The following is a 141,706-nucleotide window of genomic DNA, read 5'->3' as shown; positions in this document are numbered from 1 at the left end:
AGAGGGATCAAATATATGGTGATGGAAGGAGAACTGACTCTGGGTGGTGAAAACACAATGGGATTGATAGATGATGTAATACAGAATTGTACACCTGAAATCTATGTAGTTTTACTAACAATTGTCACCCCAATAAATTAAAAAAAAAAAAAAAAATACATCCCAGCAGGGAGACCGGATGGCTCAGTTGGTTAGCGCACAAGTTCTGAACAATAGGGTTGCCGGTTCAATTCTCACACGGGACAGTGAGCTGCGCCCTCCATAACTAGATTGAAGACAACGAGCTGCTGCTGAGCTGTCAGAGTGGTGGCCGGATGGCTCAGTTGGTTAGAGCGTGAACTCTCAACAACAAGGTTGCTGGTTCAATCCCTTCCATGGGATGGTGGGCTGTGACCCCCCCAACTACATTGAAAACAGCAGCTGCACTTGGAGCTGAGCTGTGCCCTCCACAACTAGATCGAAGGACAATGACTTGGAACTGATGGGTCCTGAAGAAACACAATATTCCCCAATAATTTTTTTTTAAATGCCTAAAATGGTAAATTTAAAAAAAAATTGATTCCAGCAGATGAAACTGAACTTTTTCATATCTGTGAAAACATGTTTCAGAAACTCCTAAACATAATTTTTGTATCTGTGAAAATGTGTATTTTTGAAATTACTGAAGACCCAATCTATGTTAATCTTAATGTTTGGACTTGTTCTCTTAGATTTTTAAAAGTATGTAAGTCCAAACTTTGCCATCAATATCTTTATGTCCACAATTTGATGCTACAGTTTTTTGTTTGGTCATTTTTTTTCTCATTGATCTCTCTGTAAGATATTTAAACACATTATACATAAGGGGTATCGAATATATGGTGATGGAAGGAGAACTGACTCTGGGTGATGAACACACAATGGGATTTATAGATGATGTAATACAGAGTTGTACACCTGAAATCTATGTAATTTTACTAACAATTGTCACCCCAATAAATTTAATTAAAAAAAACAAAACACATTATACATATTTTTCTGGTTTATTTTCATTAAATTATACACTCCATGTAGGCCAGAGAGAGATGTCTTTCAATGTTATTTAAAAGCTATGAAGTCAGAAAATTCAAAGCAATCAATGCATAATAAAGTTACTTTGGCAAGGTCATAGTCATTTCTAGAATTAGCTTTATTTGTGCAATGTATCTCTGAGGAAATTTCACTACTTAAGTGTGTCTTGTGTATGTAAGACAGAAGCATCTGTGGCTTCCCTCCCCAGTCTCTATCGCTTTGTCTGGTGTTCTTTTTTTCTATATCCATTTATCTTCATTTGACACACTATATATTTTACTTGTTAACAGATTCCAGGCCTGTGTTCACAAACTTGGTCTGATTTGTTTACTGATATATCCCCAAGTTCTCCAATAGTAGCTGGCACATAGTAGGTCTTAATTAAAGGTTAAATGAAAGTACATCCAAAGAATCTAGAAATTACCTAAGTTTCAGAATGACCGATAAGTGGATTCATCTGTGATGCAGAAACACATTAATTATAAGACATCTAAAAGTGAATTACTTTGTTTGAGATTTTTTTCCCCCAGCTCTTTCCTCCTTTAACATGGTAATTAAAGCTAACTGGCCTGGCCTCCATCTATCAATCTTTGGTTATTGAAGAGGTTTCAGAGAAAATAATACAATTATCAATCAGTAAAAGGGGCGGGGGCGGAAAGGAAAAAACTTAAGCAGTAGCTTCAACGGGGCATTCCCGGGCTAAATGCCCGGCCTTGCCACAGCGGTAACAGTTGATCTCGGTGGTCCTGCTGCAGTTGATGGCCATATGGCCCATCTCACCACACCGGTAGCACTTGATTTGGTTGCACTCTTTCTGAATGTGGCCGGATTTGCCACAACAGTAGCACTTCTGCTCTTGCTGATGGTCGCAATCACGAGCCAGATGGCCTTGTCTGCCACACGTATAACAGCACAGCTCTCTCTCTTGCTTAGGCTCGACACAGTTTTTGGCGATGTGGCCACTTCTCCCACAGTTGTAGCAGATGTTCTCGAGAAGGTCACAGTTCCTAGCGTGATGCCCTGACTCACCACAGCGGTAACAGGTATCAGGTAGAGTGGTGGAACTGCACTCAGAACCTCTGCCACGGCTTCTGGCCCCGCGGCCTCGAGCCCCTCCTCCTCTAGGGCATTCCCGGGCCCAGTGGCCTAAGCGTCCACACCGGAAGCACTCCTTACTGCTCATGGCTGCAGTGACATGTGAGATCTTGCAGTGAGGGGGGCCACCACCGCCCCAGAGGCCCTGACGCGACTCCCCTTAGGGCGACTTAGAAATCAGTGGCTGTTTTTCTCTAAGGGCCTCCACGACGACGTCACACAAGGTTTGTACACGGCCCCATTCATATGTCACAGGCGTTCCAGCAGCCATTCCCTCCTATCCTTGAAGCCAAAAGCGCGTCTTAGCGTTTTCCGTTTTCCGTTTTTTAAAAATAAAAGCTTGGGTCGCTGAGTTTGAGTTTGAATCCCTCCCTTTTCAGAAAATGTGCCCTGTGGGATTTCTTACAATTAAGACCTACAGGTTCTTTGTGGTCCAGTAGATGACCAGTTTTTACATATGCACTATGGACATAGGAAAAATACATGTGAGATGTGTCTAATCCAGTAAATGAAAGACACAAATGATAACATTAGACTAACCCATTTTTTGTTTTAAAAAATAAAATACAAATGTCCATAAAGATATGACATACATAAGATAGAAAAAAATCTCTAAAATGCCAGAGATTTACTCACAATTTAGCCTATTTTATTGTACTAATCTTAGTTTTCAACATAATCACCACCATTTACGTTATAAAACATAACACAATTGAAGCATTCAGTATAAATAATTCATTATTACTTGGGAAATAAATTACAAAACCATAATTTACATATTGGACAGATTTCCTCTCTGTTTTCCAAATTGTTTGTATCTTATATAAACTTCATAAAGATTTATGCACATGTTGTTCATTTATATAGATACAGAAATAAGTATTGAAAACTACATACTGAAATATCAACAGAAGCTATTTTGGGGTTATATGATTGAATATGACCTTTTTCTCCTTATTTTCCTTTTCTGTAATTTACAATTTTTGAAAATATTTTGGGTTGTTTAATTTTAAAAATTCACAATCAACATTTTTCTTTAAGTTACAAGTTAGCTATATGATTTGCTTATGATTTTTTTCAGGCAGCCAATACAAATGTATTTGGTAAAACACGGATATAAGAATAGTGAATGTAGGGTATTATGCTAAGCGAAATGTCAGACAAACAAAGACAAATACCACGATTTCACTTATATGTGGACTAAAGCGTACATACACACGCACACACATACAAACACACACACAAACAGACTCATAGATACAGAGAACAAACTCATGGTTGCCAGATGGGAGGGGGTTTTGGAAGCTGGGTGAAAAAGGTGAAGGGATTAAGAGGCACAAACTGGTAGTTACAAACTAGTTCCAGGGATGTAAATTAGAGCATAGGGAAAATAGTTGATAATATTGTAATAACTATGTATGGTGCCAGGTGGGTACTAGACTAATTGGGGGATCACTTCATAAATTATATAAATGTCTAACCACTATGCTGTACACCTGTAACTAATATATTGAATGTCAACTGTAATCAATCAATCAATCAATCAATCAATCAATCAATCAATTTTTAAAAAGAATATTGAACGTAGCTGTTGCTCTTTATTTTGAATTTGACTTAATAGGCATGTACAACTGGTTCCATAAATGTAATGACAAAGAAAAACGTTTTCAAAAATGAATAAAAGTTTAGAGCCAAAGAGCATGAGTAGTTGCTACATACAGAATGATGAAATAAATTTTCTTCCTAATCAATTAAATGGTGCTGTATAAATGGTTTCAAAAGCAAAAATTCTCTCTGTGGTTCAAAACTTGATATATGCTTATTAAATTAACCTTATCAATGATCATATTTAAATCTTCCTTTAGGTTTATATTTTTATTAAACTAATGCATGCCCATAGTTTAAAGCATTGATTTTTCAATGGATCAATATCCAACATTTACATAACTATAACTATGTAAATGATACTCATGGCTGAGCCATGAATACTCTGATCACTTTTCATTACCTACACAGCATTTTGTCTCCTGGAGTTACTGTCATTCTTCATGTATTAATTTCTCATATACTTTTCTCCATCCTATTTCATAGATCTATATGGCTATCGTTATGAATACCATAGTCTTCACTACTGTGGCTTTGTATTTTGTTTTGAAATTAGGAAGAGTGAGGACTCCAACTTTGTTCTTCTTTTCCAAGATTGTTGTAACTATTTTGAGTCCCTTGCATTTCCACATGAATTTTAGTGGCAATTTGTCACTTTCTGCAAAAGAGGAAACTAAGATTTGATATACAAGGTCTGTCGATTAAGTTCGTGAACTCACCCTAGAAAAAGTGCTACATACCTCATTGTTGAATATCACTACAGTCACTGTTGAGGTACTCCCTTTGGGAAGCTATGCACTGACACCAGTGCCTAGTCTACCCTTTAAAGCAATTTTGGAACTCTTTTTCTGGAATGGCCATCAGAGCTGTCATCGTATTACCCTTGATGTCCTGAATGTCATCAAAACGTCTTCCTTTCAATATTTCCTTTATCTTCAGGTAAAGAAAGAAGTCATTGGGGGCCAGATCAGGTGAGTAGAGAGGGTGTTCCAATACAGTTATTTGTTTACTGGCTAAAAATTCCCTTACAGACAGTGCCATGTGAGCTGGTACATTATCGTGATGCAAGAGCCATGAATTGTTGGCAAAAAGTTCAGGTCGTCTAACTTTTTCACGCAGCCTTTTCAGCACTTCCAAATAGTAAACTTGATTAACTGTTTGTCCAGTTGGTACAAATTCATAATGAATAATCCCTCTGATATAAAAAAAAGTTAGCAACATCTTTGCAACAAGTTCCTGAACTTAATTGTCTGACCTTGTATAGTGTGGAATCCGTAGATCAATGTAGGGAATATTACGTTAACAATATTAAGTCATCCAACACAGGAGCACAGGATGGTGTCCCATGTTTTAGGTTTTCATTTTCATTTAAATGTTTTGTAGTGTTTAGTGTATAAGTCTCACAGTCTTTTGCTAAATTTTTCCCTAAATATTGCATTCTTTTGGATTGTTCATTGTTAGTATATAAAAACATAATTATTTTTGTATATTGATCATCTATCCTGCAACCTTGCTAAACTGAACTGATTTAATAGTTCCAACAGTTTTATAGTGGATAATTTAGGATTAGGATTTTCTATAGACAAGATTATATCAACTGCAAGTAGGGATAGTATTGAATTCTTCCTTTCCATTCCAATTTGCTTTACTCAAAGTCCACAAATCTAAGTGTTAATCTTATCCAAAAAAACACCCCACAGAAACATCCAGAATAATAGTTGACCACACATGTGGGTACCATGACCCAGCCAACTTGGCACATAAAATTAACCATCATAACCTCTAAAAGATGGTCATTTTCCTAAGAAATGTATACGGTGGGGGAAAACAGGGAAATAGAACCTCGGAATGGTGGATGGATACAATAGGGGCCTCCAAATTTCTCCTTTACCCCTCCTGAGGAGCTGCTTATAAACTGGGAAGTTCAGACAAATAGGTAGGCCCAAGACCATAAGTATTTTATAGAGTTCAAGATTTACAAGCTGTGCCTCTTTCTTCAACTTCTCTTCAGATGGGACCATAGTAGATTAGGGAAGTTTTGTCAAAAGGAAGAGAAGTGGAAAAAGCAAGTAACTCTATCTGCAAGAATTATTATATGCTAACCTCAATTTTATAATATTTACCAAGTCAGACAGAAAAAGCAGAGAACCATGTGATTTCACTGATATGTGGTATATAAACCAAAAACAACAAAAGAACAAGACAAACAAATGAGAAACAGAAACTCATAGACACAGACAATAGTTTAGTGGTTGCCAGAGTGTAAGGGGAGCGGGGGTTGGGGGGTGGGAGATGAGGGTAAGGGGGATCGAATATATGGTGATGGAAGGAGAACTGACTCTGGGTGATGAACACACAATGGGATTTATAGATGATGTAATACAGAATTGTACACCTGAAATCTATGTAATTTTACTAACAATTGTCACCCCAATAAATTTAATAAAATTTAAAAAAAAATAGAATGCTGTCCATTTATTAAAAATGATAAAGATGATAATTAGGAACATGGAAAAAAGTTAAAACAACACATTATTACATCTATAGAAACGTTGATGTTAAACCATTATATATTTAAACACAAATTGAAAAAACAAAGATAAGCTAATGGGCTGGAAGGTTTTTTTTCGGGTGATGAAAAATTCTAAAATTGTGGTGATGGCTGTACAACTCTGTGAATATACTAAAATCCATTGCATTGTACACTTTAAGTTGGTGAATTGTATGACATGTGAATTATATCTGAATAAAACCTTTATAAGAAAAAAGGGAACACGAAGAAATAAAAGCAATTGTTATAATAGTGTTGTAGAACTCTGGGCAAATTTTCCTTTTATTTTAACTCTTAAGAAATAATAAATGATTCTTTTAATTTAGGAGAGAGGTTCTTTGTACCACTATCACTTTAGGGGATCTCTTTTTTCTTTCGGAATATTGTACATTGTTGTATAACTTTTGTGCATGTTATGTAAAAAACAAACTTCCATTATTTCTCTGAATAATGTTAATATAACATTCTTAATTAATTAGAGATGATAATATACACATTTTATGGGTCTCAGGATTTATGGATTTGTGGGTCTCAGTTTTTGACATTTCCAAAGTGGCTTTCTTAGAAAGCAAGAAGAACCAGATACTAAAGTAAAACATCGTAAAGAGAACCAAATATCATTTTGTATTCTCTTCTGCTCACGTCCAAAGAGGAATCCATTTTCACAACCTCTTAAAACGAATATGTTAATTTCTCACAGAAGACAGGAACAAGCCTGCTATTTAGCAGTGAAGGGCACTGAAGAGTAGCTTTAATGTCCAGACAATACCAGGGTTGTGAAGAGAAAGAAAAAGGCATTGTATATTGCTACCTGCCCCCAAACTGAATGAACAACTTTGCCCTTTTGGCTTCGTGCAAGGGGTCTTTTGGTTCCCTGTCTCTGGGTCTTCTCCGTGGGTTTATCATCCATCATCATCCTGTTTGCTTGACACTAGCTGGTTGGGCCTAGCTTGAGAGCTGCTTTGGAGAAAACTGTGTGGATATAATACCTTTTTAACAACACTTTTTGCAATTTTTTTTTAATACTGTTTGCAACACCAGGCACTCAGGGAGAAGAGTAAGACGCCGAGTAGAGCTGCGGGCGGGCAGGGAAGGCCACTAAGGATAGCAGAACCAATAGGCAGGCAACAGGGAGACTTAGCAACGAAGTAGTAGGCTGAGAAGAATGGGAAAGGGATTGACGAAGGAAGGATGGGCTGAAGAAGGGATTGTGGTGGAAGCCGCTTTGACCAAGGGAAGGCCAGGTGAAAGAAGCTAGGGATCCGCGCCAAGACCGCCTGAGGTTAGCCTCCCAGAAGTGGTTGGAGGTGGGGGTGGGGAGGAGAGGGAGTGCTCAGCGCATGCGCTGGAAGCATTGCGGTGATCCTGCAGAGGCAGTCCTTAACTGGCGTCAGACTTGCGGCTGGAGGCACGGCTGGTGTGCCTGGTGTCCAGTGCCACCTTGTCCTGCTGCTGCCACCCTGGCGCCGCGAACTCTGTGCCGATGCTCCCTCCACCCTGTCTTGGGACGGCCGGCACTAAAAATTCATGCTGCGACACTCGATTCAGCCAGGAGGTAAAAAATGAACGACATAAGGGAAGAATGTGGAGGGCGGCGGAGAGAACTCGGGCCAGGGAGAGCCTTAATTTGTGTGTTCTCCCTGTTCATGAGCGGGAAGAAATGGGGGGCTGTGCGGCCACAGATCCACAACAGGGCGTTGAGCGTGTACTTTCCACTGTGAAAGGAATAGACTCCTTTCCTCTAACCAAGGCTGAGGTACCTGGGCATCGGTATTTTCCCTAATGTCCACTGTTAAACAATTTTGGAGTGCCTCATGTGTAGCAGGTGTATTTGAAGGGCGGGGCCCTGGGACTAGGCTCATCTGATCATGAGAGCTTTCTCTGCCTTTGTTCAGGGTGCTGGGTCTTAGTATGGAGTCCGAGGGTATTCTAGCCCCTCCCTGGGGGTCGAGGGGAATTCCATTCCAATTTGGCATCTGCTCGGATCACCTGCAACGCAGCCTTTTCCGTACTCCACTTCCCTAGTTCATCACACTTACCACCGTTAGGGAACGCTGGTTGTGGCTCTCCTTGAGCACTGGGGCACAACTGTAGCAAGAAACACGTCCAGATAGCCATCAGGCGCGAATATATAAAAAATGGATGTGGGAGGGCAGAGAACAGGGGAGGACCGGCGCGGTGCCGGGGTGTATTTGGTAGGCTGGGGAGGTGCAGGAGCGCGCAGGTATGTTTCAGAAGGCCGGCGGTGAGAGGGGGCGCTTGTGGGGGAGAGCGGGAGGTACGCATGCGCAAGCCTGAGGGCGAGGGCGAGGGTCTAAAGTGTATTTAAGAAAGGAAAATTGGTGGTAGTCGGTACCCGCTGTTAGGAGGGAGAGTGAAGGTGCGCATGCGTATTTGAGACGGCGTTGCCGGCTTTAACGGTAGGTTAGAGGCGCGCATGTGTATGTTAGCCGGAATGACGGGGAGGGGAGGCGAGCCCCGTACGCGTAATTCAGATTGCAAAATGGCGAGGGGGGAGGTAAGTTATCCTTGCTTGGCCATCTTGGGCTTGGAGGACCTGCAGCGAAGCAGATCTACCGTTCTAGTTCAGCGAAGGGATCAGCCTGAGTTGGAGTTGCCCTTGGCTGTGGCCAAATCCACCGGAAATTAACCCAGACTCTTAGCCTCTCGCTGGACTTTGGATACTGTGGGTTTAAAAATGCGGAGGCGATGGTGGCTCTATAGGTTTCGTCAGCTGGCTGTGGATAGGAAATGCGGAAAACGGAGCACTTGGAGACCGGCCACACTCGGAGGGCTCTCTGTCGGACTTGCAGATCTTGCTTCGCTGAACTTGGCTCTGGACACATTGTCTTATTCCATCAGAATAGCAGAACCACAGTATAGCCCCAGTATTGTGAGAATCTACTGATATGTTTGTCAGAAGCCCTTGATTTTCTCCTCTTGAAAATATTGGGGTGAAGGTTCGGCTGTGCTTCCAAATCCTTTGTTACTCTTTGCTTCAAACCTAGGATTTGGGCAAATGGTAATTGGTGGTATGAAGGTGACCTGAGCTCACACCCTTTCCTCTAAAATTATTTTTTTCTGTAAAACTTTGAGCACGGTTTCGTCTAGGGAGATGACTTTTCTTTTTAGGCAGCCTTACTGTCATGTCTCAGAGGGCTGTCAGTGAGGATCAATTGTTAATCGTGAAAACTAGTAATTTACCACTTAGACGTGTAATAGAAAGGGGCACAGGATTCAAAGTTAAGACAGGTCTTTTCCAGTAATCCTAGCTGTAATCTCATGCTGGTCCTTTGCCTTCTCTGGGCCTATTTCCCTATCTAATAATAATTATGCACAAACGTCTACAGCACCTAAACTGTATTTTTACACGTCTTCACTCATTTAGTTCTCTGGACAATCTTAGGAAGTAACTACACCATTGTTCACCTTTTGAGGAACACAGATTGAGTAATTTGTCCAAGGCTTTACATCTAGTTGAATGGCTGAAAATGCATTTTTATCCAGGTACTATGGCTCCAGAATCCTGTACTCTTAAACATCATGCTTTACTCCCCTAAAATGAACGTGCTAATTTAAAGGACCCTTCCTTTATTATTTCAAATTTTGTTTGTAACTTGCCTATGCTTTTTAAGAAACGACACCTGTTTGGTGCTTTTTACACATTGCATTTGTCTTCTACACACATAGAAGACAAAAAGGAAAGAATTGTTGATTTGGAGCCTAGTGGGGTGGCCATCCTTATCTACCCTTGTCTTCTGTGCTTTTTGTTCTGCAGAGGGTTTAAGATGGCCGACTGTGGCAGGCTGGACACACCCTTCTTGTTTTGCCAGATTTGAGATCTAGTCTACTGCTTTGAGACAACCAGTCATTTGCTGCAGTAGAGAATTTTTTCTTACCCATTAGTAATATTTTGGTGTGTTAATACAAATCTCTAATACTAAAGGAAAGGTTATTGCTTTCTTCCCCTTATACTACAAGACTGAAATACCTGCATTTCTTTTATTATTTGGTTAGGATAGATATTGGAGTAGAATTACTACATCAAACGGTACGAACATTTTTAACACTCAACATGTGTTGCTACATTTCTTCCACAAAAGGCTGTACCAATTTTTACTCGCTCAAGCATTGAGTAGTATTTGTTTTAAAAAAATTGTTTTATGGATAAAAACCAGTATTATTTTAATTTTGCATTTCTTTGGTTATTAGTGAGTTTGAATTCCTTTTTCCTCCGTATATTTCTTAGCAGTTTTATTTTCCTTCATGTGATGATAGCTCATGTATTAGATTGATTTACCTGTTTGAGTTTCAGTTTAGCGTTTCTTATTGTTATCTATTTTAATGTGTTCTGTAAATAAAGGCTATTACTCAGATTTCTGTAAGGTTTTAAATATATACTACAGGTTATTGTTTGCCTTTTAATTTTTGTTTTTAAATTTTTGGTTAGCGAAGACTTGAAATCATGTGGTCAAATCTTTTGTGACTTTTCTTCCAGTGTTTACATTCCATAGTTCCCTCAATCTAGAAATTTGGTTAATATTCATTGCATTTTTGTCTGCGAGTAACCATTAAATATGGGGGAAAATCCACAATTTCACCACCCAGAGATAATAAATTTGTTAACTGCTTTTCATTCTTTCTTCATTTTCTACAGTTGCTCATATATTTGTACTATTTATATCGTGTTTTGTGTTTAACATTATAACATGAATTTCTCAGAATTCTTTGTGATTAAATATTCTTTGTAATTGTCATTTAATGGTTTCATAATATTTTGTTGTATGGAGGTATTTTAAGATTTTCAGTATTTAAAATTGTGAAATGAATGTCTTGTCATTTAGTTTTTGTTTATCTGTTTTGAGTTATTTTATAAAATAGAGTTGCAGAATTAGAATTATTCATCAAAAAGTTTGAACATTACAAAGACTTGCCATAATAGTGTTCCAAAAAATTATGTCAGTTTTTGTATCCAGTCATTAAGGTACTTAAATTTTTTTTGGTTTTTTGCTTTTTTTGTTTGTTTGTTTTTGGTTTTTTGCTTTTTTGCTAACTTTGTATGTAAGAGGACAGCATCTTTGTTTTACAGTACGTTTCTCTTATTATTGGCGAGGCTGGACTCTCACATGGTAATTATTAGCTCATTTCCTTTTGTGGACTATGCAATTTGAGTCTGAATGTTATCTCTTTGTAAGAGCTCTGTATTATGTACTCTGTATAAGGACCTATTATCACCCGTCATTTGTTGCAAATGACAAATGTCATTTGTTGCAAATGACAAATGTCATTTGTTGTACATTGTACTCCTGGTTTATGTTTGTTGCCATTGAGTCTGAAGATATTTTTGTGATGCCAAAGTCAGCTGCTGAGTGGGGTACATGTCAGATTCTTGGTAGCCAATTTGAGATAACATTTGTCCTCTAAATAGATAGCCATTTCTTTTTATCTAAAAGGAAAGTATTCTTGAGTTCTGCACAGCAGTGGTGTTCCCTGGCTGTGGGTGTGGGGAAAAGACATGGCAACATTTTGAATAAGAAGTCAACTTAGACAAGACACAAAACTGTAGTCTGCTCTCCCCCTGCTCATTCAGGGACTGATCTTATTTTGAATATTTATGAGTGATCTGGGAGAGTATATGAATGTAGTGTAGTGTCCATAGTTGTAGATAACACTAAGATCTTTGGGGATATAAAACCCTAACAGGAACAAACTGCAACACCTGAGAAGGCTGACAGTTGGCAGAATGAACAGTATAGGCAAGAGCAGTGTAATGACTTTAAGGGAAAGTAGTATGTTAAGCATATAAAATAGTAGCCTCAGAGACATTGGGCCCCAAGACAGGGATCTGGCTGTAAATGGCAACAATTGATTGATGTCATCAGCTCAGTTTACTGGTGCACAGACAAAAGCCATTAAAAACTGAGGCCTTATTAAGAACAGTATGGGACACAGAAAAATTTAATCTTGTCCTGGTATAAAACCATTTGAACCAATTGACTAGTTAACAGTGGATGTCTCCTCAAGGAGTCTCTTACTATCTATCACTCACTGAATTTTGAAAAGGGTACCGGAAGAGTGTGTTACCTCTCTGTTTCCTTTTTTTTTTATTTATAATGTGTAGGTGATTTAGATTAAATATTCTGAAAGTTCTTTGGGGAGGGTGTAGGGTAGGGTGGGTGTCTTATTCTGGTTTCCTGAAACTGGGTCTGTTATTTGTGGTTCAGAGAATCAGTTTAATTAATTTATTAAGTAAACCTTTATAAATGATTCCCACTCCATGAGCTGTATACTCTCTCTTTTATACTTAATAACATTGTAATTCTTTTATGTTTTCAATGAAGAGATTATTGGATTTAGAGGTGCCAAGCAGAGCTTTAACTGCTTTTTGCTATCCAGTTACACTGGGTTAATCCAGTTAGTTATAAACTCCTATTTTTTTCAGGACTTTGCTAATCACAATTACAGATGTTAAATCAGGTTTATGTGTGTGGTGGGGAGGTTGACGATATATAATAAACAAAACAAAATGAAACAACAACAAGAAAGCTTGTGTTGTAAAGAAGGTGGTTAACAAGGTCTTTTACTGAAGGTCTATATACCTGTCTTGTGCATGGGAGTACCATTTTACACCATGCCATTGTCTAGTTTCCAAATTCATCTATGATCAGGAGTTGGGGAGAGCTTGGGTTTTTGAAATAGCCTAAAAGCATATAACCTCTCATTTCTACAATTTATTACTCCCCTCTCTTGATGTTACAGCAGCCTGGAGCAGCGCCCCCTGGAAAGAAATTTTACATCGGCCATTATAATACAACCTGATAAGTGTCACAGCACTTATCAGGTTGTATTGTAATTGTCTGTGTATTTGCCTCTCTCCCCTCCTATGTTATCAGTTAGATTGTGAGCTCCTTGAGGGCAGGGACAGTGTCTTCATCTCCAGAGCCCAGCCTGGCACATTAGTAGGCCTCAGTAAATGTTTATTGGATGAATAAATGAATGACTCATCAACAAACCTTTATTGTGTGCCTGCTAACGTGATCTCCACAGGCTCTGGACTGTCAGCTTCTTGTTCAAAATGTGTGTGGTCAGAGACTAGCTGTTTCTTTCCAATTATGTATATATATTCTCAAGAGTTTCTCCTGAGATAAGGCTCTTTTTGTGTTTGGAGTTTGGTCCTTGGTATTTACAGATGTTGCTACTGTTCTTACTGTTGCCAGTCCTTTCCTGGTGGGACTTGTGTGATAGCTGCCAGATTGGGCGCCTCATCCTCACTACCTAGTGGTTGCTAAATGGTTCCAATTTGTAGATTCATCCTCTTTTCACTCCTCTTCAGGTCATCCTCTGAATGATATTCCTAGGTAGGGCTGTGCATTCTAAATCAGGGGTGGGCAACTACAACCCGTGGGCTGCCTAGTTTTGCAAATAAAGTTCAATAGGAGCACAACTGTGCTCATTTGTTGATGTTTTGTCTGTGGCCTCTTTGGCCTGCACCAGCAGAGTTGAGTAGCTGCATCAGACATGAAGCCTGGCCCTTTCCAGAAAAGGATTGCCTACCCTGTTTTGGATCATCATTCAATAGTGATGGTTCCATTTCCCTCTCCATTCACCAGAGATACTTTTAGCATCTCAGAAACTCATTTATTTACCTCATTCATTATTACTTATGATACGTCTTTTTCCTATTTTACAGAGGGGTCAGCTAGGATATACTTCAAACTAGGAGAGTATAAGCCCTCCCCTAGGGTCTACAGTCAGCCAGTTATACTGTGTCTTTCAACTTCAAGTTTTGAGCTTCGACTCTAGAAATTCCTTTTGTTATATCCTAACTTCAAACATGTGGACATTTCATTGCCTTGGTGCCTTATTCCTTGCCACCCTCCTTTCTACACAGCTCTTTGAAATGACAATACGGAAAATAAGGAACTAATGTGACATGAGGCAGAAAGGTAGGCTGAGGCAAATGTTTAGACAGTCTGAATGCTAATTTTTAAACAAAGAAATGGAGTTTCTGAAATAGTCACTTATTGAGACTTATATAGGAGTGAGCTTGGACTATCAAGAGCTGAGGGCCCTCCCCTCTACCTTTCCTAACCTACCACACATTGTCTTGGTAACCTGCCTGTGAGTATATTGTGATTCATTTCATTTCATTAAAAAGAGAGTTCCAAGTCCAATGCAAGAAATCTAGATCTAAAAAACCAATATGGAGAGACTATCAGATAGTGTCATTCTTGGGGTAAAATGGAGGGAAAGGTCTTGCAGCATTATTTTTGAAGCTCTTACTAGATTTTCCCCAGCATTCTATTATGCAAAATTTCAAACACGCATACAGAAGATTTGAAAGGATTGTACAGTTAAAACCCACGTACCCATCACATCTTTGTTGCTATATTTGCTTTATTGCATATTTATCTAATAAAATACTTGTGTTGTCATCCATTTTGATCTCATTTGTATCTGACCCATCATGGTGCTGAAAAATAGTTTCTTTTGATTCTTATCTGTATGTATTTTCCAAGTTGGCATGGATACCATTGCAGCATAACTATGTATAAGTAGATCTGCTTGGAAATGAGAGTCCCGGGGAGAAGCCATTTTGTTTCCAAAAGAAAATGGCTGCAGCTCACTGTTGTTTACTGGGAATAGTAGGAGAAGGAAAGATGGAAGTCCAGGTCCAGTGTTAACAACTCTTTCCAATAATGGCCTGCCCTTCATTCACTTCACTGGCTTGGGGGGCAGGTGGTTTTCTGAGAGGCTTCCCCTTGGTTCTTTACAACAAAGTCACATCTAAATGCCACTGAGATGATACTTGGCATTAACACAATTCCTTGGAATTTTTGCAAGTGGATTTTTAATTTGGACTACTGTCTAATATTCTTTTCGACCTTTTCTGTTAACAATAGCCGTAGAGTTAATGAGGAACCACTACAAACTCAAATCTTATCATTATCATGAACATAATAATGGTAAATGTTACCTGTTTGTGTCTGTCTCCCTTCATTTAAGCTCAAGGGCAGAGGCCGTATCTTACTCATCTTTGTAAGTCTTTTAGTAATAAATGTTTACATTAATAAAAAATGCATTATTGCATGTAACACCTATCACATAGGCAAAGATTTAAAAATGCTATGCTCGTGTTGGTGGGGTATGTCCAATTTTAGTGTAACCGTTTGTTAGGGGCAGTTTGGCAGTATATATTAGTGGGCAGAATAAATATTGCATATCTTTTGCCCTAGCAATTTCATTTCTAGGAATATACCCCCAAATATTCTAAATGAATTTAAATATTCTAAAGAAAATCTAGAGAAATATTCTAAGGTATTGTAAAAGACTTAGGTATGGGAATGTTCACAATGTTGGTAGCAGTAAAAAATGGAAAAACTTAACCTTTTCATGAGTAGGAATTTGGATAAATAAATTTTAGTGTATTTGTGTAATAATACAACATAGGCATTAAACATAAAAATAGTTTGATTGTTTGGTATTTGACAAATAGTCTGGTATTTGACTGAAAAATCTACCCAGTATATTAATTGAAAGAAAAGGTAACAGAGCAGTTCTATGATTTCATCTCATTTTTGAGAAATAAAAAAGTGTTAAACTTTTTGGGATTCTGTGAATTTTCGTTTCTATCCTTAACGTATTTCTGGAATTAAAAAAAAAAAAAGTGCCTTTATGACTTTCAAAGTTAGACAAACATTGAAACTATTTCCATTTTGAAATGTGTTGACCTGAACAGAAGTGGAATAAATGGAGTGGTGAGGCAGCAGGAAACTGGAGTAGTTTAGTTTGGAAAAGAGCTGGGTGGGGTGGGAGAAGGCAGTGGTGGAAATAAGATTGCTGTCTCCAGAGGAAGGCAGTAAGTACCAACTACTCTGTTCTTGGTTCCTTAGCAGAGGCATTTCACACATCACAGTTTACACTTACCATTTATTGCCCACATCCCTGTACCTTGTCCTTTCCCACCCTTGTCTCTCTGGGCTTTAATAAGCTAAATAATTAGTAGTGGCAACAGCTGCTTGTGGGTATTCTTGCCCTAGTAATGGCTGCTTTACTTTATCCAATAAAGAGATGGCTCAAACTCATCAAGGCTCCTGACCCTGCCCCTCCCTCCCTCCACCCCCGAATCTGCAGTGGGAGAGCTTTCTGCTTAGGCCTCCTGATCACTAGTAGGTTATAAGACATAACTTTCTGCTGCTGGTGGTGAACTAGTTTAGAATGAGCCCTGAGAAACTGCTCCTTGGGTCTGCCTGGGGTTTGAGGGTTGCCTGCATCTCACTGAGTAACAGGAAACCTAGTTGCAGTAGCTGGTGCTGCCAGCATTGAATGATAATAATTTATTGCCTGGGCTTTGGGCCATCGCTGAATTGCCGGAGTTCTAGGTTGCTTTTCCTGCTAAGCAGCTAGGACCTGAGAAACTTGGAGGTAGTAGGCTGCTTCCTTAGAAAGAAAGGCCCCTTGGGGATGTTTGGCTTGTCCTTTGTGTCTCAGCTCTGAGTGCCATTCTTCCTAGTGGTTGAGTCTTGGAGGTAGGGGACGAGCCATAGGCCTACCTAGCTCCTTGCAGATATGTTCAGTTCGTTTTCATACATGGGTAAGGTGAGTCCTGGTGGCAGTTGAGATTATAAATGAAAATAAATCACAAGTCTTGGTCCAGAGACCAGAGTTTTGTTACCTTCCTCTTCAGTGTGAATCAAATGCGATGTGATGACTACATGGAGGTTTAATTCCATTTTCCAGGGCTCTTTTAGTCAGGAGTATGGAATGGAGGGTCATAACTGCCAGACATAGAAGGTCCCCTAACAGATCAAGTTTACCACCATTCAAAGATAAGGATGTTGAGGTTGAAAGAGGGGAAGGACTTACAGGCAGGCCAGCATAGGACTTTACATCTGAGTTCTAATGCTTTGGTAGAGTTACTCAGTGACTCTCTACCCAACTTATCTCATTTAAAATGGAGGAAAGAATCCATATTAACTAGTAATTGCAGGCGGTACAACAGTTTTTGCCAGATAAAGAACATGATTGTGACAGTAATAATAATGCTTAGCAAGAGTGAAATGTGACTTGACTAATGTGGTAATGAGGTAAAAGTCAAACCTTGACTGTTCTGTCTCACCTTATTTCTCCTTCCTTCTCCCAATCCTACAGGTGATAAAAATTGCGATTCGAAGCCATGCCACTGGTGAAGAGGTATCTTGAGCCCTGCCTGCCCCAGTGAGGTTACTAGACAATTAGGAGAGGTTCAAATCAGCATCTTGCACGTGGTTGTGAAACCATTGTGAACTCTTGGTAAGTGGTCAGTGGCTTTTGCTCACTGAACCCCAGTTCTCTTCCATCCTCCTTTCCTTCTGGGACAGCAGACCTGTTGTTTTTTCTTTTTCTTTAGGCTAGTCATCTAGCACTCACACACAACTTTTGAAAATTTCCTTTATAAGGTCATATTATGTTAATAGTAGTGCTTATCACTTGTAAGTACCTTTTCTGTTCCAGATAAGTGCTTTGTACAAATTTGTTACCTCATCTTAACAGTAACTCTGGGAAGTAGGATTTGTTCCTACTTTACTGGTAATAAAAGTGAAGATCAGACAGCTGATAATCACCAATGCAACACAGTGTGTGTCACATTGCAGAGATCTTAACTACCTCACTTTATGCAAAGTCTTAGTCTTTGGGACTTCCTGCCTCCTTCGGGGGGTCGTTGTCACTGTCTTCTTCTAAAACATAGAGTCACATGTGAAGAGTTCATTGTCAAAGGGAGATAGGTGGCAAGAGCGATGTGTAGGTCCCTCTAACTTATAGAGATGACCACTTTGGATGGACTACAATTTCTTTCTCTCCCATCTGTTTATCTTTGTCTTCTCACCTTTTATTATTTCCCTCATTCTCCTGCATAATGTTTATGTTGCACAATTTCTATAGGTTATGCTTTCTTCTACACCCAACAAAAACATTGCTCTTAGTAATACTTTATCTGATGTGTTTCCTTGGCAAGGGAAACAAAAGAAAAGTAAACAAATGGGACTACCGCAAACTAAAAAGTTTTTGCACACCAAAGGAAACCATCAACAAAATGAAAAGGCAACCTATTTAATGGGAGAAGATATTTGCCAATGATACATCCAATAAGTGGTTAATATCCAAAATGTATAAGGAAATTATATAACTTAACACCAAAAAGTAAGCAATCCAATTATAAAATGGGTAGAGGACCCAAATAGATATTTTTCCAAATAGGACACACAGATGGCCAATAGACTTATGTAAAGATGCTCAATATCACTAATCATCATGGAAATGCAAATTAAAACTACAATGAGATATCACCTCACACCTGTCAGAATGGCTATCATCATTAAATCAACAAACAACAAGTGTTGACCAGGATGTGGAGAAAAGGGAACCCTTGTGCACTGTTGGTAGGATTGCAAATTGGTGCAGCCACTATGGAAAACAGCATGGAGGTTCCTCAAAAAATTAAAAATAGAACTACCTTATGACCCAGCAATTCCACTCCTGGGTATTGAGCCAAACAAATCCAAACACTAATTCGAAAAAATATATGCACTCTTGGGTTTACTGCAGCAGTATTTACAATAGTCAAGACATGGAAACAACCAAAATGCCCATCAATAGATGACTGGATAAAGAAGAGGTGGTACATACATACAATGGAATATTATTACTCTGCCGTAAAAACAGTGGAATCTTACCATCTGTGACCACCAGGATGGACCTAGAGGGTATTATGCTAAGTGAAATAAGTCAGAGAAAGACAAATACCATATGATCTCACTTATGTGTGGAATCTAAAAAACAAACTAAAATAAAAGGCAAGGTACCTTGATAGTCAGAATAAAAATAGCTGCTGTGTAGGACCCACACTCAGCACTCCACAGGAATCATCTCATTTAATTCCCACAACAACCTAATTTATTCAAGGTCACAAAGTTAGGAAGTGGCAAAGGTAAATCCGAATTCTTGCTGTGTCATGCCAAGGTCCATTCACATTACCTCTTAATCATACTAGACTACAACCTTCAAAGTAGGCTTTGATTTCTTTTTTTTACTGTGGTACACAGATGAAGCTATGTGTGAGCAATGGCTGTAAGAATTCAGAGAAAGGATTCAATATGGGCTGATAGAATGATATAGTAATCAGAGAGGATTTGGGCATAAGGAACAGCTGGATTTTATAGCCCTGGAGAATGGGTAGGGGATATGATAGATGGTGGAAAGGTCAAGGGCCCAGAGGTGTATGGAGGGCTTGTTATGAAGTAGGTAGCTGACATTGATAGCTTTGGCAGGTTCTAGGGACACAGGAATCCAGGCGGATAGTTGGGACTTTGTTCATTGTTAATAGGTTGAATTGTGTCCCCCAAAAGATATGTTGAGGTTCTAATCCCCAGTATTTGTGAATATATTTGGAAATAGGGTCTTTGCAGATGTAATCAAGATGAGGTCATACTTGATTAGGGTGGGTCCTAATCCAACATGACTTGTGTCCTTATATGAGAGGGAAATTTGGACACAGAAATATAGGAAGAAGACCGTGTGAAGATGGAGGCAGAGACCATAGTTTTAAGCCGCCTAGTTTGCGAACATTTGTTATGTCAGCCTGTGAAACAATAGAAATACATATACATATCTGCCTCCAGTTCCTGTCAAAGCTCTCCTAAACCCCTTGTAATTTCCTAAGTGATAAGAGTGCTAGGCGCCTCTTTTGTTCTATCCTTTAGTCTTTGACCCCTGGTTGCTGACACAGGACTCCTAAATCCTTTGGAATTTCCTGGGTGATGGGAGTATCTTTTGTTCTAATGAGGCAACTCTTAGTGGGTTCCTGGATTGCTTCTCGATGGGGGCTGATCACCAGAGAGACCAAGCCATGAGTAGAACTACGAACTTTCAGCTTGATCCCCCATCCTTCGGGAAGGGGAGAGGGACTTGAGACTGAGTTAATGATCAATCCTACCTACACGTTGAAGACTCCATAAACATCCCAAAAGGATGGGGTTCAGAGAGCTTCTGGGTTGCTGAAAACAGAGGTGCTGCACCCAGAGTACATGCAAGTTTCATGCACTCTGCCTCATACCTCACTATGTATCTCTCCACTTGGCTGTTCATCTGTATCCTTTATTATATCTTTTATAATAAACTGCTAAACATAAGCAAACAAACAAAGCATGGTGGCTGGAATTGATCCGTGGGCTGGAGTTGTGACATTTTACTCTTACAACTTCTGCTTAGCCACTGCTTTGTCACAGTGGCTTTTCTCCCCTCCCCTGCTAATGTCTTAGAGCACTTTTTCATCTCCAGTCTCTGCTACTGATGGCTTGTTTTTTGTCCGTATTTCACAGTTATAAGTGTTGTGTCTGCTTGCTCGCGGGCCGTGAAACAATTCATAAGTCAGGTAGAAATATAGAAGAAAGATTTATTAAAGTAAGAGAAGGGTCAGCTGGGCAGAGTCTGCTGGAAACTACTGCAAACTACTGCATCGAGTCTTTGTTTGGTCTCCAGTTTTATATTTTCTAACCAGGATGTAAATTGCTTCGGCCTGTAGTGGAATTTTCTGTTGAGTTTAGCTTTGTCCGTTGGGGTGGGGGAAGGTGCAGTTAAGCTGGTTATTGCAACTTTTGCATATGTTATGTAGATTTAAGTTGGAGCCAGGAATGGATCCCATACAGATGCAAAACCTCTCCCAAGTCACAGGGCCAGCCCTGGGCGGAAGTAAATAGAAACAATGAAACTAGTCTGCATAGTAAATGTATAGGAAGCAGAACCATTAAGGCCTGGTGGAAAGGAGACAATGAAAAGAAAGAAAAAAACTTCAAAAAGTCCCAAGCTAAATAGCACTTGTTAAATCAAATTACACCAGAGACCCAAATCTCAAAATAGAAGATAGATAGTATAGGGCCACCATTACAATCCCCTGTCTTAACATTCCCCCATCTGTGATCGGCAATGAAAAATCTTTGGAAATTGGGACGAGGATCCGTCTTCTGTAACTGCTTCAGAGCTGGTCGGGGGCGTAGAGCTGTTCATACCTACAAGAATAAGCTTCTGAGAGCACTGGTGACAATAGCCAGATGGGATGGTCTCTGGTTTTCTGCCTGATATCTTGCTTCTACTACGAGCTGCTTTCCCCATACTCCGTCTTCCTGCTTTCCTCTACCTCCTAGCGACTGTATACTTTTTTTTTCTTATTCATAACTTGAGCATTATGCCCTTGGGTTGGTGTCTTTTAGCTTCTAATGCATCGGTTAACAACAGGCTTCTCCATACTTTATGTGAGGGGTTGCAATTGCAAATGCCTGCAGAGTCCCAATCGGGTAAATGTGTAAGATGCTTATATTTTCTTTCTTTTTCTTGAAATGCTGCTTTGGGTTTTCTCTTTTTTTGTTGTTTTGATTTTGGCTTTTCTTTCGTTTATCTACTTCTGATAGAGACATTGGAAAAGAGATTTCTCTGCTCTTCAAATAAAAACAAGAGTGTTTGGAATTGCTGTCACCTGGAATGTGCACCAAAGGCTGAAATATTGACAGGATTTCCATCTCACTACAAGGAACCTGATTTTTTTTTTTAATTAAAGTTTATTGGGGTGACAATTGTTAGTAAATTTGCATAGATTTCAGGTGTACAATTCTGTAATACTTCATCTGTATATCACATTGTATAGGAACCTGATTTTTTATTCTTTTAATGCTACAGGCCCATACAGTGTGTTTATAAATGCTTTTACAATTTCATAGTTTCTACTTTATGATTTTGGCGTATTTGTAGTGTTAAGTTTTTTCCATGTGGTATGGGAGTTGGCAGTTTCCCCTGGACAGTGTTTAAAACTAGGTCACAATTTTTTTAAAAAATTAATTTCAGGTGTACAAAACAATGTAATAGTTAGACATTTACACCCCTCACAAAGTGATAACCCCCCTTCCCCAATCTACTACCCCTCTGACATCATATAAATCTATTACAATTCGATTGTCTCTATTCCCTATGCTGTACTCCACATCCCGTGACTGTATATATATATATATATATATATATATATATATATATATATATATATATATATATGGTTATAGTTATAGTTGACATACAATATTATTCAGCTTCAGTTGTACAGTGCAGTGGTGAAGCATCTACACCGTCCATGAAGTGGTCTCCCTAATAAGACAAGTGCCCATCTGACACCCTACAAAATCTTTACATTATTGATTATATTCCCCAAACTGTCTTTCATTTCCCCGTGGCAATACTGTAGTTACCAATTTATGCTGTCTAATACCTTCCCCTTCTCCCTCATCCCCACCCAAAACTACATCATAGTTTTGAATGGAGTTGTGTAGATTAGAATAGACTACATTAGGAACAAATAAATTAAGATAGAATGTAAATAATAACATACTAGTCTCCATCCGGCTTTGTGAGGTTTTTGTTTCAGCTCTGATTGTGTATATGCATATCTTTGGTCCAATGTAATTGTATTTCTTACTAGGATGTCCTTTAAGAGTCCAAATAAAGAAAATTCTATATTTGAATAAAGACAATATAAAAATAAAGAAAATAAAGTTCTGTTTCCTCTCTGAGGAAAATGGTTTGAGGATTGGAAATGGTTCTAAGACATCTGGGAATGTTGGCAATGGGTTTGTATCATCTGTTAACTTTAACTTCATTAAAAAAATTTGTATGTAAGGTATACAACATGATGATTTGATATACATAGTGAAATGATTACTAATGTGGGGAGGAAGAAACTTGCCTCTACCTCCAGGTTCTTCTGGCTGCTCTAATAGTCAGATAGATGTGAGACAGATTAACATGAGAAAATAAGCAGATTTAATACGTACACATGGGAACTCTGCACACAGGAGAGAGTCAGAGACCCCACAGGCAGGAGAGCTAGGGAGATAGAAAGGGAACTGGGCAGAGAAGACATCTCGAGTTAGGGATGGAGTAAGATGCCCTGGGTGCTTCAAAGAGCCATTGCAGAGTGATAAGAGCAGAGTAGATGGTTAGTGACTATCAGGTTGCCCTGCCCTATAGGTGGGTCAAACACAGATGGTGGCTGATGGCTTATTATGGCTCAGGCCCCTAACTGAAATTCTTCTAGGTAGTTAAAGGGACTCTGGACACTGAAGGTAAAATTGCCTTTAGTTCAAAGTAATTTGCGTACCACTGATAAGTCAGTTATCTTCTCACCTAGTTACTTTTTTTTTTTTTATGAGAGCACCTGAAATGTACTGTCAGCAAAATTTCAGTAGTCAATCCAGTATTAACTGTACACATGCCTTCCTCACTCATCTTCCTCATAGTATTTGCTTCCTCATGACTGGCTTTGCCATTACCCTGTCTTTGGTGAGGCTTTTAGCTTCAGCTTTTACTGCCAATTGCGAAGTTCTCATTGTTTCTATTCAAATTCCAACGAGTGAGAATCTAATTAGCTTAGTTCATCTTTTTTTGTGCAGTGCGTTTTAGACTTGTCATAGGCTGCTAGCAATATATGCATTGATCCCAGCAACTGCTCAGTGGAGAAGATGTGAAACAAAACCTGGTCACCAAGAGCTGCTCTATTGCTGGGACAATGGACAAGGGTGGTGGTCTTTAGAAAGCGGTGGGTGTACTTTTGGTAGGAACCTGACCTGTTAGGTTTCGTCCAATGGTTCTCAAACCTGTGGTCTAATCCATGTTATTCCATGACTGTTGAAATGGTAATTGAGCTCTCCAGGGTCAGCAGCTCATTGTGAGAAGAGAAACAACTGTCAAATCCTGCTTTCCTCATTTCTTTGAAGTTGCTGTAATACAGCCACAGTTGCCTCAGAATTTCACCCTAAATGGATGCGTGTATGAGTCACAAAGGCAATTGTATAATTAGTGACTTTGCCACAGCATAAGCTGCACTTCCAAAAAAAAACACGTTTCATTCTGTTATGTGGAGGAGATTGTGTGTGATTTTCACTACACAGTCACCCCCTAACAATTCCAGATGTTTCATATTTCTGCTGAGGGTCTGTTTCCTGCAACTATATACCTGTTACAAAGTTCTGTACTAATTTGGCTCTTTGATCTCAACAAATGAATCACTCATCCTTCCTCATTGATAGGGTTTGTCATATGTAAACATGTAGAACAATGTGGAAGATAGGGGTTTATTGTTCCTGGGCATCCTTAACCATTGTTCATGCTTCTTTTGCTATTAACTGTGGCTTCCCCAACCTTGATTTCTCTCTCTACCTTCTAGGTTCTGCTCACTTGTCCTCATAGATTGGCGTTCCTTATAAATTTGCCTTCATGAACTCCTTTAGAGAAGAGACTTAAAGTGTCTGTTGCAAGGCTTGTCAAACATTTTCTCTAAAAGTCCAGAGAGTAAATCCTTTAGCCTTGTTGGCCACACAATCACGGTTGGAACTATTCACTCCGAGAATCAGCCATAGCTGATGAAAGCAAAATCTGTCCGCAAGCCAGATTTACCCATTGGCTGTAGTTACTTGTTTATAGTAAAGTTTCTTGTTTATTCTTTCTCAATATTTACTTAGCTACTGTTCTCCAATTCATCATTAACTTGAATTTAAGAATTACTTTGTAAAATTCTGCTTTGTCAAAAAAAATCACTTGGGGATATTATAATAGCATTTGATTTGTAAATTCATTTGCTCAGAATTAACATATTTACAACATTTCTCCCCTCGTAGAGGCATTTATTCAAGTCTTTATATCCTGATAATCATAATTTTCATTATGTGGATCCCAATATTTCTTATGGTATTTTATGCCATGTGTAACCACAGTTAATTATATATTTTTTTTCTATTTTAACGACTGGTTATTTTTCCTACTTTATTTCAAAATGGAAGTGCTATTTTTCCTGGTTATAAAGAAGTACTTTTTATAACCAATTGAAGTAACACAAGGACATAAAGAATACAGTTAAGATAAACTATAATCCCATCATTCAACTAAAACCACTGTTAAATTTTTGGTGTATAGACTTCTTCAGTGTCAGTCTCTTTGATGTTACTGAGCACTATTTTATCTGCTTATACCACCTGTTCAGAATCTGTGCCAATTAAGCAATTTTATGATTGATTATAATTTGCTTCAGAAAACGAATATGGTCTGCATGTAGAAACAAGTGTTCTGGTTACATCGATGGTACATTTTTTGTAGTAAATTAAGAAATTGGCGTGTTAAAGATTATTTACCTCTCATTATATGTCAGCTATGATGAATGCCCATGTAATTTATCTTTGTACAGTCAACTCATCATTTCCTTACCAACCATAATTTTTAGTCACAGAAGCTGCGGTGAATTCTCTCAGGGCCCTGAGCATGGTTTGTTCCCATGAAAAAGAGCCTAACAAAAGATTAATAGTGTGGACATGTTCTTGGCAACAGGCATGAGCGGAAGTATGCATTTGGAAGTATTAGAGAAGAGAATGTGATAGTAAAAATCAGTGGTTATAGTTAGGAGAAAATCCCCCATTTTCTAATTGTACGTACAGAATTACTTTAGTCAATTTAGAGATAGCAGCATGTGTATGCTTTGTCCTGGTCCTGGGGCATTCAAGTAAAGAGAATTGCATGAAGTATTTGTAACTAAAAAATATGAGTGCCTACTGGAACTTGATAGTAACGCCATTAACTGAAAGTAAGATATTAGATATTTGAACTTAGAATAACAACTTAATATCTAAAAAGAGGTTTTGTATCACTGGGAACAAATTTAGGAAACAAATGTAATTTTTCTTTTTTTCGAGAAGCATACCTTTTCTCCCTCCCTTGCCTCCCTCCCCGAAGACTTGCCTGGTGAGGAAAATGCAGTGTTTTGTCTAAAAATCAGCTTGCCATTTGGTTCTAAGTCAGGAGTAATTACTAAGCTGTGAGTTTATGTTCTATAGATGTAACTCATTTATTGACAGTTCCAATTCAGTGATTTAAAATGTGACAGTAAGGAGAATTATAACCCAAAACATCTAATAGTTATAATGTAAATATGTGTTATGTTTAATTGCGGTTGTTAAAATGCAATTTGAAACTTGGGGGGAAATAAAGGTTGCCTATATAATTTGGCAGCTCAATATAAAAAAAACCAGATGGTGTGTTGGGCTGCTCACATAGGCACATACCAAATTCCAGACTTCCAGAAGGAAATTGTCTCAGGCCTGCTATGTTAACTCTTTCCTGTGTACATTGGTTGCATGTATAATAATAGATAAAAATTAGAGCATTCTATAATTGATCACATTCAGACCCTGGTTTTAAGGAAAGGCAGGCCACTTTGATAAGAGTGATTTTAAATATGTAACTTGTTATGTTTGGGGCATGTAAAACATTTTGGGAGCCTTTTAGGTTATGTCAAAGTGTGACCTAAGTTTTTTGTGAAGTATTTTTAACAAAATCTTTTGATACATGGCTTTTTTTTTTTTTTTTTTTTTTGCTTCATTTTTTTTCTCCTCATAGTGTTGCAAATAGTTAACTGAGAGAAGTGTCTTAATTTTAAATGTTGGGTGTCATTCCTTCCCCACATATTAATTTGGAAATTGACATTCAAGGAACCATTCTTTCAAAAAACAGTCAAAGGGTATATTAAATTTTTGTTCTACAGTTTCACATAACTTTAATTAGAAAACTGAAAGTTACTTTAAAATAACAGGCCTCTCCATTTGACAAGATTTAAAAGCAGATTTTCCTATCTGGACATAATTCGATTCTGGTAATACTATTTTCTCCCTTTATCAGAAATTGGAGGAATTGCTGTAACCTCTTTGATGCACTTTTCTGGTAAAGTTAAAAATGTTGAAGTCTGTACACCAAAATGTTCACACTGGTTATCTTCTGAGACAGATTTATGTGTTTTGGGTGTTTTGGTTTCTCTGTTTTTGGTGTTTTTTTTTTAATGAAAATATATCGGAAAAAAGTTAATAATTTAGTTGGTGGATTAATGAAAGATTAATAGTGTTCTGACACCAGTTCTCTGACAGCACCCGTCTCTCCTGCAGTTTAATTCAATCCTGTTCCCACAAGTTAAGGGCAAAGTCTTCTGAAGACTGCCCCCCCTTCAGCTAATCTTAAGGCTGCCTGGTAAATTCAGGGGTTCCCATTACTGTCTCAGGTTAATTTGCTAGAACAATTTCCAGAACTTTCTGAAAGGGCTATATTTAGAATTGTAGTTTTATTACAAAGGACACAACTCAGGAGCAGCCAAATGAAAGAGATGCATAGGACAAGTTCTGGGAGGGTTCTGGATGAGGAGCTTCCATGCTGACCCGTTGGTCTTAGGACATGACACCTTCCTGGCACATCAAAGTGTTCATCCACCAAGATGCGCCTTGAACTCTGGGTGTCCAGAGCTTGATTTTATTGGGGTCTTATGTCATTGGCCACTCAATTAAGTTCAGTCTCCAACCCTTCGCTGCTCCCTGGAGATCTTGGAGTGGGGCTGAAAGTCTGAACCTTCTAATCATATTCCTGGATTTTCATCCCTTCTCTGGAAACTCTCTAAGGACCTACCTTGAATCATCTAGTTAGCATAAAGTCTGGTGTGGTCAGAAGGGGCTTCCTATGAATTACAGAAGAACACTCCCATTTCAGGCTTTTAGGAGTTCTGTGCTACCAAAGGGACAAAGACCAGATTTATTATACATTTTTATATTTGCCTATGGGTTTCTAAGGTTTTTGTTCTAGTTCTTACTTGGTATTTAAAACTTGAGTGCTCCTGAACCGTCACCTCCAGCCGAGGCAGCCGAGAGTATTTCCTCTTGTGATGGCTCCATCCTAATAACCTTATATGTACATATTTATGCAAATTTGCCTGACTTCATGGAAGAAGCCTTTGGAATGAGAATTGTTCCCAAGTGCTCCATTGGCTTCCCAAGTAGATAACTGCCTTTTAGACAAAGATTCCTGGGAGTCAACCTGCCATCAAGTCACCTGTTTTGCCCCAGACGTTTCTTTCCAGGTTCAGCTTTGGACAGCCAGGCCCCTCTACGTTCAGCTCTTCAGCCTCCATTTGGCTTCGCATTTCATGCACTGCAGAGTTAAGTCAGGTGAGGCGTCATGTCCCATGGTTTGTAATGTTGCTGGGAATAGGGCCGTCTTTCCACAAGACGGAGAAGAAGTTATAAACCAGAATGCATTGTTCAATGGGTTGAATTTTTAGAGAAAAGCCATTAATAACATAGGTTTACTGTGCCCAAACTGAACATCTGTCTGTGTGCCTATTGAGTTCATTATAATGTAAACATCATGTACATGGTACAGATCAAGTGTGAATTGGAGAGAAAAGTTTAACAAGATCAGAATGCTTTTAAGTTGGTTTAAATTTAAAGGCTCAGTTCATGGTCTTTTACATTCCAAGAAAGCTTTGAATTGTTTGGGATTCAGGTCACCCACATATATCAAAGGAAGTTAAGTATTAGATTCCACTGAAGTGCAGCTAGCCTCCCACGTCAGGGCAGGGCTTTCCTAAGCACGTTTGTTTGTTTAATAGGAAAGAAAACAGCTGTGCACAGAGGGAGAGCCGAGCACTGCCTATCCTTCAGAGACACCTCTGTGGCAGGGTAGGAGGAGGGTGGGCTTTGGGTGTCAGACCTGAGACTCCAGTGTTCACTGTGGCCTTTTGGAAAGTCAGGCTTTACTCCTTTTTCAGTTTTAAAAAAAAGAAATCCCTTTGGGATTGAGAATCTTTTCTATTTATTGGCTCTCAGCCTTGACGTGGTCTTGAAGTTTTGAAATTTCTAGCTCTTAAGTTTCTTCAGGTTTAAGTTAAATGCACTTAAATTCATGTACGCATGAACCATTTTAGTTGTAGTGTGCACAAGTCTTTACCCCAGGCATGGTACCGGGGTCAATTTGTTACCTGGCAACATGGTCCCTGCAACATGGTCTTAAGAATGAATCATGTGGCCCTTGGCGTCTCATTTTACCTCTTCAAAGGTGGTTGTGTGTGCTGGGCTGATTGTCGAAGGCTTCTTGTATTGGGCTCTGACTTCTGCTCCGTGCCTTGCCTCCCTGCCTGTGTCGATCTTCAGCCTGTGACTTAGGTTAGTCTGTCCGGGAAGTCGCTTTGTTTCACCCTGGCCCCTGAAGGATGCCAAGTATCAGAAACTATAATCACTTACATGTGTCCCCTTACAGCACACCCTAAGGTAGCTTTCATCAGAATCTGGAGGTGCCTTCAGATCCAAGGAGCACAGTGCTGGGACGAGGCCTCACTTGGCATTATTACACTTTCCCATGGTCAACAACCTGTTGCTGCTTTGGCATAGTGCTTTGAAGAAATCAAGCATCAGTCCAAGAAGAAATGTGATCACAGCAGCTGTCTTCACATCACTGCATCTCCCTGGCAAGGCCCAACCATACCTCTGCCCTCTTAATGCTGGTCCTGGTTGTGTGTATTATGGGGGTCAGTGATGGCATATGCTCTGGGTGAATTCAAGCACTGAGAGAGGGGCTACTTCTGGCTGTCATTTAGAGAAGTAGAAGGGTGGTTTTCTGTAATGTCAGGCTGATAGGGAGCAGCATGGAGGGCAGGTATATACCCTGTAGGAATTGGAGCACAGGTTTTTGTCACCGATCAATGCTCAGTATGTTGCAAATAGAGTTTTGGGACCATCATCTTCATATACAAGTGCCAACTTGAGATGCCTCCATTATGGTATCCAACTGCCCTCTCCTCCCCTCCCCTTGCTTTTCATGCCCTAGGGGACTCATGAGCCAGCCTGTGTCCTGCCAGTGTGTCCTGAGTATCTATGACTGTGCTCAATTTGGGAGAAGGGTGGGGAATCAGCAGTATTAAGATCTTAAAAGACTTTGTGTATTTCACATGCCTCAAAGAATCTTACTGTGGTACATGCAGGACATTGAAGCAACAAATACACATAACTAGAGACATACTAACTTCACTCAAAGCACATAGTTCCCATGCTTTCCACTTGAACTTAAGAGAGGTTAAGTAAACGCAGTAGTGCTGCGTGCATGCTAGAGTTGGGTGGTCTTAAGGAATACCATAGTTGTGTTAGGGCCACAGCATGTGGTAAACAATGTAGTGACAGGGTTTTTAGTCAGAAGGATGGTTGCAGACACTGACCTGCAAAATAACTTGGAACAAGTTTTTGATGAAAAGAAAGACTGCTTTCGTCGGGAGGAGGACTGAGCCTGATGCAGTTTGTCTGTGGTGCTTGGTGGTGCCCTCAGAAATTGATGAAGGTAACCTTGGTTCACGCCTGCCACAGTGGCCAGTGCCCCTTGTCTTATTTGCCCTTTGCATGAGGTGTGCTTACTGTACTTAGTTTTTAAAGAGGCCCTAAAGCTTCCTTTGCACTTTGATTCACATCTCACCATCAACCACATATTAAACACTTTGTAAGCGGGCATTTTCCCACCAAATCGCGTCGTAATGCGGGGCTTTTTTGACATTTTCTCGCCAAAATTAGACTTTCCGTAAAATATTCATATTTTTTCGAGCTATTTGATATTTTTCCATGAAACTTCAGTGTTTTAGTTTAAAAAGAGGTCTATTTATTTACTCTGCAAAATATGTGTTATCTTTGGTATAAAAAGCAATATGATGAGTTTACTCGTTTCCCGCAAAAAATGTGTTAAAATCACTCAACAAAGGAGAGGTTTGCAATCTTTAAAAATGACATACTGGAAGAGGTGGGAATAAAACTGGCTTCTGAATCATCCATTTTAGACTAACTCCACCAAAAAGAAAACCAAGTGGCATTTTAAAGTGAAAAGTATTGCTGTTCTGTAGGGCAGCTCACCACAAAATTGTGGGGAAATAAATTCTTTTCGCGGTGACCTTGGAGTTTGGGTGGGATTCATGAATATACTTCCCTGCCGGGCTGTTTCAATAATTGGAAGGAGCACAGAAGATTTGTCACCGTTGGAAGGTAAGGTCGGTTCACCATTGCTTCCTCCCTACCTTGCATGTCAACTACAAACAGGTCTCCCCAGAGTCCATCCTACACCCCATCCACACAAAGGACCTTCCTAGGGCCTCAGTATATTGTGCAGTGCTCCCCATCACACACCCCAGTACAAAGAAGAAATTAGAATGGCAACAATGTTGTAATGTGGGCAGTGAAATTCCTTGATGCCTACTTAGTGTCAGTGCCTATCTTCCATGTCTTTACAATCTGAAAAGGCTCTGAGACAATTTTATCACCTGTAGTGCCCTTTGGGAACCATATGTTGGCAATACAATCTCCAGGCACTGGCTTTAAGGACATTTTTCCTGCTAGTGGACAGGAAGGTCTAGTCCCACTAGCACTTTCTGTCTTAGTCAAATGGGGCTCCTCTGAATGCTGCACTTCTCAACTCTCCCCAGACGGGCTTGGCTGAATTTTCAGAGTGAATTTCTATTAATACTACCATTAGCCGTTACTATTCCTTTCACTGATTCTGCCTAGGCTATATTACTTACATTTTCATAAAGTCAAGGTTATGCTGACAATTCCCTACATTAATAGTATGGCTAAGCTTTCTTAGCAGTTTTTGATAAATGTCTTTGGAATGTTGCTTTCTTGAAAGCGTGCTGATGCCATACCCCCCTTTTTTTTTTAACTTTTTTTTTTTATCATACCCCCTTTTTCATTGTCCATTTGCTACTCCTAAGTAAGGTCCTGTAGACACTGCCTTATTGTTGCATTAGTGACAGTCAGTGCTGGAGAACTGCTGTCCTAAAGTACATCTTACAAAATATGTGGTCCATTATTTTTCTAGCTTAAATGAATTTTCAGACAGGATTTAACACCCAGTTAATTGGCAGCTAAATTCAGCAAATAGATTCTCTGCCGTGCATTCAGTTATGAATTCCAATTTCAGTTTCTCTATGGACACATGAGAAGTAAGGACATCTTTCATATGTAACTGCATAACCCTGTCCCTTGGTAATCTGGTGCAGAGTCTTCTGTTACAAAGTTTAGACCTAGTAAAATTTTAGAATTTTGCCATTCACTAACAAACACATTGCATCTTAAGGGCCTTTGATTCTAGGAACTAAATGTTCATACTAACATATATACTTGCAGTGATATACCAGTCATTCTTTTTAGGTGCAGTGTTTAATTTTACATAGAAATCCATTAGCTACCGTTGTTTTCCCGAAAATAAGACCTAGTCAGACATCAGCTCTTAAGAGCTGGTCTTATTTTACTACAAGACTGGGTCTTAATGTAATGTAATTAATATAATATAATATAATATAATATAATATAATATAATATAATATAATATAATATAATGTAATATAAATATAATACTGGGTCTTATATTAATTTTTGCTCCAAAAGACGCATTAGAGCTGATGGTCTGGCTAGGTCTTATTTTCAGGGAAACACGGTAGTTGGGTTATTTCCATCCAGTGCAAATAGGTAATGCAATCAAGTTGCCCATTTGGCACCCACTTTAAATACCCATTAATTGCAATTTGTAGTGAAATAATGCTATTTGATGTCAGTTTTCTGTGGGAAATTTGACCTTGTAAATGGACACAGATGGTACTGCAAGCCTGGGTAGCTAATACTTCATCATATTTATATTAAGTCGTGTTGCTAATGTTATATAACAACCACCTATCATATATTTGTTGGCACTGCCTACCAGCTTGCAAATAAGAGTACAAATTTATGGAGTTCCCTGTCTTTGTTGTCCCTTGAGGGCTGTTGTTACCTGCCAGTGTCTCAGGGTGTTTTCCAGTTGCATTTCATTAGCATCCCTCAATTCTCTGCCAGCACAATAGGCTTTTGAAAGAAAATTTGCCACAACTGATTTCCATATCTTCAGGAACCTATGTGCTTTTTGGGGGAATGATTTTCGTCTCAACTTATCCCATTGCCCATCATACCTTTCACAAGACATCAAATTTGGTGCTTGTTTTGGACAAAAAGACCCATTACCATAGGTCTTCTGTAATACTTCATTTGTCTGTCTTCACAGTGTCATCCTTTAAAATTATTGGCTTGATTTGAAGAAAATTCCTCCTACTGCACTACGTGCAGGTTTGGGAACCAGTAATTCAGTAATGAAGGCATTTGGTGGAGTAACATTTTAACACTGGGGATCTACATACCATTGACAGCTCTTCATGCTGACTGTGCCATGTATGCATTGGATTTATTCCCATTGTCATTTGCAAGTAATTTTACAACACTTATCTATCCCCCATATTGATGGCGAGTATTTATCCTGGCATATTTCTAACTTTCAGATTCGACACTGTTTCAGAGTTAGGCAATTATTTGGTATTTTTCTACTAAATTTGTCCACACGGCCTCACTTTTTAGCAGGTGCCAAGTTTCCACTCGAATTTTTGTTCTGAACGACCTTTGACAAGCAAAAGTATGTATGGGTAAATTTAGTCATAAGTATATGCCGGATTCTGTTAGCCTCAATACTGTCTTATGGCCATTATTTTATTATTAATTCCACTGCTTGTTAAATCTATGGTAATTGCGTGGACTTTTCATAGGTTGTAATGTATCAGGCCTTTCCAGACTTGTCTCTGAACTGCGGACAAATTGGAGCTAATCCACAATGGTATGCTAGCCAATTGGCATATTCACCGTTGCCCTTTGGGAATTTAGATGCTTTGAAGTTCATGTGAATGTCTGAAACTGGTGCCATCAGCGGTGCTACATAATCAGAAATATTGAGATTGGTAGGAATCTGGCGCCAGCTTGTGGACACAAGGTAACCGTTATGCAGTACCTAATCTGTCCATACGATGGCGTCCTTTGCCAAATAATGAGATACCACAACTTACTCCCCTATTTTCCAGTAGTATTATTACCATCTGATTCCTCTATGTTGAGTCACTAATATAGTGTAAGATTGTGTTGAGCTTCTTTTATTATTAGACATTTAAATTTTAATGAGTACTCGTAGGTTTAGGTATATATTAGTAGTGTGATTCTTGTTTATAGCTCACTTGGTTGTGTGATATGTAGTCTTGCCAATTCCTTAGTTCCAACATAACATGATAAGAGTGGGGTTTTCACTTGTAAAACTCCGAGAAAACTTCATTCAGTTTTTGCAGTTTAGTGGACAAAAAGGAAACAATGGAAACCCAGTGTTACGCAATTTACCCCAAAACACAATGCCTTTTGAATATGTTAAGTTTACCACTCCCATCAGAAACAGGTTAATATTATTACAATCTGACAGTACTAAAGAGCCAAAAATATTTCAGTCTTCATAAAAGCTGTTTATTCGATTCTAATATTGTTAATTGTATCTCCAATTCACTGAGGTAAGCGGCATTTTAAAAGTAGGTCAGTGTAATTATTATGTATGTTACAGTGGCTATTTTCCTATAAGTTTAGGCGTCTGCAACCAAATTTCTGCAGCTTTTTGTGTCCTTCATCATCAAAAAGTATTTCAAGGTTCGCCATCTTGTGGACACAATAGTTTTCTTTCTATATCCTGTAGTACTGTATTAGTCCACAACACGTCACCCTTCTCAAACAACGTGGCATAGCCTGCATCACAAATTTGGTTCTGACAGAGTATTAAAATGGTAACCTGAAGACTCTGCTAATGAGCCAAAAATACATTTGAGGAATTTCAAGGGCACTTGTTTCATTTCTTGATTTTGTGCAATGACAGGTTCTAGCTCAAAGTTTGTCATTGGTGTTTGTGTGCAGTATAGTTTGTGTACAATTTGTTTAATTCAGTATCCCTACTTCTTAGCTTAATCATTCTGATTTATCACTACCAATTTTTACATTTCACTAGCAAACTGAAAAACATATGGATGATTTCTTTACATCACATACCAAAGATCATGTGTTTCTCCTCAAACCAGTCAATCTCACAGGAAAACATTACTCCATATATGAAAAATGTCTGAGGGAGTAAATTGTTAAAGGCTTAATGTACTATTCCAAAATTTCCAATATTGTTATTTCATATATTTTATTGTACTTTTGTTGCAGTAACATTAGCTGACTTTGGTTAAATGTAAGCACATGCCCTATAAGCTGATATGACATGGTTTTGAGATATATCCTCTTGGCTTGATCCCTTTATCATTATGGAACGTCCTTCTTTGTCTCCTGTTATAGCCTTTGTTTTAAAGTTTATTTTGTCTGCTATAAGTATTGCTAACCCAGATATTTTTTTTAAGTTTCCATTTTCATGAAATGTCTTCTTCTATCCCTTATTGTGTGTATTTTGATCTGAAGTGCGTCTCTTATAGGCAGCATATATAAGGGTCTTGTTTTCTTATTCGTTCAGCCACCCTATGTCTTTTGATTAGAGCATTTAATCCATGTACATTGAAAGTAATTGTTGATAGATATGTAGTTATTGCCATTTTATTTATATTTTTGATCTTTTCTTTTTAAAGAAGTCTCTTTAACATTTCTTCTACTGGTTTGGTGGTGAGGAATTCCTTTAACTTTTTCTTGTCTGTCCTTTGATTCTAAATGTTAACCTTCCTGGGTAGAGTAGTTTTGGTTGTAGGTCCTTGCTTTTCATCACTTTGAGTTATTTCGTGCCACTCTTGGCCTGGAAAGTTTCTGTTGATAAAATAGCTGATAGTATTATGGGAGCTCCCGTGTAGGTAATTAATTGCTTTTCTCTTCTTGCTTTTAAGATTCTCTCTTTGTCTTTAACCTTTGCCATTTTAATTATGTGTCTTGGTGTGGGCTGCTGTGGGTTCATCGTGCTTGGGACTCTACGCTATCTGGGCTTGAATATCCATTTTCTTCACCAGATTAGGGAAGTTTGCTGTCATTATTTCCTCAAATAGGTTTTTAATCCCTCGCGCTCTCTCTTCTGGTACCCCTGTGATGTGAATATTGTTATGCTTGATGTTGTCCCAGAGGCCCCTTCCACTATCCTCATTTTTTAAAATTCTTTTTTCTTTTTGCTATTCCAATGGCTACCTTATCTTCCAAATTGCTGATTTGATCCCCTGCTTCATCTAATCTGCTGTTGATTCCTTCTAGTGTATCTTTCATATCTAACTGGTTCTTTTTTATGGTTTCTGTGTCTTTTTATTCTTACTATCTCTTTGTTGAAGTTCTCCCTGAGATCACTGAGCATCTTGATAAGCAGTGTTTTGAACTCTATCTGGTAGATTGCTTGCCTCTGTTTCATTTATTTCTTTTCCTGGAGTTCTGTCCTGTTTTTTCATTTGGGATACGTTAGTTTGTCTTCTCATCTTGGCTGCCTACCTGTGTTTATTTCTATGTATTAGGTAGATCTGCTATGTCTCCTAGTCTTGGCAGTTTGGCCTTACGTAATAAGTGCCCTGTGGGGCCCAGTGATGCAGTCTCCCTGGTCACCTGAGCTAGGTGCTCCAGGTGTGTCTGTTGTGTGGGTTGTGTGTGCCTTCTTGTTGTTGACCCTTGATTGCTATTGGCACGTCAGTGATGGTCACCAGATTAATGCAGACTCAGATTTGGTGCTGGTGATGAGCCTGGGGTTACTCAGAAAAAGGCACAGAGCATGCTGAGGCCAGCTGCCACCTGCCTGGGGCCCATGGACCCCTGAGAGTTGTCCAAGAAAAACCGCAACATGGGCCAACACAGGCTGCTCACTGCCAAAAGCTCAGATTTTTCTTCTTGAGTCATGTTTGATTGGTTGTCTTTCTAAGAATGTGTCCATTTCATCTAAGATATCTAATTGGCATACACTCTTTGATAATATTCCCTTGTGATTCTTTTTGTTCCTGTAAGATTGATAATAATGTCCCGTCTTATTCCTGATCATATTTTGAGTTTTCTCTTTTTTAATGGTCAGTCTAGCTACAGGTTTATCTTTTTTTTTTCATTGTTTCAAAGAACCAAATTTATTTTCCTTGATTTTCTCTATTTCTTTCATTTATTTTCATTCCAACTTGTATTATTTCCTTCTTCCTGATTTATTTGGGTTTAGTTTGCACCTTTTTCTAATTTCTTAAGGTAGTTTGCTCATTTGAGATCTTAAATTTTTTTTAATAAAGATTTTTTATTTTATTATTATTTTTTTAATTGGGGGAGGGGAACAAGACTTTATTGGGGAACAGTGTGTACTTTCAGGACTTTTTTCCAAGTCAAGTTGTTGTCCTTTCAATCTTAGTTGTGGAGGGCACAGCTCAACTCCAGGTCCAGTTGCCGTTGCTAGTTGCTAGTTGCAGGGGGCGCAGCCCACCATCCTTTGCGGGACTCGAGGAGTTGAACTGGCAACCTTATGGTTGAGAGCCCACTGGTCCATGTGGGAATCGAACCGGCAGCCTTCGGATTTAGGAGCACGGAGTTCCAACCGCATGAGCCACCGGGCCGGCCCCGAGATCTTAATTTTTAATGTAGGTAATTATAGCTACAATTTTCCCTCTAGGGTCTGTTTTTGTTGTATCTCCTAAATTTTCTATGTTCTGTTTACATTTTCTTTCAAAGTATTTTCTAATTCTCTTTGTGATTTCTTCCTTGACCCATTGGTTATTTAAGAATTTGTTACTATTTGTCTTGTTGATGATAGCCATTCTGACTGGGGTGAGGTGATATCTCATTGTGGTTTTGATTTGCATTTCTCTGATGATTAGTGATGGTGAAATCTATGTAATTTTACTAACAATTGTCACCTCAATAAATTTAATTAAAAAAAAAATTTGTGCTCTATTGTTAGATGAATGTTTACAATTCTTATATTTTCCTGATGGATCCTCTGATTAAAATAAAATGTCTTTTTTTTTTTTGTCTCTAGTAACAATCTTTTCTTAATTCTACTTTTTATTGATATAGCTAGTCTAGCTGTCTTTTGATTACTGTTTTGACTGGTGTATCTTTTTCCAAACTTTTACTTGCAACCTGTTTGTGTCTTTGAATCTAAAATGTGTGTCTTATCTTATAGATAGCCTATAGATGGGTTGTATTTTTTAAATGTTTTGTCAAACTCTTCCTTTTGATTGGATTTAAAAATTGTTTTGTTTAATATAATTACTGGTAAGGTAGGACTGATGTCTGTTGTTTTCCTATTTGTTTTCCATGTGTCTTATGTCTTTTTGTTTCTCTGTTCCTCTATTTCTGCCTTCCTTTGTGGTAAATATTTTTGTTCCATTTTAATTCCATTGGTTTTTTTATTATATTTTTGAGCTATTTTTTTCATGTTTGCTTCTATTTCAATAACATCTTACCTTAAAATAATTGACTTCAGATTAATGCCAACTTAATTTCAGTTGTGTTCAAAGTTTGCTTCATTATATCATTGTTCCTCTTGTGCTATTATTATGCAAATTACATCTGCATACAATATAAACATATCAACACAGGTTTCTAGTTATTCCTTTATGTTCTTGTATTTAAGTCAGAAATAAGAAGAAAGTGTTACAAATAAAAGTATAATTTTTGTCTTTTATATTTATTTATGCAGTTACTTTTAGTTTCATGTACATGTGAGTTTCTGTTTGGTGTCCTTTCATTTCTGCCTAAAGAACTCCGTTTTTTATTTCTTGTAGGACATGTCTGCTAGTACTGAATTCTTTTGATTTTTGTTTATCTGGGAATGTCATAAGTTGTCCTTCATTTATCAAGGATATTTTTGCTGGATACAGAATTCTCAGTTAACGTTTTTTTTCTTCAGTGGTTTGAATATGTTATATCACTATTTTTTGGCCTCTATGTTTATGACAAGAAGTCAGTTTTAACTTATTGAGGATCCATTGAACATGGTAAGTTGTTTTTCTCTTGCTGCATTCAAGATTCTGAAGTCAACTGAACAATTAGACTATCATGAGTCTAGATTTGAATTTCTTTGTTTATCCTTTTTGGCATATATTGATCTTCTTGCATGTATAGATTAATATTTTTTTCATCAAATTTGGCAAGTTTTTGGCCATTATTCACATATTTTTGCTATCCCCTTCTCCTCTCCTTTGTTACCTTTACTAAGAGTAATTCTTTTCCATTATCTTATAATAAGAGAACTTAAGGCTATATATAGTATTGGCTGAATCTCATAAGTAGTGTTCTTATTTTGTTGTGCACTAAAAATGTTTAGTACATAATTTACATTTTATTATATAAATTAGTATATGTTACATTTTATTATAATTTATATTATTTTATTGACCCAATAGTTATTTACTGTGAGGACCTCTGGTTTAAACTACTTTTTCTTTGGAAAAAAAATGGTTTTACTGCGTTATGATTAGACAGTGTGGCTGCTGTCATTTCCCACATGCCTAGTTTTTAGTAACAACTTTATCTGGTAAGGTAAGTCCCTCATTCTTATTTTTTTTAATATCTCTATTTTCATGTACTTATTCTTCCAGGAGACCTTTAGAAACTTGTGAAGTTTTCAGTACAAATACCACTGGAATTGCAATTGGGATGGCATTGAATGTATAGGTTAACTTTTGGAGAGCTATCGTCTTTGTACTCTTCTCATACATGGTATGTTTCTCCTTTTATTCAGGTCTTCAGTATTGTTTGTGTGTATCTATTCCACTGATTATCTTTAATATTTATTTCCTAGTTTCTGAAAGAATCAGGCAAATGTCTTAGGAACTGAGATTCTGGTGGGAAAAGTACACAGATGTTATCTACATAGACTAGACTCTTCAGTATAGAATGTGACAAAATGTATTTGTGGATATGATGTTACCATTTCTCCCACATGGCCCTAGGAGCCTACACTATTTAGAATGTTCTAGATCCCTGTTTTTTGTAACTACAGAGGTGATAACTAATATTAGGGAAGTTATGCAGTAAGCCATTTGTTTTTACTGCTGTCAGCATCCTTTTGACCCTCCCCTTTCCCATTTAGAAGTGCTTCCTCCATTTTGCAAGCTTCTAGGGACCCAGTGCTGACTGTTTACAAGATATGTATCCATTGAAGACCTTCAAACCATCTAATATAGAGCTAACTGGTTGTGTTCTCACTACAAATGTTTAGAATCAGAGAGGTAAGAATCCTGTTCCACCTATTGGTTTTGTTTCACTTTTAAGATCAGCTCTCTGAAAGGAGGCTAGAGGAGAACATCCAGGATACAGAGAGTGATTTGGACTTAAGATTGTGTATGAGAAGGGCTGGCCCAGTGGCTCAGGCGGTTCGAGTTCCATGCTCCTAACTCCAAAGGCTGCCGGTTCGATTCCCACATGGGCCAGTGGGCTCTCAACCACAAGGTTGCCAATTCAGTTCCTCGAATCCCGCAAGGGATGGTGGGCTCTACCTCCTGCAACTAAAATTGAACACGGCACCTTGAGCTGAGCTGCCGCTGAGCTCCCAGATGGCTCAGTTGGTTGGAGCACGTCCTCTCAACCACAAGGTTGCCGGTTCGAGTCCCGCAAGGGATGGTGGGCTGCGCCCCCTGCAACTAGCAACAGCAACTGGACCTGGAGCTGAAGCTGAGCTGCGCCCTCCACTACTAAGACTGAAAGGACAACTTGAAGCTGAACAGCATCCTCCAACTAAGATTGAAAGGACAACAACTTGACTTGGAAAAAGAGTCCTGGAAGTACACACTGTTCCCCAATAAAGTCCTGTTCCCCTTCCCCAATAAAATCTTAAAAAAAAAAAAAAAAAAAGTCTATGCGAAGCATCATAGGAGCTGTTTAGATTGTGGGAGACAACTCCTCAAAAATAGAGGGTTTGATGGTCTTTTCAGATTGATTATGGAGTCAGGAATGGTTGGTTTTTGCTTTTTAAAGCAGTTGTAGTTCATGGAGAAACAAATTTAAGAACTGCCCAAAGATGAAAATACTGTTGGAAGTGATACCTAGTGGCATGTGTGACCACTTGGGATGGAATTTGAGAATCTCCCTGCATAGAGTGAGAGGTTGGATTACAGGCACTTGAAAGTCACATTTATTCTTGAGATTTTGACTGTCTGAGTCAGGGAAAATGATTCAATACAACCTCCATGTTTTACAGATGAGGAAACTGAGTACCAGAATTAAAACTCAGAATATTTTGTAGGCATTCTTTGATTTGTATTGGGAGGAGGTAAAGATCAGACTAGATGATTTCATGGGGTACAGAAGGGTTGTGTTGTTTTTATCCATCCTTTAGTATACTCTTGGTTGCCAGCTCACCACATTAGATTAAGTGGCATTTTAACAAACATTGATCAAAAACACTAAAGGTTTAAGGAGGAAATTTAAAGCTTTAGTAGCAGGTTGTAGAAGATATTTTGGGTCATGAGGTCCTTCTGGGTTGCCTTGAAAACATTTATTTTCTGCTCCAGGTTCAAGGGTTATCAGGGAAGCAGGCCACCAGAACATGAGTTATATTGTAAGCTTGCAATCAGTCTAGTGTGGATGGGAATGAGGTCTCCATCCTTGCCCACAACTCTTGGAGTCACTATTCACTCATGGTTCTGTGACATAGGCTCAGAGTGATGGCTCTCTTGGTTATGGTTGTAGATGTAGAACCTCAAGGATAGACGGACCTTAAAAAGTCTTATATTCAAAACAGCTTATTTTAATTTGACCCTTATTCTAATTTGACCCTTTTAGTTAGGGTCAAACAGATGGTCTTTTAGCCTCTGAGTAACTGCACTTACTGATGGGGGAACTCTTTTATGAGTCAACTTGTCTCTTCTTTTAAGACCTCTTTACAGTATTGAGCTGAAGTGTATTTTTCTTCAGCTTCAGGTCATTGAGCATTATTTGTATTGCGCCCCAACTCAAGAATATTGCTTTATTGTTCTCTCTCCTGCATCTTCAGCTTCTCTCTGCTGCCTTTTGAGCTGCCAGGCACTGTGCTGGGTGATGGTGATATGGAGACGAACTAGATACAGTCCCTGCCCTCAAGGACTTCTCAGTTTAATGAGAGAGCTCAATATGTACAACAGTATGGTATGCTCTACAATGGAGGTATGTATAAGGTACTAATGGGGTTCAGAAGAGAAATCATTTGACTGAGTCTGGAGATGCTAGAGGTTGGAGGAATTAGTGCTTAAGTTCATTCTTAAAAGAAGTAAACGTTGACTGGGCAGAAAACAGATGGAAGGACATTTTAACCAAAGGCATGGACACTGGAAATAGAATAATGAATTGGGGGAACTACAAGTGGTTCATGAAATTAGGTTGGAAATGTAGGCTGAGAATAGATTCTTAGATAGTATGCCATGAACTTTAGATTTCATTTTGAGTGTTTTAAGAAGGGGAAGCTTTCGATAGTCACTCTGGCAGTAGTATGGAGTATGTTCTGGAAGATTTTCAAATCTGGACAGGGAGATCAGTTAGGAGGAAACTATAGTAAAGGTGATAAATGATCTAAGGCCACAAGAAATGGGAGTGGAAAAGGGATAACCTCTTACATAAGATTATAAAAACATAGACATAATAGAACATGGGAAAATTAAGGTGGTGAAGAGTGGGCAAAAAATCAAGGCTTTCAGACTTTGGCAAATGTGTACCGTCCTACTGCCAGCCCTGGTCTTGATGGAAGATCCTCTGATGTTCTTTAGATGAGTGTTGCTGTGACCAGGGCTTGGCTGTACAAATTTTTTAAGTTTCATTCTCAGGAAAACATCTGAACAGCTGTAGGGCTCTTATAGTATTACTAAGTTCTATCTAAAACCCACTCAGGGAAGAAATGGCCTTACTTATTATTGTGTCGATAGCTTTATTTTGCTTAGGGATTTAAAAATGTTCATGGCTACAACTCCAAGTAAAAAATACATTCAATAATCGAAAACCTAAACATGTCCAGTGTTTTTCTCTTTTCTCAAAGCCATATAAACACAGTGTTCTTTGGGAAAGTCTGCACTTAAGGCTCAGAGCAGTGACCCTGGGGATTCAGAGAATGGCTTTCTGTGACTAGAATGATTAATGGTAGATTATATTTAAGTAGGCCGTATGCATTTTCAGTGGACCTTATGTAACTAGCCATCCTGAAGGGGAATAGTAAGAAGAAGGGCTGGGAGATGAAGTCCTGAGCAGGATGGCAAAGCAGCACAGTGAGAATTTGGGCCTTGGGGCTATAGCCTGGGCTCCAATCTGCTCTGACATGTTTTCACCTCGAATGCAAAATAGGGATAATAATATCTTTTTGCAGTGATTTCAGTGAAGGGGGGATGGTAAAGATTTAATGAGACCATTTATGTACATTGCTTAGAACAGGTCTGGAATATGCTGCTGATAATGATGTGAACCGTGACAAGGATAAAAGCAGACAGTTAACTAGAGGGTGCTTGTACTTGACGTTGTCAAATAGGTTGGGAAACCAGATGAATTTTGTCCATGCCCTGATCGCTAATGTATTGCCTTTGTTCTTATTTCCAAGTAGAAAGCTGTTGAAAAGTTGTATAACATCTGAATAGGGGTTATCTTAAAAACATAGACAAATGTTTTGGAAATGGTCAAAACTGGATTTGAAACGTGACTCAACTGCTTACTAGCCGTGTGATCTAAAGCGTTACTTGACCTCATTGAACTTCAGTTTCTACATTTAATACAATAACTAATCTGCAGGGTTTCCATGAGTATATTTGTAAAGTGTATGCCATAAGCACTCTATACATTATAGCTATTATTGTTAGTTCTTGGACACTCACCGCGTGACAGAAACAACAGCAGGCCCTGGTGGCTGGGAGGACTTCATGGATCCAACAGCAGCCTGGAGTTGTGCTCTTCTGAAGAAATCCTACTCGGATGGATATAATACAACCTGCTAAGTGTCCTAGCACTTAGCAGGTTGTATTATCATTGTCCGTGTCTATGGCTCTCGTCTACCAGACTCCAAATTCCTTACGTGCAAGGACAATGCCTTATTCATCTTTGTATTCGCAGTGCCTAATCCAGTGCACATTGTAGGTCTCATTAAATGTTTGTTGAATGAAAAAATGAATCATCAACAGACATTAATTGGGCGCCTGCTCTGTGATCTCCATGGGCTGAACTTCTCCCCGCCAGTTGCCTACAACGTCCAAGCTGTCTTCAATGTGCTTTCTCCTGAAGCTTACTCCTGTCTTCTAATTCTTTTGTGGAGGATTTTTCTGTGTAGTGCAAAGATAGCAAATATACTTCATCTCAAGGACCATCTCCAATTGATTGATAGTGTTTTCTAAAAAGGTTCTGAAGCCAGGTCTCAGCTCAGTGTGAACAGGGGTTATAACTAATTAGTGATATTTGCTGAGGGTGGGGGAAGAGGGAGCAGTAATACAAGTGCCACATACATGTCATTTAATATTGTGTTTTCCGTAAAATACTCTTGTTTCTATGCCTGCGTTTTCGTCATGGCTATTTGCAAGGTGTTCCTTGTGTAGGACCAGAGTGATCGCTGATCAGCAACTTCATCCTCAGTCTGGAATTTGCTCCTGTGGCTGGTATTCACAATTTCCCCCTTGCAGCTTTACCTCAGCCATCCCCTTACCTACACTGACAGGTAGGCCTCCACTTTCTGTTCAGCACTCAACAGGTTCATATTTCCATTTTCTTCCTTAGTGTGATAAGTCATTATTGCTCCATGAGAAGCCTGCTTTCTGTTAGAAGATAGGACAACTAGAATACAAGTTAAACCATTCTGCCAGGGCCCTATAGTGAGTCATCTAAGCTGTGTTAATAAGGGAGAAAAATGAATGTGGTTGCAGGCAGGGGCAAGAAGAACCGAGAAGGTAGCCATTGTAGATGTGAGACAGAGAGATGATAACAGATGGAATAAGACCCTGAAAGATGATGCAGGTAGGTGGGAGGGTGAAAGACCTATGGCTCTAGAATGTGGCTGGAGGATTAGCCTTAGGTGAAAGGAGCTACCTGTTCACTGAAGCATAGAGACAGGGATAGGAAGGACACCTAACAAGGGTGTTGAAGATTTCTAATTGTAGAGGTAAATGATGGAGAGCAAGATGAGCAGCGACAGGATTGTGGAGGCAAACTAGAGTTCTAAGGAATATCCCAAATGTCTGGCCTAAAGGCTGAGTGAGGCCATTAACAGGAGAACTTATATCAAAGTGAGGAACTAGTTTCAAACTTGCATAGAAACTCAGGAAAATATAAAGTAGTGTTCTTGGGCCATGGTCACAGGCAACATTTGGTTGCCTGGGACTGACCTTGACTGATTGAAGAGTACACAGTTAGCAAGAAGACTTATACAGAAATGGATTTGAGAATCCAGACTACGTGGAAGGACATTAGATCAGAAGTGAGCTCAGAGTCTGTGAACAAAGAGGGGCCTAGTGTGATCAAGATAGTTGTTGACTAGTTGGAAAACTGGAATGATAAGACCTGGAATCACAGAGTAGATTTTGTAATGTTAAGATTTCACAACTGGAGTAGTCATGATACCTGTGAAGCAGTTAGGACATCAAATGGTCATTTATATGGATATTTAAGTGACCCAGGGTTACAGTAAAAGCTCGGCTGGAGTGAACACTGTGGGCCCGATACAAGAGGCTTCAGTGAGTGAGAAATGATGTGGAGGTTGGCATTGGGGTAGCAGTATGAGCCTCGGAAGAGTGGCGGGGATTACTAGAAGATACAGACCAGTTTGCATATTGCACTGAGGTTTTGGCCAGCAGAATGAATGCCAGAGAAAATGATCCGTAGTGAGTGCCTTATGCTGGCACCTTGCTATATGCTATCCATTTACCCATTTTGGGTCTGTCACCTTTTAGATATGACGGTGAGCAGCAATCCCAGGGGAGGACAGCTAGGGGAGCCGCTGGCTGTAGCACTGATGGAGTCCTGTGGATGTCTCTTAACTTTTTGAAAGAGCAGCAGACTGGTCAGCTTGAAGTGGCATAAAGATTTAGGATTAAATTTTTTCCTTGACCTTGACCTAACTTCATTGCATGGTACAAGCTTTTGTTGGCTGTGCTCCATAATGTACTTTAGCCTCTGAGTCTCTAAGTTGAGGTATGAGCTAATACTGTCTTTCAAAAAATCCAGGCACGGAACTTTAAAAACACATATTGAGTAACTAGAACAGGACACACAGTCCTATTATCTAATTGAGCTTTAAAGATGAAGGGATCCATCCAGTTTAACCCCTACTGTAGCTGTTCCTGCACTGTTGGGAAGGAGGCCTAGAAATTGATGCAGAGGGATGACCCTTAGGACTTGGAAGGTAAAGATTAGAAGAGTGTCTGTGAACCCTCTGACACTGCATGCAGTCAATTTTCTTGTTATGATCTTCAAATGAACCAATATTCCAGGAAAGGTTTGGAGGCACTGTGTTTGAGTGGCCAGGACTTCAGACAGCCCACCCCCTCCTGTGGGGGCTGCTTTATATTTATTCCTTAGGAGGAGCTGCTGGAAGACTTCATGTGAGAGAAGAAAAGGAAAGAAGCAGAGGACAATTACAGCCTCTTTTCATCTGAATTTCACAAAGCACAATTCAACAGAGGGATCACTCTCCTGAGACTCTCCAGACCACAGGTTGCTCTTTTCAACTGCATGCTTAGCCCTCTTGAATCCTTTTCTTTTCAGAAGTTGTACTGTATGTGTCCATGAATTGTTACGTCTCATAATGAGCAACCTATGTTTACAGCAAACAAAAACAAAAACAAAACCCCTAAATTCTGGCATAATACTTGTCCTATTAGGCCTCCATTAGTTAAAAATTGCTGGGTCCCCTGTGCTGGTATGTAGGCTACCAGAGAAGTTTGGATTTCAGCAACAAAACACCCCAGTTTCATGGAAGGAAGGCAGTCAATTGACTTGAAAGTAATTTGTCAGTTATCTGCAGTTGGGGGAACATTCATGTTAATCAGCCTGTTACCCACTACCACCTGATGTCATGGCAGCCACTCCTGGAGAGGCTGTAGTCAAGGCCAGCAACTCTATGTTAACTAATTATGAAATACCAGGAGGACTTGCCCCTACCCATGGACCCCTTCTGACTTGGTCATCAGAGGTTAAGACCTGTCTTAGACATATGACATGTAATTACAGAAATCTTATGGGTTATTAGTAAGCAGTATTAGGAGTCCTGGTTACATTTTGTCTCTTTGGGGGATGGGCAGGATACGGCCTGGGGGAAGTGGAAAGCATTGTGCCTTTCAGATGTTCCCAGTGATTACTTAGCTGACCCTCAGTTACACCTCATTTCTTCAGATCCCTTCTAATACACGCCTTGCTCTTACTAACCACTTCTCATTCTCTGCCCCACTCTGATGGCTTTCTCCAAGTGTTATTTTCCCTTTTCCTTCCCCAGGGTATCTGTAATAGCCCCTACTTGGGAACAGCCTTATTGTGAATGAGTGTATGACGCCTCAGTGAGTTGGGAGTGAAACCCATGCTGCTCTCTGGAAAGAGGAGTGGAGGGCAGAGAAGGAGAGGGAGGCTATAAAATCCCATAATGGAGCAACAAGTGTTTTGACTGTTTAGTGGGTATTGGACCTAGAAGCCTTCGTGAAGGAAGCAGACCTGATATCTGATGTTTGTGAGTGAAGTCCTTACTGCCCCTAGGATGGCAGGAATCAGGGAAGAAAGGAGTGTGTGTCATAAAATTCTTTACTTCAGTGCAGGAGCATTGAGACTCACTCCACATACCTGTGGTTTTTGAAGGTGGATTGAAGGTAAATTGTTGCACTTCTGTCACTACTTGTAGAACCATTGGCACCACTCTTCTCAGGTAGGGCTGCTTTTGTGGGGGCCTCTGTTGACCCTTATTGAGAATCGACCCAGAACAAGGTTTGCAATTTAGACCTCTCTGATTCAGTCACAAGGTATTAAAAGAGTTTTTTTTCTTTTTTTTTAAAAAACAGGATAGATGAGCCAGAAGCAGTGGGCAGAATGGCTCCAGGCAACCCCAGTCATCAGATACCGCATAAGGAAACCGTATAATGAAAGGTCAATCCTTGGACCTACTGTCATTCTCCAGAGCATGATGGAATAAAGAGCTGCTTTGCAGAAGGGTTGTAAAAGATCCTTTCACAGAAGAGATTTAGACGAGGTGAAATTTCCAGCTACGTAAGATGGGCTTTTAAAGACATCTGTTTCCTACATGGGTCATGGAGATGGATCCCAGTATCAGCCTGGGGCTGACTAGGCCAGTTTAACTTGGTTTCATGCTCTTGGTGAGATTGCTGCCACTCTGTCTCCCTTTGGCAGGTGTTCATCTGTGGTGAGTTCTGAAGGAGCAAGAGGACAAGCAGCCAGGGACAACACTGTGGCCTTCTGAGTGAAGACCGCAACTGAAAAGATGATGCAATGGACTAGAGTGAAGATAACGAGCTGCCAATGAGCTGCCGCTGAGATGCTGAGGGGCAGCCGGATGGCTCAGTTGGTTAGAGCACAAGCTCTCAACAAGGTTGCTGGTTTGACTCCCACAAGGGATGGTGGGCTGCGTCCCCAGCAACTAGATTGAAAACGGCAACTGGACTTGGAGCTGAGCTGTGCCCTCCACATCTAGATTGAAGGACAACAACTTGACTAAAGGACAACAACTTGACTTGGAGCTGAAGGGTCCTGGGGAAAAACACACTGTTCCCCAATAAAGTCCTGGAAGTACACACTGTTCCCCAATAAAGTCCTGTTCCCTTTCCCCAATAAAATCTTTTAAAAAATAAATAAATAAATAAAATTACAACTAAATTATAGAACGATCAACCTGAAGATCCATCTGAAGTCTGGCTGAACAGAACTCCAGTAACTAAGGATATAAAGAAGCTACATCAAGACTGGTAGAAGGGGCAGACATGAAACAGGCCCGTTCCACACCTGCATGTGGCGGTTGAGAATCAGGAGGGGTATCTTGGCTGTGGAGGTCCTACCTGAGGAGTGAGGGGTCCAGCCCCACACAAGGCTTCCCAGCCCAGGGCATCAGTGATTGAAGAAGAATCCCTATAACATCTGGCTATGAAAACCAGTGGGGGGATTAGTCCACCTGGGTGAGACAGAGGGCTGCTGGAAATCCAGGCATCTTAAAGGGCCTGCATAGACTCACTGAACAATTAGAAAATTAATAATTGATCTAAACAACACTAGAATCAACTTGTCATAACTGACATTTGTACAACACTATAGCCAACAGCAGCAGAATTTATATTCCTTGCAATTGCACATGGAATGTTCACCAAGATAAACTATATTCTAATTCATGAAATAAACTTAACAGGTTGGCTTCTTTCACTTAGCAATATAAATTTAAATTTTCTCCATGTCTCTTCATGGCTTGATAGCTCATTTCTCTTTAAAAAAAATTTTTTTATTGGGGAATATTGGGGAACAGTGTGACAGTGTGTTTTTTCCAGGGCCCATCAGCTCCAAGTCCTTGTCCCTCAAGTTGTGGAGGGCGCAGCTCAGCTCCAAGTCCAGTTGCCATTTTCAATCTTAGTTGCAGGGGGCGCAGCCCACCATCCCATGTGGGAATTGAACCGACAACCTTGTTGTTGAGAGCTCGCGCTCTAACCAACTGAGCCATCTGGCCTCCCCCTCATTTCTTTTTATCCCCCAATAATGTTTCATTTTATGGGTGAACCCAATTTTTCCATTCAACTATTAAAGGACGTCTTGGTTGCTTCAAATACGGGGCAATTATAAATAAAACTACTATAAACATTCATGTGAAGGTTTTTGTGTAATCTTAAGTTTTCACTCATTTGGATAAATACCTAGAAGTGTGATTGCTGGATGTATGGTAAATCTGTGTTTAGTTTTGTAAGAAACTGCCAAACTTCCAGAAATGACTACCATTTTGCATTCCCACCAGGCAGTGAGTTCCTCTTACTCCACATCCTTGTCAGCATCTGTATTATTAATATTTAGGATTTTAGCCATTCTAACAGTTGCGTAGTGGTATCTTGTTTTAATCTGCAATTTCTTAATGATATATGAGGTTGAGTATCTTTTCATATGCTTATTTCCTATATGTATATCTTCTATGGTGAGATGTCTGTTCAAATTTTTGCCCATTTAAAAAATCAGGTTGTTCATTTTCTTATTATTGAGTTTTAAGAGTTATTTGTGTATTCTGGACTACAATCATTTATTGGTTATATCTTTTGGAAATATTTTTCTCCCAGTCTGTGCTTGTTTTCTCATTGTCTTGATAGTGTCTTTTGCAGAAAAGAAATTTTTTATTTTAATGAAGTCCAATTTATCACTTCTTTCTCTCATGGATCATGCTTTTGGTGTTGTATCTAAAAAGCCATTGTCAAACCCAAGGTCACCTAGATTTTCTTCTATGTTATAGTCTAGAAGTTTTACAGTTTTGCATTTTACATGTAGGTCTATGATCCATTTTAAGTACATTTTTTTGAAGCATGTAAGGTCTGTGTACATCTCCCAATCAAAGCTGGTGAGTGTAGCCAAAAGTACAAGGACTCCTTTTCTTTACCCAGTCCCTACTACTAAGATGGAGATTCCACTTCAGGTGTGGAGGGCCTAGAATACTGGAACCCTGACTTCTCCCCCTTGCTCCAGCTTTCTGGTGGGGCAGAAGTTCCACACCAGGAGAGAAAGAGCATAGAATTCAAGAGACTACCACTCCAGCCAGTATCCATAGTAGCTTTTCAGAGAGTTTTCCCAGGGGTCCATGTAGTCCACGAGAAAAGTTGAGCTCCAAAGCTCTACTGAAAAAAAAAAAAAAGACTATTTGAAACAGTGTGGAAAGTTCAAGTCTAAGGGCACTCTTAAAATCATTAGTTCCTCTCAATTAACAGCGAGAGACCAGCTAGTTTACCAGAGAGAACCAGGGAAAGATATAGCTAAGAAAAGCCCTCCTGGGAGTAGAAGCAACCACGACTGGCTGCAAAACCTATCATGAATTTCATCGGATCAGGACTGCTGAGCAATTTATACCTCACAGCATTGTTGAAAACATTAGAGCAGTCAGCTGGTAATTAGTAGAGCCTAATAGGTGGAATATAATAATATATGAAGCACACAGCTTAAGAGTTCAGACAGTGAAAGAGAATACTGCTAAAATCTCAGATCCCAAGGTGACTATGCACATGCTCAAGGCTTCACAGTACAAGGTAAGAGTCTTCACTAGAACATCCTAGCCATGAAACAAATAACCAAAACCAAGAGAACAACAATAAAAACAAGTCTTGTAGAGGGATAGATTACAATCCAGGGTTTAACATATTACGTAACATCTATAAAAGGTATAAAGACAATGTCTCATCAAATAGAGAATACAGTAAAGATACAGAAGTTATTTAAAAATAACCAAATGGAAGATTAGTACTTTAAAAGTAAATAACAGATAAAAAAATTCATTCGCAGGGCTCAACAGATTTCAAGTGGCAGAAGAAAGAATCCATGAACTCAAAGATAGGTAATAGTGCTTATATAATCAAAAAGAACAATGAGAAAACAGAATAAAGGAAAATGAAGAGAGCCTTAAGGAAATGTGCGAAAACTTAGCATACCAACATGTATTAACAGAAATATCAGCAGGCAGAAAAAATGTGAAGACATGGATGGAATGTCAAATTTGATGAAAAATGTGGGGTGGCCGAATGGCTCAGTTGGTTACAGCGCAAGCTCTTAACAACTACGTTGCCGGTTCAGTTCCCACCTGGGCCACTGTGAGCTGTGCCCTCTGTAACTAAAGATTGAGGGGGGCAACTGGACTTGGAGCTGAGCTGCACCCCCCACAACTAGACTGGGGGAAAACAACTTGACTTGGAGCTGATGGGCCCTGGAAAAACACACTGTTCCCCAACATTCCCCAATAATTTTTTTTTTTAATTTGATGAAAAACATTCCTCTCCAAGGTCACCATGTGTGTTGCCTAGTACTGCGTGTGAGGGAACCACCAAGCAAAGCTGGAAACAAGCTGCAGATGTCTTTCTGTCTGTCTGTCTGTCTCTTCCCCCCGCCTCTCCTTTTCTCTCTCCCTCTCTGTTTTCCAGTCCTATGGTCAGAAAATGGGGCCTTATTTACCCCACAATGCTCCACACTTTTTTTTTTACTGTACCCATGGCTGGAACCAAGCAACAGGTTGACAGAGGAAAAATCAATGGGTGTTTACCCTCCTGTGATAAGCAGAATTTGTAAAATGTTCTAGCAAAGATGTCTCACTCTAATTCTCATTATCTGTAACTATGGTATCACTCTACTGATTACGCCGTTATACGGTGCAGTTGACCTTAAGACAGTAAGACTATAATGGATTACCCAGGTGGGCACATTGTAATTATATGAGCCTTTAAATGCACAGTGTTCTCCAACTGATGGCAGAAAAAGAAGTCAGAGAAATGCAGCAGAGTGGGAAGGTAGAGATTTGATGCAGACGCTGCTGGCTTTGAAGATTCAGAAGGCTGCACGAAAAGGAGTGCCAATGGCCTTAAGGAGCTGAGACCCAGCTAAGAGCTAGCAGGGGAACAGAGACCTCAGTCCTGCCCTGTAAGAAGTGAATTCTGCCAACAACCCAAATGACCCTGGAAGATGATTATTCCAAATAAGAGCCTGGTCCAGTCAACATCTTAATTTTAGTCTTATTTTACTATAAGACGGGTCTTATATAATAATATAATAAATATAATACCGGGTCTTATATTAATTTTTGCTCCCAAAGACGCATTAGCGCTGATGGTCCGAATAGGTCTTAGTTTTGGGGAAACACGGTATTTTGAAATAATCGCAGAGCATTTTGTTTATGACAAGGCCTATCCTAAGAGAAACTATTTTACCAGAGCATAACTGACTGGAGGTTTAGTCTGTTAAAGGGAAGGGAAACACCCAACTTCAGTCTGCTGTAGACTTCCATGTGTTGGAAGGGAAATGAACTCTCGTCCCACCAAAGGGAGAAAAACCTGACAAACACTTGTGAAAGTCATAGGTCAGGGCAGAGGTCCACTAAAATCCTGAGAATTTATCACAGGACTTTAGAACATTTGCCTACTCCCCACAACACATATCTTATCACCAACTCTAAAAGGCCCGTGTACAACAATGGGAGCAAAACCAAATAAACAACAGAAATTTTAAGCCTCTGACAGCTACATTTATAGCAAACAGTAAACAGCCTATCTCCTAGCTAGATAAATATAAGACCTCACACTAAAGGCTCATTTATCTCAGTTACTTAACTGACTACATCATTTCTGGCTTTCAACCCAAAATGACATGGTATAATAAAAGATACAAAACAATATGAAGAGACAGAGGAAGCATCAGAGCCAGACACACATATGGCAGAAATGTTGGAATTGTCAGGCAGGGAATTTAAAACAACTAGGATTAACATGCTAAGTTAATGGAAAAAGTGGACAAGATGCAAGAATGATGCATAATGTCAGCAAAGAGATGAAAACCCATAAAACAGAATAAAAAAGAAATGCTAATCAAAAATACTGTAACAGAAATAAAGAATGCCTTTGATGGGTTCACCAATTCAGTGGATATAGCCAAAGAATTAGTGAGCTTGAAGAAATTTCAATAGAAACTTCTAAAACTGAAAAGCAAACAAAAAAATGGAAAAGACAAACAATATACAAGAACTATGCGACCATTACAAAAGTTGAAACATACACATAATGGGAATATCAGAAGAAGAAAAAGACCAGAATAAATATTTGAAACAAAAATGACTGAGAATGTCTCAAAATTAATCACAGACACCAACCACAGATTCAGGAAGCTCAGAGAATAGGACAACCCCTCCCCACCCCCACCCCCCAAAAAAACCTACACAAAACAACGACGACGAACTATACTTAAACATATCATATTCAAACCGCAGAACATTAGACAAACAGAAAATCTTAAAGAAGCCAGAGAGAGAAACACTTTACCTATAGAAGAGCAAGGATAAAAACCTATTTGGGACTTCCCTTCAGAAACCATGAAATCAAGAAGAGAGTCAATAAATACTTAAAATGTTGAAAGAAAAGAAAATCCCACCAATTTAGAAATCTGGATCCAGTGAAATTATGCTCCGAAAGTGCAGGAGAAATAATTTCACAGACAAGCGAAAACTGAGAGAATCTGTCACCAGTAGACCAGCGTTGCAAGAAATGTTAAAAGAAGTTATATAGGTCAGAAACTCAGATCTTCATGAAGAGCTTTAGAAAAGGAACAAAAGAAGCCACATAAATTAAAATGTTTTCTTATTCTTAATCAATCTAACAGATAAATGTTCAAAATAAGAATAGGAACAAAGTATTCGGTGGTGATTGCTTATGAGTGAGTGGAATGAATGAGAGAAATATAAGAGACAGGAGGGAGAACTGGAAATACTCTTTTTATAAGATTCATGCACTACCCAAGGAGGAGGATAGTGTTATTTAAAAGAGAACTTTTCATTAGTTGTAAATGTATATGGCAAACCCAAAGGCAATCACTAAAAAGTAGAAAAGAACTAGGATAGGTTAAAAAAAGAAGAAAAAATGTAATCATATAAAATATTCAATTAAAACCAGAGAAGGCAGAAAGAGTAGAAAACAAAAAAATAATAAAGAACAAGGGCAGGAATAGAAAATCGTAACAAATATGGTAGGTATTAATCAAATTCTATCAATAATCATTTTAAATTTCAATTGTCTAAATACAAAAGTTAAAATATGGAGACTGTCAGAACAAATAAAAAACAAGACCCAACACTACTCATATGTTGTTTACAAGAAACGCAATGTAAATATAAAGACACAAATAGATTAAAAGCAAAGGAATGGAGAGAGAAAGACATACCATGCTAACACTAATTAAATAAATTTGGGGCAGCTATAATTTCAGATAAAGCAGATTTCAGAGCAAGGAAAATGATCAAGGATAAAGAGGAGCCTACATAAAGATAAAGGGATCTATTTTCCAGGAAGACATAACAGTCCTTAAGGTGTATGTGTCTAACAACTGAGTACCAAAACACATGAGGTAAAAAGCTGATGGAATTGCATTGATAAAAAGATGAATCCACTACTATAGTTTGATATTTTAAAACCCCTCTATCAACAACGGGCCAATCCTTCAGGCAGAAAATCAGTAAGGACACAGTTGAACTGAAGAGCACCATTTCTCAGCTGGATCTAATTGACATCTGTACACTACTTCATCCACCAACAGCAGAATACACATTCTTCTGAAACGCACACGGAACATTCACCAAAATAGAGCACTTTCTGGTCCACAGAAGCCACCAAACAAATTTAAAAGAACAGAAATCATACAAAGTATGCCTTCAGGCCATAATGAAATTAAACCAGAAATCAATAACACAAAGATAGCTGGAAACCCCTAAAGTACTTGGAGATTAAACAAAACAGTTCTAAATAACTTCTTGGTCAAAAAAGAAGTCTCAAGACAAATTTTAGGGGCAGGCCGTTTAACTTAGTTGGTTAGATCACGTGCTCTTAACAAGGTTGCTGGTGCGATTCCCACATGGGCCAGTGAGCTGCGCCCTCCACAACTAGATTGAAGACAACAAGCTGCTGCTGAGCTTCTGGAGGGGCGGCCGGATGGCTCAGTTGGTTAGAGCACAAACTCTAAACAAGCTTGAGGGTTCAATTCCCGCATTGGGATGGTGGGCTGTGACCCCTACAACTAAGATTGAAAATGGCAACTGGACTTGGAGCTGTGCTGTGCCCTCCACAACTAAGATTGAAAGGACAACAACTTGACTTGGAGCTGATGGGTTCTGGCAAAAACAAACTGTTACCCAATAAAATTTTTAAAAAACTTAAAAAAAAATATTTCAAACTTAATGAAAATGAAAATATAAAAATGTGTGAGAGACAGCAAGAGCAATGCTTAGAAGGAAATTTATAGCGTCAAATGTATATATTAGAAAAGAAGATCTAAAATCAATAATCTAAGCTTCACCTTAGAAAATAATAAAAATTAAGAGCATAAATCAATGAAATTGAACACAGAAAATCAATAGAGAAAATCAATGAAACAAGAAACAATTTCCTTGAAAACATCAATGAAATTGACAAATTTTTATTAAGGTTAATTAAGAAAAAAGAGAAAAGACACAAATTACTAGGATCAGAAAGGAAAGATGGGCCATCACTACCAATTCCATATACATTAAAAAAATAATTAGAGTATTATGAACAACCTGATGCCCACAAATTTGATGATATAGAGCAGGGGTGTCCAAACTGCGGCCCGCAGGCCAACTGTGGCCTGCGATCCATTTTTTTATTGGCCCACAGCAAATTCCAAAAATACATTTAGTTTACTTAAACCAGGTGAGGCAATACGTACTTCATCTCGAGTGAGTGGCCCAGCTGTTTGTGTATTTTACCACATATGGCCCTTGGTGAAAAATGTTGAAAAAAGTTTGGACACCCCTGATCTAGATGAAACAGACCAATTCCTTGAGGAACACAACCTACCAAAACTCACACAATAAGAAACAATCTGAGTGTGCATATATCTATTAAATAAATTGAATGTACAATTAAAAACTTTCCAAAACAGAAAGCACCAGGCCCAGATGCGTTCAACAGTCAATTCTACCAAACATTTAAGGAAGGGATGATACCAATTCTTTACTATCCTTTCCAAAACAAAGAAGCAGAAATAATACATCCTAACTCATTTTATGAGGCTAGCATTTCTCTAATACCAAAACCAGACAAAGTCATTACAAGAGAGGAAAACTACAGAAAAATATCACTCGTGGGCATTCATGTAAAAACCCTCAACAAAATATTAGTAAATTGAACCCAACAACATATAATAAAGTTATACACGAGCAAGCAAAATCATTCCAAGTATGCGAGGCTGGTTCAACATTCAAAAACCAATTCATTTATTCCATCATATCAACAGGCTACAGAAGAAAAACCATATGGTCATATCAATAGATGCAGAACTTGACTCAACTTTAACTTACAAAATTACAATAAAGAAAACACATTGGCAAAATAATAGACAAATAGATAATAAAACAGAACAGAGAGCCCAAAAACAGACCCTCGCAAATACAATCAACTCATCTTTGATAAATGAGCAAAGGCAATATAACAGAGAAAGACTAGTCTTTTCAATAATGATGTTGGACAATTGGGTATCTACACGCAATAAAATTAAAATAGATACAAAGCTCAGACTTTTCACAAAAATTAACTGTCCTATTTTTTTTCTTTTTAACTTAAGTAAATCCATTCCAATCATATCTTGGCTATACATAAAATTCTTTTCTCAGTATTTCTTTTCCACAAACCTTCTGTAACTTTCAACATTCATTCACCGTTTGTCTTATCCTCTTCTTTTTTTTATCCTGGAACAATCATTTACTTTAGGACAAAATGACTTTTTATTTCCTTTATAGAAACAAATAAAACATGTTCTTCATGCCTTTCCTTATCCAAAAAACAGTCTATTTTCCTCACCTACTTTTCACAGTCATTTTCTCTCACTCTAATTATTTCTAGTAGTTTTATAAAAACCCACACCTCTTTGAAAAATCAATTTTAGAAATACCCTCCAGAGGTAGAGAAACATCACATATATACAACATACTTCCAGAGACACATGTAAACATAGACACAAACAGAAAGCCAGTAGCTTTCATTCCAAAACGTTAGCCATGAATCAGGAACCCATTCACATAGGTCAAACTTTTTACCGACCTTAGTGATAGATTACGGGGGGAAAAAAGCTCTACAGCAGTCTGTATTTTTAAAGCCCCTCCCCCCTTATTTAGTGTCTCTGAGCAATGTTTTGGTTATCTCCTGGGATGTTTTACATTTGAAAGCTATGACAAGTTTAACAACTTCTAGGACAAAGAAAGATATGTGTTCTCCTAGGCGGTTTGGGGTAATTGGTATTTAAATTTTCCTTTGCATTAAGGGCTGCAGGGCTTGTTAAGTCCCCAGTTCCTTATCAATCAATCACAACTTCCTCCTCTTCATTCTCATCACTTTCCTAGATACCAGCTTTTAGCATTTTAATCAGGTTTTGTCACAAGCAAGGCAGATCTTAATCATCTTAATCGCTGGCATCCTGTGCCCTCCTAGTTTTGAAAAACAGCATGCTAAAGTCTCCAACTTCTTATCCTGCTCCCACATCTTGTCTGGCAGCCTCGGAGCTGGCGGAGCAGTGGACAAGCACATGTCCTTCTCTAATGTCAGCTCTTCTTCCAACTTTCTAACCTGGGTTTCCGCCTCTAGTTAGGCATCGCTGCCCACTTGAACTGCCCAATGTGCTCTGCATAGTTCCTCAAAGGAGCCCATTAAAGCAGCTAGTGTTTTTAGGGCGTCTTCATACTCACACAGTGGTCCACAAGCATCTAACACACGGGCCACCCCTCCCCACACAGTTCCACGGCCAACACAAGATGTCCCCCTCAGATGCCTCTTTCCCAAAGCTCATCTTTGGTCTCCAGGCTGGCTCACAACTTGTTGGTTTGTAAACCGGCCCCCAGAGGAGGGAACAGAGAGACTGAAGAGAGGCGGATCACTGCAGATGAGTATATAGCAGTTCTAATGAGCATGGGAACTTACTTAGGACACTTGTCTTCAGTACTGCCAGATAAGTTTCCTGTTCCCACCTGCCAAACCTTGAAAGTATCCAGTCACGTACACCGTCCAGATGGTCTCAAGGCTGCATCCTTGGGGCAGCTTTGGGCACAGGGAAGAAAGGGTAGGGGAGGGAGTGGGAGCCTCCATCTGCCTGGGTCCAGCTCACCAACTGGTGGTCATGTCTTCTCGATGACCTCCCCAACATCTTGCAATATTTGATTTCAAGTTTTCTTCATATTATGGAATTATTTTGAACTACAGTTGCAGCATATTCTTTTTTCTGTTGCTTTGGTTTGTTTTTCAGGGACTTGGATTATTTATGTTGGGTCATCTTTGCCTATTACCAATACTCCCCACTTTCTTTTGAATACTTTTTTTTTTTTTAAAGATTTTATTGGGAAAGGGGAACAGGACTTTATTAGGGAACAGTGTGTACTTCCAGGCCTTTTTCCCAAGTCAAGTTGTTGTCCTTTCAATCTCAGTTGTGGAGGGCGCAGCTCAGCTCCAGGTCCAGTTGCCGTTACTAGTTGCAGGGGGCACAGCCCACCATCCCTTGCGGAGTCGAACTGTCAACCTTGTGGTTGAGAGGACACGCTCCGACTGAGCCATCCGGGAGCTCAGTGGCAGCTCAGCTCAAGGTGCCATGTTCAATCTTAGTTGCAGGGGGCAGAGCCCACCATCCCTTGTGGGACTCGAGGAGTTGAACCGGCAACCTTGTGGTTAAGAGCCCACTGGCCCATGTGAGAATCGAACCAGCAGCCTTCGGAGTTAGGAGCATGGAGCTCTAACCGCCTGAGCCACTGGGCCGGCCCCCCTTTCGAATACTTTTGATTACTTTCTTCATTATATTTATTAAGGTATAATTTGGGTACAATACAGTACGTAATTTAAAGAGTGCAATTTGATGGCTTTTAACATATGTATATACCTGTGAAAATACAACCCCAATCAAAATATGTAACACTTCCATTATCTCCCCAAATTTCTTATGCCCCTTTACATTCCGTTCCCATCCTCAGGTAATGGTTGATGTACTTTTAAATCACTAGAGATGTTTGCATTTTCTACAATTTTAATGAGTGGAATTACACAAAATGTCCCCTTCATCCATATTGTTATACAATCAGTAGTTCCTTTCTTTACATTGGTAATAGTCCACTGTATGTAATACATGTTATTCATATATTTATACCATTTCCCCAGAAATAAGACCTAGCCAGACCATCAGCTCTTATGCATCTTTTGGAGCAAAAATTAATATAAGACCCAGTGTTATATTATATACTATATTAAATACCCAGTCTTATAGTAAAGTAAGGGTTTTATATATATATATGTTTTCTCCCTTCTTCCGCCTACCCCCCCCCACACACACACACACTCCGGTTCAAGCCGTTGTTTCTCAGTCTAGTTGTGTAGGACGCAGCTCCCTGGCCCATGCTGGTATTCTGAGCCTTGCGCTGCCCCCCTCCCCCAGTGGAAGCAGTCGGTCGCCAGTCGTCAGTTGGCAACTCACAGCAGCTCTCCCCGGCTGCCGGCCGCTCACGCTGGCCGCCGGCTGCTCACGGCAGCCCAGCTCCAGGGAGAGCTGTTGTTCAAAATCTCAGCTGTAGAGGGCGCAGCTCACTGGCCCATGTGGGAATTGAACAGGCGACCTCAGCATTAGGAGCACAGCGCTACAATCTTACCTGAGACACTGGGCCGACCTCCAGTCTTATATTAATTTTTGCTCCAAAAGACACATTAGAGCTGATGGTTGGGCTAAGTCTTATTTTCAGGGAAACATGGTATGTTTATAGCCATTTAAGTTGACTGCAATTTTCTACTATAGTGAATAAATCTATGTTACATAAGTCTTTTTGTGGACATACATTTCCATTTCTCTTAGGTAAATATTAAAGAGTGGAATTACGGGTTTTATGAAAGGTGTATTTTAAGTTTATATTTAAAACTACCAAACTTTTTCCAACGAAGCTGTCACATTTGCATTCCCAACAGCAGTATAGGAGTTCCAGTCACTTCCTATTTTTACCCAGTGTTGGTATTGTGAATCTTTAAAATTTTTCCCATTTTAGACTGAAATAAATTAATTTTCCTCATTAAAATCAACAGCAGTATTTTCTCTACTGTTTCTATAAAAAACACAAAATATTTGTTTGCAAGTTTTCTTGATTTTGCTTGTAAATCTAGATTAGGCAGAAGACACAGTCATCGAAAAAGCCAGAAGAAAACATACGAATTCAAATTCATTGTCGGTGTCTTAGGCCTTTACTTAGCCTAAGATGTAGGTAGGCTCAATAAAGGAATGTAAATATCGACAACAGGAAGTGAAACAATGGCAGGCAGTTTCATTCAAATTTAACTGTAACTTGTTCTTTTCCATTTGTTTGATAGAAACAGAATCTACAGTGAAATCCTTGCTGGGTGATCTCACAGTTTCTCTAACTTTCTGTTAATCTTCTTAACTGTCCATTACAAATTTTTAACAAAAGACTTAAAATACCTACGTCAATGGTCAATTGTGAGTTTCATTGTGCAGTTTTATAAAATGTACCTCTTGCCTTAATATGCCAGAATGTTACTAGCAGAAATAACACAGAAATGCAACATGGCACTCCAGTAGTGGTTTTTGGAGGAATATATTTATCTTTAAAGCAAGAAAGTAGAAACAGTAGCTGTTGAACTGGTAGATCACTGATACGAGACCACAGACTATACGAGACCACAAATAAACATTCAGTGATTTACTAGCCTACATACACCTTCAACGTTTCCCACTAGTATCAAATATAAGATGAAAAAATTTTAAACATTCTCTTGGGTATTCTCAATAATTTCTGAACTGTCGTTCAGTTCAAATATTTTAGAATTTCTCTTGTGATTTATTCCTTGATCCATGGATTATTTAGAAGACTGTTGGTCATTTTCCAAGATACTTTGGTATATCGTTATGTTATTGTTGATTTCTATTTAGTGCTTTTCTGTACACAGAGCATACTCCGTATGAGTTTATTACTTTAAGTGTATTAAAACATTTTGTGGCCCAAAAAATGGTCTGTCTTGGTGAGCATTCCACGTACATCTGAATACAATTTGTATTCTACAGTTGTTGGGTGTAGTGTACTATAAATATCAATTAAACCAGTGTGACTGATAGTGTTGTTTAGATTTTCTATATTTACTGACTTTTTTGGGATCTTTTTATTCTATAAATTGCTGAGAGAAAGGTAAGTTGTAATCTACTGCATATATTTACCACCTTTTAAAAGTCAATTAACCAGTGAAAGGACACTTAGATTGTTTCCAGGTTTGGCAACAGTAAATAAAGCTGGGCATTGGGTGTTCTTTTTTAATTTTAAAAATTTTATTTATTTATTTTTTCAATTACAGTCAATATTACTTTATACTAGCTTCAGGTGTACAGTACAGTGGTCAGACATTTATATAATTTACAAATGATCATATAAAGCTGTTCTAAAAGTTAAAAGTTTTACTTTGGGAGGAGTCAGCCAACTATGGCCCAATCTGGCCCATCATGTTTTGTGTGGCCAAAGAGCTAGCAATGGTTTTTACATTTCAAATGGCTGGACAAAACTAAAGAATATTTCATGACACATGAAAGTGGTCTGATCCAAATATTACTCACTGTAAAAAAGTTTTGTTGGAACGCACCCATGCTCATCCACTCACATTTCCTATCACTTGTTTTGTGTTACAATGGCAGAGTTAAGTAGTTGTGACAGAGACCACATGCCCCACAAAGACTAAAATACTATTTGGTCCTTTACAGAAGATTTCTGGAGCCTTCTCTACGATGAATACTTAGGGATAGGATTAATGGATCATACAGTAAGAGTATATCTAACTTTATAACAAAACGCCAAACAGGTTTCAGAATGGCCATATCATTTCCCCTTCACACTATTTACTCCTCCCCAGAACTTGACTGTTCGTTTGTTTTATATTGTTGTTTTGCCATTCAAACAGGTGTGTACTGTTACCTCACTGGGATTTTAATTCATGTTCCTAAAGGCTAATGGTGCTGAGCATCTATTTCTAAATTTGGCATCTGTGCATGTTCTTTGGTGAAGTCTTTCCAAATATTTTGCCAATTGTTGGAGGTTGCTCGTTTTCTTAATGTTGGTATGTGAGAGTTCTTTATATATAGTCTGCTCATAGGCACATTGTTTGGTATATGATGTGTGCAATATCTTCTCATTCTGTGAATCCCTGAGACTGAACCTACATCCTTACTGCAGAGAGCAGCAACTCCCCTGGCCAAGACATACGGTTTACACAGCCTGGCCAGCTCCCCCAGGCTGCAGCCACCTTAACAGCTAAAGATCAGGCTACAGGTGGATTTCTCATAGAAGCAGAGCTCTCTATTCGAGTCCCTACTAAATATTTGTCTCCCCGACCTTAGACTTCTGCTGTCCCTGTGGCATCCAGTTATAGGGGGCACCTGTGCCACCATCCAAACGGATGAGTCTGCTAGTGGTCTCTTTCTTATTAGCACTATGAAAACTCAAGTAAACTCCCAGAGTGACCTGACTCCAAGCCTAGGTGACCTGTTAAAACATGGCTCAGGTCCTGGGGAGCATGATGGGAACAAATTGTTACTAGTACTTGGACTATTTCTCTTTGTCTTTTTTTCTTGCATGTATCTGTATCGTGGCTGTGGACTGTCTCTTGAATATGGGCAACTGGTGACTAAGCGAGCTACCTGCAGGCTATTGAAGCCCCTCACTGACCACTCAGTACCTCACAGAACAGGGGGGCGCAAGAGACTCTAACAGCCAGTCACAGGGCTGGAGTGTGGAGGAGAGACTGTTCCATGAGACTGCTGTTGGATCTGGGCCAGAATAGAGATTACGGTCCCCTTTGAAACTGTCTGATAACGGATGTCCATTCTGACACAAAGCAGCAGGCCCCCTGCCTCCTGCTACACACTGCTTCCTGGAGCAGGCCACTGTCCTGGCCTGGACCAACATGGCATTTCCTATACCTGGTGGCATTCACATACTAGTACCCGTGAATATCCCCACCCCTTATCCTGTATCAGTCTTTGGGGCCTGTCAAGTAGCGTGGAGGACATCCATTTTGTCTTGCAGCTGCCCAAGACATACTTCATCTGTACTAAACTGGTAATTGCCAGAGTGGAGTGGCCTGCTTCTTTCGCGGATCTTCCATGCCCTCTGCTTATGGATTTTCAGTCTCGGGGCTTTGTCATGGCTGTGCATGTAATAACAACATGCATGCTAGGGGCAGATGCACATACTCACACAGACTTGGGGTGAGCCCAGGGGTTTGTAAACAGCACTACAGTGTTGCTTACCCAGTTTCCTTGTCTCCATGATCTCTCCAGAACTTTCTGGTTACATGGCACTCCCATTTTTGGTCCTTTGGCCAGAAAATTGGTACTTTAGTGATACTTGTGTGGCTGCATTCTTCTGTGATTAAGCTGACACCTGGAGCCAAGCAGCACATGAGAGTAAAATAAAGAGGGTTGGCATCACAATCTTGAGACCACAGTTCCTCTGACAGTGGCAATTTCCTCTATCTCAGAGTTTTAGGGTCCTCTGGACACCATTGTTCTTCCTGTCCTAGTTACCTCACTGACAACTTGGGATTGCTTTGAGGGATGTGGTACAAGAAACTGAAATAGAGAAAAAAAATCAGATTACCCCAGTAATCTAACATGAGGAGTTCTTTGCCACTGTTCAAATTGGAACTAGATGGTTTCTCACAGCAATGCTTACTTCCACGTTCCTGGGAGATACTTCAGAAGAAAGATAATATACTCACAACATACAATGGCACGTTCTTCCCCATTCCACTTGGTATGATTTACCTTTCACAATCTTCAAATAGCTGCTTCGTGCATTCTGTAGTTTTGTAGCTGCATTTAACGGGAGAAGAAAGGTGGAGTTTATTTACTTGCTTCATCTTACCAGGAAATGGAACACATTACTTTTCAAGTTCCTGTATTTAAAAGGGGGTTCTTGTGGACACCATTCAGTTGGATCCAGGGTTTCTTTTTTTACTCATCCGTTTGAAAAATCTCTTTTAATTCATTTAATACCATTTAATGTACGCATTGAAAAGTTGCTGTGTAGACCTGTATTCTATTATTTGTATACATTGTTTTCTCTTCTATTCTTTCTCTATTTATCCTTAGATTTCTGGCCATTTCTTTGTAGAGCTTCTCTAGTTGCTAGCTACTCTTTAGATTAAAATGTACAGTTTGTCAGTCTTCTTAGCATAAATATTTTACAACTTCAGGGAGAATGTAAAAATCTTTCCACATATAACTTCTTTAAACTTCCCTCTTTTTTGCTCAACTAAATGAACATATTTTTATTTTTAACTGTTTTTATTGTACTTTAAAAAAGAACACACAAAATTCACCATCTTAACCACCTTTAAGTGGTCCAGTAGTGCTAAGTATACTCACAATGTTGTGCAACACATCTCTAGAACTTTCTGTTTGCAAAAGTGAAACTCCACACTCACTAAACACTAAGTTCCAGCCACACCCTTCCCCTTGGCAATCAACTTTTTTTTTAAATTAAATTGTGGTTTCAGCAATTTTTTTTTTTTTTTTAAAGATTTTATTGGGGAAGGGGAACAGGACTTTACTGGGGGAACAGTGTGTACTTCCAGGCCTTTTTTCCAAGTCAAGTTGTTGTCCTTTCAATCTTAGTTTTTTTGGAGGGTGCCGTTCAACTTCAAGTTGTTGTCCTTTCAGTCTTAGTTGTGGAGGGCACAGCTCAGCTCCAGGTCCAGTTGCCGTTTCTAGTTGCAGGGGCACAGCCCACCATCCCTTGCGGGAGTCAAACCGGCAACCGTGTGGTTGAGAGTATGCACTCCAACCGAGCCATCTGGAACCACAGTGGCAACTCAGCTCAAAGTGCTGTGTTCAATCTTAGTTGCAGGGGGCGCTGCCCACCATCCCTTGCGGGACTTGAGGAATCGAACTGGCAACCTTGTGGTTGAGAGCCCCCCGCTCCAACCAACTGAGCCATCCGGGAGGCAGCTCAGCTCAAGGTGCCGTGTTCAATTTTAGTTACAGGGGGCGGAGCTCACCATCCCTTGTGGGACTCGAGGCGTTGAACGGGCAACCTGGTGGTTGAGAGCCCACTGGCCCATGTGGGAATCGAACCGGCACCTTCGGAGTTAGGAGCATGGAGCTCTAACCGCCTGAGCCACCAGGCCGGACCCGGAAATCAACTTTTTGTTTCCATGATTTTCACTACCTTAGGTACTGCATATGAATGGAATCATACAGTAACTGTCATTTGTGAGTAGCTTGCTTCACTTAGCATAATATCCTCAAGGTTCATCCACATGACATGATGTCCTTTTTATGGCAGCATAATATTCCACTGTATGCATGTCACACTTTCTTTATCCATTATCTGTCAATGAACATATGGGTTGCTTCCTTTACCCTTCCCTTTATTTTTCTGATTCAGTACTTTTATTTAAGCCTCTAATTTCCTCTATGTGTATAACTATTCTTATAGTTCATCGATTTTTTTAAAATTATAACTGACATACAATATTAGTTTCAGGAATAAAACATAGTGATTCAACATTTATATTTTTACAATGTGACTGATCCCTGTGGTAAGTCTAGTAACCATCTGCCACCATACAAAGTTGTTACATTAATATTGACTATTTTCCCTATGCTTTACATCCCCAAACTTTTTTTTTTTTTTTTTTTTTTTTTATTGGGGAAGGGGAACAGGACTTTATTGGGGAACAGTGTGTACTTCCAGGCCTTTTTTTTCCAAGTCAAGTTGTTGTCCTTTCAGTCTTAGTTGTGGAGGGCGCAGCTCAGCTCCAGGTCCAGTTGCTGTTTCTAGTTGCAGGGGGCACAGCCCACCAGCCCCTGCGGGAGTCGAACCGGCAACCCTGTGGTTGAGAGGATGCACTCCAACCAACTGAGCCATCCGGGAGCTCAGCTTAAGGTGCCATGTTCAATTTTAGTTGCAGGGGGCGCTGCCCACCATCCCTTGTGGGAGTCAAGGAATTGAACTGGCAACCTTGTCGTTGAGAGCCTGCGCTCCAACCAACTGAGCCATTCGGGAGGCAGCTCAGCTCAAGGTGCCGTGTTCAATCTTAGTTGCAGGGGGCAGAGCCCACCATCCCTTGCAGGACTCGGAGTTGAACCGGCCACCTTGTAGTTGAGAGCCCACTGGCCCATGTGGGAATCGAACCGGCAGCCTTCAGAGTTAGGGGCATGGAGCTCCAACCGCCTGAGCCACCGGGCCGGCCCTTATTTCTTTTTTTAAATGGAGGTTTTTGCCTCTTATGCCCCTTTACTTTCCCCCATACCAGAGGCAACACTCAGGCAATGATTAAGTTTTTCTCTGTATTCTATGAGTCCGTTTCTGTTTTGTTCGTTTGTTTTGCTTTTCAGATTCTACAAATAAGTGAAATCATATTGTATTTGCCTTTTTCTGACTTATTTCACTTAGTGTAATACCCTCCAGGTCCATCTATGTTGTTGCAAATAACAAGATTTCATTATTTTTTATGGAAGAATAATACTCCATTGTATATATGTACCATCTCTTCCTTATCCATTCAAAGAACACCTAGGTTGCTCCCATATCTTGGCTTATGTAAATAATGCTGCAATGAACATAAGGGTGCATGTCTTTTCAATATTGAAATGTTTTTCCAGTACCCATCAGCTCCAAGTCTTTTTTTTTTTCAATCTAGTTGTGGAGGGTGCAGCTCAGCTCCAAGTCGTTTTCAATCTAGTTGTGGAGGGTGCAGCATCACTGTCCCATATGGGGATCAAACTGGCGAACTGGGTGTTATGAGCACTGCACTCTAACCAACTGAGCCAAACGGCCGCCCCCTATTTTTATATTTTGAAGAACCTGCACTGTTTTTCATAACGGCTGCACCAATTTGCAATCCTACCAACAGTGCACAAGGGTTCCCTTTTCTCCACATCCTCACCAACACATCTTATCTATTGCCTTGGTTTTTTTTTTTGATTGGGGAAGGGGAACAGGACTTTAGTGGGTAACAGTGTACTTCCAGGTCTTTTTCCAAATCAACTCCAGGTCCAGTTGCTGTTGTTAGTTGTAGGGGGCACAGCCCACCATCCTTTGCGGGAGTCGAACTGGCAACCTTGTGGTTGAGAGGACGCGCTCCAACCAACTGAGCCATCTGGGAGCTCAGCGGCAGCTCAACTCAAGGTGCCGTGTTCAATCTTAGTTGCAGGGGGCGCAGCCCACCATTCCTTGTAGGAGTTGAGGAGTCGAACTGGCAACCTTGTGGTTGAGAGTCCACTGGCCCACGTGGGAATCGAACCGGCAGCCTTCGGTGTTAGGAGCAGGGAGCTCCAACAGCCTGAGACACTGGGCCGGCTCATCTGTTGACTTTTTGATAATAATCATTCTGACAGCTGTGAGGTGGCATCTCACTGTGATTTTGATTTGCATTTCCGTGATATTTAGTGATGGTGAGCATCTTTTGATATGTCTATTGGCCATCTGTATGTCTTGCTGGAGAAATGTGTGCTCAAATCCTGTGCCCATTTCTTAACTGGATTATTTATTTTTGATGTTGAATTGTACGAATTCTTTGTTTTGGATATTAACCCTTTATTAGACAGATCATTTGCAAATATCTTCTATTCAGTAGGTTGTCTTTTCATTTTGTTGATTTCCTTCACTGTTACGAAGCTTTTTAGTTTGATGTGGTCCCATTTATCTTTGCTCCTGTTGCCCTTGTCTTAGGACACATATCCAGAAAAATATTACTAAAAGCAATGTCAGAGAGTTTACTGCCTATGTTTTCTTCTAGCAGTTTTATGGTTTAGGGCCTTACACTTAAGTCTTTCATCCATTTTGAGTTTATTTTGTATATAGTGTAAGAGAGCGGTCCAGCTTAATTTTTTTGCATGCATCTGTCCAGTTTCCCCAACACCATATAATAAATGAGACTGCCTTTTTTCCCCATGATATATTCTTGCCTCCTGTCACAGATTAACCATGTAAGTGTAGGTTAATTTCTTGGCTCTTCAGTCTGTTCCTCTGTTCTGTGCCTTTTTCTGCCAGTACGATGCTGTTTGGATTACTGTAGCCTTGTAGTATAGTTTGAAATCATGGAGCATACCTCCTTCTTTCTCAAGATTGGCTAGTCGGGGTCTTTTGTGGTTTCATATACATTTTAGGATTATTTGTTCTAGTTCTGTGAAAAATGCCATTGTTGTTTTGAATAGGGAATGCATTGAATTTGTAGATTGCTTTGGGTAGTATGGACATTTAAATGATATTAATTCTTCAAATCCATGAGCACATTTATGTGTCATCTTCAATTTCTTTCAGTGTCTTATAGTTTTTGAAGTACAGGTCTTTTGCCACCTTGTTTAAATTTATTTCTAGGTATTTTACTTTTTTATGATGCAATTGCAAATGACATTTTCCCCCTGAATTTCTTTCTGATAATTCATTATTGTATAGAAATGTCACTGATTTCTGTACATTAATTTTCTATCCTGCAACTTTACTGAATTCATTATTTCAAATTTATTTTAGAAGTCTTTAGGGTTTTATATCATGTCATCTGTGAATAGTGAGTTTTCCCTTTTCCTTTCCAGTTTGGACGCCTTTTATTTCTATTTTTGTCTAAATGCTGTGGCTAGGACTTCCAGTACTATATTGAATAAAAGTGGTGACAGACCCTTCTCCTTTATTAGAGTCATATGCATTACATCCCTATACAAGGAAAACTCCACTTTTTTTTTTTTCAACTTGAATCATAATAAAAACACAAAATATGCTATTATATTTATACTGGTGTTTGACATTTTGAAATTTCTTTTATTCCTGATATTCCAAGTTTCCCTTTGGGATCATTTCCCTTCTGTCATAACTTTAATTTTTTTCCCCCCCGAGGTTTGCTGACCACAAATTCTCTTCGTTTCCCTTTATCTCGAAACATCTTTATTCAGCTTTCCATCCTGAAGGATATTTTTGCTGCATATAAAATTCTTGTGACATTTCTTTTCTTTAAGCATTGTAAAAATGCTCTTCTGTCTTCTGGTTTCCATGGTCTCTGATAAGGAATCCAGTTACTGACTTGTTTTATATGTATTTTTTTCTTTATCTTAAGATTTTGTCTTTCCTTTTCAGCAGTTTATGATATGGTTGGGTGTTGTTGTTTTTTTAAAGCTTACTCAGTTTGGAGTATCCCGTGCTTCTCGAATCAGTATTCAGCTCTCTCAACAAATTTGTTAAACTCTTTTTTTTTTTTTAGTATTTTTTTGTGCCCCACCCTGTCTCTCTTCTTCTTCTGGACGGACATCAATGTCACAAATTGTAGAACTTTTAGCATTGTTCCACAGGTTCCTGAATCTCTCTTCAATTTTTTTTCAATATTTCTTCTCTCTGTTCTTCAGACTGGATAATTACTATTGGTCTTTCTTCAACTTCACTGATTTTTCTACTCTCATTTAAATTCTGCTATTGTGTGATAATCTCAGTATCAGAGTCATCTCACTTTTGCCATCTGTTGAGTGTCTTAAGCATTGTTGAGATGTTCCTGGTTTGTATGCTGAGTAATTATAGAATGTATTCTGGGTATTTGAAATGTTTTGTTATGAGACACTTAGCATTGTTAAAATTTTATGTAGAATGATTTTTCTTAACCCAAAAAATGACCCATTTAAGTTCAAGACACAAGTTCCAAACCATCTATTGTGGCCATGCTTCCAATTATCAACTTGCTTTACAAAGTCTTTGCAGTACTATCGATCTGTAACAAATGGGTGTAACCGGGGACCAATCAGAGACCTAGGCACAGGTGCACTCTACTTTTAGTTTTCAAAAAGTTTTGTGTGCTGTTTTAGGGTCACAGTCACACTCAGGGTAAGCCCAGAAATTCATATATAATTGTACGCAATTTCTTTCTCAAGCTGCCGGCTTTCCTCGATCTCCCTAACACTTCCTGGATTGGAGGGCCCCCCTTTCTTGTTCCTCTAGCTACAGAGCCCAGGGTTGATCACCCTGCCATGTCACAGACTTTACACTCCTGTGGATGCCTCTGGAGCCCAAGCAACCAAATGATAGGTTATAAAACACAGTAACAAGTATTCTCCCAATGCTGTTTGGACAACTCCTCTAGTCATACAGAAGGATTCAACTTCCTCCATTGTAGGAGCTTACTGGCAGCCAATTATATCAACACCAAAACACCACATAATTTTAGCTTCTGAATTGAGGCTTGTCTGTTGGCTGAGGTAGGGGAGAATAACACAAACATTAAGGGATTTTCCCTACTTTGTCCCATAAGGACTCCCTTTTCTACCACTCAGACCAGAAAGAGAACTCACCTCTTAGAGGCCTTTCTACCTACTCAGTGTGTATTTCAGATATTTAGACTGCATTTGTGCCCAGACTGAGTAATGGTAGAAAATAAAACCAGGAATCTTGATGATAAATCAGTTGTACTTTGACTTCTGCCTCCTTCCCATATTTGCCCACTATTATAAAATTTCTGAGCCTCTCTTTAGTTAACTGCTTCATGCATTATCTACAGGGTTTCAACTTGCATTCTGTGAGAGTGGAGTTTGTATTCTCTTCCAAGATCTTTTTTCAATACAGTGAATTACATCAATTAATTATCAAATGTTAAACTAAACCTTAATTACTGCCATAAATTCCAGTTGGCCACGATGAATTATGCTTTGTATATGCTACTGCATACAATTTGCTAAATTTTCGTTAAGGAATTTTGTATCACTGTTCATCAAGTATATTGGTCTGGTAGTTCTATAATCTTGTGTGATGTGTTTGCTTGATTTTGGTATCAGAGTAATACACACCTTATGAAAAGGGCTGGTAAGTATTCCCACCTCCACTATTTTCTTTGTGTATAATACTTTGTGTAGGATTGTTAATTTTTCTTATAGAATTATATAAAATAATTATATCTTTTATATAATTCACCAGTGAAGTCACCTGGACCTGGACTTTCCTTTATAGGAAGAATTTTATTACTGATTTAAATTTGTTCATTGACATGAGTTGCATTATTTTCCTACTGCTACTCTAAGGAATTACCACAAAATTAGTGGATTAAAGGACACAAATTTATTAATGTTTAATGCTGTTATTTATATGATTGGATATCTTCTTACAATCTTATTTTTTTTACATGTCTCCTCTGTTTTTTCTGTTTCTCCTCCTCTTCCTTTATTTAGATTATTTGAGTATGTTCTAGCATTACTTAATTTACCTTTGGGAGTTTCATTTTAAATATCTTAATGTTCCCCTGTGCATTAAAATATACAGGGGGTGCCCAAACAATTTATACAAGTGGACACTTTGGTTAGTGTTGCTCAAGCAGTAGTTCACCGTCATCAGTAGTGTCTGGATGCTGACGGTAACCACTTTGAGCACCTCTTGTAATTGCAGAAGTCACACGTGACTTGCATTCATCTTTTGTTATTGGTATACATTGAATATTACAATTTTAATAGTTTTTGTTTTTTAAAATGTGTATACATTTTTTTGGCATTTTCTGTATATTCTAAACATTTGACAACCACTTATATTTAACATTATACCATTTAATGCTAAAAATGGAAACCTTATGACTATATAGGTTTATATGCTTGACATCTCCCCTCAGTGATGTTACAACTGTTATATTTGTTACTTATAAACACATAAATACAAGTGAACATTATAACTTTTGCTGTAATTAGTTGTCTCATAAAAAATTAAACGTAACAAGGAGAAAATAATTGTCCTTTCCATTTAGTCAGATAATTACAATTTTCAATACTCTTCATTCTATTCTGAGTGTTTGTGTTCCTCAAAAGTTAAACATAGAATTATCACATGACCAGCAATTTCACTGACAGATACATAGCCCAAAGAATTTAAAAAGCATTCAAACAAAAACTTCTATAACACACTAATATCTATTCTAGCACTATTTAAAATAGCCTAAAGGTAGAAAACATCACAACTGTCATCCATCCACAGATGAATGGTAAAAATGTATGTGCTAAATCCATACAATGTAATATTCATTCATTATAAAGGAATGAAATACTGATACAATGATAATATATAAAACCTGAATGAACCTTGAAAACTTTATTCAAAGTAAAAGAGACCAAGCACATAAAGCTATATATGATCCCATCCATATGAAATATCCAGGAAAGGCCAATGTATTATATATTATAGAAAGGTGATTAATGGTTTCCAGGAGCTGGGGGGCAGGGAGGAAAATGGGGTTGTGACCAAAGGGTCTCTTTTTTGTGTCGACAATGCTCTGGAACACTGTGGTAATGGCTGCACATTATAAATGAATTAAACTTCACTAAAATTTTCACTTTAAAATAGTTAATTCTGTTATGTGAATATAATTCATAAATTATAAATTAAGAGAATAGGGCAATACTTCAACAAAATTGTCATTTTTGCACAAAGAAAACAAAATTCTACATTTTCATCAGTATATTGAATACTAAAACTTTTTGAAGGTATTTTAAACAAATCTAACAAATGTTAGCCAATGTTTTAAAAAACTTTTATTAAAGTATACTTGGCATGTAATATTAGTTTCACGTATACAACTTAGATTCCACATTTATATACTTCACAATGTGATCACACCAATAAGACTAATAACCACCTATCCCTGTGCAAAGTTATTACAATATTATTGACAATGTTCCCTGTGTTGTATACTACATCCCTGTGGTTTATTTATTGTACAACTGGAAGTTTGTATCTCTTATTCCCCCACACTTTCATCCCCTCCCCCCTGGAAACCATCAGTTTATTCTCTGTGTCTATGAATCTGTTTCTGTTTCGTTTGTCTGTTTTGTTTATATTGCACATATATGTGAAATCATACATTATCTTTTTGACTTACTTAGCGTAATACTCTTTAGGTCCATCCATGTTGTCACAAAAGACAAGATTCCATCCTTCATTTCATCCACTAAATTCTTCAGCTCCAGCTCCAAATCTTGTTTGATTATTAGTTTCAATCTCTTTGGTAAAGTACTCCTGTTCATTAATTTTACTCATGAGCTCACTGAACTGTCTTTCCAACTTTTTGTGCAGCTCACCGAGTTCCTTCATGACAGCTATTTTGAATTTTCTATCAGTTAGATGACAATCTTCCAGACTTTAAGTTTGGTTCTTTGAGAACTATCATTGTCGTGAAATTATGAATTATGTTACTGTGATTTTTAATGGAGCTTTTAGAGTTGTTCTGCTGGAGCATTTGAAGTAACGAACACTTTTCTTATTTAGGTAGGGTTTTATTTACCTAAAAATTATTTTTGGGGGGAGGTGCTTTGTTCATCTTGATTCTAATATTTCAACAGGTTGGTAATTAGAGGCCTTTCTTCTGTTTTCCAGTAATTGGCGCTATAACGTAAGATTTGGTTTCTCCTGCCTTATATGTGAGAGCCAGCATTTGAGGCCTCTGGTTCCTGGAGTCTCAGTACACATGTGCTGCTGCCACTGTGGGGGATGGGGAACACCTGGGTCACAAGTGTTGCTGCGGTGACTAAATCCTCTGGTTTCACGTGCCTCCAGGGTTCCTGGATCCTCTGGTTACAGGCTTTGCTGCCATTGCTCCTCTAGTTAAACCACCTACCTCCACTAGATCCAATCCACCCACCTTCAGATGTACAGATGTATGGACCTCTCAGGCTTCCTGGTGTGCATGTGTAGAGGAACTTTTGTTGGGAAATGGACATCCTTCTGGTTATAACTTCAAGGGGAGAGACAATGAATGGCTTACACTGACACAATGCTGATATCACTCCTTTTTCTTTTTAACTTAAATCTGTTACAATCTTGGCTTGATTACACATAAAATTTTATTCTCAAGATTGGTTTTCCACAAACCTTCTACAACTTACTATATCCATTTACGTCTCGTCCTATCTTTTTTTCTTATTCATTTAAAAAAAAATTTTTTTATTACTAAAGTTTATTGGGGTGGTGATTGTTAAAGATAGATTTCAGGTGTACAATTATGTAACACATCATCTATATATCACATTGTGTTTACCACCCAGAATCAGCTCTCTTTCCATCACCATATATTTGATCCCCTTTACCCTTATCTACAATCCCCCTACCTCCTTACCCTCTGGTAACCACTAAACTATTGTCTGTGTCTACGAGTTTTTATTTCTTCATTTGTTTGTCCTGTTCTTTTGTTGTTTTCAGTTTTATATACCACGTATCAGTGAAATCACATGGTTCTCTACCACGTATCAGTGAAATCATATGGTTCTCTATTTATTTCGCTTAGCATTATAATCTCAAGATCCATCCATGTTGTCGCAAATGACACTATTTCATCTTTTCTTATGGCAGAATAGTATTCCATTGTGAATATATACCACAACTTCTTTACCCACTCATCTACTGAAGGACACTTTGGTTGTTTCCATGTCTTGGCCACCATAAATAAAGCTGCAATGAACATCAGAACACATGTCTTTACACATAAATGTTTTCAAATTTTGGGGGTAGATACCCAGTAGAGGGATTGCTGGGTCATATGGGAATTCTATTCATAATTTTTTGAGGAACCTCCACACTGCCTTGCATAGTGGCTGCACCAGTCTGCATTTCCACCAACAGTGTATGAGGGTTCCTTTTTCTCCACAGCCTCTCCAACACTTACTATTTGTCTTGTTGATGACAGCCATTCTAACTGGTGTAAGGTGATATCTCATTGTGGTTTTGATTTGCATTTCTCTGATGATTAGTGATGTTGAGCATTTTTTCATGTCTATTGGCCATTTGTATGTCCTCTTTGTCGAAATGTCTCTTCAGGTCCTCTGCCAATTTTTTAATTGGATTTTGTTGTTGTTGTTGTTGAGTTGTATGAGTTCCTCATATATTTTGGATATTAGCCCCTTATCAGAGGCGTTGTTTGCAAAAATCTTCTCCCATTCAGTTGGCTGCCTCTTTATTTTGTGGATGGTTTCTTTTGCTGTGCAGAAGCTTTTTGGTTTGGTATAGTCCCATTCATTTATTTTAGCTGTTACTTCCCTTGCCTTTGGAGTCAAATTCATAAAACACTCTTTGAACCCAAGGTCCATAAGTTTAGTACCTATGTTTTCTTCTATGCAGTTTACTGTTTCAGGTCTTATGCTTAAATCTTTGCTCCATTTTGAATTAATTTTGGTATGCAGTGACAGCAATCTAGTTTCATGCTTTTGCATGTGGCTTTCCAATTCTCCCAGCACCATTTACTGAAGAGGTTGTCTTTTCTCCATTGTATGTTTTTGGTTTCTTTGTCAAAAATTATCTGTTAATATTTATGTGCGTTTATTTCTGGGTTCTCAATTCTATTCCATTGGTCTCTGTGTCTGTTTTTCTGCCAATACCATGCTTGTTTTGATTATCGTTGCCCTGTAGCACAAGCTGAAGTCAGGGAGTGTGATACCTACAGCACTGTTCTTTTTTCTTAGGATTGCTTTGACTATTCAGGGTCTTTTGTGGTTCCATACAAATCTGATGATTTTTTTGTTCTACTTATCTAAAAAATGCCACTGGCATTTTGATGGGGATTGCATTAAATCTGTATATTGCTTTGGGTAACATGGCCATTTTAACTATGTTGATTCTTCCAATCCATGAACACGAAATGTCTTTCCATTTCTTTGTGTCTTATTCAATTTCTTTTAAAAATGTCTTATAGTTTTCAGTATATAGGTCTTTCACATCCTTGGTTAAGTTTATTCCTAGGTATTTTATTCTCTTTTCTTATTCTTAAACAATGATTTTATTCTAGAGAAAAAGTTACTTTTTTCTTTAACAAACAACAAAAAATATCCTGTATGTATTGTTTTTCTGTAAACATTCTAGTTTCCTTATCTACTTTTCATATATTGTCATTTTCTTTCACTCTTATTATTTCTAGTAGTTTTATTTTTATATATTGAGTTTTTGTAATTTTTGCTATCCAGTGAAAACTAGGAAGCAGGCAATTGTGAACTGCTTATCATGTACTAGCATTATTTAGTAGATTAGCAAACTTATAAATACAGTCCAAAATTTTTAGAAGTATATTCTTCAATAATTCTTGAATATGGCAGAAACCATGTTTATTAATAGATCCAAAGATCTTCTCTCTGTAAAAAATTAAAAAGCCAGAAGATAAACTTATATGTAGCATTTACTGCTTATCTTATTTGGAAATCATCTAGATAGTCAATGAATATTTACTATTTAGTTTAATTTAGTATAAACTTTGATCTCATTTACATTTACTTAAATTGCTTATTTTTAACAATTATGCTTGGATTAGATATTAAACAGTTAACCATGATCTTTATTTTTCTTGTTGACAAATTTTGAAGATATGCCTGCTTTTATTAAACCAACAAACTTAAACTAGCTTTTATTTATTACAGATCACGTGAACTTAAAATATATTTGGGTTAGTTTTTATGTTATTGAGAGTATGCTTGATTTTCTTTAATCAATTAAATAGAGCTCTTTACGATTTAATTTTGGCAATACAATCTGGAGGTAGAAAAATTATCACTTATCTATAACATACATATATAAACAAACATACGGACGAACAGAGATTTTATAGCTTTTGTTTTAAAACTTTTTAGCCATGTCTCAGGCACAAAACTCAAAAGAACAGTTAGATCCAAACTGTGTTTTTAGCTGATGGATTAGGTCAAATGAACTGCTCAAATGATCAAAGATTTTTACTAAAGATTTTTTTTATTTGCATTCTGTAAGGATCTTTTCAGAGCTGTTTCTTAAGGCACTTTGTCATTTAGAAGCTTCTGCATACCAAAGAATATATTCCATTGCCTCTGAGCAATTTGCAATCCTCTCTTTTAAGGGTATCCCTTTAAGTGAACTTAGATAAGATAAAGGTCTCCAAAATGGCCACTGGAATTCCAAAAGTTCATCCATTTTACCAGGAAGGCACAACCTCTTGTCCAAAAACCAGGTGGAACCCACATTTGCCTTTAGATTCCCTAAGACATCTTAACTAAGAAAGGCGTTTTCCAACAGCTGTTCTAAAACACAGGGAATCACATATTCCTGGGTAAGGTGACTTACCCAGAAGCTCTAATAAACAAAAAGAGAAAACGAAATCAAGTGTGCACAATAAAGTTGGAGAGCTCATAATGCAGAGAGAGCAGAGCTCAGATCCAAGAAAGACTTACCTTAAAACTCCAATGTCAGCAAGGAGGCATCACGCTCAGTGGGCTCTATGGGTATCAGTACCTTGTTGCTCACCGGTCTCAGTCACTGGATGCGTCTTCTTTGGATCCCATTTATGACACCATTAACTGTCAAATGTTCAGAAATAACAAGTAAAACCAGTAAGTCACTGAAGTAGTAATTAGTAAAATTTTATTGTGCAAATATCAAAAAGACAGTTTCCAAATTGGGAGCACTAAAACCAAAACATGGAATTAGCCTCAGGTGCATATTGTAACAAAACAACTTATACTGAGAAAGCAGTGACTGTTTATTTTTCACAGTGATTGGTGATAGTATCAAAATTTTCAATGGTTACCTTATATTAACCTTGGGAAAGAGTTTAAATTTTGCTTATTTCCAAAGACATAAGCAAGAAAAGACCCAGGTCAAGTTAATCTTGCAAAATAATCTAAATTAAGCTTTTTTTATAAGACTAAACTGGTTCTATCTGCCCTGGGACTTTTCAAGGCTGGCCTTTGTTTTTTATTTCAACAAATCCAACAGTTATACCCATATTGATACATGCAACATGTATGAATCTCAAAAAAATGTGAATAACTAAAGCCAAAAGAAAAATGAATATATTTTGTACTATTCCATATACCCGGGGTGCCAAAACAATGTATACAAGTGAACACTTTGGTCAATGTTGCTCAAGCAGTAGTTCGCCATAATCAGAAGTGTCTGGACTCTAGTGGTAACCACTTTGAGCACCTCTTGTAATTGCAGAAGTCAAACATGACTTTATTCATCTTTTATTATTGGTATATACTGACTATTACAATTTTAATATAATTTTCCTTTCTTAAAATGTGTATACAATTTTTTTGGCAGCCTCTGTATATAATTTTAAAAATGCAAACTACTGTACACTGACCAAAAACAGGTTAGTGATCACCACTGGATACAGGGAGGTGTTTGTTGAGGGGTGGAAGGAATGCAGTACAAATGGACAAGGCAAACTTTTCCTGATGATAATTACACTCATTATTGTAAATATGATAGTTTCGCATAAGTAAAAACAAAGCAAATTGTACACTTTAAACAGTCACTTCATTTTTTTTCAATTATGGTTCAACATCCGTAAATCAATTAATATGATACATCACATTAGCAAAATAAAAAGTAAAACCCATATGATCATCTCAATAGATGCAGAAAAAAATTAGACAAAATTCGACATCCTTTGAAGATAAAAACTCCCAATAAAATTGGTATAGGAGGAACATATGCAGCATAATAAAGGCCATGTATAACAAACCCACAGCTAATATCATACTCAATGGGGAAAACCTAAAAGCCTTTCCTTTAACATCAGGAACAAGACAAGGATGCCCACTATCACCACTTCTAGTCAACAGAGTATTCTAAGTTTGAACGATGGCTCAGACAAGACAAAGATATAAAAGGCATCCAAATTGTAAAGGAAGAAGTAAAACTCTTATTATTTGCAGATGACATGATACTAAATATAGAAAACCTTAAAGACTCCAACAAAAAACTGTTACAATAAATGATTTCAGTAAAGTTGCAGGATACAGGATCAATATACAGAAATCTGCATTTCTATTAACCAATAACAAATGATCAGAAGCAATTAAGAAAACAATCCCATTTATATAATTGCATCAAAAAGTATAAAATACCTAGGAATAAATTTAACCACAGATATGAAAGATCTGTACTCTGAAAACTATAAGACACTGAAGAAAGAAATTGAACACAATAACAAACAAATATAAGTATATAACTTGTTCATGGACTGGAAGGATTAGTATTGTTAAAATGTCCTTACTACCTAAACTAACATACACATTCAAGCAATCCCTTTTAAAATATCAATGTCACCTATATAATTTTACTAACCAATGTCACCAAAATAAATTTAAAATAAATGTATATCAATGGCATTCTTCTCAGAATTAGAACTAATCCTAAAATTTATATGAAACCACAAAAGACCCCAAAAAGTAAAGAAATCTTGAGAAAGAACAAAGTGGGAGGAATCACGCTGTGATATCAGAATATACTACTACAAAGATACAATAATCAAAACAGTATAGTACTCACATAAAAAATATAGAGATCAATGGAATAGAATAGAGAGTGCAGAAATAAATCTTCACTTATAGGGTCAATTAATCTACCACAAAAGAGGCAAGGATATAGAATGGTGTAAAGACGGTCTCTTCAATTAGTAGTGTTGGCAAAACTGGACAGATACATGCAAAAAAAAGAAAAGAAACTAGACAACTTTCTTATACAAGAAACAACCTCAAAATGGATTAAAGACTTAAATGTTAGACCTAGAACCATAAAACTAGAAGAAAACATAGGCAGTAAAGTTAATATCATTCTTAGCAATCTCTTACTACAGAGGGTGCCAAAAACATGTATACACATTTTAAGAAAGGAAAAAAAACTATAATAAAATTATAATACTCAATACATACCAATAACAAAAGATGAATAAAAGTCACATTTGACTTCTGCAATTATAAGAGGTGCTCAAAGTGGTTACCACCAGTGTAACTTTAATACAGTTTTTTCCTTTCTTAAAGTGTGTATACATTTTTTGGGCACCCTCTATATATCTCCTGGAGCAAGAGAAAGAAAAGATAAAATAAATGAAGGGGAATACATCAAACCGAAAAGGTTTTGCACAGCAAAGGAAACCATGAGCAAAATGAAAAGACAACCTACTGAGTAGGAGAAGATATTTGTAAATGATATATTCGATAAAGGGTCACTATCCAATATATACATATAAGAACTCATACAACTTAACACCAGAAAAAAAAATTTCAATTAAAATATGGGCAGAGGAACTAAATAGACATTTCTCCAAGTAAATACAGGCGGGCAACAGACAAATGAAGAGATGCTCAACATCATTAATTATCTGCGAAATGCAAATCAAAACCATGGTGCAATATCACCTCACACCTGCCAGAATGGCCATCATCGATAAATCAACAAACAAGTGTTGGTGAGGATGTGGAGAAACGGGAACCCTTGTGCACTGTTGGTGAGAATGCAAACTGGTACAGTCACTATGGAAAACAATATGAAGGTTCCTCAAAAAATTAAAAATAGAGCTGCCCTGGGGGTGGCCGGATGGCTTAGTAGGTTAGAGTGTGAGCTCTAGACAGCAGGTTGCCGGTTCGATTCCCACATGGGCCTGTGAGCTACACCCTCCATAGCTAGACTGAAGACAACAAGCTGCTGCTGAGCTTCCGGAGGGGTGGCCGGATGGCTCAGTTGGTTAGATCACGAGCTTTTAACAACAAGGTTGCCGGTTCAATTCCTGCATGGGATGGTGGGCTGAGCCCCCTGCAACTAAAGATTGAAAACAGCGACTGGACTTGGAGCTGAGCTGTGCCCTCCACAACTAGATTGAGGGACAATGACTTGGAGCTGATGGGCCCTGGAAAAACACTGTTTCTCAATATTCCCCAACTAAAAAAAAATTACTTAAAAAAAATAGAGGTGCCCTACAATCCAGCACTTCCACCTCTGGGTATTTATCCTAAGGAAACAAAAACACTAATTCAAAAACATATATGCACCCCTATGTTCACTGCAGCATTACTAATAAATAAATAGAGCAAGCAAAGCTTGGTTCTGGGTTCATGAAAGTTTTGATGTTATCTGTAGACTTTCCTATATGCTTGAAATATTTTATTAAAAATAGAAATAAGATGAGAACTTTTAGGACAATAATGTATTAAAAAAAGGGCACTTTATTCTATGTCAATTATACCTAAATACGACTTTTAAAAAAAGGCTAGTAAAGGAAATGTCAAGCTACAGATTCAGAGAAAATTGCAACTCATGTATCTGATAAAAGAACTTATATACAGATTAAAATAAGTTTATCAACATTGCTGCCTAAAATAACAAGGAAAGAAGAAAATGTGCAAAGTGTTTAAGTTGCTACCTGGTTTCTTGATGCTTATAGTGAAATCTGAGAGGAGAGAGAGAAACTGAAAAAAGGAGTACTAATCATGAAGGAATTTAGACCTAATGGTTTGAAAATTTCTATTCTCTCCTGAAGGCAAACTATGTTAAAGTTAAGCAATGCTTTCCAAGTAAGGATCAAGTCCAGAGTCCCACCAGGAAAATAGGGTCTCAAGGTGAAGCTGAGGGTATGGCTCTAAAAATCCTTTGTTAAGGCATCAGAAAGAGAAAATGTTGTGCCTCAGAATGTTAAGTCGGACAAAAGACACTTTAAAGAATTTAAGTGTGTGCCCGAGCTTCAAACAATAGGGCTAATAAGAAACACAAAAACTTTATTTACAATCCTCCCAACAGAAGACCAGGCTAAAGAAAAGCTTAATTGGAAGAGATTTCAGGGAGTAGTGTTTATTCGTAGGAGACCAAAAAACGATTTTAAAAGAACTATAATTCCAAACACACCACCAACTTTCAAGGACAGAGACAGAAACACAAGAAAAAAAAGACTTTGAGCTGCTAAAACCTACGAGCAGAGAGCAGGCTACAAAAACGACACAGTTGAAAACACAGGCTAGCTACCGTATAAAAGGAAGGGCGATTCAGACAGCGGGTGGGACCAAGAGCCCTGCAGAATTATTCCTTGGCAGAAATGGAGCTGAGTCCTAATCAAGGAACTCCCCCAATTTTCCTGTCTGGATTTCACAATTCCTACCTATTCCTTTGGCCTCTCATTTTCTCCCTGTTTGAATGGGAATGTCTATGGGGGTTTTCTTTATCAGTCTCGCCCGTGTGTTGAGCAAATGGAGCACGCACATACACCTCCATTACTCTCCCAGCAGTATGCTATCATCGCCACAGAATCCATCTTTATGTGGTATCCCCATTAACAAAGATTTCTCAGTATTCCTTTTTCCAACTGCTTTTTAGTTCATACAGGGAAAAAAGGGTTAAAAGCCAAAAATAAAATACTAGCTTTTAAATTTAAATATTTAGTTACCTTTCCTGCTGTCATGTCTTCATATGGAGTTGGATTACTGTCTAGTATCCTTTCAGTTTAGTATTTCCTGAAGGGCATGTCTACTAGTGACAAATTCTGAGTTTCTGAAATTCCTTAATTTCTCCTCCATTTTGTTATTGTGGTAAAATATGCATATTTTTGTTATTTTAACAATTTGTAAGTGCACAATTCAATGGCATCAAACACATTCACAATGTTCTATAAATATCAACACAAAATCAATATCCAAAATGTTTTCATAATCCCAACAAAAACTCTGTACTCATTAAACAAAAACTTGCTCTCCTCCCACCGCCCTGTTTCTGGTAAACTCTATTCTACTTTCTGTCTCTATGAATTTGCCTATTTTAGCTGTGTCAGAAAAGTGAAAGGATACAGCATTTATCATCTGCATCTGGCTTATTTCACTAAGTACAATGCCTTCAAGGTTCATCCATTTTATATCACATATCAAAACTTAATCATGTTCCATTGTACATATACCACATATTGTTTATCCATTCATATGTTGATTGACACTTGGGTTGTTTCCAACGTTTGGATATTGTGAATAATGCTGCTATGAACACTGTACAAATTAATGACTGAATCTCTTTTTTCAACTTTTTTGGATATATACCTAGGAGTGGAATTGTTGTGTCTTATGGTAGTTTTATGTTGAAGCTTTTGAGAAATTGTCAAACTGTTTTACACAGCAGCTGAACCCTTTTAAATTCCCACCATCAATTCACAAGGCTTCCAAATTCTCCATACCTTTGCCAACACTTATTTTTTTAATTATAGGTACCTTTGTATGTATGAAATGGTATGTCATTGTGGTTTTTATTTCCCTAATGATTAATATGTTGAGCATCTTTCCATGAGTTTACTGGCAACTTGTATGTCTTCTTTGGAGAAATGTATATTTAAGTCCTTTGCCTAATTTTGAATTGCTTTGTTTTTCTTTTTGTTGTTGAGCTTTACGTATTCTTTATAAATTCTAAATATTAATCTCTTATCAGATACCTAGTTTGAAAATATTATAGCTCATTTTTTAAGGTTGTCTTTCTGCTTTATTCATAGTTTCCTTTGATGCAAAAAATGTCTTAATTTTCATGAAGCCCAATTTAGTTTTTCATTTGTTTCTTATGCGTTTTGTGTCATTCATGAAATGATCACCAAATCCAATTTCATTAGGATTTTGTGCAGTGTTTTTTTTTCTAAGAGATTTTATAATTTCATCTTATAATTTCAGGTCGTTGATCCATTTTGAGTTAATTTTTGCATATGGTGCAAGTTACGGGTATGATTTTATTCTTCTGCATGTGACTATCCAGTTCTGCAGGCATCATTTGTGAAAACACTGTTCTTTCCCCATTAAATGGTCTTGGCACCTTTGTCAAAAATCAATCAATCATATATATGATGGTTTATTTCTGAGCTTTATATCCTATGCCATTGGTCTATATATCTGAAATACCAGTACCATAGTGTTTTGCTTACTGTAGCTTTGTAGTAAATTTTGAAGTTTGGCATTGCAAGTCCTCCAAATTTATTAATATCTTTTAAGACTGTTTTTGCTAATATGGGTCTCTTGATATTTCATATGAATTTGAGGATGGGTTTGTCTACTTTTACAAAAAAAGTCATTGGAATTCTGATAAGGATTGCATTAAACCTGTAAATCATTTTGTTTTAGGTATTATTCATCTCAACAATATTAAATCTCCTAATCCATGAACATAAGATGTCTTTGCATTTATTTAGGTGTGCTTTAACTTCTTTCAGGAATACACCAGATTCACATTTCTTTTATTCTTTTTAAGCCAACAACAAAGATCTAGTTAACCAGCTTTACATTTTTAAAACTAAGCTTAACATTACATATTTAAACTGTCAAAACTTACTACGTTGACAGCATTCATGCACATCCTGAATTTATATTAAATTAGAAACATATTACCATTGATGCTTAATATCTTAGACTACTAAATACTAAAATAACAACAACAACAACAAAAACTGAAATTATTTTCGTGGAAGATTCATTCTGGCAATGCTAACTTCACAGCAGGCTGACACTACTTGGCTCACATTTCAAACACAACAGACAAGCACGTCCGTGCTGGTGTTAGTGTACAAGAGTCATGGCCATCTTGGAAAACATTTAATAAAAAAGCAATGTGCACAGAGAAATTTACAACAATTTTAAATAAAAATAAAAAAAGGTACTGTTATGTGGTTCCAACAATAAACTCAAGTCAATGAGAACTAGGGGCTCCAATGAGCTGTTTATGAATAATTTAGGTATAGTTATACTGAAAGTTGAGTTCTTCAAAATCCTCAAAAAATATTCCTATTAATCCTCAAATGGTGCTTCTTATAGTTTAACACTTCTATTTAATCTGTGCATTGAACTATTTGTTATGCAAGTGCAGCAGCTGCTCCTTGCCATTTATCATTAAGGACTTTGGACATCTTCAACTTCTACACTTTCTTGACCATCTTGACAATCTCTTTGTAGAGATTTTTCTGCCATTAACTATTTTAGTAGAGGTTGGTATAGATTTGAAGTTGCTCATCCTACTTCTACTAAATGATGTAGAAAAGAACGAAGTGAGTCTTTCACATCCTAGTGAATTGAAGGCAGTCAATCCTGTATCAAAAGAAAACCTGCCTCCAGAAGATGGAAATTCACTGAAAGCAGAGGAAAATGACCCTCTGCCCTGGCTCCTGCTTCTATGGGGACCCTTTTGACTCCCAAAAAAATTCTCTAATGGGTCTTCATTGAAGTTGAATGTCTGTTCTACCAAAACAATTCCCTGAAGACGATATCTGGGTTATGGAATGTGAAGCCAAACAAATGGATGGACAAAATGATCTCCACCTCCACCTCCACCATTGAACCCTTCTTTGCCTATCTGTCATAGATGTCCTATTTTCTGATAACACCTCATACACCTCAGCTACTCGTTTGAATTTTCTCTCTGCTTCTTTTTTATTCTGTTTTATTGGGATGCCACTTCAGTGCCAGTTTCCAATATGCCTTTTTTATATCCTCTGCTAAGTCATGTCTCTACATGCCTAGAACTTCATAGTACTCCACCATGTTTTAAGAGGCTGTAGGAACAAGTCCGAGGATGAAGGAGTAGGCGACATGAAGGAAGAGTAGCACGGTAGCAGGCCGGGTCTCCCCTTGGCTCTGGAATGGCTATGCTGGCAACAGCAGTAGAGGAAATGGTTCCTCGTGCTTTTCTTTCTCTCCTCAGATTTAACTTTTTAGGTATCATTAGAGAAAAAATTATATTCTTAATTTCATTTTTGGATTGTTTGTTGCTGGTGTACAGAAGTACAACTGATTTTTATCAGTTGATCTGTAGCCTGCAAATTTGAAGAATTTATTTTTTAGTTCTAGTAGCTCTCTTGTGAATTCTTTGGATTTTCTAAAAAGTAGATCATATAATCTGTGAACAGATATAGCTTTACCCCTTCATTTCCAATGCTGATGCTTTCTTTTTCCCTTGTCTAAATAGCTTTAGCTTTTACTTCCAGTAAAACATTAAACAGAAAATGGTGAAAATTGGCAATCTTTACTTATTAGTGAAATTAGGCGTAAAATTTTCAGTCTTTCATCATTGAATATGATGTTAACTGTGGGTTTTTCATAAATGCCTCTTATCATGTTTTGAGGAATTTTTCCTCTATTCCTAGCTTTCTAAGAGCCTATATAAAAGGCTGCTGACTAGAAAAAGAGCAAATTAAACTAAAAGCAAGCAGAAAAAAAACAACAGATCCCCAATCAATGAAATAAATATAAAGTAATAAAGAAAATCAATGAAACCAAAATGTGGATCTTTAAGATGAATAAAATTGATAAACCTCTAGCCAGGATGATCAGGAAACAGAGAGAAAGCAAGATATTACCACAAATGAGAAAGGTGACACCACCAGAGAGTATAAAGATACAAAACAAATGACACAATTCTGTACACCTGAAATCTATGTAATTTATCTATGTAATTTTACTAACAATTGTCACCCCAATAAATTTAATTAAAAAAAAACAAAAAAAAACAAATGATAAGTAATTTTATGAATAACCTTATGTCAATAAACTCAACGACTGGAATGAAATGGGAAAATTCCTTAAAAGATGGAAACTATCAAAACTAACTAAAAAAAATAAAAAAAAATAAAAAAAAATAAATATATATATATATATATATATATATATATATATACATACATACATACATATATAAAACTTGAATACTCCTATATCAGTTAAGACATTGAATTTAAGATTTAAATTCTTCCAAAAAAGGAAACATTAGGCCAAGACAGATTCACTGGTGAATTCTACCAAACATATAAGGATGAAATAATACAGATTCTACAAACATTATTTCAGAAAACTTAAGAGGTATTACTTTCCAACTCGTTTTAATGAATCACTCTGATACTGAGACAGGTTAGTTAGCATGTTGTTAGGCAGACAGGAAAGATCCCTGGTGAAATTAGCAAAAGGCAGCCATATCCTGAAACTCCAGGTTCTGGAATGTCTCCTTCACTCCAGGACAAAGATATGAGAATGCGCCCTGAGGTTAATAAATCCTGAAACTCCAGGTTCTGGAATGTCTCCTTCACTCCAGGACCAAGATATGAGAATGCGCCCTGAAGTTAATAAATTATCTCATAAATCCCTTTTGGCCAGACAAAGGAGCAGATCTGATAGATAGGAATGGGTTAGTTAATTCCTTTAAGGTGGGCAAACAGGACAAACCTGATAGACAAATTCCATTAGAAGGTGCCAGCCCCCTTCCCCAAGCAGGCAAGGGAAGGTATAAAAGTAAAAACATTTGCCTCAGTCACTGAGCACCCTCATTCGGGACCCCCTACCGCTCGGGAGCTCTGACCCTTTGCTTTCAATAAACTATCCTCTTTTTAAAAAAACTCACCTCTCCTTGGTCTGTGCTTTCACTCTTCGGTTTCATGGGACAGGATCCCGGCATAAAGGAAATATCCTACATCAATACTAAAACCTCACAAAAATATTGTAAGAAAACTACAAACTAATCTCCCTCATGAAAGTAAAAGTAACAATTCTTAACAAAATTGTAGCAAATCTAATCCAGCAATATATAAATAGGATAATGTATCTTGACAAAATGGGATTTATCTCAGAAATGCAGGCCTATTTCATAATTCAAAAACCAATCAATGTAGTTCATATATCGAATTAAAAAAACACACCATATAATCCCTTCAATGAACACAATAATGGCACTTCACTAAATTCAAAGCCCATTCTTCAAGAATGAAACTTTCAAAAAAACTGAGAATGAAAAGAGTGATTTAACCTAACAATCTACAAAACAAAACCCTACAGCTATTACTGTGTTTCCCCGAAAATAAGACCTAACCGGAAAATAAGCCCGAGCATGATTTTTCAGGATGACATTCCCTGAACATAAGCTCCAATGCATCTTTTGGAGCAAAAATTTATAAGACCCGGTCTTATTTTCGGGGAAACACAGTATTATGCTTAATGGTATAAGACTGAATGCTTTCACCTGAAGGAATGAAGATAAGGATGCCTATTTCCACTTCTATGCAATATTACAGGAGTTCCTAGGCAGTAAATACGGGGGGGAAATATAAAGAAAATGCGATAGAAAAAGAGAAAGTAAAATTGTCCTTATTTGCAGGTGATATGATCCTATATTTAGAAAATCCTAAGGACTCCATAACAAAACTACAACTAACAAAGAAGTTTAGGGAGTAATAGGACACAAGAATTAAAGCCCCCAAATCAACTGTATTTCTATAAATAGCAATAGTTTCTAAAAATGAAATTAAGAGAACACTATTTTGAATAGCATCAAAGGAATAAAACATTTAAGAATAAATTTAACAAAAGATTTGTTAAAAACTACAAAATATTGCTTGGACAAATTGAAGGACATGTATAAATGGAAAGAAATATATAGAAATATATGTTCATGGACTGGCAGATGCGATATTATTATGAAGACAACTCTTACCAATCTGATCTATAAAGTCAATGCAATGCATACCAAATCTCTGCAGGCTTTTTTTTTGGGTAAAAAATGGCAAGCAAGCACTATACACAATAGCCAAAACATGGAAACAACTGAAATGCCCATCGGTAGATGACTGGATTAAGAAACTGTGGTACATTTATACAATGGAGTATTACACAGCCATAAAGAAGAAAGAAATCTTACCATTTGCAATAACGTGGATGGACCTAGAGAACATTATGTTAAGTGAAATAAGTCAGACAGAGAAAGACAAATACCATATGATCTCACTTATATGCGGAATCTAAAGAAAAGAATAAGTGAATGAACTAATCAGAAACCGTTTTGGAGACATAGAGGAAAAACCGAGGGTTGCTAGAGGGGCGGGGGGTAGGGATAAGGGGGAAGGTGAGGGGTTTAGAAAATAGTCGGTAACCACAAGATGGCCACGGGGTTTTGAAAATTAATTTGGGGAACGTAATCAATAATGTAAAGATTTTGTAGGGTACCCAATGGACCCGTGTCCCATCTGGGAGACCACCTCAGGGATGAAGTAGATGCCTGATCTCCGCATGGTACACCTGAGGCTGAACAATAATGAATACCAACTATATATATATATATATATATATATATATTTGTATGTATATATTTGTATGTATATGGTTACATACAATAATGAATACCAACTATATATATATATATATATATATATATATATATATATATATATGTATGTATATATTTGTATGTATATGGTTACAGTTACAGGAAGCAGAGTACAACATTAGGAATAGAGACAGTGGAAATGTAATAGCTCTGTGTGATGTCAGAGGGATAGTGGATGGAGGAGGGGGGTTCACACAGTGTGAGGGATATAAATGATAAACGTCTAAGTATTGCTTTGTCTTGTGCACCTGAAACTAATAAAATTATATTTAAAAAATATATATATATAATGTCCACCTTGCAGGAATACTATGAAGAGAAATAGGATAATATGCAGTATCACCCAGCAGAATGGCTAGCTCATAGTACGAGTTTAATAAATTTGGTTGTAATATGTATACCAAGGGGATAATAATTTGGATTTAATAAACAAATTGCCATTTATTTTCACTTCAAAAAAAAAAGGGCAAGCAGAGCCTAAATCCAAGGGATGCAGAATACCCAAAACAATTTTAAAAAACAACAAAGTAGATCTTTCATTACCATATTTTAAAACTTGCATAACAGCTACAACAATCAAGATAGTATAGCACTGATGAAAGATTAGATACAGAAATAACTGATATACTGGACTTTGACCAAAATTAAAAATTTTAACGCTAGGTGGACATTATAGTAAATGAAAAGCCATGCAGTGGGGAAAAAATACTTGTAGATCATGTTTCTGATAAAGGGCTTGTGTCATCTATACAGAGGATGCCACAAAAATGTATACACAATTTAAGAAAGGAAGAAAGTATTAAAATTGTAATAATATATACCGATAAAAAAAAAAAAAGAAGATGAATACAAGTCACGCCTGACTTCTGCAATTACAAGAGGTGCTCAAAGTGGTTACCATCAGCATCCAGGCACTTCTGATTATGGCGAACTACTGCTTAAGGAAAAAACTTAACAAATTACGCTGATAGTAACCACTTTGAGCACCTCTTGTCATTCCAGAAGTCAAACGTGAATTGTATTTATCTTTGGTTATAGGTATACATTGAATATTACAACTTTAATACAGTTTTTTCCTTTCTTAAAATGTGTATACATTTTTTGGCACCCTCTGTATATAAAGAACTCTTACAGTAAGAAAAGAATCTGAAACGGAGAAAAGACTCAAATGCTATCCCAAATACATATAAATGAACAATAAGCAAATGAAAAGATGCTCAACCTCATTAGAGTTTAAGGAAATGCAAAATAAAGTCACAATGAAATACGACTTCATGCAAACTAAGTAGTTATAATAAAAAAAGACAGGCAGTAAGGAGTGATGCTGAGGATGTAGAGAAACGTGAACTTTCAAATACTGCAGGTGGGAATGTGAACTAGTACAGCCGCTTTGGAAAACAGTTCAGCAGTTTCTTTAAAAGCTAAATAAACACATACCCTGTAACCCAGCTATTCAACTCCAAAGAATCCATACAAGAGAAATGAAAACATACAAGGATATTTACATCAATGTTAAAGGACATAGCAGCATTTATTAATAACAGCCAAGAGGGAAAGAAGGGAAAGAATTCAACTTTCTGTTGAGTGCTGAATGACGAAAGAAAACCGATGTGTATCTATAAAATTGAGTAATATTCACCTCTAAAAAGGGAATAAAATACTGATATATGCCACCACAAGGATAAACCTCAAAGACTTTAATAAGTGAAAGAGGTGAAATTCAATAGAGTAAATATCACATTTCATTTATATGAAATATTCAGAAAAGGCTCATATTTTATTGAGATCAGCAGTAGCCTGGTACAGAGAATGGGACAGGACTGAGTATAACAGGCTTGAGGAAATTTGTGGAAATAATGAAATGCCCTAAAACTAGATGGTGGTGATGGCTGCACACTATACAAATTTACTACAAATAAATGAACTGTGCACATACAATGGGTAATTTCTATGATATATTGTACCTCAATACGTTTAAAAAACCAAATTAAAAATTTGAACTAAAAATGACATCTGCAATTAAAAAATTCACTTGAGATCTCAGCAACAGAATGGAGGCAGGAAAAAAGAGCCATTGAATTTGAAGACAGATCACTATAAATTATCTAATCTGAGCAACAGAACAACAAAAAAGGTGAAAGAAAACAAACAGAGCTTTTGGAACTACAGGACAACATCAAAATGTCTAGCATACAAGTTATCAGAGTGCCAGAATGAGGAAAAAATTGTGCAGAAAAAAAATGTTTGTAGGAATATCAACCAAAAACTTCCTAAATTTGATAAAAGATAAAATCACGTATCACCCCCCTGAGCAAACCCAAACAAGATAAACCAATAGAAATACACATCCAGAACTATCCGTCAAACTGCTAAAAGCCAAAAATACAAAATAAATAAAAAAAATTGAAAGCAGCCACACCAAAAAAAAACATTTTATACAGGGAAACAAGGATTCAAACAACTGCAAATTTCTCATCAGAAACCATGGAGACAAAGATGGTAGAAAAACATCTTTTAAGTGATGAAAGAAGAAAAGCCATCACCTAACAGCTCTTAATCCAGTAAAAATGTCCTTCAGGAATGAAGGTGAAGTGAATATACTAAGATGAAGAGAAACAAAGAGGATTCATCTCAAGCACAGTGGAGATGAAATGATAAAGGCTTCTTTACTCTGAAGATACAGGATATCCAGGGGAAGCTAGTTTCCTTAGGAATGAAGAGCAACAGAATCAGTAAATGAATAAATATAAAGGACAATTTTCCTCCTCTTTAAGTGGCTCTCAAAAGGAGAATTCTTAACACAGCGTGGTGGGCTTTCAAAATATATAAATATGAAACACATGACAAGTTATTACAAAATCAATGGGGAAGCATAAACAGATCTATGTGAACGAAAGGCTTACATTTTACTTGACATGCTAAGACATGAAATCTATATAAACTGTTAAGTGACTGCAAGGTATGTAATATTGTAAGCCCTACAGTAAAACAAAACAAATTTGAGATATAAGCAAAAGAACATTTAAAAGAACATTAAAATGGAATAAAAAACGTTCAAATAATGCAAAAGAAAAAGGAGAAACAGAAACGAAAATAACAGACGGCAAAGCAGACACATAGAAAGCGAGAAACAGCATCACTACATCCCTTAAGAGAAGAAAAGGTCTTGACAACTGCAAACTGATGATTTTCTTGATCCTAGCAATGAAGTCATAGGGCAAAAAATTATACAGAAATTTAGAGAAAAGAAGGTGCCTGCAGAGAAAAACAGAATCTGAGCATTTAATTACTGGACCAAATGTCACAGAAAGTCATATAAAAGCAGGTAGGAAGGATTAACTAAAAATTCATAATAAATTGCTAAAGGCCAAGTGTGGGTGGGCTACCAGGAGAATGAGAAGCCCCTCTGGGTTTCAAAAAGGGGGTTGGGTTGCAGTCATTCACCTGCAGCCTTTACCAACAGGTAACTACAAGAAAGAAAGCAGAAAAAATTCCCCTGGGGCTATGTGGGGGGAGGGGAGGAGCAACGGAGGCTGCAGTTCTGCCCAGATACATCACTCCTATTTCTCTGTCCCAAAAAAAAGTTCTTAGAGAAAACCTGCAGCCTGAAGCACTGGGGAGAGGAATAGAGGGCAGAGCAAAATTACCAGCAGGCCTCCTTCCCGTCAGAAACAAAAGCCTCAGTGTACAGTGTGGGGACAGTGGTGGAAAGCAGTCACCTGTGGGTAAGGGGAGAAAGAAAGCTTTAGCCTATGGCAGGAACAGAAAAGCCTGCTGGCTGACTCTGGGTGGTGAGCACACAATGCGATATATAGATGAGGGTTAGAGAGATGTACACTTGAAACCTATGTAACTTTACTAACCATTGTCACCCCAATCAATTTAATAATAACAATAAAAAGCAATACCTGCTGGGAACAGCACTACATCTGAAGGTCCAGGACAAGAAGGCTACACCACAAGTCGCAGATTCAGTCTTCATCAGAACAGTAGAGAATGCCCCCTCCCCGCTCCTCCAAACCCACAGAAGGCACACCACCAAGTGACCTGTATACAGCATTATGACTCTGATAGCTGTCAGTCACAAAGTGACAATCATGCCACAGCATCCCGTGAAAGGTGTGCTCAGTGAACGCCCTAACCAGTTAACTCCAGATGCAGGGTGGAGTGTGACCACTTGGATGCTTTATTAGACTGCTGATGGATCAGAGCTCACTGATGGCTCCTCGCTCAGGCCTCAGCAGATGAGCTGACAGCCACACCTGCACTCGTCCTAGACGGAGCCCTTGAAGCCTCACTTCCTGACCGTCTCACCAGCCTGGCCTGATGCCTGACACTCCGCACCACATCGCCATAGGGACTCTTGCTGGACACCGGACTCTCTCTCATCCTTCTTTCTTAAGACCCTGTTTGCCTGGCCTAACCCTATCACTTGCAAACCTGTGTGACCCTCTTGTGTGAATCCGCTCTACCTGAACTACTGGAGGCTATCCTCTGGCCAGAGCCCTGGTTAATGCCCATGGGAAACCGAGTCAGTAGGACTAGATCCATGGCTTTATTCTAATGAAGTCTGGCATTGTGGAAAGACATACACGTGTGTGAGACTGCTCCTTTCATAATTACATCCCGCTCACGACATGACCCCTTGTGTAAACTAGGGATTTTGGATGATGATGTGTCAATGTAGGGTCCATCAGAAACCAATGTACCACTGGGGTGAGAAATGTTGATAATGGGGGAGGCCATGTGTGTGTGTGGGGGGGTAAGGGGTATACTGGAAATTCTCTCAATTTTGCTATGAACCTAAAACTACACTGAAAGAGAGTCTGTTTTTAAAAAAACTGCCATACTCCTTTAAGAAACAAAGTTTTTGATTAGCATTAACATCATGCCATCAGTGCTGTTTCTAAAAATACATGTTTCCTTCTAGGTGTTATCCATGTTCTCTGTGACTCATTTTAATGAATATTTGTATAATGAGTAAAATATGTGTTCACACATTTTGTATATGTGGTCCTCCAATGGTTTCAGCACCTTTTGTTAAAGAGATTATCCTTTTTTTGGTGAATGGTCTTTCCATCTGTGTGGGAATAATTCACTAGCTTTGTGTGGGTCTACTCCTAGACCCTTCCAACTGCTCCACCAGTCTTTGTATTTCTTTCACCAACAACACATAGTATTGATAACTCCATCTTTATTGTAAATGTAGATGTCGGGCAGTGTGAGCTTTCAAACTTTTTAGTTTCCCTTTTTTAGAACTGTTTTGGTTATTCTAGTTTCTTTGCATTTTTATATAAATTTTAGAATAAGCTTGGCAATATCCACAAAAAGATTATGCTGAGATTTTGATTGGAATGATATTGAATCTATAGATTGCGGACGAAAAAGCAGCCGCAGACTAAATCTGATGAGCTCAGGGGAGGCGTATTTGGCAGTCCCTACAAACTCAGAGACCAAAATTAACCACATAGGATGGTCTGAACATAAAAATTCCCAGCTAAAAGCGGGTCATGGCGGGTAGTCAAGATTGCATAACATGAATTAAGTCATGAAAAATGCCAAGATGACAGTTCTTAAAATTATATGATAGAGGCTTTAAAACAACTACTATAAAAATGCTCTGACAAGCAATCACATTCTTACAACAAATACTGAAACAGAAAATCCTGTCAACATATATGATATAAAGAAGAACACATGGAAATTTTAAAGTTAAAAATACAATAACTAAAATTTAAAAATAGACAGACAAAAGCACAATGGAGATGGCAAAGGAACTTAAAGGAATAAATAGTAACTATCCAATACTAATAGAGAAAAAACACATTCAATATAAATGTACAAAGGCTCAGGAAACTATGAGACAGTAACAGAAGGATAGAAGAGTTTGGGATTGAAAAATTTGAAAAACTGAATGCCTGAAAACTTCCCAAGTTTGGCAATAGACACAGACATACAGTTTCAAGAAACTAAAAATAATTTCAAAAAGGATAAATACACAAATCCACAGCCAGATACATATAATGTTATTAACCAATGTCACCCCAATAAATTTAATTTAAAAAAAATTTAAGAAGACAACTAATGAGTGTTGCTGAAGATGTGGAGAAAAGAGAACCCTTGTGTACTGTTGGTGGGAATGTTAATTGGTGTAGCCACTGTAGAAAACAGTACAAAGGTTCCTTGAAAACTTAAAAATAGAACTACTATACAATCCAGCAATTCCACTTCTGGATATTTAACCAAAGAAAACAAAAACATTACACTACAAGAATTGCCAGAGGGAGTTCTTTAGTTTAAAACGGAAGGATTAGACAGTAACTCAAAAGCATATGAAGAAATAAAGAACATGGGTAAAGGTAACTACACATGTAAATATAAAAGCCAGTATTATTGTATTTTTGGTTTATAACTCCATTTTCTCCCCTGTTTTTTTCTATACGACTTAAAGAAAAATGGACAGGCTGATCCTAAAATTCATATTGAATTGCAAGAGGCCCTGAATAGCTAAAACAATCTTGAAAACAACAAAGAAGGAGGACTGACATTTCCCAATTTTAAAACTTATGACATACAATCCACAGTATTCAAAACAGTATGGTACTAGGATTAGGACAGATACAGAGACAAATGAAATAAATTTGAAAGACCAGAAACAAACCCATATATCTATGGCCAATTGATTCCAAAAAGGGTGCCAAGACCATTCAATGGGAAATAAAGTCTCTTCAACAAATGCTGCTGGGGCCACTGGCTATGCACATATAAAAGAATAAATAAAGCTGGACTTCACATCACATACAAAAGCTAAGATCCTAGAACACTTAAGAGGAATACATAGGGGTAAGTCTTCATGACCCTGTATTTGGCAAAGAATTCTTAGATTTGACACCAAAAGCACCAGGAATAAAAGAAAAAAATAGATGAATTAGACTACAAATTAAAAAACACACAAACAAAACTGTACACCAAAGGACAGTATCAAAAAGTGTAAAAATCACCAACAGAATTGGGGGAAAAACTGCAAATCATATATATGATAATAGTCTACTATCCAGAATATATAAAGAATTCTTACAACTCAAAAACAACAAAAAAACCAAACACCCAAATTTAAAAATGGGCAAAGGACTTGAATGGACATTTCTGGAAAGAAAATATACAAATGGATAAAAAGTACATGAAAATATCCCAAAATCATTAGTAATTAAGGAAATACAAATGTAAACCACAATGACATACTGCTTCAAACATACTAGGGATGATTCTAATATCTTTAAAAATCAAAAACAGGAAATAACAAATGTTGGCAAGGAAGTATGATGATTTTAAGTTTAACTTACAGAGAAATCACCAAACTGTTTTCCAGAGTGGCTGCACCATTTTATATGCCAGCAGCAATGTACGACAGTTCCAATTTCTCTACTTCCTTGCCAAGACTTATTTCATGTTATAGGTTTTTCAAAAACCAGATTATATTCTCAGTTTATAAGAAACTTCATTGGCCTGTTACTCTAACCCAGATAACAGGCACTTAAAGATTAATCTTTTTAAATTGATTTTTCCTTTTTAAAGTTCTCTTAAAATTTATTTAAAAAACTAACCCATGCTAGGAAAGGTTCATATGTCACCAAAGTTTAAGAAATGCATAGGAAAAATAATGACTGTTTAAAATAATGTTTACCTCTGGGGATGAGGGAAGAGAGAAATGCAATCAGGGATGGGTACACAGAGAACTTCGACTATAACGGTAATGTTTTCTTTTTATGTTTGGTTGGTGAAAACAGAGGTTCACTCTATTATTCTTTGTATGTCTATATATGTCTTAAATATTTCATAAGATATACAAAAAGCCCCCCCAAAAAACAAGACGAAGAAAAGAAAGTTAATCTTACGTTCTTTCATCACCACCGCGCCCCCATCACCAAAAACATGGGGTATTCTGTAACTTACTTTTCTCACATAACAATCCATTTCAGCATTCTCTAGATCAAAAAAGTGTAAAGAGATAAATCAGTTTCCACAGTTGCAAAATATGTCATAATACAAATGTCCTACAATTTATTCAAGTATTCTACTGATGGATACGCGGGTTGTTACTTGTCACAAAAACAAAGCTGCAAAGGCATCCTGTTCACCCGTCCTAATATACTGGTACTTTTATCTCTGTAGGATAGATTCATAAAAGTCGAACTATTTGGTTCCAGTATGTGGTCAAGTGATCCTGTATTTTTTTTTTATTTTCCCAAATGTTGCCAGATTACCTTTTCAAAAGGTTGCAGCAAGTCAGTCATACTCTCTCCAGCAATATATGAGTGAGATACAGACACTTCTTAACTAAAATTTTTTTTAACCACATAAGCATTTAACAGATTAGATGTAATTTTTTACTGTCCTCTCCATATAGTAAACATGTCATGCTTAACATAAATAAATTTACTTTCACCAAGAGATCTGAACACAAGAAACCTAGCTCTTTTCTTACATGGTGAGTAATCAAGCTAACAATCCACAAAATAATGTAGCAATTCCCCGCAAAGATTACCTGTACATACATATATACATGCATACATACAAACAAACACACACACACACACACACACACACACACCCTACCTCTGAGATGCTTCCAGAACAAATATTAAGTATTATATTGTATGGCCAAAAGTCCTCATTTAGGGCATAGAAAATAAAGGTTTTTTAACCTAGCCCACAATGAATGTTACAAACTAATTAGCCCATCAAAACTACGACATTTGCATGCGAAAGGCAGCACGAAGGAAATAAATTAGGAGAGGCCCAAAGGAGTCAGGCTGTTCCTGAAAGCGCTCTGGGGAGATGGACTGTTTCATTTGGGGTGGCACGTTGCCAATAATGGTGCATTTAAACGAGAAAAAACAAGAAAACTCGAAATGCCGCCTTGGAGCTACTTTCTGCAACCGCCTAGCCTCATCAGTGCTGGTAAGATGACTAACGAGAAATTATTCTCCGATATTTTGAAGATAGAAGAGCGAGAAAAATGAAATACAAGCCGGCCCACCCCCTCCCCCACCAGGCAGGCCACGCGATGCTGAAGTGTGGAGCCTTGCTAACGACTTTTTTTACCGGAGGGAGGTTGGGCACTCACCACACTACAGAAACTGGCCAATTTCTGGACTTTCCTTGGTAGATTCGTCTATGGCCGCCTTTCCAAACCTGGTACGCCGGCAGTACTTGCGCGCCATTCAAACGCCGCCATCTTAGGTCTCAGAGGAGCCGTAGGGATAGGTAGATAAAAGCCAGAGTGGGTAGGCGTTACAGCCAAATAGGTCCCGCGCCCAGCCGCGGTGCACCACCCCAATGGCTCCGCCGGCAACGAGAGCCAGCAGCTCTGCGGCCCCTCCCTCAGTTTTCCTGATTGCTTGCATTTCCTCTCACAGCCTTTGCTGTCTCCATTGAAATTCCCTCGTTCTTCATTTTCTTTCCCTTCATTTCTTTTTCCTTTTTCCAGCCCAGTATTTTTTTTCACCTTCGCTCTGAACTCTTTCTTCTGTCCACATTTCTAGATATCTCTTGTTCTCAGTTTTCATTTACCTCACAAGTGTGTGAGGTAAAACAAACCTGCCTTTCTGTTATTTCACCAAATTATTGCAACATTATAAGAAAAGCTGAGCACTGATTTATCCCTATTTTATAGATGAGGAAACTAAGGCCCAGAGAGATAAATCAATTTCCCAAAAGCTGCAACAGCTACTTAGTGTTAGAGTGGACAAGAACCTAATTTTTTCCACTCCGGTGAGCCCGTTGCTCATGTAGATCAGTCTACTCCCCACGAACTAATTGAAAAGATGGGAAAACTGAAGACAAAGATGGGAAGGAAAGGTTTGGGCCTAAATTCATGCTATGAGTCAATAACAAAAATGGATTCAAAACAAGCTGCTTCCTCATTTAATTCTGTAACAAAGCGTCTTCATAAAGGAATTGGGGATGGTATTCTCCATCCTGAAAGTCCTTCCTCTTCTTTTAGACTCAGCTTAAGTCCTGACTCCTCTAAGAAGCCTCTATATTTATCAAAACGTTTAATTTTTTTGTCCCTCTCCATGAGAGAAAATACACTAGCTGGATGCCAGCCCCCAAACCATAAAAAGAAAGAAGCTGAAATTTTTTTGTAAAGTATTAGGGGTGAATCGTTCGGAAGGTTGGTAGGGGGAGGTTTATGCTGCATAGGAAAGGAAAAGACCATTGAGAGGTACCAACCCTTTCCAAAGGTATAGTTTCTCCCTACATTGTAATGTTATCTCTAGCTTTCAAGAACCCAGCATGAAACACCTCTTATTCTATTCATTTGCATCATTACTTTTTCTTTCTGTATTTTGCCATTGTCACTCTCAAATTGAAGGTAATGGTAGGGAGTTGTGTAAACATCTGGGCCTTGATGTATGGCCATTCTTGTGTAAAACACTGCATGGAACCCATCTGTGTTCCTTTAGTAACGCGGTGGTGAAGAGGTCTTAGTTTAAGTTTAAACTGTGTCATTTCCTACGGGCGGCTTGAACTTATCTGTGCACATCTTGGAAATCGGTAGGGCAAATGCCAGAAGTCAATTGCAAAAGGAACTGCTGGACTCCTGAGAAAGAACTCGTCCTAACAGGAGGGAGTCAAGCAAACAACCGAGGTTAAGTAGAAAATCAGTTTTGGGTATCTCAGGGGATCTGTGACTTTAATTGTCTTTTTACATCAAGTACCATATCTCTTGTTGTACTATAAAATGTATTTATTTTGAGCTAGGTACACAGCATCTCTCTATATTAATTTAATGGTAAGTAGAAACGCGGATAAAAATAGTGAAACCTATTGCAGTTTTGCTTCTGATGACTTTTTCTTTCTGGAACAAATGACTATTTGGATTTTAAAGAAATACATATAAGTAAATAATTAGCAAGAAGCATTAGAACAATAGGCTTGTGAAGCTGCTAGTCAATTTTTTTGGGGGAGAAAACTGATACACTGGTTTTTATTTAGTGGTGTTTCAAAGTGAAAAGATGCTAGATCCAGAGACCTAGTAGAAAAGCTCTATTAATTCACAGTCAAGGTGGAACCACATACCCCTGCCTCCACCCACTCACATTTCTCATAGTTTACCTGCTTGATTTCAACCCAAGAAAAATGCCTCCAGAAAACACCAGAAATGGAGGTTGGCATCAAAGGAGGATATATTCATGTTGTGGGAAGAAGGGATCCAGCTTCTTTCTTTTGCATGTGAATATTCAGTTATCCCAGCCCCATATGTTTAAAGACTAATCTTGTTGAAAATTAGTTGACCATAAATGTGAGGGTTTATTTCTGAAGTATCAGTTCTATTCCATTAATTTATATGTCTAACCTTATGCCAGTACCACCAGTCTTGATTACTGTAGCTTTTAAGTAAGTTTTCAAATCATGAAGTGTAAGTGCTACAACTTTATTTCTTTTATCCAGATTGTTTTAGCTCTTCTGGTCCCTTATAGTTCCATATGAATTTTAGGATCAGCTTGGCAATTTTTTAAATCATTGAGCTGGGATTTTGATAGGGGTTGTGTTGAATGTGTAGAAAATGTGGGGAGTATTGATATCTTAACAATATTAAGTCTTCCAATCCATGAACACAGAATGGATGTTTTCCCATATACTTAGGTCTTAAATTTTTTTCAATGACGTTTTGTACTTTTCTGTTAAATTTATTCCTGACTGTTTTTCATGCTATTTTAAATGGAATTGTTTTCTTAATTTCATTTTCACATTGTTCATTGCATGTGTATAAAAATACAACTGATTGATGTAAAATAGATTTCTATTATACAACCTTATTAAAATGGTTTATTACTTCTACTTTTAGTAGTATTTTATGGATTCCTTAGGATTTTTCTATATGAGATTACATCATTTGAAAGTAGATTTACTTCTTTCTTAATCACCTCTGAGAAATCTATTACCATGTGAGGTAAGATGTTTACAGGTTCTGGGGGTTAGGACAAGGGCCATTATTCAGCCTACCAAAGATGCCCTTTTCCAGTGTGAGTAAATTCCCCTGTCTTTGTAGTTTGTTGAGTGTTTATGTCATGAAAAGGTTTAGACTGTGTTAAAGGTTTTTTTTTCTACATTTATTTCACATGTTGAACCAACTTACTATTCCTGCAATAAATCCCACTAGGTCATCACATATAATCTTTTCTAACTTGTTTTCAGATTCAGTTTGGTAGTAGTTTGTTGAAGATTTTTGTGTCTGTAGTCATAAGAGATACTGATCTGTAGTTTTCATTTCTCATGATGTCTTTGTCTGGTTTTGGTATCAAGGTAATTCTGGTCTCAGAGAATGAGTTGGAAATTGTTCCCTTCTCTTCTAGTTTTTGGAAGGGTTTGTGAAGGACTGTTATTTTTTTCTTTAAACATTTCTTAGAATTGACCAGAGGAGCCACCTGGACCTGGGCTTCTCTTTATGGCCTTTTCTTTCATTACTATCTCTTTAGTTTTAGAGGTCTATTTGTTCTTGAGTCAGTTGTTTATAGTTTGTATTGTTCTAATTTTGCATGATACTTAAAACTATTTCGGATGAAATTTCTACAGGACGTACGTCATCAGAATATTCATGAGCCAAGTCATTGACTGCTTTGCATAAATCAGAAGTATTCATAGAATAACTTTTCTCTGGTTAAAAATGAAAATTCTGAGGGCACTTCATTTAACTTTTCATGTCTCCACTTCAAATGTGAAATGTATAATTTTCTTAATTTATATTTGATATGTGTGTTCTCCATAATAATTGATGCTCTCATCTAATGATTTGTACATTTCCAATTTATTTACCTTTTTTTTTCCATTTTCAAATTCGGGGAGAATATTCATTTCTCTTGATAAAGTTTTACATTCATAAACCATACTTTCAAAATTTGTTTCTTTCATTATTATTTAAAATACATAGATACATATATATGGGAACACACTTATTTCCTTTCACCTCAGGCTTTAATATGGCTCAGCATAGCACTGCCGGGTTCTGATTTGATTTAAAATTTAAGTTTTGTTCATCATGGAACTTTTGTGTTAATTTTAATTTTAAAAATATTGCATTTACGAATTCACACCCACTAGAATGGCTGTAATCAAAATGACAAAAAAGCATTGGCAAGAATGTGGAGAAATTGGAACCCTCATATATAGCTGGTGTGAATGTAAAATGAGAAATAGTTTGGCAGTTCCTCAAAAAGTTAAACCTAGAGTTACAATATGACCCAACAGTTCCACTCCTAAGTATATGCTCAAGAGAATTGAAAATATATGTCCCCACAAAAACTTGTTCATAGCAGCATTATTCATAATAGTCAAAATGTGGAAACAACTCAATCAACTGATAAATGGATAAACAAATGTAGTACATCCGTATAATGAATGAACTTTGGAAACAGTATACTAAATTAAAGAAGCCAATCACAAAATACCACATATTGTATAATTTCACTTACATGAAATGTCTAAAATACACAAATCTATAGAAAGAGAAAATAGATTTGTGGTTGCCTAGGACTGGCAGCAGAGGGACTGACTCCTAATGGGTACCAGGTTTCTTTTTGCAGTGATGAAAATGTTCTAAAAATAGATTAAGGCGATGGTTGCACAACTCTGTAAATAGCTAAAAACCATTGTATTGTGCATTTCTAAATGATGGAGTTTTATGATGTGTAAATTATATCTCAAGCTGTAAAAAAGGTAAACAAGTAATTACATTAAAATACGAAGATCTGACAATTAAGTTCGCAAACTCATCCTAGAAAAAGTGTGCTACATACCTCATTGCTGAATATCACTATGGTCACCTTCGAAGTACTCCCCTTGGGAAGCTATGCATCGACGCCAATGCCTAGTCCACCCTTCAAAGCAATTTTGGAACTCTTTTTCTGGAATGGCCATCAGAGCTGTCATCGTATTACCCTTGATGTCCTGAATGTCATCCAAACGTCTTCCTTTCAATATTGCCTTTCTCTTTGGGTAAAGAAAGAAGTCATTGGGGGCCAGAACAGGTAAGTAGGGAGGGTGTTCCAATAGTTATTTGTTTACTGGCTAAAAATTCCCTCACAGACAGTGCCATGTGAGCTGGTGCATTATCGTGATGCAAGAGCCATGAATTGTTGGTGAAAAGTTCATGTCGTCTAACTTTCAAGAAGCCTATTTAGCACTTCCAAAAGGTTAACTGTTTGTCCAGTTGGTACAAATTCATAATGAATAATCCCTCTGGTATCAAAAAAGGTTAGCAACATCATTGCAACAGGTTCATGAACTTAATTGTCAGACCTCGTATTATCATCTTGATTGCTGTAGTTTTGATGTGCTCTTAAATTCTGCATCCAAAACAAGTGTTGTACCTGACCCTAATCCTGACTCTGGAAATCAGTGACTCCCAAAGGCTTCTTGCATGACATCATGCATTGCCCACAAGCTAGTGATGCTGAAATTCCAACCTTTAAAGATTGTCCCTTCAGCCTAAAGTTTTCACTCCCATTGGAATGTTAATTTCTCAAGAGTAAGAGACACGGAGAACATCACAGTAAGTATTGTTCATCATTGATATCTTGTAGATGAAGTTATTGGTTTTTTGCCCCTAGAGCATTTTTCAATGTGAAAGTATGAGACATTAGGGCTCCAAGGATGAGAGATGTCCACGGAAAAAAATAAAAAGATTGAGGGCCACAGAAGCAAATGCTGCCTTTTAAATATGAATTTCTTAAGATCAATTTATCTAATACTTATTGAATACCTACTCTGTGTCAGGCTCTGGGCTAGGTGCAGGGTTAGAGCAGTGAAAAGGACAGGTATGTTCCATGCCTTCAATGACTTCACAATTTGGTAAGTAAGATAGAACAATAAAGACCTCATTTTGTATAGAAAGCATGACAGAGTGCACAGAGGAGGGAAAGTACTGGGGTTTGCACAGTGCTTTAGTTTACAAAGCACCTTCTCACCCACGATCTCTTTGAATCTTCACAACACCCTTTGAGTTTTGCAGAGCAGAGATTGGTATTCTCATTTTATACCTGAGAAAACTCAGGTTAAGCTAAATGGTAGTCAGGACTAAAATCCAGGTTTCATCTTTTCACTGTTATCTGCAATTTCTCACATCCAGGGGCCTGTCTATTCTCCTTGGCTCACAGTGCTGGAGCTTTAAGAGGTGTGACTGAATAAGTTTCATTTTCTAACCTCCCTCACACCCTTCAAAATCTGCTATCCTGGATATTTCTAAAAACGCAGCCAATACCGGAAAAGGATGAGGGAAGCAGGAGTGAAGAGGTCTTTAGCCAAATGATACATGCACATTGTAGTGAGATATACTAGAGTTCTGTATGAGTTCTTCGTCAGCCTCTTACTTTTAGCCGAGTAGAATAATACACAGCAGTATTGATCACCTCTAAACAAAAAAGCTCAGTCTATTCAAATGTAAACTTAAGCTCTCTGCCTATTATATTCTGTGTAATTTCAGGGAAATCCAAAACATGTTTCTGATTGATTTGCATTTATCTCATAAAAATGTTGAGAAAGGGCTATGTGCTGCCCCAATGCCTTTTGTGGCCTCTGTAGTAAGCTTAAGTTATCGTTTGCTGTTCTTAAAAAACTAGGCCCTTCTGTGTCAACTACGTGGAAGACTTTGAGAATGATTGGTGTTAATCTTTTTCAAACTCCTGGTAGATTTCATTAGTGAAGCCATCTGGTCCTGGGTTTTTCTCTGTTGGAGGTTTTACATTACTGATTTAATCTCCTTATTTGGTATGGGTTTGTTCAGGTTTTCTGTTTCTTCTTTGTAGTTTCTATGTTCCTTGGAATTTGTCCATTTTGTCTAGGTTACCTAAATTTTTGGCATTCAACTGATCATAATAATCCCGTAGTACAACAAGGTCTATAACTGTCCCCTCTGGCCCTGGGAAATGGGGAGTGGTAGGTTGTTAAGTAAAAATGCCACAAATGCTCTTAGTGTATTTTGGCAGTCTTTCTTCATTAAGCACTCCTCTACTTGCCATGCTTGTTTTTTTTATTTTTTTATTACATTATAGAGTTCTGAAAAAGTTGATTCTCACAGTTTTTCCCCAGCTTAGCGGTTGCTTCAGTGGATGATGAATCCCTGGAGCTCCTTCCTCCTTCATTCTCAGCTATGTCACCTGTCCTCACCATTTCATTTTGATGATGACAATTTTCAGTCCTGCGTTTAATCATATAACCATCTATCAATCTATTAAGTCATCTTATGCTTTGATGCATTTGAAAGTAAATTGCAGACTTCCATATACAGTCTGACACTTCCCTATGTATATCATGAACAGAACTCAATATTCTTTCATGTTATTTTGAACTCTGATGTAAAGTATATTATACACAGTGAAATTCACAATTATTAAGTATACCATCACTGAGCTTTGACATGTGTAACTCCATGTTTTTTAAAAAAATACATACAAAAACCTCTCCTAACAGCCCAATATACCCTTGAAGGACACCATAAATGTGTGTGGGTGGGGGGCAGGATTAAAGGAATGCCCGAAATACTCTGATGAGGCTCATAAGATCTTGAGCTAGTTAGAAGATCCTTATAGGGCATGTGGCCAAACTTTAGTATTTGATGATTATCTCCAGAGCATCCCCACAAAATTTACCACTGGCTTGCGTCCTGTCAGGGACTGGCATCTGACCAGTCTGGAGGTAGTCTGGTCCATCTTTGGACAGCTGAGAGTATGCAGACATTTTCATTGATCTAGAGCAACACACAAGGCTAATCATCTCTCCCACTGCAGACAGTCCTTATGACAACAAAGAGCCCTCACCAAGTATTCTCTTTGCCATAATATGTTCTTGTTCCTTTCATTGCTTTTCATTGATGATGACTTGGAGGACCCCTCCCCCGCCCCCAGCAGTTTGCTAATTTGATTCTGAATGCTTTGACTAAGTCCTCTTTAAGTGGGACTGCATCAAAGCCAAGGACAAACTTCCCTGAGGGGAGCTGGTGAAATGAGAGGAAGTTGAGTATTTTTCGTTTTCTCTTTCTTCTGATACTGAACTTGCATAAATAAGACGTTTTCCCCTTCAACTCAGACCTTAGTTGGGCCTTTCCCATACGCTGGATCAGTTTCTTTGATAATTTCATGCTGCCATCTAGTGGCCAAATCAGGCAATTCTCGCCTTTCTTTGAATTCGAGCAGGGGAGAGGAAATGTATGTTAACAAAGTGTCAAGCCTACAACCGAAATCATTGGAATCTTTTTTTTTTTTTCAGGTGTACAATTCTGTATTACATCATCTATAAATCCCATTGTGTGTTCACCACCCAGAGTCAGTTCTCCTTCCATCACCATATATTTGATGTATTTACATTTTATTTTATTTTTTATTCAACAGTTCATGTGAAAATTTCTCATGGTGTCCATGTACCATCTCTTCCTTTTCAGGTCCAGAAAACATTTCTTCATCTTTTTTTATTGTCAAATGCATCATACGTGGCCAATTTCATATCTCCCAGTAGGACAAAAAGGTACCAACACTGTTACTATTGCTAATGCAGTGGCTCTTTGGAACATCTGTGTATCGAAATAATACAGATTTCTTGTCTCTGCAGTTCTTGGAGCGTAAGTATCGGCAGTATACCTCGGTAACCTACAGCCTGAAAATGTCATGTGTCCGATGTGAGAGTCACCCAAAATCAGCACATTATCACCATTCTGGCGGCCTGATCTCACTGATCCTATGAAATTACTATGATAACCAGTGGAAGTGATCTGCTCATCTGGCTACCCTCCTGGAACTAGGGCCTCACTGCCGAACCCTGGGACAACCACTGTACAACTTGTCTTTTAACCTTTTAAGGTATTTTTGTGAAACAAGAGGTTTTCATTTCATAAAGTCAAATTTATCAATCTTTTGTAGTTGGTGCTCTTTGAGTCTTATTTAGGAAAAATTTCCATAACTCAAGGTCTAAAAAGTATAGGACATTTCTGCAGTTGAAGAAATTTCTATTGGACAGAGGTGTTTTGGATGGGCCTAGTTAACCTAACAATTGGTAGCCTGTGCTAAAGACACAATAAGCTGAAACAGGTTAAATTCTATAGTGCGGTCAGATTCCTGTTGATACTACGATAGTATTGCTGATGCATTGGTGAGGTGGCCGGATAGTATTGCTGATGGTGGTACTTCATTTGCTTTTTAGGTCCTGATGGTTAGTTCGGGCTGAGATCTCAGGTGTTAGGGAATACTACTTATAGCTAACCTTTTTTCCCGAAGGTTGAGTGATATCAAAATGATTGTAGCGACTACTTTTTACAGTTGTTATTTTTATGGTTGTTAGTTCCCAAATATGCCATGATTGTTACAGTGATTTTAAACCCAATACAAATTCCACAATTCTCACTAGAGAGATCTGACACACAAGGTAGTCTTGTTCACAGAGTTATATCACTACAGTGCAACCAAAGTTACCTGAGGCCAAGGACCTCTACTCTGGGATCCTCATGCTGCTACTAGCTTTTCAACCAAAACCAAAGAAATCAACATCTCTCAACCTCAATTTACCAATCTATGCAATGAAAGAATCCTTTCCCCCTATTTGTTTCACTAGGAACTTATGAAACCTTAAATTAGAGTGAAATCTTATAGCAGGCCTTGTTTGTATACTTTTGCTCCATAGTTTAATTTTTGGGTGTTCAGGAAGGCTCCTGTGGAAAATTATCTTCCAGACTGAAATTCTTTTATTAGAGTCTCTTTGTGTTAAGCATTGTCTTCTCAAGGCTACCACTTTTATAACAAAATATTCCTCATTTGGAATGACAAGTCAGATTACTTTTTGTGTGTGAACCAAGAGCACTTAGAAGATGGAGTGTAAGTGTACTCTTTAAGGAAGAAAATTCTGCATACTTTATTATTTATCTGGAGACTGGAGGACATGCTTGGCTGATAGTATCACTTTCCAGGTCAGTCAGTGGGAGGCCAATGTATCCTTTGACTTTCTAGTTGTGTGGTACTTAGTTTCTATGGTCTCCCTCGGGTTCTTCATGGTCTGTCTTGGGTTATCCATTGTTTCTCTGATAAATGATTCTGATGACCTCAACATTGAACCAATCATAAGAGATTCTCACTGTAATAGTCAGGTTTTTTTGGGGGTAGCTGTGGCTTTTATATGAGCTTTTTCCTATGAGTTACTGCCAGTGGGTGAACTTCACTACTGTGCTCTTACTATTGGTTCAATGTTGGGGTCATCAGATTCATGGAGGCAGTAGGAAAATTCTAAAGACTAAGGGTTCGCAGTTTAAAAATTACAAATAGGTCACAAATAGTACTCCTTGATTATTTAGGGGCCAAATCGGCATTCTGGGAAATGCCTTTCTTTCCTTCCTCTCTCTTGCTCAACATCTGACTTAGAAGTGCTTCCAGTCTCCTATGATCAGGGGCCATACAAAGGCAGAGTATTGGAGTAGAAAACATATTGACTCAGAATCATGCACATCATGTAACCGTTATGGGCATCTGTTTCATAATCTATAAAATATAGGAAGAAACCTTCACTATTACATTATATAATGGAAGGGAAAGTCCCTTGAAGAAGGTTCTAACTTTAAACAAGTTGCCCTTTCCTAACTTCTTTTGTTCAAAAGTTTGGTAGGGTGTTATGCCTTCTGGCTGAATGAGGTATTTAAATAGTTTATTAACATATCAAAGCCCTACCTAGCCTTTGTGCTTTTTCAAAACCAAACTAAACTAAACCCTTTTGTTATGCTGTTTCTGGTGAAAGCATCAGTAATCTAATTTGATTAACGTCTCTATTTTATAGACGATAACCCTTTGAAACTACAATGAAGTTATGGCTCCCCGACTAGAAATGAAGCCTACTTCCAAGTCTAATGTTCTTTTTTGTTTCTGTGTTCTTAAAATCTCCCCTTTTCTCCAAATAAATGTGAGCTTTGTAAACCACAAAGATGTCTGGCTTTCAATCTTCTAGGCCACACCTCTTCCACTCCCTCTGCCCCAGGGCCCTCCCCGTTACTTCTTAAAGTGCTGCAATTTGCTGCAGCCGCCATATTTCTTCTTTTCCTGAGGTAGAGGCTGGATAGCAAGATATCTTCACCCCTGTGGTCCTTTCTGGAACACTTGCCAATTGCCAACCACACTATGGCTCATTTCTTAAAAAGAAAGAAAAAAATCTACCAAAATTCTATAAAATATTTTTTAAATTCTGAACTTTCTTCTAGTATTTTCTTGACACCTGCTCCATATTTTTCAGGTATTTGGGATATTTTTAGGCTATTTCACATTTTAAAGGAATTTTTTTGTAATAAGTTTTGGTTGAGGCCTGGTTTTTTGTGGTTTAGGTTTCTTTTCCCTTCACTCTTCTATATTTTGCCCATCAGGGCTGCGGATACCTGGTTTTATGTATTTATTTTTTTAATTTGCCCATCGGGGCTGCGGATACCTGCTTTTAATTTTTTTTCCCCCTTAAGCCCATCGGGGCCTCGGATACCTGCTGGGTCCCCCCTCCCATCCCCCAAACCTCTGGCACATGGGGGCAGTGGATGTCTTTTTTTTTTTTTTTTTTAAATAATTTTTGGCCCATCGGGGCCTCGGATACCTGCTTTTATTATTTTTTTCCTTGCCCATCGGGGCCGCGGATACCTGCCTTAATTTTTTTTCTTTGCCCATCGGGGCCACGGATACCTGCTTAGATTTTCTTTTTTCATTCGCCCATCGGGGCTTTTAATGCATGGAAAAGTGGTTGATTTCAGTGGTTCCAGACTATCTGGAAGGTCTACAAATTTTTGCTGCTAATCGTTTGGTGTTGTGTGAGTGGACCTACGGCTTTGGCTTGGAGATGATTTTGCAGTTAGGCTAACGGGTTAGACAGGCAGGAGAAGAAAGATGGCGTCCACTTCAGGCTTGCCGCACGCCTCTGCCCATGGTTGTTCGTGTTTAGCATAAAATAGGGAAGCAGTATGGCTAGAGGGACATACAGAGGCAGTTGTATGCATAGTATAAGTAAATATTTTGAATGAGCTAATTGGGGGCTGGTTAGGAGCTTTGCATAAATTGTGGTATCCTAAGTTAGATGATCGCAATTGTTCTCTGACACTTCCTGGGGCTAATTGAAAATGACAGGGAACCGACTTAGGGGCAGGGTTCAAAATGGCGACTTTAACTTTGCCGCATTGCGCAGCATGGCTGCCTGCATGCTTTGTTAGTGTCCAATATGGCGGATGCAGTTTTGTCGCAGTGTTCAAGTGGCGGGAAGGCCACAGCATGATGGTATTATTGTTCTAGTGCGCAGCTTGGTGGTGGAAATATTCTGGTACATGGTATAAGATGGCGGCTCAAGCACTTGCCGCAGTGTAAAATATGGCGCGGTTTCGTGTTTGCGGCATGAATTTCCTGACAGGTTTTGCCGCAGGGACAATATGGCATACTTTGTCAGGTGGATGTGGCAGTTTGTCGGGTGGACATCTTGGCGAATGGTTTTTTTTTGCCGGGCACTTTCTTGGCGGGCTTTGCTCCGGTGCTTGCGCATTGTTAAAGATGGCGGGCGTTGCCGCGTTTGCCAAAAAAAGTGGGATGGTCAGTGTTGGATTGCCGTATGACCCACCCAATCAGACAGGGTGGTAGAATTGGGCAGAGCCAATTAGTGGAGGGTGGAATTGCACCGATTTAGCATGGCTCCTCGCTGCCGTTTTGATTCAGCCAATCAGAAGTAAGAAGCAGAAGGGGCCACATTCATGTCTCCTCCCAGTGGGTGGTACCGAAGGGTCTTTCCAAGGTCATTTGCCCTTTTCAGCTCCCTCCCCTCTTACTTGCTCCCCTCCCTCTGGGTATTTGGTAGTGTGAGCTGAACCTCACACCGTTCCTCTGCAATGGTGCCCTGGCCTAGGGCAGTCATTTCCCAGTTTGCCTCTGCTCTTCCACATTGGCCAGTGGCGTGCTCCATGCGTGCCAAGTGTGAAAATGGCGCTGAGACGTGGCAAGGACCAAAATGGATCCCACATGATCGTTGGCCAACAGGGGGCAGAAGAGGAATCCCTGCCTTCCTCAAGAGGAACACCTACCCTGTGCCTAATGCTGGGGTTTGACTGATTTCTATTTATTTATTGGATGTCAGTCATAGTTTGATTATGTGGTTTGCTACTTTTAGACGTGAGCCTTAAATGACTATTATGGAAATGTGTTTCGGGATTTTGTTGATTTGTAGAATCCATTTCAAATACATTTAATGAATTTTCACTTTTGAGTTCCTTAAAATTCCTTGAAGTTTTCAATTTCATTTTTATAAATTGCTTAAACATTTTTGGTTTAAAATATCCAAAGTCAATGATTTGGCATGCAACTTTTTTTTACTAATTTTTTTTTTACTTTTAAATTGACTTAAGAAACTACTTCCCTTTGGGTTTTGGAAGTCTTATAGGACATAATTAATTAAAAATTTAACTTTATGATGAAATATAAAAATAAACATTTGAAGGTCCATTCCACTCCAGGCCTTACTTTGTTCCCATCTTTAATGCTGCACCAATTGACTAATTGCCCACCTTTCAGGCGGGAAACTTGAATTGCTGTGAACTTAGTTTCCTTTATTCACACTTATTATACTTGAGTATTAAATGTCCAAATTTTCAATTTTCTGTGGTGCTCTGCCTCCACAGCCCCCCAACTCCTCCCCAGCCCCGTTCCCAGAAACCCCCCTATCTAGCCCCCAGTCCTTGCCCCAGCCCCAGCACCAGCCCCAGCCCCAGCCCCAGCCCCAGCCCCTGCCCCTGCCCCTGCCCCTTCCCCAGCCCCAGCCCCAGCCCCAGCCCCTGCCCCTGCCCCAGCCCTAGCCCCAGCCCTAGCCCTAGCCCCAGCCCCAGCCCCTGCCCCTTCAGCCCTGCTTCTCCCTAAAGCCACTCCAGTTATCATTGAGTACTAAAAATAAGGTGTCCATTGCTCATTTAATAGACTGGGATGCCCTGTCAATTATTATACAGAATCCCATTTGTCCATTGTCCTATGTTAGAACAAAAAAATCCATGCACCCTTTGCTTTGGGAAATGTTAACTAATCAAGAACTTCATATCAGACAATTGTCCAGAATCCTACTCATCAGATTAGGTCCCAGTCCCAAACACTTTTGCATCTAGCAGTGGGCGCAGAAAACCCGTCATTTGTTCAACAGTTAATGTGCTCAGTCCCAATTGCCATATCCTTGTCAAGGACGACGTTTGCCCTACTTCTCTGGAGTCCTACTGTTCTGAGACAATTAAACTACCAAATTTAATTGTATATTGTCTCACCCTCAATCAGTGATCCTCCATATCTTTGGCATTGCTACCAGGCAATGTTGGCTACCTGAGACCACGTTCCTTGAAGAACTAATTAGTAGAATTACAATGGTCCATACCCCTGTTCATTACACAAATTCTTTGCAACTTTGGACTATAACAGAGGAACTCACTCTGAAAATCCTTTACATTGGAATGTTAATGGATACAATTATTACTATTCATGGTACTGCCTAACAGATAAAACCCAGAGAAGATCTTGTCATCGCTCTTACATAGTGGAAATATGTAAAATCCTCATTGCCCAACAGTGGACGTGCATAATAACATATAGCCAATGTCCTGTGCAATAAAAACGAATCCCACCCCATTCCACCCTCTACAATATTGTTAAAAGGAGTAAAGAATATTCAAGAACTTGGCTCATGGGCAGCTAATGTGCACACTTGTACTTTCCCAGAGTACTGTCCAGTTCAAGGTCCAAAATATCCAATTTGCATGGTATACTGTGAGCTCATTACTCGAGGACCTTTCTCTTCAACTTATAATACCCATACTTACATTAGTCCATGTCTGAAATATCAACATCCACTCCCTTAGTATTCTATTATAGGAACATTACTATTCAAAAACTACATTACAACAAACAATATGGACAATTTTAATTGACTAGAACAGAACTTTCTATGAGGAACACTGAAACACCCTTTATATGTGAAAGATAATAATTACTCAACACCCTTACTGAAATTAATCATGTAAAAATGGCAGTCCCCAAAGTCTCCTCTGTTAACTGGATCCCATTCCCACATAATTCCCTTTGCCACAAGATTACTTGGTACTGTTAATGTGCTTAAATGCCACTACGGTCCTTATGAAACAATGGGACCCCATCCTACACCTTGCATCACCACAGTGAGTACTTGGAACCGAAAGTGCTTAAATTCCACTACGGTCCTTACTTAACAATGGGACCACTGAGGTTCTCACTTTGCCTCACCACAGTGAGTACTTAGGACTGAATGTGCTTAAATGCCACTGTGATCCTTACGTAACAATAGAACCACATCAAATTCACACTTTCAATCACCAAAGTGAGTACTTGGGACTAAAGTTGATTAAATGCCACTACAGTCCTTACGTGGGACCACATCAGGTTCTCACTTCGCATTACCACACTGAGTTCCGGCCACCTAATGTGCTTAAATGCCACTATAGTTCTTACATAACAATGGGACCAATCCCTATACACTTTGCATCACCACAATAAGTGCTTGGGACTGAATGTGCTTAAATGCCACTATGGTCCTTACGTAACAATGGGACCCCATCCTTAACACACTTTGCATCACCACAGTGAGTACTTGGGACTGAATATGCTAAATGCCACTATCGTCCTCACATAACAATTGGACCATATCCCTACACAATTTACATCCCGTTATGAAACAATGGGACCCTCATCGTACACACTTTGCATCACCACAGTAAGTACTTGGGATCGAATGTGCTTAAATGCCACTATGGTCCTTATGAAACAATGAGACTCCTTCCCTACACACTTTGCATCAAAACACTGAATTCTTGGGACCAAATGTGCTGATATGCCACAGTGGTCTTTACTTCACAATGGGACCACATCAGCTCCTTTCCACCATCACAGAGAGTACTTGGGACCGAATGTGCTTAAGGTCACTATGGTCCTTATGTAACAATGGGACACCATCCCTACACACTTTGCATGAAACCAGTGAATTTTTGGAACTAAATGTGCTTAAATGCCATAATGGTCTTTACGTAACAATGGGACCACATCAGGTCCTTTCCACCATCACAGGGAGTACTTGGGATTGAATGTGCTTAAGGTCACTATGGTCTTTAGGGAACAATGGAACCCCATCCCTACACACTTTGCAACACCACAATGAGTACTTGGGACTGAACGTGCTAAATGCCAATATGGTCCTTATAAAACAATGGGACACCATCATGTACATTTTGCATGACCACAGGGAGTACTTGTGACTGAATGTGCTTAAATGGCACTATGGTCCTTACACGACAATGCGACCCCATCCCTACACATTTTGCATCACCACAGTTTGTACTTGGGACTGATTGAGCTTAAATACCACTATGGTCTTTAGACAAAAATTGGACCCATCCCTAAACACTTTGCATCACCACAGTTTGTACTTGGGACTGAATGGCTTAAATGCCACTATGTTCCTTCTGTAATGATGGGACCCCCATCCGTATACACTTTGCATCTCCACAGTGAGTACTTGGGACTGAATGTGCTAAATGTCACTATGGTCCTTAAGTAACAATGGACCCCATCCCTACACACTTTGTATCACCACAGTGAGTGCTTGGGACTGAATGTGCTTAAATGCCACTACGGTCCTTATGAAACGATGGGACCCCATCCCTACACACTTTGCATCACCGCAGTTTGTACTTGGCACTGAATGGGCTTAAATGCTACTATGGTCCTTATGAACCAATGGGACCCCTATCTGTACACATTTTGAACCACCACAGTGAGTACTTGGGACTGAATGTGCTTATATACCACTATGGTCCTCAATGAAAAATGGGACCCCCATCTCTACACACTTTGAATCACCACAGTGAGGACTTGGAACTCAATGTGCTTAAATGCACATTGAGTGCATTTAAGGACTACGGTCCTTATAAAACAATGGGACCCCATCATACACACTTTGCATCACCACAGTTTGTACTTGGGACTGAATGAGCTTAAATGCAACTATGATCCTTACACAATTAATAGCCATCCCTATACACTTTGCTTCACCACAGTGAGTACTTGGGATCGAATGTGCTTAAATGCCACTATGGTCCTTACACAACAATGGAACCCTTCCCTACACACTTTGCATCACTGCAGTTTGTACTTGGGACCCAATGGGCTTAAATGCCACTATGGTCCTTACACAACAATGGGACCCCTATCTGTACACACTTTACATAATTATAGTGAGTACTTGGGACTGAATGGGTTTAAATGCCACTACGGTCCTTACAAAACAAAGGGAACCCATCCCTAAGCAATTTGCATCACCACAGTGAGTGCTTGGGACTGAATGTGCTTAAATGCCACTATGGTCCCTATGAAACAATGGACCCTATCCCTACAGACTTTCAAGACCACAGTGAGTAGTTGGGACCAAAAGTGCTTAAATGCTACTATGGTCCTTATGTAATAATGCGATGCTCATCCCTACACACTTTCAAGACCACAGGGAGTACTTGGGACTGAATGTGCTTAAATGCCCCCATGGTCCTCATGAAAAATGAGACCCCAACCGTATACACTTTGCATTACCACAGTTTGTACTTGGGACTGAATGTGCTTAAATGCCACTATGGTCCTCATGAAAAATGAGACCCCAACTGTATACACTTTGCATCACCACAGTGAGTTCTTGGGACCAAATGTGCTTAAATGCCACTATGGTCCTTAGGTAACAATGGGACCCATCTCTACACACTTTGCATCACCACAGTTATTACTTGGACTGAATGTGTTTAAATGGCACTAGAGTCTTTACATAAGAGTGAAATCCCATCCCTACGCACTTTGCATCACCGCAGTTTGTACTTAGGACTGTATGGGCTTAAATGCCACTATGGTCCTTATGTAACAATGGCACCACATAAGGTTCTCACTTTGCGTCACCACAGTGACAACTTGGGACTGAATGGGCTTAAATGCTACTATGGTCCTTTCATAACAATGGGACCCCCTCCGTACACACTTTACATCATCACAGTTAGTACTAGGGACTGAATGGGTTTAAATGCCACTATGGTCCTTATGTAACAATGGGACCACATAAGGTTCTCACTTTGCATGACCACAGTGAGTACTTGGGACCGAATGTGCTTAAATATCACTATGGTCCTTATGAAACTATGGGACCCATCTCTACACACTTTGAATCACCACAGTGAGTGCTTGGGACTGAATGTGCTTAAATGCCACTGTGGTCCTTATGTAACAATGGGACACCCATCTCTACACACTTTGCTTGACCACAAGTGCTTGGGATCAAATGTGCTTACATGCCACTATGGTCCTTACACAACAATGTAACCCTTCCCTACACACTTTGCATCACCGCAGTTTGTACTTGGGACCGAATGGGCTTAAATGCCACTATGGTCCTTACACAACAATGGGACCCCTATCCATACACACTTTACATAATCACAGTGAGTACTTGGGACTGAATGGGTTTAAATGCCACTATGGTCCTTATGTAACAATGGGACCCATCCCTAAGCAATTTGCATCACCACAGTGAGTGCTTGGGACTGAATGTGGTTAAATGCCACTATGGTCCCTATGAAACAATGAACCCTATCCCTACAGACTTTCAAGACCACAGTGAGTAGTTGGGACCAAATGTGCTTAAATGCTACTATGGTCCTTATGTAATAATGCGACGCTCATCCCTACACACTTTCAAGACCACAGGGAGTACTTGGGACTGAATGTGCTTAAATGCCCCCATGGTCCTCATGAAAAATGAGACCCCAACCGTATACACTTTGCATTACCACAGTTTGTACTTGGGACTGAATGTGCTTAAATGCCACTATGGTCCTTATGTAACAATGGGACCCATCCCTACACACTTTGCATCACCACAGTTACTACTTGGACTGAATGTGTTTAAATGGCACTAGGGTCCTTACGTAACAATGAAACCCCATCCCACACACTTTGCATCACCACAGTGAGTTCTTGGGACCAAATGTGGTTAAATGCCACTATGGTCTTACACAACAATGGGACCCATCTCTACACACTTTGAATCACCACAGTGAGTACTTGGGACGAAACATACTTAAATGCCACTATAGTCCTTATGTAACAATGGGACCCCCATCTCCTCACACTTTGCTTGACCACAACAAGTGCTTGGGACCAAATGTGCTTAAATATCACTATGGTCCTTACACAACAATGGAACCCTTCCCTACACACTTTGCATCACCGCAGTTTGTACTTGGGACCGAATGGGCTTAAATGCCACTATGGTCCTTACACAACAATGGGACCCCTATCCGTACACACTTTACATAATTATAGTGAGTACTTGGGACTGAATGGGTTTAAATGCCACTATGGTCCTTATGTAACAATGGAACCCATCCCTACACACTTTGCATCACCACAGTGAGTGCTTGGGACCAAATATGCTTAAATGCCACTATGGTCCTTCTGTAATCATGGGACACATCCCTACACACTTTCAAGACCACAGTGAGTAGTTAGGACCAAATGTGCTTAAATGCCACCATGGTCCTCATGAAAAATGAGACCCCAACCGTATACACTTTGTATCACCACAGTGAGTTCTTGGGACCAAATGTACTTAAATGCCACTATGGTCCTTATGTAACAATGGGACCCCCATCTCCTCACACTTTGCTTGACCACAACAAGTGCTTGGGACCAAATGTGCTTAAATGCCACTATGGTCCTTACACAACAATGGAACCCTTCCCTACACACTTTGCATCACCGCAGTTTGTACTTGGGACCGAATGGGCTTAAATGCCACTATGGTCCTTACACAACAATGGGACCCCTATCCGTACACACTTTACATAATTATAGTGAGTACTTGGGACTGAATGGGTTTAAATGCCACTATGGTCCTTATGTAACAATGGAACCCATCCCTACACACTTTGCATCACCACAGTGAGTGCTTGGGACCAAATATGCTTAAATGCCACTATGGTCCTTCTGTAATCATGGGACGCATCGCTACACACTTTCAAGACCACAGTGAGTAGTTAGGACCAAATGTGCATAAATGCCACCATGGTCCTCATGAAAAATGAGACCCCAACCGTATACACTTTGTATCACCACAGTGAGTTCTTGGGACCAAATGTACTTAAATGCCACTATGGTCCTTATGTAACAATTGGACTCCCATCTCTACACTTTGCATGACCACAGTTTGTACTTGGGACCAAATGTGCTTAAATGCCACTGTGGTCCTTATACAACAATGGGACCCATCCCTACACACTTTGCATCACCACAGTGAGTGCTTGGGACCAAATATGCTTAAATGCCACTATGGTCCTTCTGTAATCATGGGACGCATCGCTACACACTTTCAAGACCACAGTGAGTAGTTGGGACCAAATGTGCTTAAATGCCACTATGGTCCTTATGTAATAATGTGACCCCCATCCGTACACACTTTCAAGACCTCAGGGAGAACTTGGGACTGAATGTGCTTAAATGCCACCATGGTCCTCATGAAAAATGAGACCCCAACTGTATACACTTTGCATCACCACAGTGAGTTCTTGGGACCAAATGTGCTTAAATGCCACTATGGTCTTTAGGTAATAATGTGACGCCCATCCCTACACACTTTCAATACACACTTTGCATGACCACAGTGAGTACTTGGGACCTAATGTGGTTAGATGCTACTATGGTCCTAATGAAAAATGGGACACCCATCTCTACACACTTTGAATCACCACAATGAGTACTTGGGACTGAATGTGCTAAATGCCACTATGGTCCTAATGAAAAAATGGGGACACCCATCTCTACACACTTTGCATGACCACAGTTTGTACTTGGGATCAAATGTGCTTAAATGCCACTATGGTCCTTACACAACAATGGGACCCATCCCTACACACTTTGCATCACCACAGTGAGTGCTTGGGACTGAATATGCATAAATGTCACTGTGGTCCTTACACAACAATGGGACCCATCCCTATACACTTTGCATCACCACAGTGAGTGCTTGGGACTGAATATGCATAAATGTCACTGTGGTCCTTACACAACAATGGGACCCATCCCTATACACTTTGCATCACCACAGTGAGTGCTTGGGACCAAATATGCTTAAATGCCACTATGGTCCTTCTGTAATCATGGGACGCATCGCTACATACTTTCAAGACCACAGTGAGTAGTTGGGACCAAATGTGCTTAAATGCCACTATGGTCCTTATGTAATAATGTGACCCCCATCCGTACACACTTTCAAGACCACAGGGAGGACTGGGGACTGAATGTGCTTAAATGCCACCATGGTCCTCATGAAAAATGAGACCCCAACTGTATACACTTTGCATCACCACAGTGAGTTCTTGGGACCAAATGTGCTTAAATGCCACTATGGTCTTTAGGTAATAATGTGACGCCCATCCCTACACACTTTCAAGACCACAGGGAGTAGTTGGGACTGAATGTGCTTAAATGCCATTGTGGTCCTTACACAACTATGGGACCCATCTCTACACACTTTGAATCACCACAGTGCGTGCATGGCATTGAATGTGCTTAAATGCCACTATGGTCCCTATGAAACAATGGACCTCATCCCTATACACTTTGCATCACCACAGTGATTAATTGGGACCAAATGTGCTTAAATGCCTCTATGGTCCTTACACACAAATAGGACCCCATCCCTACACACTTTGCATGACCACAGTGAGTACTTGGGACCTAATGTGGTTAGATGCTACTATGGTCCTAATGAAAAATGGGGACACCCATCTCTACACATTTTGCATGACCACAGTTTGTACTTGGGATCAAATGTGCTTAAATGCCACTATGGTCCTTATACAACAATGGGACCTATCCCTACACACTTTGCCTCACTGCAGTTTGTACTTGGGACTGACTGGGCTTAAATGCCACTATGGTCCTTACACAACAATGGGACCCCCATCCTTACACACTTCACATAATCACAGTGAGTACTTGGGACTGAATGGGTTTAAATGCCACTATGGTCCTTATGTAACAATGGAACCCTTCCCTACACACTTTGCATCACTGCAGTTTGTACTTGGGACTGACTGGGCTTAAATGCCACTATGGTCCTTACACAACAATGGGACCCATCCTATACACTTTGCATCACCACAGTGAGTGCTTGGGACCAAATATGCTTAAATGCCACTATGGTCCTTCTGTAATCATGGGACGCATCGCTACATACTTTGCAAGACCACAGTGAGTAGTTGGGACCAAATGTGCTTAAATGCCACTATGGTCCTTATGTAATAATGTGACCCCATCCGTACACACTTTCAAGACCACAGGGAGGACTGGGGACTGAATATGCTTAAATGCCACTATGGTCCTCATGAAAAATGAGACCCCAACCGTATACACTTTGTATCACCACAGTGAGTTCTTGGGACCAAATGTGCTTAAATACCACTATGGTCCTCATGAAAAATGAGACCCCAACTGTATACACTTTGTATCACCACAGTGAGTTCTTGGGACCAAATGTGCTTAAATGCCACTATGGTCCTTATGTAACAATGGGACCCATCTCTGCACACTTTGCATCACCACAGTTACTACTTGGACTGAATGTGTTTAAATGGCACTAGGGTCCTTACATAACAATGGAATCCCATACCTACACACTTTGCATCACCAGTTTGTACTTGGGACTGAATGGGCTTAAATGCCACTATGGTCCTTATGAAACAATGTGACCCCTTTCCGTACACACTTTGCATGACCACAGTGAGTACTTGGGACCTAATGTGGTTAGATGCTACTATGGTCCTAATGAAAAATGGGGACACCCATCTCTACACATTTTGCATGACCACAGTTTGTACTTGGGATCAAATGTGCTTAAATGCCACTATGGTCCTTATACAACAATGGGACCTATCCCTACACACTTTGCCTCACTGCAGTTTGTACTTGGGACTGACTGGGCTTAAATGCCACTATGGTCCTTACACAACAATGGGACCCCCATCCTTACACACTTCACATAATCACAGTGAGTACTTGGGACTGAATGGGTTTAAATGCCACTATGGTCCTTATGTAACAATGGAACCCTTCCCTACACACTTTGCATCACTGCAGTTTGTACTTGGGACTGACTGGGCTTAAATGCCACTATGGTCCTTATACAACAATGGGACCCATCCCTAAACACTTTGCATCACCACAGTGAGTACTTGGGACTGAATATGCTTAAATGTCACTGTGGTCCTTACACAACAATGGGACCCATCCCTACATACTTTGCATCACCACAGTGAGTGCTTGGGACCAAATATGCTTAAATGCCACTATGGTCCTTCTGTAATCATGGGACACATCCCTACACACTTTCAAGACCACAGTGAGTAGTTGGGACCAAATGTGCTTAAATACCACTATGGTCCTCATGAAAAATGAGACCCCAACCGTATACACTTTGTATCACCACAGTGAGTTCTTGGGACCAAATGTGCTTAAATACCACTATGGTCCTCATGAAAAATGAGACCCCAACTGTATACACTTTGTATCACCACAGTGAGTTCTTGGGACCAAATGTGCTTAAATGCCACTATGGTCCTTATGTAACAATGGGACCCATCTCTGCACACTTTGCATCACCACAGTTACTACTTGGACTGAATGTGTTTAAATGGCACTAGGGTCCTTACATAACAATGGAATCCCATACCTACACACTTTGCATCACCAGTTTGTACTTGGGACTGAATGGGCTTAAATGCCACTATGGTCCTTATGAAACAATGTGACCCCTTTCCGTACACGCTTTGCATCACCACAGTGAGTACTTGGGACTGAATGTACTTAAATGCACTATGGTCCTACGTAACAATGGGACCACATCAAATTCACACTTTAAATCAGCACAGTGAGTACTTGGGACTGAAGTTGCTTAAATACCACTGTGGTCCTTATGTAACAATGGCACCACATCAGGTTCTCACTTTGTATTACCACGGTGAGTACTGGGGACCGAATGTCCTTAAATGCCACTATGGTCCTTACATAACAATGGGACCCCATCTGTACACACTTTGCATCACCACAGTGAGTACTTGGGACCAAATGTGCTTAAATGCCACTATGGCCCTTATGTAACTATGGGACCCCCATCTCTACACACTTTGAATCACCACAGTGAATGCTTGGGACCGAATGTGGTTAAATGCCACTGTGGTCCTTTGATAACAATGAGACCCCATCCCTACACAGTTGCGCCACCCCAGTGAGTACTTGGGACTGAGTGTGCTTAAATGCCACTCTGGTCCTTATGTAACAATGGAACCCATCCCTAAACACTTTGCATCACCCCAGTGAGTAGTTGGGACTGAGTGTGCTTAAATGCCACTATGGTCCTTACACAACAATGGGATCCCATCCCTATACACTTTGCATCATCACAGTTGGTACTTGGGACCGAATGTGCTTAAATGCCACTGTGGTCCTTACATGAGAATGGAATCCCATCCCTACACACTTTGCTTCACCACAGTGAGTACTTGGGAGTGAATGTGCTAAATGCCAATATGGTCCTTACGTAACAGTGGGACCCCCCCATCTGTACACACTTTGCATTATCACAGTGAGTACTTGGGCCTGAATGGAATTAAATGCCACTATGGTTTTTTCCCTAACACTGGGACCACATGAGGTTCTCGCTTTGCATCATTACAGAGAGTGGGACTGAATGTGCTTAAATGCCACCATAGTCTTTATATAGCAGTTGGATTTACCCTGTGCTCTAAGTGTCTATATTATGCCAAGGGTTACATCAGTGTGATAATTGTATTAGTTTAGCAGTTGTTCCTCATATTAGTCTGGCGTACATGACAAGAAATATTATATTACCATAGAGTGGACACGGTACTCTGAGTATGCTTAAATGCAAGGGTGGTCCCTTTTGTTAGTTTAGAAACATTAACTCCTACACCTTTTCCTTTAGCAGAAGGGCATGTGAGACTTTAAACTTATAATTGTGCATGTGATCCCTTCTGGTAGTCTGACATTCCATCTCTTCCTGATACCTTTGCATTACAAGAGAGGGTACTGGTGACTGTGAAGGTGGAAGCCATCCTCTTACCTGTTAGCATTACATAAGTCCGTGAGAACCAGAGGCCCCTTGTTTTGTTTTGCACTGTTAATGTGCGGTATTCCTATCATCTTGTGTGTAGTCGATATGGAGCTCACTCATTTTCCTTATATTCAACAGTGGATGCACTTTCCTAAGGACCTTTGTACTAAAATACTTAAAGTGAATGATGATCATTGACCTCAACTGTATGCTTTATTTAAGGCCTCTGTAGTCTCTTCATCTGCCAAGAAAGTGTATTAATTACCTCAGTTCTTTTTTTTTATGTGCAGAATTCCAATGTTTATGGTCCACAAGTGTGCCGTTCAGGTCAGGACTCCTTTGCTTATGGAAGCAGAGATTAATGACCTTAAAGCCCTTCTCTTGGGACTGTGGACACGTTTAGTTAGTTGTCCATGGTCTTGTGAGTGAACTTGGGTTCCTGAGTCTTCACAGCCTTTTTGCTTTACCGTCCACTTAAGGCCCATTTCTCAGTGTTAGTGTGCATAATAATTACATTAGTATCCCTCCCCTTTGCAAGTACCACAGGAATTGTGACCCATTAGGTCCCATTTCTTGGCCTGTTAATATGCTTGATTATATCTGTGTGGGTTCCTATGCGCTAGTCCAGGACACCTGTCCTTACTGCCTTTCTGTTCCAGCAGGGAGTGCCTCCTGCACAAGACCATTACACTAGGATAGTCCAGGTACACAGCTGTAACTGACTACAACCATACACATGGGGCACGAATGTGCGTAACTGCACATAGTTCGTTCCTTTTGAATACGATCCTACTCTGTTAGACCCCCTAAGTCACTAAGGCCTCTTTTCATGGCTTGTTACTATACATAAATTCATTTGTCCATGTTCCTGTACACTAGGTAAACACACCTGTCCTCAATCCCTTAGCCTTTTAGTAATGCATGCCCACTACTTTAAGAACCTTGTATTTGTACAGGGTACACGATTTTAATTTACTGCACAATGTCTCTTGGATATTAATGTACGTAATTTCAACTTAGTTTGTCCTACCCTTTTGCCCTCAGTTTGCAGTATACCATGGTTGCCAACCCCTAAATCCCCTTGGCCTGTTAATATGCATAATTGCATTTGTCTGTGTTCTTGTGCACCATACAAGCACACTTCCCTGTTCTATGCACTAGGTAAATACCCTACCTACTTCCTTAGCATTTTCAACAGGCAGTGCCCAGTAATGAAGACCCTTCACTTGGAAAGTTCATGGGCACAAACGCAATTTTCTAAGCACGTCCTGTATCAGAACCACTGTACCCTCTTTGCTTTATAGCAAGGAGGTGCTATTCAATGAATGCCCTTTGTTTTGGACTTTAATGTGAATGATTGCAATTGTCCATCTCTTCTGTTGGAGGAGGATTGCATACCCCCTGCCCCCGCTGCATTAGGGGCACGTTAACCATGAATGAGCTCTTCTCTTGAGGTTATTAATGTGCATAGTTGTTTCCGTATGTGGACATGTGCAGTAGGAAAGGATGCTTTATGCCCTTGCCACTGCCTTTGAATTACTCCTGACCATCGTGACCTCAGCTCTTGAACAATTATATGCACCAATAACAATTATATGCACCAATAACAATTATCCAAAGTATTGATTATTAGGACACCTGAACCCTCTTTGTATGCATCAGGGATACTGACTAAGGCCCTTTTTGGGACTGTTAATGTGACTTTGCAATTATCTATGCCCCCTTCTGTTAGAGCAGGGTGCCATTCCCTTGTATCCACTTTGCATTACTACAGGGACAACTGAGCACACAAAACCTCTCCTGGCAATGTTTATGGGCACAATGGCAATTAGCAGTGGGTTTTCCCCAGCCCCAAACAGAAACCCATACTCCCACTCCTTTTGCATCACTCCAGGGTATAAGATTCTAAGTAGTCATGGTCTTACCCTTACCTTCCCTCTCCCCAGCCCTTGCCTGCCCTTGGACCCTTCTGATGGACTATTAATAATCACAATTTCAAGTGTCCATGTATCCGACCATTAGATAATATTGTGCTTCCTCCTCCTTCCCAGCCCTGCCCAGATGTCATTGGTTTACCCAATGTATTTGTATTGCTGTAATGCCTCAGTTGCACTTTCTTTGGTCCCGCCCATCCAACATGAACCCCTCCATTTCTTAATTTGCATTGCTTCTGAGTAATGCTGACTATCCAAAGACCCTTCTGTGTTATTAATTAACACAATACTGATTGCCCTGTGTTTCAACCCATCAGCCCAAGATCTCCCTACCACTTCGATGTTGTGATTGTGCAGTGTTGACTACCAAAGCAGGCCTGAACTAGGTGGATGGGCCTTCACTCCTTTTCCTGTATTTTTTAAGGATCCCAATTTCAATTATTGTCCCATCGTGGGGACAAGAACCATCCCTGGCCACCTCTGTTACTGCTTTACTGGGTGAAAATCTCAAGGCAAGTCAGGCCCAGGGAGCTATTTTTTAAGAAAGGCATCTGAATTGCAAGGTGGAATTGATAACCTGGTCGTTGAATTTTTGAAGTTTAAAAACCCATTTATACCATGTACCTGATGACCAGTGTCTCTCATTTTACTAAGGGTGGTGGGTCTGTGGATAGCCCACTGTGACTCTTGATCTGGAGCACCAACCAGCCCCTACTTATTTCAAGATTTCTGTAAAAGGATGAAATAAGAGAACATATACTATAGATCACCTTGTTTGGTTACTCTCTTACATAAAACACACCCTGTTTAGTTGTGCGCATTTAAAGTAGCCTCAAGCTCCACAGTGAAGTAAGGACTTAGAGATGATGTTTCCCTGTTTTATATAAAAAAAATAAGCCAAGATTTAATTCTTCTGGATGTAAATTGCAACAGTGAGCTAGCTGCTGCCTGGTTAAAATGAATACTAGCCTAGGCTCTAGTGTGCAGAGTGTTTGGTGGCAGAGAAGTATTTCATGAGAAAATAGCTAGTCATTACAACAGCGGTTCTTTGTAATCACTGAGAAAGGAAGGACACTATTCCCGTGAGAAGGATGCCAAAAGGTCGGCCCAGCTCAGGGTGCAGTTTGCACTTCTGGCTCCTTGGACAGCTGTAAGAAGAGTCTCTGGCTCTTTAGATTACTGTAAGTACTACTTTGTAGTTACTAAGTCATCTTCCCCCTGTTCAATTTTCTTTCTCCTGATGCTACCCATAGAAAAGTCAGAGGGTTCTGAAAGTCTCCTTGCCTGTTCCCACCTTATCTGCAATGTATACATATGATCACAATATGAGTTAACCAACAGAACTATAGAATTAATATTGTGTACCTGGCTTTATGCTAGTTTACACATAAGTGAGCACTAGAAATGGTAGAGTCCTGTATATAATCTCATCCTCCAGATGGTTGTATTGGTGAGCTAATATAAGCACGCTTGAAATAACTTTAGGAAATGATAGTCAAGCGCTGTTTTGTATGAATTATAAGTTAGACTTTTTAAAAGTGAGCAACCAGAGTTTGAAGTTGATAGGAGTAACTTAAAGAGGTGGGTTTACTTTTTTTCTTTGGTACTTGATATGATGACTATTGAAGCCATCTGGGTAGTCCAGTTCATTTATTTTTAATGTCATTTGGTTTTTACCTCTTTTGGAGGCATGGAAATCAGTTAAAGAGATAAGGCCTACCCATTGTGTTTGGCTGTATTCTGTGGCAAATTGTTGATTGTTCAATCTCATTATAAGCTTGAGTTTTTCAAGCTTCAGGGGTTGGGGATATAAATCTGATGTGTTGGCTCTTTTTACCTTTTTATTCCGTTTCCACTCGAGCAGATGAGAGTAGCATTGATTCCTTTTTAGTACGAGATATTTGTGGAACATGTTTGGCAAGAGGGCAATGAAGAAGTATAAGTTTTACAAGAAAATCGTGACCGTGCCTAGTCTCCCTGATGTAAAACAAACACAAAGGTCCAGCTGAAAAATATCAACATAAAATTTGAAGCATTTTTGTGTGTACATCCATTCATCCTAGCAGGAGCAAGAAGAACCATAATAATGAGCTGGCCTTCTGTTACTGCCCATTTTAATTTATGTTCATATTTCCTTGTCCCCCCTCGCCAATGCCTGAAGATATTATTTGTCTGATTGACGGGGTAATATACAAATGGTCCTGAGCCTTCTTGGAAACGTGGTCTATGTATGCCATTGTTCTTCAAACTAAAATAACTTGTCAGGATGAAACACCTTTTACAGGAACAAAATTCTTTGCGATCCTAAAGAACGTGTGCTTTGAGGAACACTGACTTCAAGTTTTTAAAATGTAAACATGTTTCTCAATTGCAACATATCTTTGTCAAAGAATATAATGTTTTATATAATTTATGTAGGACTTGAGGATTCATGAGAACATATCCATAAACCTCCAGGGTTCTTATCACCCCAATTTGAGAAACACTGGTCTGTGCTTATGAATTACTAAACCAATTATCATTGAATATTAACATACAACTATAATTATTGGAATTTGTTTTAAAGGGATGAATTCTGAGCCAGTTCTGTACCGCTACTCAGAAAGGATGGAACAATATTAGGTGGATGGAAGCCTGCACTGGACAGCACCCAAAGGTGAATCAAGTCATTGCTCAAAATAAAATCTCTGGCAGGTTAACAAATAGTTATTGGGCCAGGTACTGGAGTAAATAGCAATACAAAAGATATGATTCACGTCAAGGAATTTGTGGCTTACCGGCACTACTGTATTCCTTGCTTCTTGCAAGTCAACTTCAGTGACTTCAATACCTCAACCCCTTTTGTCGTTTGGAAAATCTTCAAAAGGTCAAAAAAGAAAGCACTTAAAATTTTTTTCGCCATTTCTCTAAATGATTATTGTGATTTCTGACTTTCCTCCTTCTAGAACCTTAATATATATATATAGGATTGGAGGAAGTATCCTGACCCTAGTTTTGTGCATCTTTTCTCATATCCCCCTTTAGCTTTTCCATTTATCTTTCTGTAATTTACCTACCCATTTCTCTAACCACCTCCCTGAATTATAGAAGATCATAAAACCCAGGGTTCCCATGATTAAACATCATAATTTCTTTTCAGGGTATCTGGGCCCTGGTTATCAAATGTACATCTGGATAGGAGTTTGTGACTTGAAGTACAGAATTAAAAGTTGATCTGTGGTGGCTGCTAAAACATTGTTATCTGTGAAACTGTCCCAGGAAAATTTTTACCTGCTTAAAGAGAAGGGAACTGATATCTGACCTGAGCCAGTAACTGTTCCCCCGAACCTTAGAGGCTTGGGTGGCAAAGAGTACCGATGTGTGTGGTTACACAGAGCTAATACCTTTCTTTGCCTCAAGTCTTACAGACTGAATCGGAAGAAAACTTGATTTCCCCGCTACCATATTTCTGGCTTTAAATCAGTAGCTAACACTGGTGTCTTTCAAAATTCAATTCAAGTTGGATCTCAAGTATTTGTTTGAGACTTAGCTGATCTGCTGAATTGACAAGTTGAACCTCACAGGGACTGTACTAAAACACAGCATAAGAAGAAATCTGTTAATGAACAAGATGAACAATCGGGTTTAATTGCTAATGTTTTTTAAAATAACTTTTTGATATTATGGATACTTGAATGTTTGGGCCTTATGTATTTCAATTTTAAAACTGACTACAGGTAAATCCCTATTAACAAAAGAAAGAGAGCAAGTCTTTAGGCCAGATTTGCAAACAATGATAGTACCTATTATAGTAAAATCTGGAACATAGAATTGCCAGTTCTCAGGTTCCATTTTGCTTGCTTTTTAAAAACTCTGCATTTTATAAGCCTTCAGCATCTAGTTGGGAGATTTAAAAAAACAAAACAAAAAACACCCCAAACTTTTTATTTTAGAACAGTTTTAGAGATTTACAGAATGATTCTAAAAGGTACTACAGAGAGTTACTGTATACCCCACCTCCAGTTTTCCCTATTATTAACATCTTACAGTACTATGGTACGTTTGTCATAATTAGTACAGCAATATTGAAACATTGTTATTAGAGATGGTCCATACTTTATCCACATTTGCTCATGTTAGTCATGTCCTCCTTAGGCTCTCTTGGTTTCGACAGTTTCTCAGGCTTTCCTTGTTTTTGATGGCTTTGACAGTTTTGAGGACTAAATGGTCAAATATTCTGCAGAATGTCCCTCTGTTGGGATTTGTCCAATGTTCTTCTCATGACTAGCCTGGGTAGATGAATTTTCGGAAGACCACAGGAGTAAACTGCCATGCCACTCTTACTTCTTAAGTACATACTATCAACATGACATATCACTGTTGATATTGACTGATCACTTAGATTCTACAATTAATATTTTGTTATATTTGATTAAACTTCTAAAAAGAAAAAATTCATATGCATACTTTAGGTTCAGGGAAATCATTTTTATGCTAAAGGGAATGAACAAAATTAGGAATAAGATCTTTTTGCTTAGATCTGTAATACAATTACATCTGTAATACAGATCTATAAAACACAGCAAGTGTGCAGGATAGTAGTAAATAAATGGCTGTTAAAATGTATTTGCAGTGTGGCATGTCTCTATAGGCACATGCTGTGTTAATGCACTTAACCAAATGGCCCTTCCCAAGGTGCTTCAACGTTTTGGTATTATAGCATATAGCAGTGCTATTTGTCTTATTTGGCACAAGACACTTTTATATATTGTTTTCCTCTGTTCTTTTCTTTAAGCTACAGGCAACAAAACTAGTACCATTTGCCACCAATCTGGCAATGCAATCCTCCACTATGAGGTAATCATCTAGCTGATCCAGACTATCTTTATGGCAAAATACGGTAGACAGTTTGTAGAACACTCCTATAGCCCTGAGAATCCTTGCCCAGACCTCCAGGTTAAAAGACCTTTGAACTGAGAGAAGACCTGGGTTTAAGTATCACTGCGCCACTGACTAGTTGTAAAAAACAGAGGGGAGTCTCATCTATTGGCCTCCCAGCTTCCTTATCTAGAGAATGAAAATGTTGGAGTACATGATCATTAATATCCTTTCTAGTTGTGATGATCCTGTGATTTGTGTAGTGTTGGAGTATTTGAACCAGCTGGATCGCTATGCTGCTTGGTCTTTATCTCTAAAATACCTTGACATTTTGTTGGGCTATGAGATGATAGATCAAGAGTCTGAAAACTCTTGCCAATGAATATTGAATCCCAATGAAATGTGTGGTTCTGTATCAGTACCAAAATGTAACCATTTTCTCTGGCCTTAGAGTCCCTGTAAGGGAAAGGGACTGCTCTTTCTATATGTCATCACTATGATAACAAAAAAAAACGAGGAGGCTTTGATGCTAAAGTGGCCATACTCAGTAAATATGGTTCAGAGTAGCTCAGAAGATCTGGGGAGACTGGAATAGTTGTTTCCTTTTAGGTACCCTAGCCAGGCAGTATATAAATGAATTTGAGCTTGGATCTATTTAAAAATTCTTCAGGCAAATTTGCTTGCACATCATTAATGGGGCTTCAGGAGGGAGCACAGTGCATATATATGTATGACTGCCACGTTTAACTGGAAGCCTGTGTTTGGGGATGAAATATCTAACCTTAGGTTAAGTAAGGATGGGGAAGGATATTGCCAAGAGATTTCTGAAGCCTATTCTGCTCATAATGAGAGCGTCATAGAATATCAGTTTTGCTTTACTGAACATTTTATGTAGAGAATAGACTTGAGTAAGTGATCTTTGACATACTACTGTTAGAATTTGTTTGATATTGACATAAAGGTCTTACAAATAAAAAGGGAACTCCTGATCAGGAATCAGGAAGCCACATGTGGTTCTTTCCACACTATGCCATACCATGCAAAGTGCGTTCGACATTGCAAACGTGGCTTAGACCTGCTTCATTTCAGTAAGCTCCTATCCTATAGTAAAGACAACTCACCAATTATTCAAAATGCTCGAGGCCATTGTGTCTCTAAGCAGTAGTAATTGCCCTGCTACCTTGCATCTTGAAGTGTTTTCGGCAAGAGCATGACCTTTAGGCTACAAATTTAGTCAGCCCTTAAGGTGAGTGTTGGCTTGAGCCATATTTTCATTTAGTTCTTTTTTGTACTTGCCTAACCTTCTGTGCTACTGCCTGTGCTTGCCGTTCATTACAAGACCTTAGGGAGACCATACGGGCTAGAGAGGACACACCTATATCTAATGATTCAGTTAATGCTTCCTAGTGTTGTTGTTGCTGAGGTTTTCTCAACAATTTTGGTGTCCTGTCCTACTGAGCCCTGTCTTTATTCTTCAGAAAGACATTCTGAGCATGGGACACCTGAGGACTGGACTACAAGCAGCTCTAAGAAGCTCCACGTTCAACAGATCTTTTCTTTTGAGAAGCTGGATGTGCTCCAAGTACTCTAAGAGGATGGCTTGCAGGCCACCTGGACCAAAAGGTAGTTCGGGGAGCTCATTGATGGGGGAATTCTGTCTTTGGCTTTAAGGGCTTTAACTTCCTATAGCTCTCCTTTTTAAAACAGGACAGCCAGTTTTCATCAGTTCCTATTGTTTTTTGGGAGGGTTTGCATATACACACATTTTAGCTTTCCAGAGTGAGTTTGGCTTATTATTTTGTTTATCCCTCAGAGCCAGGCTCCAGTGGGGCCTCTGAGGGCAAGTGTACTTGATTCCCTTTCCATAAATGAAGAGTGAGAGATGCAAAATAAAATTAGTTCCTTCCACATCTCATAGCTACTTAGGAGAGAAAAACAAACCTATGCCTTCTGATTAGTAGGCCTTGAAAATTATTTCTGCTTGCGTTTAGCAGACGGGTAGCAAATGCTGAGGATTTGCTGATGAGTAGTACCAACTTGATCTGTGTCATAGCCCTGTTTGGGCAGGCCTAATTCCATTGTCACTGTCATGCCATTTTAACAAGTTGAGGGTTTGTTAATATGAAAAGCCATGAAATTGCTAAAAGGTAGAATAACAGACCCAAGGGTCTGTAAGCTATTTACTGGGTCCCTGCACCTTGTTTTTCCTTTGTATAGATTTGTTTAGCTGTCTTCATAACGAGTTTTATATCGCTGTAACCATTTTTGATTTCTCTGAATATCCTGGGACTTGGAAGTGTTTCATTTACATAAGCTGTTCAAGAAGTGTACCGTGTGGACTGAGTGGAAAACAATTGTGTTTACCTTGGCACTGCTCGAGCATCTCACTACTTAACATACAGATTAAAAATTATCGGGGCTTTTCCAAGTGGCTTCATAGCTGTCTTGGTTGAGAAAGCTTTGGTTTTTTTCTTCGATTATTTTCCATGTGTTGATTTTTTGACCTCCCCCCATACTTTATGATGAGAACACAAGGATTTTAATAATCCACGCCATGGATATTACTAATCCATGCCAATGGAGACTGGACAATAAAGCACAGTATGGGAACTTTGCTAATTATTCAGCTCTAAATTGCTTTTGGAGATGAGGGGAAGGAAGTTCAAGGAACAGAACTGGAATGAGTAGAAGAGTTTGCCTGTTTATAGAATATAGAGCTCCCCACAGTGCTCAGTCTGCATAGCTTAATTTAACCACTAGTTGCTCATTGGAAGAGTCTTTCGCTGTGTACCACAATTCAGTCATTATTTTTCTTTTCTCTCTTCTCCAGATCTTCCTGAGAAGAAGAGGCTTGTTGCTTTACAGTCGTAGTGACCCATTCCCTTTGACGGTCCCTAGGTGGAGATGGGGCATAAGGATCCTCCAGGGGAAAGGCTCACTACCACTGGGCAACAACCCTAGGCCAGGAGGTTCAATCAAGATTCTTTCCTGGGCCCTGATAGGAAGCTCAAGTCTCAAGACAACGTCAGAGGTGGGTAAGTTGTCTCTAAACATGTCATGAGGAAACTCTCTAATTTCGATCCTCTAGGTCAGTGATGAGAGAGGCAGAATAGCGGCTGCAGGTTGGGACATGAAGGTAGCCATTCAGTATAGTAAGTCCTGATTATACAGATTAGAGTTCAACTAAAGAAATAAGGCAATGATAATGGTGGTGTTTCCAGTGGCTCACCAAAATGCATTAGGCAAGACATTTTCCTATTTATACCACAACTTCCTGGTCTGTTGAATGCCGAAGTTGTATTAGTTTTATCTCTAAGGATCTAAAAGCTTCAACTTTATACATTTCTAGGCTCTATAGACACTTTCTATAACTCACTAATTTGAATCTCCCATAAGTCGAGCGCAGTACTCACTTAATACTTCATTATGGCATTTACATAGTTTCCCTCCCTCTTTGTTTTTGTAGCTCCTGATTGTTCGCTTTATACCTACCATAATCATCTTTCCTAAAAGCAGTGCAAGGAGCAAAAAATCTGAACGCACCAAAGGAAGACTGATATGCCTGACACTGGCATTTTAGAAGAGCAAGATGAAGTAAGTTGTTGGTGGATCGCTTTAGAGCTCAGAGCCATTTGTTGGAGGTTTTTGTGGGTTGGGGTGTGGTGGTCTAAGGCAGAGGGGCCCTGAATGTAATATGGGAGAATGACCAGTAACCTGTGCAGGCACACCTCAGAGATATTGCAGGTTGGGTTCCAGACCAGAGCAATAAAGCGAGTGACGCAATAAAGCAAGTTGTAATCTTTTTGCTGGTGGAGGGTCTTGCCTTCAATTTGTAAAAAACACAGCATCTGTGAAGCACAATAAAATGAAGTGCAATAAAACAAGATAATACTCTGTGTTCCAGTTGTGTCACAGGGAATTTAGTCCTACCTAATTTGTTCTTTATCTTCACTACATAGATTCTTTGCTACTCTGACCGTGTTTCCCCCAAAATAAGACTAGGTTTAATGCCATATTTCTCTGAAAATAAGACCGGGTCTTATGTTAATTTTTGCTCCAAAAGATGCATTAGGGCATATTTTCAGGGGATGTCTTATTTTTTCCTGTACAACAATCTACATTTATTTAAATACAGTCATGTCATCTTCTTCTGGAACATCGTCATAACATACTAAATGTGTCCGTCTGGCTGACGATCTTAACTGGGGCATATTTTCGGGGTAGGTCTTATTTTCGGGGAAACATGATAGAAGTCTAAACATATAAAAACCTAAAACAAAAAAGTTTGTTTTTTGCTGAAAGGAGAGTGGCCCATTCTTATCTCCTCTTGTGAGAGAATCTGTCTGCAGTAAAGATTTAGTGCTAAAGGAAAGCCAGTATTAGAATTGTGAAGGGTGTGAAGATCAAGTCCCTTTTCTAAAGGGGTGGGGAAAGAAGTGTATTTGACACTATATGAGTGGCCACCACTACCATCTAGTGGCAGGCAGACATGTTTTGGTTCTATGTAAAATTCAGAAGGTGAAAGTCTATAAGAACATCTGTGTTGGTTGTGGTTGTTATTATAATTATTATTGCTGGTAACATACCTAGTATTGGTACTGATAATATCTTATTGTAGATACTAATGCCCTTTTTGGTTTTCTTTTGTCTTCTCCTTGTGATGTTTATTGTGCCCCTCTTCCTCTGAATGTCTGCCTTGGCTTATCTCTTGTCTCAAAAGTGTGTATTTCTTTCTTTGTCTGTTTCTTCCTTGAATGTCTTTGGTCTTTGTTCTCTAAAGTGTGTCTTTCCCATTTGTACGGTTCTCTTGTTAGTTTCTTCTCTGTGTCTCATTTTCTTTTTTGTTCATGAGAGTGGTCTGTGCCTTGTCTTTGCTCTCCCAGACCTGGCTCTTCTTTCCCTTCGTGTCTCTGCGTCACATCTGGGTGCTTTGTGCTCATTTCATGTCCTGCCTACCTCTCTTTTTTTCTCTTTGTGAACTGATTGTTTGTCACTCTCTCCCCTTGTTCGTTTGACATTTTACCTTTTTCTGATTCTACTGTTTCTACTCTATCTTGGCTTTCTCTTTTCCACATGTCCTTTCTGCCTCTCTTGGGCCATTTACTCTCTTTTTTCATGCTCTGTGTGCTTCTGTGTCTCTTTGTTTTTTGTGATTTTCCATTTCACCAGTCCTCTCTATTCTCGTTTCTTCTTTGCTTTTCCCCTTCTACTGACTTTTGGGTCTTTCAGCCTCTTCATGAGTCTGTGTCTCCCCCTCCTTGACGTCCTGTACTCTTCTCTCCTTGCATATTTTTTGTGCATGTGTGTGTTTGCTCATGTATGCCTGTTTGTGACAAAGGGGCTTCTAAGCCCTTTCTAATAGGTGCAGAGTGTCGGCTATCAAAATAAGCACTGCAGAGCGGTTCCTATGCCAGACTGTCCTGTGCAATGATCCCAAACTAAAGAAGGCCCAAGGGTCCAGACTGAAGTAAAACCCAACACCTAACATGGACACAAGGTGGAGGGCCCAAGTAGAAGACAGATGTTTGAGGACTGAAATGGAAAACTCATGCCCCAAGATAGATAGAAACCTCACACCTGAGACCATTGGAAGCCCCAAGTGCCACGATGTACAGAAGGTGGCCCTGGTTGGACAGAAGACTTGACTGAATTGGATAGAGGGCTGAAGACCCAGGATGGGAGGCTGAAAGCCTAAGAGTGGGGACTCATGTAAAGGCCTGAGACACAAGGCCCGAGACTTGAGATAAAAAGACCCAAGGATGGGAGGCCTCAGACACACATAAAGACCCAGGAGTCAAGCCTCTCTACATGGACTTGAAGGCTATCTTAAGACTAAATTGTGTGGGAAGCTGCAGTCCTATGACCCAGAATCCAGAAGGATAGAAGCTCGAAGATCAAGATGAGAACCCTAAACTTCAGCTCTTTTCTGTCCTCCCTTCTCTTGGACATTTTCCCGTCTCCCCTTCCAGTTCTCCTATCTTCACTTAAGCCCACTTATTTTCAGATGTCTTTTTTGATGTAAGAGACATGTCTTTAAATTAGCAATAGTATGCCTGAGCCAGTTTTTATCACAGTTTTGAGACATTTATTACATTTTTGGTGTGTTTTTTTTAAAAAAGAAAAACACTTCCATTTCTCTTCACCTCCACTCCATTTGAGAGAGACATATAAGTGACACTGTATTTCAGTCCCCCCCTTTCCTCAGAAGCTAGTCTAGGCTGATGAGAAGGGGAAATAAGTGCCAGGCTATCCAGACCAATGAGAAGAATGAGACAAGAAATACACAGATGTGCCAGGCTGCTGAGAAGCACCAGCCTGCACACCTTACTTCTTTGAGCTTTGGTGAGCAGGATTCCTGGGGTTTGGCATTCCTAGTGATGGTCCCCAAAAAGGATGACTGAGACCCAAGGAGGCAGCCTGAACCCCCTGCTCATAGTAGTGGCCTCAGAATTTGGTAGATGGCACCAACTGTGCCCTTGGCTTTAACGCCCACCTCTAGGCTTAAAGGTTAGAGAACTTGGGAATACTTAGCAGGTTGAATCCTTTCCTTGATTTCTTTCCTCTTATCATGAGGGAAGATAATTTAAATGGTTGACAATATATATGAAAGCAAGGTGTTCTCATTAAGTGTCGTGGCAGCCATGCACAGCTAATATTTGAAAGTGCACTGTCAGTTGTGAAGTATTATGTAAATTGGGTCATCACACCCTTTTTCTCTAAAGGGTAAGATGGTAAATATCTTAGGCTTTACAAGCCATATGGTCTCTGTTGCACTTTTTTAAACAATGCTTTAAAAAGGAATAACTATTCTTAGCTCGTGAACCAAGTGGATTTGGTCTGTGGGCCATAGATACCCCTGATGCAGATGCTAGGGACTGTGCTGAAAATATTAATTTCCTTGTGTGCTGTGCCTGTCCCTTTGTAAACTATGAAAGTGCTTAGACTTCTAAGTTTCAGTTGATGAATGGATATTGATTACACAGTATATATACATCCTACTGTCTAAGCACTGGATATAAAGATTAAAAGAAGCATGAATAAAGTGCTTTGTCAAAGTATGTAATACTATGCAGATATTAGGAATTAAGTGGTTGATAAATAAATAATTCATATATTTATAGCCATAGTGTTTTTGCTGCTATGGTGATTCTGAGTAAAAATAAAGTATTCCAGGTAGCAGAAAAGAAAACACATGGAAACTGCTTTTAAACTATACAATATACAGCAAACACAAGGGACTAAGTTATTGTGATGACTTATAATGTGCCGGATAACATGCTAGGCACTCTGGATGACAAGGAAAATAGAAAGTATTCTCAATTTAGAATTAAAAGTTTCAGCTAGGAAGTGCATTTTAAAGTGCTTTTCTTGTCAACTAAAGCACTAAATAAATGCCAATGGGCTACATGTTAATGAATGAATGAATACTAATTGCCTTTTATGTGCCAACTATTGTTATGAGGAAAGAAGTGTAAATAGTTATGCAAATTGAGAGTTTAAATACTTGTTAAAGGACTGAACATCAGTTGCCTACTATGTGAACTCACGGTTATGGCACTAAGGAGCTCCATGCACTTATCATTTCATTGTGCCTACAACTGAGGAGAAGGCAATACAGATACTAACCTTATGAACTGTAAAGCACCATAGAACTAGAACTATTGATTTTCTCATTTGGTGCCGAGTACTATAGGCTTATAACATTGTATCACAGTTCTCAGACTATGAACCAGTGTTGGAAAAAACTTGGGAAAGGATTATTCGCTATTGAACACTCTGAATATAATCTGTAAAAGATTAAATGTATGATGAATGTGAGACTGGATGATAATTGTATATTATGTACCAGTCTTTTTGCTGGGCATCAAGATGTAAAGATAATCCATCTTTATTGTGTCCTAGGTAGTAGCACATAATCTGTACAGTCAACTTATAAGTCTTAAACTGCTGTACATATGTAAGCAATATCTGCTCATTGAACATCAATGATTTACTCTCTTATCCCCAGAGATGCAGAGTTTCATTATTATTATTGAATCTGCAGCACAGGCTTGGGTGTACATTTACGAAGCCTACTGTTCTATACAGATAAGGAATTAAGTGCTGGCTGAATGAATGATTACTGATTACTTTCTGTGAGGCTCAGAACTGCATATTCCTTATGATACAAAAATGATTTTATCCTAATAGGATGCTCACTGGAGGAAATGAGATAGTAGGTGTGAGATTCAGACTAAACGGTTATTTAATGATGTAAACATGAGGAAAATAGAATTGTACAAAGCAGTATGCTAAATCCTGAGCTAGGTGGAAAGATACAATAGACCAGAAGGCTACTTGCTCCCTGGCCTGACTAAAGAAATGGGAGATTTTTTTTTTTTTTTTAAACCAAGCTGTTCTGATTCTCCCTCAGTTTTTGGAATGCCGAATGCTGAAGAGGGAGGTGAATTACATCTACCCTGGCCTGGCTTAGAGACATTTAAGGCATAAAAATAAATGCCTTTTAAGTTCATTTGATAAACAGAGCATATTTTATGTGAAATGGATCATTCTAGGTCCTGAGCATTACAAAAGTGAAATGGGCCTACTCTAAAGGGCTTTAGATGACAGATAATAGCTGAAGCTCTGAAAACAACTTTGAGTTTTGAGTAAATATTTGAGTACCTGTTTTCTGGTCCAGAAAACCCATTGACTTGCCTTTGAGATTTAAAAAATAGGGGGGAAAAAGGCATGGTTCTTTCAACATAAAATGACATTTTCCCTACTTCTACATAGTCTCAAAGTCACTTGCTCATTGACGTAAGTTGAAGCCAGAATGATGAAGGGTCCAGGATTTCTCCTTTAATTCATTAATTTAAGATTCTGCTTTTGTTGTAGTTAAATGGTTTAAGATGAGAAGGTGAAACAACTGGTTTTAAAAGTATTTGCTCGTTGGCCTGGCTTAAAGTCAGGAAGTCACTTGAGCAATAAGAGATTCTTTCTAGTTTTTCCATATTTTGTAAAAATGTATTCACTCTGAATAAAATACTGTCTGAGGAGAGTGAACAGATTCAAAAGACCTAGACCAAGATTCACTTAAAGCTTACTGGCTTATGATGGAAACAACAAAGTTTATGACTGCAGTTCTTTTATTTGTTGAAGAGCCTTCATTGAGCAGCTGTGATATTAAGATATTGAGAAGTAATGATTAAATAGATCAACTTCTCTTTGGCATGCTTCACAGAGTGGGAGTAAGAGAGCCTTTTATTTATTCATTCACACAAACATTGGAGAAGGTGATGCTAAATGAAATAGGTCTGGTACAAAAGGCACTTTGTCTTGGAGATGCAATTGAAAAAACAAGAAATGGAATGAAACCTTTTCATTTATTCATTCATTCTACAAGTAGGCCTATTGTGTATAAGGTCCTTTGCTAGGTTCTCTGTTGGCCCCAAAGACATGAACAACCGAATGCTTTCCCAAAGAAATTTTAAAAACTTCCTTTTGGGTTGTTTTTCTGATTAGGGGCTTTGTCCCCAAACAACATTGTACAATTTAATTCCCACTCTATTTCTTCTACCAGTCTGGCCACTACAATAAGCAGGGTTTCCACTGAGCTTGCTCCTTAAGTTGTAGGAACCCTCCTTATAATAGACATTTTATTTTCCCTATCCCATCCCTCATGAGAGATAGCTGTGACCACTGCTGGGCAGAAAGAGGGATGACGAACGGCCAATTCCCAAACCCTGGTCTCAATGGCACCAGCCTTGGGGAACCACTCATACTCGAGCCATACTTCCTTTTGAAATGCATTTACCACTTCTACTCTCTACTCTTTATCTTTTACATTCTTTCAAATATCCACTACCTAAGTAGACCTCTGAAGAACAATTCCCAGATAGTACATAGCAAGATTGGAGACGGAGACCTGATTCTCTTTTGCAACAGCTTTTCAACTTACACTTCAGAAATCTCCTTCGGCATCAAAACCTGCTCAAGAAAGAACTTGATATGGCAGAATAATGTCAGTGAATGAAAATTGCTTAATTTTTACCATGCTGAAATTTTAAGAGTCGTAAAAATCATAAAAATTGGAATTGGCAAAAATTGGAAAAATACCGAAAACAACTCAAAACCTCTAAATCTAGGCCCTCCGGGCTTTGACCTTTTCTATTTTGAAATCACTCACAGAGGGTGGGCTAGGAGGAAGAGTGAAAGAAAAGGTCAAACCTGTTTCTGAGGGCAGCCTGCCTTTAACTGGATCGGTCTTAAGGCCATCACTATCTCCAGGTCTAATGGATTGCTTTTTTCAGTTTAGTGCAATTCCAATAACTGGTCATTGTTGAGATGATAAAATTCTTTGTCACCACTCATTTCTCTAAGTTCTTGAGAAACCAATTTTTGACTGAATGGTTATCAGCTAAGCATTGGGTTAGATAACTATGGAATTTATTAATTAAATCAATTTGAAGAAGATTTGAGGGTGGTGGGTGCATTACTAGAAAGTGGAAAGGAGAAAGTAACTGAAAGCCTTCCTTTCACAGTTTCCGGCACCCTCCCACTACTGACAAAACAAGAACAAGACAACTTGCCACCATCTGATTTTTGTGGCTTAAAGGAATTTGTGAACAAATCGGTTTTCCTAGGAAATGGCTTTCTCTCTACCCTTCTGCCTCAAAGGGAATACATGCCAAAATGCTCTGGTAAACAGAAGACACTCTTTGACTTGTGAACTGATGTGAGATGCACAATCTGAGCCTTGAGTGTTTTGAAGATTGAAAAGTCTTGCTAGCATGGGTGACCCTGAAAAGCAATTGAAAGCCATCTATCTACATGTCACAACTGAGAAAAATTGGGGGGTATGTTGTCTAATGTCAAATAAAATGTACTGTTTTGAAAACTGTGTTTTGATGTGACAAACTACCTCACTGCCCCTAACCACACACGTGGTCTCATTTTTTTGTCCTTTACTACCTTAATCACCCAGTTTGGGTAAATGATTTGAGGTCACATTTCTTTCTAGCTTTAGTTGCTTTGGTCAGGAATACTGAGAAGCACAAACACAATAAAATGTGAGAAGCAAAAATTTTGAGGAAAGGGCAGGATATGAATAGGGAATAAACTATTTGTAAGTATGTGGGAAGTAGGATGCACTCAGGAAGGAAAGAAGTTAGCAGCCCCATTCCCTCAGCACGTG

General features: G+C 38.8%; 1 protein-coding gene and 4 long non-coding RNA genes across 25 annotated transcripts; 3 read left to right on the top strand and 2 right to left on the bottom strand.

Moving 5' to 3' along the window:
• Nucleotides 1–1,560: 1,560 nt before the first annotated feature.
• Nucleotides 1,561–2,353, bottom strand: ZCCHC13 (zinc finger CCHC-type containing 13). The gene has a single exon (XM_019747923.2). It carries the CDS (start codon nt 2,231–2,233, stop codon nt 1,718–1,720), a length of 516 nt encoding a protein of 171 aa, XP_019603482.1. The 5' UTR covers nt 2,234–2,353; the 3' UTR covers nt 1,561–1,717.
• A 5,294-nt stretch (nt 2,354–7,647) lies between these two features.
• LOC109455996 (uncharacterized) lies at nt 7,648–49,744 on the top strand. Of its 19 annotated transcripts, XR_012493275.1 has the most exons (12): nt 7,649–7,856; nt 17,453–17,593; nt 28,246–28,347; nt 28,791–30,508; nt 30,996–31,197; nt 33,245–33,408; nt 37,373–37,598; nt 38,748–38,960; nt 39,564–39,684; nt 41,960–46,614; nt 47,946–48,133; nt 48,292–49,744. It is a non-coding gene; the product is annotated as an uncharacterized LOC109455996 (long non-coding RNA). The 19 variants fall into 19 exon arrangements; XR_012493273.1 differs by having other exon boundaries at nt 7,648–7,856; nt 28,246–30,508; XR_012493280.1 differs by lacking the exons at nt 28,246–28,347; nt 28,791–30,508 and having other exon boundaries at nt 7,651–7,856; nt 41,960–44,623; nt 46,480–46,614.
• Nucleotides 49,745–66,314: 16,570 nt separating this feature from the next.
• LOC109455999 (dnaJ homolog subfamily B member 6) lies at nt 66,315–89,464 on the bottom strand. Its single transcript, XR_012493270.1, has 3 exons — nt 79,934–89,464; nt 77,824–77,949; nt 66,315–76,761 (listed from the first exon to the last, which is right to left on the bottom strand). It is a non-coding gene; the product is annotated as a dnaJ homolog subfamily B member 6 (long non-coding RNA).
• Nucleotides 89,465–97,538: 8,074 nt separating this feature from the next.
• Nucleotides 97,539–107,383, top strand: LOC141569555 (uncharacterized). Of its 2 annotated transcripts, none has more exons than XR_012493286.1 (3): nt 97,539–98,491; nt 106,971–107,053; nt 107,138–107,383. It is a non-coding gene; the product is annotated as an uncharacterized LOC141569555 (long non-coding RNA). The 2 variants fall into 2 exon arrangements; XR_012493287.1 differs by lacking the exon at nt 97,539–98,491 and adding an exon at nt 106,376–106,854.
• A 13,574-nt stretch (nt 107,384–120,957) lies between these two features.
• Nucleotides 120,958–141,414, top strand: LOC109455992 (uncharacterized). Of its 2 annotated transcripts, none has more exons than XR_002138761.2 (6): nt 120,958–126,854; nt 128,240–128,329; nt 132,009–132,153; nt 133,361–133,565; nt 133,997–134,124; nt 135,251–141,414. It is a non-coding gene; the product is annotated as an uncharacterized LOC109455992 (long non-coding RNA). The 2 variants fall into 2 exon arrangements; XR_002138760.2 differs by having other exon boundaries at nt 120,960–126,854; nt 133,361–133,561.
• Nucleotides 141,415–141,706: the final 292 nt, after the last annotated feature.

Source organism: Rhinolophus sinicus, chromosome X, assembly GCF_036562045.2.
Source record: "Rhinolophus sinicus isolate RSC01 chromosome X, ASM3656204v1, whole genome shotgun sequence".
Lineage (NCBI taxonomy): Eukaryota > Metazoa > Chordata > Mammalia > Chiroptera > Rhinolophidae > Rhinolophus > Rhinolophus sinicus.
The sequence above is the reverse complement of the archived record's forward strand: the minus strand, read 5'-3'. Positions and strand labels throughout refer to the sequence as shown.

Excerpts from the sequence above, each read along its gene's own strand:
- ZCCHC13 (XM_019747923.2), bottom strand. The coding sequence starts at position 2,233 with ATGAGCAGTAAGGAGTGCTTCCGGTGTGGACGCTTAGGCCACTGGGCC.